Source organism: Sorex fumeus, unplaced genomic scaffold (assembly GCF_029834395.1).
Source record: "Sorex fumeus unplaced genomic scaffold, SorFum_2.1 ptg000039l, whole genome shotgun sequence".
In the NCBI taxonomy this organism is placed as follows: Eukaryota; Metazoa; Chordata; class Mammalia; order Eulipotyphla; family Soricidae; genus Sorex; species Sorex fumeus.
In genome coordinates, this window is record NW_026606096.1 from 3485210 (window position 1) to 3598499 (window position 113290).

General features: G+C 44.8%; 1 protein-coding gene across 1 annotated transcript; it reads left to right on the top strand.

The window, feature by feature from the left end:
* Positions 1-37424: 37424 nt before the first annotated feature.
* Positions 37425-98283, top strand: DSTYK (dual serine/threonine and tyrosine protein kinase). Its single transcript, XM_056119169.1, has 13 exons — positions 37425-37851; positions 64796-65184; positions 79112-79778; positions 83280-83512; positions 84033-84116; positions 86156-86332; positions 87035-87164; positions 87535-87691; positions 88292-88424; positions 90594-90707; positions 93375-93489; positions 96867-97001; positions 97385-98283. Exons 1-13 carry the CDS (start codon positions 37566-37568, stop codon positions 97570-97572), a joined length of 2808 nt encoding a protein of 935 aa, XP_055975144.1. The 5' UTR covers positions 37425-37565; the 3' UTR covers positions 97573-98283.
* Positions 98284-113290: the final 15007 nt, after the last annotated feature.

Sequence of the window (113290 nt, forward strand, 5' to 3'; positions counted from 1 at the left end):
TGCTAGCTTGAAGCTGGCTTTGTTTGATTTTTATATTATTGTAGATTCAAGACATGATAGTCAAATTCCTTGTGTGCCACATTTGAGATGGGGGATACATCTGGAGATGCTCAGGGGGTTACTCCTGGCTCTGCCCTCAGAAATCAATCCTAGTGGTGCTCAGGGGATCATATAGGATGCCGGGTATGGAATCTACAAGGTAGGTGCCCTACTCACTATACTTTGCTCTGTCCTTTCTAAGTGCCACACTTAGCAAGGTATCTAGAGCCAGTAAATTGGTACCTTCGACGCCTGTCCAGCAGGGGCCAGTCACAGAGAATGAGACAAACATACATAAGAAGATGGACACTTTAAGTTTGTCATTGGACTCAGAGGCCAACCATTTATTCAATACAACATCGCTCCCCTCCCCAGAGGTCCCAACAGACATTGTGTTCTGGAGGTTTTTTTTTTTTTCAATTGTAGTTTGTTTGTTTGGTTGATTGGGTTTGGTCCACAGCCGGTGGTGCTCAGGGCTACTTTCTGGCTCTGCACTCAGGAATTTTTCCTGGCAGTACTTGTGAAATCATATAGGATGCTGGGGATCAAACTCAGGTTGGTTGTGTGCATGGCAAGCCATGCTATTGTTACAGAGATGTTCAGGACAGTTTGTGAGCATATCAATGCTCAATACATACATGAAGAGCAGAGGCTGGGGTATTTTACACAGCTATCTAAAGTGCTGAGAGTTTCCTGTCCTATTTTTGCCATGTTGTCCCTACATCTAAAAGGCCCTCAACATTTTATTTTTTTGATTTTTAATTTTTTTGGTTTTTGGGTCATATCCAGCCAAGAACAACGGTTGCTCCTGGTTCATGCACTCAGGAATCACTCCTGGCGGTGCTCGGGGGACCATATGGGATGCTGAGAATCGAACCCAATTCAGCAGCATGCAAGTCAAACTCCCTACCTGCTGTGTTATGGCCCCGACCCTAATCAGTCTTATTCTATGTCTGGTAATTTTTGCAACAAAGATTTGTTTTCTTTATAGCATCAATTCATATATATTCAGATATAGAATGTCATAATGTCATATATTCTTTCCTTCTGTATTGTTCTTTCCTGGATGCAGTTTTGTAATCCTTTTGCATTCTTTTTTTAAAATGTAGGAGTAGCACTATACACTGTAGCACTGTCCTCCCATTGTTCATCGATTTGCTCGAGTGGGCACCAATAACTTGTTGTTACTGTTTTTGGCATATCGAATATGTCACGGGGAGCTTGACAGGCTTTGCTGTGTGGGCAAGATATTCTCGGTAGCTTGCAGGGCTCTCCGAGAGGGGTGGAGGAATCGAACCCGGGTCAGCTGCGTGCAAGGTAAATGCCCTTCCCGCTGTGCTATCGCTCCAGCCCAAATGTAGGAGTACTGCTATTTATTCAGCCTTTAATTAAGCTGATTGAATTGGGCATGAACTCCACATTACTTTTTTTAAAATTCAGAATGTTAATTTTATCATTTTTTATACTATTTTTAAAAAATCACCATGAAAAGCAGTTACAATGCTTTCCTGTTTGAGTTTCAGTCATACAATAATCAAAACCCAACCCTCCAGCAGTACACATATTTCACCTCCAAGGGCCTCAGTATGCCCTCATCCCACCCCTCTCCCTGCCTCTATGGCAGACAATCTCCCCCGTACTCTCTTTTGTATCGCTTGTTATGAATAGCATAAGATGCTGTGAGGCACTTCTGGAATTCTAAAATTTTAGATAATTAGGGTCTGGAGATATCTCTGAAGCGAGCTGCTCGGTTTGGAAATTCCTTTGTGTGTCTCTGGATCATAGCCATCAAGGAGCTCAAGTAGCAGTGGAAGGCAGTTTGTGCGTGTGACCTCCAGGGTCCCATAGGGGGCGGGGATGAGAAGAATCTGCCCATCCCTATCCCTTGACGCCTGGAGTTTGTCATCACTGAACCTGTGTACCTGCACTTCTCATTGGGTCCTGGAAGCTGGCAGCCACTGGGGTTTTTAGGGGGCAGGTGGAGGGATGACGCCTGTACCCGTCTGAGGCACCCCGGTGAAGTTGGCCTGACTTAAAGTCCGGAGGCATCTCTGCAGCAAGTTGCTCGGTTCGGAGATTCTTTTGTGTGTCTTTGGATCATGGTCCTTTTTTCTATCTTTTCCAGAGAAATAAACTATTGGCATAATCCCCGCAGGGTGTGCCCACTTGCCTGTATTGCTCCATGCAGCTGGCCCTAACTGTGGGTTTCGATCCCCTTCGAGATTTATGTGTCTCTGAAATAAGTCCAATAAATGTGCTTGTCTAGCTGAGCCAGACATGGTTTGTGGGTGTGGCTCCCACATACCTAACTTTTGGCCATTTAATTTCTTGGTAAACTTGGCCCCAAGTTATTGGAGTCCGGCAAAGGCACAGTGGCAATTTTGGGGTATATGGAAGTCTGAAGGCACCTTCAGGCTGATGATGCACTCACCCCGCAGGTACAGGTTGACTTGCCAGCAACACCATACCCACCCACCCTCCTTTTGCAATCTAATGCCTAAACTATCCTAATATATCTAGGGCACATCCCATCCTTGTGGGTTTTTTGTTGTTGTTGTTAGAGAGAAGAATTCCCCACAGCAAGGTATAATGCAGATCAACAAAAAAAGATCTGTGTATGGTCTTTGTGATGAAATTTTGGATTTAATTTGTTAATATTTTTGGGGATGGAGTGATAGCACAGCAGGTAGGGCATTTGCCTTGCATGTGGCTGACCCGGGTTCGATTTCCAGCATCCCATATGGTCCCCCAAGGACCACCAGGAGTAATTCCCGAGTGCATGAGCCAGGAGTAACCCCTGTGCAATGCCAGATGTGATCCAAAGAGAACAAAAATTTGTTAACATTTTTGTGGATGATCTTTGCGTCTATGTTTGTCAGAAATGTCAGTCTAGAATACTCCTTTTTTTTGGTGCTGTTTCTGTCTGCTTTGGTATTGTTACATGCCAAGTTGTGAAATTAGTTAAAAACAATATTCACATGCTGCTAGGCCAGTTCAAGGCTAAACATTTGCAAGCCTCAAGTTCCTGGGCTGTGTGGAATGTGTGGTTTATCTGTGCTAAATCACCGGAGATGTAAATGCTAACTGTTGTCCACTCGATATATGGAGTATCTGTGCTGACCATGCAGTTCTGTGCTAAACAACAGGATATGTAGATCCTAACCCTGAACTATGTAAAGAAACTGCTGCCCACTTGATGTATAGCTCTAACGATATCCTGTTTTCTTATAGTTGACCAGGATATGTGGCAAAATTTTTGTTTAAACTACAGACAATACAGCTCTCACTTAATCTCCTACTACCATCTGTCACTTACGAATGTAGTTTTAAAGTATAAGTGCAAACTCAGTGTTTGAATGAGTTGTCGAATGGGTTAGAGGCTCATGAACCATGGCGATCCCTGGGCCCATCACAATGAAATAAGCTGATGTCCCATTTCCCTTCTATGTCTCGGCGACCTCATTGAGTTATGATGAGCTTGCTTTGGACATAACAGCATAAGGGTAATATTTGCGTCATAAAAACTATTTGGGAGTGTTTCTGTTTCTTCAGTTTCCTGAGAGAGTCTGAAACAAATTGGCAGTAGGTCTTCTTTAAAAGTTTGAAAGAGGGCTGGAGTGATAGTACAGTGGGTAGGGCGTTTGCCTTACCGGGTTCAATTCCCAGCATCCCATATGGTCCCCCGAGTTCGATTCCCAGCATCCCATATGGTCCCCCGAGCACCACCAGGAGTAATTCCTGAGTGCAAAGCTAGGAATAACCCCTGAGCATAGCCAGGTCTGACCCCCAAAAAATTTTGAAAGAGGAGTTGGAGAGATATTATAGCCGGTAAGACACTTGCCTTGCATGTGCCAGAGACGGGTCAATCCCTGGCATCCAATACGGTCCCCTGAGCACTGTCAGGAGTGACCTCTGAACATGGCCAGGTTTGACCAAAAAATTAAAAGAAAAAAAGATTCAAAAGAACTCACTACTGGGGCTGGAGCAATAGCACAGCGGGTAGGGTGTTTGCCTTGCCCGTGGCCTGCCTGGGTTCGATACCCAGTATCCTATATGTCCCCTGAGCATTACCCCTGGTGGAGCCAGGAGTAACCCCTGTGCATTGCCAGGTGTGAGCCAAAAAGCAAAAAAAAAAAAAAAAAAAACCCCTCACTAGTGAATTCATCTGGGCCTAGACTTTTATTTTGGGGGAGACCTTCGATTACCATTCCAATTTCCTCAGTAGTGATAGGCCTGTTCAGGTGTTCCATATCTTCTTGATTCAGGCTTGGAGCTTCATTGCAGCACTATTCACAATAGCCAAAATCTGGAAACAACCCAAGTGCCCAAAAAAGATGACTGGATAAAACAACTACGGTACATATACACAATGGAATACTGCTCTGTCACTGTCACTGTCACTGTCCTCCCATTGTTCATCAATTTGCTCGAGCGGCCCAGTAACATCTCCATTGTGGAACACTGCTCAGTAGTAAGAAAAGATAAAGTCATGCAATTTGTTGCTATGTGAATGGATCTGTAAAACATCATGTTGAGTTAGAGAGAGAGGGACAGACACAGAGTGATCTCTCTCCTATGTGAGACATAAACTTCGTAAGGTAATAATAAAGCCCAAAAGGCATTAGAAATGAAGAGAAGGAGAACTGTTCTTCAGCAGGAAGCTCTCCAAGGGATTGGAGGTGGGGGTGATGAACTAGGGAAGGAAACACTAGGATAATGATAGAGGGGAAAAGTGCCTGCTCTAGAGACAGGCCAGGGGACGGGAGGGAAACTGGGGACACTGGTGGGGGGAAATGGACACCAGTGAATAAATCAGTGTTAGAACATTGAATATTGTATGTCTGAATCTTAATAAATTTGTAACTCTAATTCACAGTGATTAAAAATTTTAAAAATTATCAAGAAAGGTTGGTGCGCTTCATGAAACTAAAGAATGAGTCTTTTTCTTACTTTCTTTCTTTCTTTCTTTCTTTCTTTCTTTCTTTCTTTCTTGCTCTTTCTTGCTCTTTCTTCTTCTTCCTCCTCCTCCTCCTCCTCCTCCTCCTCCTCCTCCTTCTCCTCCTCCTCTCAGAGATTACTTTCTCTTTGCTCAAGGCTCACTCCTGTCAGGGCTCAGAAGGGGTCAAGTGTGTTGTTCTAATCAAACTGTGGTTGACTGCATGTGAAACAAGCATCTTACCCACTGTACTGTCTCCTTGGCCCTCTGAAGTTTTTTTTCTGAGGATAGACAATGAACCTGGAAACTTTGGAATCTGGGTAGAAATAAGAACTGACTTTCAGTAACCCAAGCACAAAATTTGTAAGCCTATAACTGTACCTCATGGTTTTTCACTAATAAAAAAAAAACCCACTCTTTAGAGAGAACAAAAGGGAATGCCCTGCCACAGAGGCAGGGTGGGATGGGATGGAAGGGGGGGTTGGAAGGGTGGGAGGGATACTGGGATCAGTGGTAGTGGAGAATGGGCACTGGTGGAGGGATGGGTGTTTGATCATTGTATAACTGAAACCCAAGCTCAAAAATTTGTAAGTCTACAACTGTACCTCATGGTGTTTCACTAATAAAATTTTTTTTAAAAAGTAAAAAAAAAAAAAAAAAAAAAAAGAACTGACTTTCCCGCAGAAAGCAATTCCTTGCTTCAGCCTGAGATCACAACTATCTGAGAAATTGGTGATGGGGACAAGTCTCTGTGTTATGAAGATCAAGTGGAGCTTAAGTGTAGCCTGACAGTGGCCTAGTGAGGCTGGTGGGATGTGACTATCCACGCCTGTCAGGTCCTTATGGCAGATTTTGCCAGTCCTAACCCACCTATACCCTTTCTTCCAAGTAAGAAGGCAATAGTGTGCTATTTTCAAAGGCTACTTACTTCCTTACCCTCCACTTCACGTCTGTCACCTGCAACGTAGTTCCACAGACACCCAGGAGTCAGGTGACCTGTAATATTTCACGAATCACCTAAGAAACCTACTTCTTTTATTTTCTCCTTCTCCCATCTGCAGCAATTACAAATAATGCTTTGTTATTATCAGTTTCCTTCTGATTCGTTTAGAAGCTTCCACTTCCACTGCACATTCTCCTGAAAGGAAATTTGTTCCCACTGGGTTAAGAAGCATGAGTTATGCAAACAATATAATATTGTCTGGGGTGGGGGGGAGGATTTGCATGCTTGTTGTTATTGTCACAATTTCATCACCTAAATACATTATTTTTAGTAACTATTGTCAGGAGCAGGCCGAGGAAGGCCCTGCATCATTCATGGTTTAGATAAAGCTCTGTCTAAACCAAATGCACACAAAAGTGTTTTCGCATATGATTCCATTTTCAGTGTCCATTCCACATGCTCTTAACCTTATTTAGATAAAAATTTTAAGTAGCTGCTCACCTATCTAAACACTATTTCTGATGATTTGTTTAATTACCATCCCCCTTATTCTTGTACTGTTGCCTCAACTTTTTGCCTTCAGAAATGTTTATCCAGAAATCAAATATAGCTCTGTAGGACTGTAGCACTGTCCTCCTATTGTTCGTCATTTTGCTCGAGCGGGCACCAGTAACGTCCCCATTGTGAGACTTGTTACTGTTTTTGGCATATCGAATATGCCACAGGAAGCTTGCCAGGCTCTGCCATGCGGGCAGGATACTCTCCGTAGCTTGCCAGGTTCTCTGGGAGGGATGGAGGAATAGAACCCGGGTCGACTGCATGCAAGGCAAACACCCTACCCACTGTGCTATCACTCCAGCCCAGAAATCAAATATATATATATACATATATATATACATATACATATATATATAAAATTTTCTCCATAGTTGTAGCATCCCTGATACATAACTAGAAATGATGGAAAGGAACAAAAACATCCCAAATTGTCACTCCAGTGACCACTTCTTAGAGTGCCCCTGAGACCTTCCCGGGAGCTCCCAGCATTATTCTAATTTCTGGACTGGTGACTCTCCAATCTGCAGTACGAAATGTTGATGGTTCCTGCTGCCCATTTCCTGGAGGATACACATATTATTCACTCTGGGGCTCACAGCTTTTCAGTAAGGAGGAGACAAGTTGCAGTAATCACAGTCATGAACAGAAGAGGTTTGTGAGGCATAAGCCTAAACCCTGATTGTACTGCTTGGTGTGAAAGCCTGTGCTGGTCAAATGGCGGCTTTGTGTCCTTTCCCCCTCTATAGGAGATCCATACAAACTCGAGACAATCTGTGGCTTAAAGCTGAAAACGCTAGGCCTTAAACAAATAAACAAAAATAAATAAATAAAAGGGGGTGGGGTGGGGTGAAATTACTTTGTTCAAAGAGAATCAGTTGCTTGTTTACATCTGAAGCTAAAGATCTTAGGCAGCTTCATCTATTATTCTATGTGCTGCTTTTAATACAATATTAAGATCAAGGAGTTGTCATTCAAAAAAAACCCACAGCATGAAGCACTTTGCTAGGAATCTCCACTACAACTCTATTTCTACTCAACAAAGGAGGGGATGCTTTCCTTATGTGTGGCAGGCCTTGGTTTCATCCCCAGCAGTGCATGTAGTCCTCCAGCACTGCCAGGAGTGACCACCCCCTGATTATTGAGCCAGAAGTAGACCCCGAGCACTTCCAGGTGTGGCCAATACTGCCCCCCCTCCATCTCCTCACACCAAGAAAAGAGATTCAGAAATTTTATAGTACTTTTTTAAGTATAAGAGCTGCTCTCTGTTCTGTACTGATTCTAAACCTAAATGCCTAATGGCTCATCCTTTCATAGTGTAATTATGAGCAACTCTGTGGTGAAGAATTTATCAATAAGGGCCAGGGAGATTGCTTTGCATGTGGGAAACTTGAGTTCCATGCTTGGCCCTGCATGGTCCCCCCAATACCACCTTTAGCTGCGGGATACTGTCAGGTGTGCCCACACCAAAGAACTTATCAAGGAGTGTAAATTTGCAATATTTACATCTACATGAATTCCCATATATTTATGAAACACATGTCATCTGCAAAGGTTTTACAAGATGATTGTTGAAGATAGAAGAAGATGAAAGAAGTTGCTTCTAGCAAATTTAGGTTTAAAGCATAATATAAAAAAATAGTTCACAAATGAAAGATGAAACACCAACACCAGATTGAAATGGTCATCTCTGCCAGGACTGTGGGAGGGGAGATAATTCAGCACTATAGTTCCCAGGACAAAGGGGTCTTGGTGAAGAAATAAGATGACTCCAGGAAAAAAGTGCTTACACACATTCTTTCAAATCATGAATGTTGAAAGGGCATTGCTTTAGAATGATTCTACATAAATGATCTTGAAAAAAGAATCATTCAGTATTTGGATCTTTTTAATTTTACATTTGCAGAAAATAGAGGAGTTTGGGTTTTTTTTTCCATCATCTTGTGGTGAGAAAACATTTCTCCCTCTTTCATCTGAGTCCACTAAGGGCTGGAGCGATAGTACAGCGGGTAGGGCGTTCGCCTTACACGCGGCCAACATGGCCGACCCGAGTTCGATTCCTCTGCCCCTCTCGGAGAGCCCGGCAAGCTACCGAGAGTATTCGATATGCCAGACACAGTAACAACAAAGTCTCCAATGGAGACGTTACTGGGCCCGCTCGAGCAAATCGATGATCAACGGGAGGGCCTTTACCTTTACCTTTACCATCTGAGTCCATAGGTCAGTGTATGTTTCATGGATTATCAGCAACACAAATCATCTTGGAATTTATGACACCATCCCACATTTATGGAAACAGAACTTCCTGTGATGTAGTTTGGAAAATCTGTATTTACACAACTGTGCTAGTTGATTTTTATGCTTTGTGAAGTTTGAGAACCAGTGAAGTAAGGAAAAACTCAGTTGACAGATTTTTGAATCAGTAACAGTTCCCACTTGTTGAGAACTCACAGATGTATCATGCTTGGTGTCCACTCTAATATGTAAAGGAAAAAAATTTCTTCTAACAAAAAATATTTTAATATGGGATATAAAAGAAATTTTTATGCACCTTAGCCTCCATTTCACAGATGAAGAAACTGGGGCTCAAAAGGATTCAAGATTTACCTGGCTCACCTGGTTAGAAAGAGCTAGTCAGACCAGTTCTGCTTGCCTTCAATCAACGTCTGCTTTTCCCACAATGCACTGCAGACTTGGCTGTGCTATGGGCACCATACTTATTAATCGTAATGACAGCTATCTTTTGAGTGTCTACCATGTGCCGTGTAGTTTCTATTTAAACCTCAAGAGGTACTCCTACCTTATAATATAAGTAAGATACAGAGATAGACATCTCAAAATCACCTTCTACCTGGTGGAACAGCATTCATAATCTAAAATAGCTTTACCTCATGCTTGCTTACGCCTGGCAGTTCTGAAAGCTTTTCCAGCCCTAATTGAGGACTTCCTTTCCTAAATACATCTTTATCCTTTGGTACCTAGTTCAGAAAGTCAAATCAGGAGTAGAAGTTCAAGCTTTGTTTCTAGGAGGTACCAATCCCTCGCATGTCAGGAATGAAAAGCTACAATATGAATGGAGAAGTTACTTGAAAATACTTCTGCTGATCTTGTGACCACAAGAAGAAAAAGAAAATTAATCCAGAAAGTCTCCCAGGGGAAAGGAAAAATCATACTATGGCACATGAGATCTCACCCTGGACTGTACATACTTTAGTCATAAATCATTTTTGGGGAGTGTCATATGGCCCTGGGGTAAAACCAAGCAGATATAAGGACAAAGGGCTGCTTTGACAACTGAGTGCACCCAGGCTTCATTATACCTCTCTCAGGATGCTGGTGAAAGAAGACAGTATTCTCTTTCTTTCTTTTTTCTTTTTGGGTCACAGCCAGCGACGGATGCTCAGGGGTTACTCCTGGCTCTGCACTCAGGAATTGCTTCTGGCAGTGCTCAGGGGACCATTCATATAGGATGCTGGGAATCGAACCCAGGTCGCCCACCAGCAAGGCAAACTCCCTACCCACTGTGCTATCTCTCCAGCCTGACAGTTTTCTCTTTCAAGACTCAACTACACAATATAAAATTCGGTAAAAATATAGCTTTAAGCATATAAATCTTTGTACCCTTCCACACAGTAATATCCTCCTGAGAAATAATTCAAAAGTATAAAACAGGGGCTGGAGCCATAGTACAGCAGGTAGGGTATTTGCCTTGCATGCAGCCAACCCGGGTTTGATTCCCAGCATCCTATAAGGTTCCCTGAGCATCGCCAGGAGTAATTTCTGAGTGCAAAGCCAGGAGTAACCCCTGAGCATCACCAGGTGTGACCCAAAAAGAAAAAAAAAGTATAAAACAAATAACAATGCAACAAACAGTATGTATAGCAGCATTTTTTTTTAGTTTTTTTTTTTTTTTATGTGAGGGGGCACATGTCTGGTAGTGCTCAGCGGTAACTTCTGGCTCTGCACTCAGGTAACTTTTTAAAGTGACGGGGACCATATGGGATGCTGGGTATTGAAGCTGAGTGCAAAACAAGCACCCTATGTGTTGTACTATCTCTCTGGCCCTGTAGTAGCATAATTTAGAGTAAGGGAAAACCTGGACTAACCTAAAAGTTCAAGAACAGAAAGAGGATGAACAGCAATGGCATAACAAGGAAATAGACTGTTAAGATGCCTTCCAAACAGATGCACATGAGAGAAATATGGAAAATGAAAAGCTTCCCTTAAATAACATGAAATGAAAGCATTAGAGTACAACATTGTATTAGAAAGATTAGGAGTTTGGAGTCAGACAGACCTGTGTTATTGGTATATGGAAATTGAGCAAATCACTAATCCTAAGTCTCAATTTCCACATCTAAAAAATAGTATAAAAACATTCAACTTGGGTCAGAGAGATAGTACAAAGGATTAGGTGTTTGCTTTGCATATGACCGAAGCCAATTCAATCCCCAACACCACATTGGATCTCTCCAGAGCACCGTCAGGGGTAAGTGCTGAGCATCACTGGTGGAAACCCCCCCGCAGTGACCCCTACCCCTGCCAAATATCTTTTCAGACCTAGAAAGCTAGCACAGGGGTTATTGCGCTTACCTTGCTTTCTGCTGACTTCCAGCATTGAATGCCTGGGACTGATGGTCCTCCAAGCACAGTGAGAAGTAACCTCATGCAACAACAGGTGTGACCCAAACCACCCTGCAAATCCATCTTTCCAGTTAGAATTAAAGGAAATATAAGTTATATGGTTAAAATTAGAATAAACCATGGATAAGGATAGAAAGATAATGATAAAAATAATTTTATGCTAGGAAATGGGACTACAGTATTTTTTATTTGAGATGAATTTATTTTGGTGATGCTATAAGTAATTACTTGATTAATTTGTATTTGTAATTTCAGCCACACCCTGCAGTACTCAGGGCTCACTTCTAGCCCTGAGCTCAGAGACCACTCTTAGAGGTGCTGAGGGGAATCTTATGGGATGCAAAGGATCCAACCCAGGGGTGGCTGCATGCAAGATTCCCTCTGTAGGGGCTGGAGCGATAGCACAGCGGGTAGAGCATTTGCCTTGTACGCAGCTGACCCAGGTTTGATTCCCAGCATCCCATATGGTCCCCTGAGCACCACCAGGAGTAATTCCTGAGTGCAGAGCCAGGAGTAACCCCTGAGAATTGCCGGGTGTGACCCGAAAAAAAAAGATTCCCTCTGTACTCTCTCTCTGGCCCAGTGCTTTAAATTTAATACAGGGATATAGCTCAAATTGTAGATGATGTACCTTGCAAATGTGAAATCTTGGTTTCAAATCCTGGCACCATGTGGCATTCCCCAAAGCCCTTTTAGTCCTTTGGGCCCTTAACACCACCTAGATGGAGCACCTGGGGCCCAAGCACTACTGAAAGTGACTCCTCACAAAAATTAACATTTTCTGTTCAGAAAATGTGTACGTATCATCTAAAAATTTACCAACCTGGACCAGTAAGCCCTATCCTGTCAAGAGTTCTAGGAACTCTTACTTCTAAACTCATTACTTCTAAAATCAGCTCTTGAAAAATTATAGGTGCCTCAGACATTGACATCATAGGTATCTCTACTTGGTTTGTGAGCCTGATTTCTAAGACCTATGAAGGTTTGTAAAGTTTATTAGGAAAAGGGTCCTTTCTTCTACACAGTTTGGGCATAGTAATGTTCCCAAGACCAGAATGTCTCCCATCCGCCATTGTTTAGAGTCCTAGCCCTTGTCTCTATTAAATAACCCTCTACGTAAGAGTAATGAAACAGGGGCAAGCAAGAATGATATAAAAAAGACATTTATCCTTCAGCCAACATATATGGAACATACTCTTCAGGCCAGGAATTGTGTTTGCACATATCGAATTGGTTTTAGACAAAGCCAGTGTAATAAGTATTAGAACTTAGATTTCAGAACCTTCTAAACCTCTATCAAGATAATGTTGACATTCATGAAATTTGTGTATAAATGAGTCAACATGGAAAGTATAATGTTAAGTGAAATGAGTCAGAAGGAGAGGGAGAGACATAGAAAGATTGCACTCATCTGTGGTATATAAAGTAACAGAATGGGAGACTGACACCCAAGAGTGGTAGAGATAAGGACCAGGAGGTTTACTCCATGGCTTGGAAGCCGGCCTCAAATGCTGGGGTAAAAGGCAGCTCAGACTGAGAGGAAACACCAAGTAAAGGGTATTTGGAAGACCAGCTCAGGTTGGGAGATGCGAGACGAATGTAGACTATAGATCGAACACAATGGCCACTCAATGCCTCTTTAGTGCAAACTACAACACCCAAAAGAAAAGAGATAACAAAAGGGAATGCCCTGCCACAGAGGCCGGGTGGGGTGGGGTGGGGGAATGGGGTGGTGGTGGTGGGAGAGAGATTGGAATCATTGGTGGTTGAGAATGAACACTGGTGGAGGGCTGGGTACTCTATCTTTGTATGACTGAAATGCAAGCACGAAAGTTTGTAAGTCTGTAATTGTACCCCACAGTGATTCACTAATAAAAAATTTAAAATATATATATATAATGTTGACATTGAAAAGAGTATTTTCCACTATGCATCTTTGGCCAGCTCAGAGAAATAAAAATACAGTCTGTCTTAAGGGCTTTTTTTTTTGCCACATCTGGGATTGATCAGAGTTTACACCTGATTTTACCAACACTAACTTCTGGTAGCTTGGGGAACCAACCATATGGGACACCAGGAATCAAACCTAGGTAATCCACATGCAAGACAAGTGCCCTACCCACTATACTATTTCTTCGGCCCCATGTCATGAGGTTGTATGCTTATGAGCAGGAAAGGAAATCAAATAACTATGAGATATACTAAAGTTTTAGACATTCTAGTAAGAAAGGATCAAAACCTTTTCAACTGGTAAGAGCATTCCCAATCTTTCAGTTTTACTAACAAGAAAGCAATTGCAGCTACACTACTGTTCGGAGCTTCTTCTGGAAAGTTTTGGGTCAGTTACTCTAAAAATTTTCTGGAAACTTTGTTTTTCTTGGCAGTAAAACAAAGGTTATCTTTGGGGTTACACTGACTTCCTTTGACTTGATTGATTTTCCTCTCCATGCTCTGTAACCTAACAGCCACGGATGCCACTGATGAAATATTCAGCATTGGAATGATACTTGATGTATAATTTAATAGAATGCATTTAGCAGTTGAATTTTATAGGCCTTTAATCTTCAAGTTAATAAAACTTCATGTAGGGAATCTCATAAAAATAAATTAATATTTTTTTGAAATACTACTATCCTTGGAAAAACACATAATTATGAAGATGAGAAATTACTATACGTAGGAGTGAAAACATTTACTAAATATTCTTGAGCCAGTAAAATACTAACTGCTTTAAATACAGTATCACTTAATCTTCACAACCCTGTGAGGTATGTATTATTATTTCCTCTATACAGATGAAGTAGCCTTAGCTACAAGGAGTTGTCATTTGTCATATATCAAAAAATAACTGTACAGCCAGAACTGAAATTTAGGTCACATTCTCTTTAACAACCATGCTTCCCCCTAGAGTTCTATAGGATTTCATTTCGAAAGCAATTTCATTACTGTGGCCATTCCATTCTCCCAGTAACGATGATGCTAAGCACAGTCATAGCAATCTCTCTTTTAGCAGAAATCAAAGAGCCAGGATTAGAATCTAAACTAATAGCAATCATGATCGCAGTAATTGAGCTAGATTCTGTACTTAATGCATTCTTTCCCCCGTAATTCATGTAATAACCTTATGAGGGAGGTACTATTTTGTGGGTTAGAAACCAATAAATAAATATTAGAAACTCTCTTCATCCATTCGTTTGTTGATGGACACTTATTTTGCTCTCAAATATTTGCTATTGTAAATAATGGTATGGGGCCAGAGAGATGGTTCAATAGGTTAGGCATATGCTTTGTGTACAGAAAGTCTGGGTTTGACTCCTGGCAACACATGGTCCCCAAGTACTGCCAGGAGCAGCCCCAAAGCACAGAGCCAGCATTTCTGGGTGTGACCCCAAATCCAGAAAATACAAAGTAAATAATGTTACAATGAGTATGGTTCTTCAGATGTCACCCAGAAGTGCAACTGTTGAATGATGTCATTTGGTTTTTCTTTTCTGATGAATCTCCACACTGTTTTTGTTTTGTTGTGTTGTGTTATGGGCCACACCTGGGTGTGGAATTCTGTGCTCAGGGATCACTCCTGGTGTGTTCGGGGGACCACATGTGGTACAAGGAATCAAACCCAGATCTGCCGCATGCAAGGTTAGCAACCTACCTGTTGTACTATCTCTCTGGCTTCCCCTCCATGATGTTTTCCATAGTAATTGCACCAATTTACATTCCCAGTAACCATGTATAAGGGTTTCCTTTCTTCCTCAGCAACATTATCATTGCTTATCTTTTTTGTTTGTTTATGGGCCACCCCTGGCAGTACTTAGGGCTTACTCCTGACTCTGTGCTCAGAGATTTGTGTTCTGCAAGTACTGAGGTCCATATGTGGTGTCAGGGATCGAATCCAGTTCGACCACATGCAAGACAAGTGCTGTGATCCCTCTACCATGGCTCCAGCCCATTTCTTGTCCTTTTTCCCCCCTCAACTCTTGGGTAACACCCAGTGGTGCTCAGGCTTACTCTTAAAAATTACTCTTGAATGTGCTTAAGGGACCGAATGGGGTGCTGGGTATCAAACCCAGGTCGACTCTGTGCAAGGCAAGCACCCTACCCACCATACTACCACTCTGGACCATGTCTTTTTTATAATGCCCATTCTAGCAGGTATGAGGTGCTAAGGTGCTATTTCATTATGGTTTTTCAAGTCCCTGATCATTAGTGATGTTGAACATTTTTGAATTGTACCCATTGGCCCTTTGTATGTCTTTTTGAAAAAATGTCTCTTCACATTCTGTCACTTTTTTTATTACATTATGTATAGATGTATAGTGTCCTCTCATTGTTCATCGATTTGCTCGAGTGGGCCCAGTAACATCTCTATTGTGAGACTTGTTGTTACTGTGTTTGGCATATTGAATACATCACGGGGAGCTTGCCAGGCTTTGCTGTGAGTGCAAGATACTCTTGGTAGCTTGCCAGGCTCTCTGAGAGGGGCGGAGGAATCAACCCGGGTTGGCCTGGTTTGCCACATGCAAGGCAAATGCCCTACCTGCTGTGCTATCGCTCCAGCGATATACATTAAAATAATTTTTACGTTAGGCATTATGATTTATAATACCATTAATAAAGGACTTTATTTATACAATGTTCCAACACCACACTCTTCACCAGATTGTACCCTCTCTCATTTCTACCCTTAGCCCATTCCCCCACCATAGTAAGGTCAGTTCTGCTCTAGATTTTTTTTTTTCCTGAGCCTGACTTGGTGATGCTCAGAGCTTATTCCTGGCTCCTGCACTCAGGAATTCCTCCTGGCAGTGCTCATGGGACCATGTGGGATGTTGGAGATAGAACCTGGGTCGGTCGTGCGCAAACAAATGACCTACCCCCTGTAAAATATCTCTGTCCCCCTATTCTATATATTTTTTCCTGTTCTATATTTTTTAAAAAACCATTTTGTTAAGGTATGATTGAAATATAAAAAGCTATCCATATTTAGTGTTTACAATTTTATGAGTTTGGATACAAGAAGTTGTGAAACCATCACAATCAATGCCATAGCTATATTTATTCATCATTTCCAATTTTTTTCTGCTTTTAAAAAATTTTATTTTTTGTTTCTTAGGTCACACCTGGTGGTTTTTATAGGGCTATATAGATGAATGGGCTGGAGCGATAGCGCAGGGGGTAGGACGTTTGCCTTGCATGCAGCTGGCCCAGCTGAGCCGGGTTCGATTCCTCCGCCCCTCTCGGATTGCCCGGCAAGCTACCGAGAGTATCTCGCCAGCATGGCAAGGCCTGACAAGCTACCCATGATGTATTTGATATGCCAAACACAGTAACAAGAGGTCTCACAATGGAAACGTTACTGGGCCTGCTTGAGCAAATCGATGAACAATGGGAGGGCAGTGACAGTGATAGATGAATAAAATTAAATTCACAACAGCACTTAGTTCAATAGCTAAGATCTGGAATCAACCTATGTGTCCAACGACAGATGGATGGATTATGAAAAAGTGGTATAATACACAATGGAATACTATGCAGCTACAGTGTATGATAAGATCATGCAATTTGCCTCAACCTGGATGGAATTGGAAGAAACAATATTGAGTGAAGTAAGGAGAAATACAGGATGGTTTTAATCTGTAGTATATAGAACAATTGGATGAAGAAAAGCACTGTAGTAAAGGGACGATACCAAAATAACTCTTAACTTCAGAGCATAGAGAAGAGAAAGACCAAGAGGGAAAAAATCAAGAGGGGAAGGAAGAAGATGAAAAAGGGAAGTAATAGAGGGACAGGGGTAAGGTGCCCTCAATTATAGCATTGGTGTGGGAGAGTTGTGTAACTATTTATTCAAGCATAGTCTCAACAGCACTGAAAAAATGAGATCCAAACTATAATCAACAAACTTTAAAATGTTCCTGTCAAAGTGGCAGGCTGGGTGGGCAAGAGGGATCATAAGAACACTGGTGAGGGAAGTTGGTACTGGTGGAGGGATTGATATGAGAACATTGTAGTACTGTAGCTCTGTCCTCCCGTTGTTCATCGATTTGCTCGAGCGGGCCCAGTAACATCTCCATTGGAGACTTTTGTTGTTACTGTGTTTGGCATATCGAATACATCACGGGGAGCTTGCCAGGCTTTGTCGTGCAGGCGAGGTACTCTCGGTAGCTTGCCGGGCTCTCCGAGAGGGGCAGAGGAATTGAACTCGAGTTGGCCATGTTGGCTGCGTGCAAGGCAAATGCTCTACCCTCTGTGCTATCGCTCCAAACAACATTATATGCCTGAAACTCAACTGTCAGTAATTTGTAAATCACAGTTATTTAATTGAATAGAAAATTAAAAAAAAAACAAAACAGTAAAAGAGTATGCCTTCCACTAATGGCACTCATGATGGACCCCTACTAGATTACAAAAGGTCTATTTAGTCCTAGGTTGCAAGACATTTTATACTTTTCCAGTAATGAATTGATGTTTTATTTATATTGAGTTTACTATGTCTATTTAGGAGATTTTGTTACTTCCATCGAGATTTTTTATTACATGCTATTACTTATTAATACAGATACTTAAGCACTAGCTATAATATGATCTTTTGTAACATAAAGTATTCTCTTTTTAGGACTTTTATATTTTTGCAGGCCTATTTTGATTTTCCCTTAAATTTGTCTTAATTATCCTCTCCTTTGTTGTAGGATAACACTGTTTTGTCCTTCCTGCATAGCATTTGGTAGTTTAGGTATATTGGATTGCTCCCATCACAGTGCTCCCATTCTTCTGTTGTTATTTGTAACTTCTTTCTTTGTGCTCTTTGACTTATAAATATTGTTTTTCTCTTCTCCTTATGTCCTTTGCATAATTTATTCAGAGCAATGTCCTTTTTGTATGGATACAAGAAGACAGTATATGCTATGCTTTTGTTATGTGACTCTCAGTGATATTTTCCTCCTGGGCATCTGTTCTCTCTCCTGAGCCTCAGCTGCCCTTTCTTCCTAGTGCCCCCCAAAGCAGGGTCCTGACGAGGGACTGGATGGAACCTGGGCAAGCAGTAAGCTATGTGCTATCCTGGCATCGAGATAGGCCTGGCCAAAGTGCCACAATGCTTAACTATAAGTTAAGAGCTTGATCATAGACAAATGCTGTCAGGATCCAAAAAGTAATAACTAGATTGGGACCCTGCTAGGGTTAGGGACGATTAATCTGGCTTGAGCGCTGTAGTCTGAGTCTGTAGCAAGATGTTTCCAGGAGAGCTGCCCTAGAAGCCTCAATCACTTACTGTGTCCATACAAAAATAATTACTATTGAGATGTTGATAGAGTTATTGGACTGAGGAAAGGAGAAAAAATGCCTTAAGAGGTATTTTGCCTGAGGCAGTCAGGAAGGGCTTTGGAATACCTCTTAGATGGTGTTCCCTTTGAACTTGGTGGGCCCTCAGGAAGGGTTTTCTTATGTTGATTTTGTGACCTGACTGGGTGCAGTGTGGGCCCAGAGTTCTGGGGAGTTGGAGAGACAAGAGAATTGGAGAGAGAGGGAGAGAGAGAGAGACAGAGAGAGAGACAGAGAGAGAGACAGAGAGAGAGAGAGAGAGAGAGAGAGAGAGAGAGAGAGAGCAGGGTGGCAAGATGGACCGTGGAGAGGCTAGCAAGGGGGACAGAGAGAGAAGAATGTAGAATACAAGAGCAAGCACGTGGAGAGAGAGCCCAGGCTGCGAGATGGAGCGAGGAGAGATGAGCGGGAGAGACAAAAAGAGACGGGAATGAGGGGAGTGTGAGACTAGAATGGGAGGCTCAGAGAGACTGGGGCAGGCGCATGACAAGAATGCAATAAAGGGCATCTGATCAATCAACCGGCTTGGCCCTCATTTCCTTCACTGTCTGCCCCTTGTCCCGGGCTGCCCTGACTGGGCGAGCGGTGGGGGGTGGGGGGGTGGGGGGTGGCCCACCCTGAATGCCAGCGGCTAGGGGAAGAGCCATCGGCCACTCTCCCTGGCCCTGGCTGCTCCCTGGAGATTTTATACATTTTGTCAAAAATTAACTGTCCAAATATATGAAAGTTTGTTCTTGGGTATTCAATTCTGACCCATTGATCATAGAGTCTTTCTTTAATCTAGTACCATGCATTTTTTTTGTTTGTTTGTTTTTTGTTTTATTAGTGAAACACCATGAGGTACAGTTGTAGACTTACAAGATGTTGTGCTTGGGTTTCAGTTATACAATGATCGAGTACCCATCCCACCACCAGTGCCCATTCTCCACCCCCACCAATCCTAGTATCCCTCCCACCCCCCATCCCCCATCCCACCCTGCTTCTGTGGCAGGGCACTCCCTTTTGTTCTATCTCTCCTTTTGGGTGCTGTGGTCTGCAGAAGAGACATTGATTGGGTGGCAATCATGTTCAGCATGATTCTCCCATCCTGGGCGGATCTTTCAGCATGCATCTCCAATCCTGGGCGGATCTTCCCAGCACCCTTTATTTGGTGCTCCCTTCTCTATCTGAGCTGCCTTTACCCCTAGAGTGTGCGGCTGGCCTCTAAGCCATGGAGTGAAAAACCTGGTATTTATCACAGCTGTTCTTGGGTGTTAGTCTCTTATTTTGTTACTTTATGTTACTCAGATGAATGCGATCTTTCTATGTCTGTCTCTCTCTTTCTGACTCATTTTGCTTAGCACGATATTTTCCATGTAGTACCACTTGTATGTAAATTTCATGACTTCATTTTTTCTAACTGCTACATAGTACTTCATTGTTAGTCATGGTCACAGTCCTCCTGTTGTTCATCGATTTTCTCGAGCAGGCCCAGTAACGTCTCCATTGTGAGACTTGTTACTGTGTTTGGCATATTGAATAGCCACGGGTAGCTTGCCAGGCTTTGCTGAGCGGGCGAGATACTCTCAGTAGCTTGCAGGGCTCTCCGAGAGGGGCGGAGGAATCGAACTCGGGTCGGCCAAGTTGGCTGCGTGCAAGGCAAACACCCTACCTGCTGTGCTATCACTCCAGCCCTCCATTGTTAGTACCATGCGTTTTTGATCACTATAGCTTTATAGTACTGTTCCAAATTAGGTAATGAGCTGTCTCCCAGTTTCTTTCTTTCTTTTATTTTTTCTTTTTGGGTCATACCCGGCAATGCACAGGGGTTACTCCTGGTTCATGCACTCAGGGATTACTTGGGGGACCATATGGGATGCTGGGAATCGAACCTGGGTCGGCAGCATGCAAGGCAAATGACCTACCCACTGTGCTATTGCTCCAGCCCCCAGTTTCTTATTTTTCAGTATTGCTTTGCCTATTTGGGGTCTCTTCTAATTCCACACAATCTTTATTACTAACTTTTCTAGGTCTTTGAAGAATGCTGCCTGAATTTGACTGGGAATTTTATTGGTAAGGTAAAGGTAAGGTAAAGGCCCTCCCGTTGATCGTCGATTTGCTCGAGCGGGCCCAGTAACGTCTCCATTGGAGACTTTGTTGTTACTGTGTCTGGCATATCGAATACTCTCGGTAGCTTGCCGGGCTCTCCGAGAGGGGCGGAGGAATCGAACTCGGGTCGGCCATGTTGGCCACGTGTAAGGCGAACGCCCTACCCGCTGTGCTATCGCTCCATATTATTATGTCACTTGCAAATAGTGATCCTTTGACTTCTTTTCCAATTTGGATCCTTTTGATTTGTTTTCCTTGCTTGAATGCTGTAGCTATGAGTTTAACTTCTAATACTATATTAAATAAAAGTGAAGACAGTGACATCCTTGCCTTGTATGTGATCTCAGAGCGTATTTTGTTTTCAGGTCATACCAGTTGTGCTCAGGGCCCACTCCTGGCTCTGAACTTCAGAATCCTCCAAGTGGACTCTGGGGACTATATGTAGTGCCTGAAATCTAACCAAGTAAGTCATGTGGAAGGCAAAGAGGCTATGTGTGCTGTACCATCCCTACTGTTCTTGAGTGAATGGCATATTCAATGGCAAAGTGCTCCAGACCTTTGAACCATCTGCCCTGCATCATTCCTCATTTTTACAATGTGGTGTATTACGTTAGCTAATGGATGTTAAACTGTACTTGTATCCCTAGAATAAATCAAATTTGATCAAGTTGTTCTGTCCTTTTGTTGTATTTCTGAATTCAGATTGTATTGTGTTTTGGTTATCCCCCCCCTCCACACACACACTTTATTTAAACACTGTGCTTTAAAAAGTTGTTCATTAGGACTTGTTACAGGCATTCAATATTCCAACACCAATCCCATCACCACTGTCACCTTCCCTCCACTATTGTCTCCATTTTCCCAACCACCCTTCAAGCCTGTCCCCATGGCAGGCTCACAGTAATTTACTTTATATTGCTTGTTACCCATAAATGGCTAACAAAATGATCAAAAAATATTTCCTTAGAAGAAAATTAGTGAAAATTGTTGTATCTCACAATGCCGATATTAAGTCCTTGTCTAAGGGTTTATGAAAATGTTACAAGTTAAGCTTCTGTGTTAATGTAATTACATTACATCTCTAAGTTGAGATTGGTTGTTACACATCACCCAGTCTATTGTGCTACTAAAGCCTTCTGTCTAGCCAGACTCAGATCACCTCTGGGCTACTGACCCTCGCACAGCTCTTAACCCTGTCTTCAGGCACAGGGCCTCTTGTGGCTGAAAGCTCTGTGCCTTCTCAGAATTGAGATGGGCTACCCCCCCCCCCCCACTTCCTGTACTCCCAGATATCCCAGCAGTCGCACCCACAGACCACTTCCATTGCTATGTAAACTCAGTGGTAAAAAAAATTAACTCTGGCTGAATTGACCAGTTAAAAATTGTGAATTTTCTGGAGCGTATGGTGCAGCCATGACATCTCCAAATTCTACAACGCTAACAATCCAGTAGTAACACACCAGATTACTAGTATTTAACTGAAGGTTTTTGTATCTATGTTAACTGGGAACATTAGCCTGCAATTTTTGTTTCTTGAAGCATCCTTGTCCACTTTTGATAACAAAGCAATTCTATCCTTTTTAATTTGTTTTAAAGTACTCCCTTGCCCTAGTTTTGCAGAGAGTTGAAGAAAACACTGATATTAATTTGTCCTCAGAGGGTTTATGATAGAAAAACTACCTGGTAATGTACTTTTGTTTGTTAGGGGGTTTTTATATCACTGTTCCAATGACCTTGCTGATCTATTCAGATTTTTTGTTTTTTCATGAGTCAATTTTTGTAGACTGTATTTTTCTAGAAATGTTTTATTGTCTAATTTGCTGATGCATAATAGTTCATAGTCATCTCTTTAAAGTCTTCCATATTTCTAAAACTGGCTATTTTACTGTATTGATTTATTGTTCCAAGGAGCATTTTTTTGTCTTCAAGGAAAAAACCCTAGGGTCTTCTGGGTATATCAGAGCGTATTTTGTGATCTCAGAGTGTATTTTGTTTTCAGGTCATACCAGTTGCAACATATCTTCTTTCACATCTGATTTCATTTGAGTCTTCTCTCTTTTTCTCTATATCTTTTATGAGTCTGGATAATGGTTTTTCCATTTTGTTAACTTTTTCAAAGAAAAAAGTCTTAGTTTTGGTATATTTACTGATTTTTTAAATTTTATTAGTCTATTTTATTTACATAAACTAGAGCAATAGCACAGTGGTAGGGCATTTGCCTTGCACGCAGCCAACATGGCCGACCCGAGTTCGATTCCTCCGCCCCTCTCGGAGAGCCCGTCAAGCTACCGAGAGTATCTCGCCCGCAGGGCAGAGCCTGGCAAACTCCCGGTGACGTATTCGATATGCCAGACACAGTAACAACAAAGTCTCCAATGGAGACATTACTGGGCCCGCTCGAGCAAATCGATGATCAACGGGAGGGCCTTTACCTTTTTACCTTATTTTATTTACATCTACTCTGATTCCTTCTTTCTACTAATTTATTTTTGTTTCCTTCTTTCTATTAACTTCATATTCTTTATTCTTTTTCTAGCTCCTAGATGTCAGATTGTTTGTTTGAGATTGACATTTATCACTATAAACATCCCTCTTAGAACTACTTTTGATGCATTTCATAAATTTTGGTTGTACTCTATTATCTTTTCATCAGAGTCTTTTCATTTGTTTCATTTTGTTTTGGGCCACATCCAGAGATAAGAGACTATTTCATAGTGCAACGCTGGAATTCAATCTGGGTGCCTCCAGCACAAAAATCCTGTGCACTAACCCTGTGAGCAAATCCCATCACTCCCAGACCTAGAAGTTATGTTCTTTCTTTCTTTTTATTTTTTTATTTTCTTTCTTTCTTTTTTTTCTTTCTAACTTTTTGGATTACACCTGGTGATGCTCAGGGAATAATCCTGGCTCTGAACTCAGGAATCACACCTGGCAGTGTTCATGGGAACTTATGGGCTGCTGGGGATCGAACTCAGGTCAATCATGTGCAAAGCAAATGCCCTAACCACTGTCCTACCTCTTTGGTCCCCTTCCTTGGTATTTTTAAACATATTCTTTGACCAATTAGTTATTTTTATGTTGATTTCTTATTTGTGGATATTCTAGTTTGTTTGCAATTCATATCTAATATCTAATTTTCTACCATTATGTTCAGGAAAAATAATGCTTTTTATGATCATAGTTTTCTTAAATTCATTAAGACTTGTTTTGTTGTCCTAACATATAGTCAATCCTGGAGAATATACCATAAGTCATTTTTTTAAAAAGTAAATTTTACTGCTTTTGGAATACTTTTTGGGAGTATTGTTTGATGTATATCTATTAAGTCCATGAAATTTAATGTGAAATTTCTATTTGTTCCATTTGTTTAGTTTTTTGGGATCATACCTGGCTATGATTGGGCTTATTCCTGGCTCCATGCCTAGGAATCATTCTGGGGGTGCTCACTGAGTATATGTGGTGCTGAGCATCAAACCGAGGTCAGCTATATGGGAGTGTCTTACCTGTGTATCATCTCTATTGTTCTTAATGATTATTTAAGATGAATGTTTTCTTAGTGATTTTTTCACTTTTTACTTTGGAGCCCAGAGAAACAGTATAATGGTAAGGCTGCGGCCAACCAAGTTTGATCCCTGAAAGCCCATATGGTCTCTTGAGCACCACCAGAAGTAATTCCTCAGAGCAGAGGAAGGTGAAAGCCCTGAGCAAAGCAGGGCATGACCCTTAAAGCAACTAAATTAATTAAAACATTTTTACTTTGATATTATGATTAGAATTTTATTAATTTTTAGTTGGTGTTTCTTTTTTTTTTTAACAAAGCTAGTTTATTTTTTATTTCATTTTTATTATTTTGCTTTTTTTCACATCCGGCATTGCACAGGGATTATTCCTGGCTGATGCACTCAGGAATTACTCCTGGTGGTGCTCAGGGCACCTTATGGGAGGCTGGTTATCAAGCCCTAGTCGGCCTCGTGCAAGGCAAATGCCCTACCCACTGTGCCATCACTCCAGCCCCAGGGTGTTTCTCTTTTAATGTTCACAATAACCTTATGAAGAACATACTCCACTTTTAGAGATAAGGAACCTATAAAAGTTAAATAACGACTGCAGGGCATACAAATAGGAAAGGACATGACCAAAATAGAATTTTAACATATATCCATTTGACTCTAAACCTGTTTTCTTAATAATAGGATTTACTGAGGGTCAGAGAGACAGTCCAGTGAGTAAGGTATTTACCTTGTATGCAGCTGACCAGGGTTTGCGACCAGAGTTTGATCCTCAGAACTACATATGGTCCCATGAGCAACACCAGGGTTGATCCCCAAGCACAGAGCTCAGAATAAGCCCTGAATACCATCAGGTATAGCCCCAAACCTAATAATGATAATGTTAATAATAGTAATAATAATATTTTCTGACTCCTGTTTGCTTCTATATTGTCATGCTACCTGGGGTGTGGTTCATAGACCAGCATCACTGGTATCACCTTAGAGATTGTCATTAAATGTGGAATTCCAATCTCTACCCAGACTTACGAAACCAGAGTAGTTGTTTGTCTGGTTTTCGATTTTGCCTTTGGGCCATACCCAGTGGTGCTAGAGGGTTACTTCTATCTCAGTGTTTTGGGCTAGATCCAGACTGAACCCAGGGCTTCTACATGTAAGCAGGTACTCTAGTCCATTGAGCTATCTTCTTACATCATAGATGATTTTTTTTTTGTCGTTGTTATCGTTGCTTTTGTTTTTGTTCTGCTTTGTTTTTCCTTTTTTTTTTTTTTTTCTGCACACACCTGACAATGCTCAGGGGTTACTCCTGGCTCTGCATTCAGGAATTACTCCTGGCGGTACTCAGGGGACTATATGGAATGCCAGCAACTGAATCCAGGTTGGCCACATACAAGGCAAATGCCGTCCCCATTATACTATTGTGCTGATCCCGAAATGAATATTTTTAACAAAATGCCCATACTGAAGTTTAAGAATTGCTCAACAAAATGTAAAATAAGCAGAGAAGACAGCAAGTTTGTTTAGAACAGGGATTCTCAAGCCTATTAAGAACCACGAAGGGGTTTTACAGTACGTTCCTTTCCTGAGCAGAGTCAGAGAAGCTCCTGAACACTGTCAAGTGTGGCCTCAAAACAAAACCAAACAAAAGAATGTATATTGTACTTGCTAAGCTGATATAAACTGATGATAGTGATTTTCTCTTAATTCCTAGAAAAAAATCAAGTTAATGAATTCTATTTCTTCATTCATAACTTTTTTTTCTGTTTTTGGAGGGCAGGGATCCCAGGTGGGCTCAGGTGGCCTTTCTTTGATATTCAGTCTACTGGGTTAGGGATTCAACAATAGGGCAAAAAATTTGGTCATTTTACATCTTATTTGCAGCGATATGTCACTTGCTTATTGGGAACTTTGTAAGACGACAGTATGAAAAACTCAAAAACATTATTTAATTGTTGCATTTTTAAAGTTTAATTTGTGGGTGTTTGCTTCTTTTGGTTTTGGAGCCACTCCAGCAGTGCTCAGGGCTTACTCTTGGCTCTGTGCTCAGGGATCACTCCTGGTGAGGCCAAGGGCCATACTTGGAGGTGGTTGGGCCTTACTCCTGGTGATGCTGGGGGAACCATGCAGCTTTGTGCATCAAATCCAGACTTCCTGTATGCAGAGGGGCCTCCTGTATCCTTGAACTACCTCTCCATCCAGGCCCTTCTGTTTTTCATTTGTTTTTGCTTTTGTTTTAAGACTGCATTCAGCTGTGCTTAGAGGTTACTCCTGTTGGGGAAAAAAGGGCCCATATATGGGCCTGGGAATAGAACCCAGATCAACATATGCAAGACTAGTGCCTTAACCCCAGTACTATCTACTCAGCCGCCCACACTGCATTTTAATTTAATTTTTATATTAGGTCCATGCCCGAGGATAATGATGGGGGGAGGAGTGTGCATGGCTAGGGCCACTCCCACTGAAGTCCAGCCCAGCACCGCAGGCCTGATGATTCAGTGGTTGACCCAGCAGGGACCACTAGAGCTACCCTAATGGTGGTTAGGGTCACCAGGGCTTTATCTAGTGAGTCTCAAGTGTTGCTAGGGTTGACTTGATCAGCAAGTGCTCTGCCTCTTGAGCTGTCTCTTTTGTCCTTTTTGTTTTTATTAATGGGGTAGAGGTGGGGGTCACACCATGTACATGGGTGGTACTGGCAGTGCTGGAGAGCCACCAGGACCACCCTCAGCAGTGTTTGGAAACTGCGTGGTGCCTAGTACCAAACTCTGGGCTGCACGTGTGGAAGACACGTGTTCTCCCACTTGGGCCACAACCCCAACTCTAATTCTATGGTTCTAAAATCTGTTTAATTTGCAATTATGCCTTTGTATTGCATAATAGACACTAGTCATACTTTCTTTTAGTAAACCTGTCCCTAATTCACATGGCAGGATAATTAAATGTTAATATCTCTTGGTGTTCCACAAAAAGCACCTGATTCCACCTACATGAACATGAGAATCATGGCATCAGAACTTGTCGAAAATAATCTAACTGTGAGGGACTCGTCATAGAAAAACGAATGTATTTATCATCCATCCCTCTTTCTCCCAATGTTAATTAAAAATAAGACCTGCAGGTCATTTTTTTCTGATAACAGAACAGTGAATATTCTTATCTCCTTTGTGCTTTTCTGAATATTATAAATGCCTATTTGAAAAAAATTATTTCTTGGGCTGCACCTGGTCTACATAGGGTTTACTCCTGGCTCTGCACTCAAGGATCACTTCTGATAGTGCTCAGAGGACCCTATGGAGTGCCAGGGATCAAACCTGGGTGGGCTGTGTGTAAGGAAAGTATTATTTTATTTGCTGTATTATCTCTCCAGCCCCGGTTTTATTTTTTTGTTTATCTGGGGGAGGGCCACTCCAAGAGGTGCTCAGGAGTTACTCCTGGCTCCGTACTCAGGGAATATTTCTGGAAGGAGTTGAGTGGGGAGGGGGGAAGCACATATGTGGTGCCAAGGATCAAACCCAGCTTGGCTGCATGCCAGGCAAACATGCTACCTGCTATACTACCACTCTGGCCCCAATGTTATAAATATCCACAGCGAATATTCACTCATTCAGCAAACAACTATGAATGCCTTCTAATGACAAATAGTGTTCTAGATTCTGGAGATACTTCAGCAAATAAGCCAGACAATATCTCTGATCTAGGGGCGAAAGAAATAGGACAGGGGACGAGGCACTTGCCTTGCACAAGACAGACCTGGTTTGATTCCCAGCACTGCACATGGTTCCCCTGAGCACTGTCAGCCGTGATCCCTGAGCAGAGCTGAGAGTAAGCCCTAAGCACCACCCGATGAGGCCCAAACACCCTCTCTCTCTAAATCCCCTTATCCAAATTTCTTATCAAAACTTGTCATCTTTGGGTCTTTCTTCTTGAACTGGTCAGATTCAATGGAGACACTATAAATTTTCTCTCTGGAGTACAAACATCTGGCTGCCACATCTAGAAAATGAATGAAAAGAGAGGCTGGGAAATCTCAGCATCTATTATCCATCAATTCATTTAATATCCCTGTTTCTACAGAGGCCTCTTCCTCAATCCGCTCTGGAGAACAAACACTTCCACTTTCATCTGGAGGGAAGGAGAGAGTTAGGAAGGGAGAGCAGATAGGAACTGAGGTATCTAATTGCTCTTAAGCAGCCTTCAAAATGCTCCCTTTTTAATCCTGTACCAGGCTGTATACCTCCACAGCAGAGTGTGGGTGAACCCAGTGTCACAATAACTGACACTTTAGAGATTCTGCAGTCTAAATCAGGTTGGGTCTAGCTTTTCTCACCTTGGGTTTAAGATTCAGGTTTTTTGAGTTAACTATATAACCCATTAAACGTATCCATTCGCCTTCCAGCTTTCTTTTGCTATTGGCTTCTCTCAGTACTTTGACTTTATGCTTTAAATAACCATGTTTACTGTCATTTTGGTAGTGTTCTGCGAAGGAATTAAGGTAGACCTGGATATTTATCTTCATGAAATGCTTAGCTCTTTTGAGAAATATTTCCTGATACTACCTTGTATCTTTTCATTCCCATTCAAACCATTATTTACGCATTTGTCTTTAAAATTAAATATTTGGCTAGAACATATAGTGTTCACTGTCATTCACATAAATAGCTGCAAACAGATGATTCAAGCAAATGGAAACAAATCCTTAGCAGATGGAAAGTCGTGATGAGGCATTCAGACATGTTCATAATGTCGAAGTTATTTGTAAGAACAAAAGACAGCCAGAAAATTAAAGGTCCATCAGTAGAAGACTTGTTCTGAAACAAACCAGTCTGTGTGGTAGCTCGTGGTAGTACACATATTATGATTTACGTTGTACAGTTTTTCATGTTCTGGTGTGGTGGAGTTTTCAAGGACAGAGTAGAGTGAGCATATTATTCTATCATTTGTCACTGTCACTGTCCTCCTGTTGTTCATAGATTTTCTCGAGCGGGCCCAGTAACGTCTCCATTGTGAAACTTTGTTGTTACTGTGTTTGGCATATCGAATACGTCACGGGGAGCTTGCCAGACTTTGCCGTGCGGGCGAGATACTCTCGGTAGCTTGCCAGGCTCTTCGAGAGGGGCAGAGGAATTGAACTCGAGTTGGCCATGTTGGCTGCATGCAAGGCAAATGCCCTACCCGCTGTACTATCACTCCAGCCCATTCTATGATTTATGTTTATATATATTGTCTCTTCTCTCTTTGAGGTCTTCCTTGATCGCATCTCTGCACTGCTTTGCAAGCTCGGACGTTAGCTTGCGGTTGCCTGAGGCATGCGCCAAACCACGCTGGTGAATTAGCTCAAGAGTTTTCGAAGAGAGGCGACTTTTTGTGGCTATCTCTCTCTTGGCGTTCCTCGCACATTCATGGAGGTGCTGAACCAGTCGATCGTATTCCTCGTCAATGTTGTCAACAATGGCATCTTCCCATGTTGCCGCAATAGTACCAAAGAGTTCCCAGTTGGTGGTCATTCTGGGAGTTCTCTTTTTGAACTTTGCAGCCCTTTCTCCCCGCTCTGTGAAGTAGAATTTTGCACGAAGGAGACGGTGGTCCGATCCCGTTCGAAATTTTGGGACAACAGCGACATCAGTCAGGCAAAACCGTCGATTGAATATGATGTGGTCTATTTCATTGTGGAATCGTCCACCGGGAGACTCCCATGTCCATCTTTTAGATTCTGCCTTCTGGAACTGTGAGTTACCATGAATGGTCTTGGTCGACATGATGAACTCAGACAGTCTCTCACCCTGTTCGTTCCATTCTAGGCCATGGGTCCCGATGTGAAGTTCTTCAGCTGATCTTCTCGGTCCTATCTTGGCATTAAAATCACCCACAATGATCTTGTAGAAGGTGTGGTCTTCTTTATAGAACTTCTCTAGCTCCATGTAGAACTTCTCGATTTCTCTTTCATCATAATGAGATGTTGGTGCGTAGACAACGAAGATAGAAACTGCAGGCAGTGAGCCACATCTATTCAAATGTAAACGTCCGATTCGGGTTGTTAGGCATTCGAATGAATCAATGCTCTTGGCCAAGTTTGTGTTGACAAGGACACCGACGCCTCCAACACCTCTTTTATCGCATGTTCCGAGGAACAATTCTTCTCCGGTGTCGAAAACAGCATGGTGAGATTCGTGCCTTCTTGTCTCGGTCAGACCAATGATGTCGTACTTGATCATTCGCGCTTGTACCATCAGGTCCTCGATGGATGCATCTGATGCTAGCGTACGTGCATTGAAAGTACAGACGATCATTTTTGTCTTCCTTCGTTGTGGCAGCCTAGTTCGGCCTTGAGATTTTGTCGGCCTCTCCTTTCTCATCCTTCTCAGTGCTGCCATGTCGGTGAAGCCTTCAGGGTCAGGTGAATGAGACCAGTTGTAGTTACTGGTTTTGGCATATCGAATACACAGCGACTTCAAAGAGAGAAGAGCAGAAGTACTGATAGATGCGGCAGAAGCCGGGAAAAGTATTCGTAAGGCCCGCCTGTCCTTCGCCAACTATAAGACCAAGATGACTGCCCTCCGACGTCCTGATGGATCCATCACATCCTCCAGAACGGCAATGGAGAAGATTATCCATGACTTCTACTCAAATCTCTTCGATAGCCATGTCCACTTGCCGACATACCAAATTCCACAGGATGGGTATGTCGTTCCTAACGTTCTCCCTTCCGAAATCCGACACGCCATTTCGTTGGTAAAGAAGCAAACAGCACCCGGCCCAGACAAGGTCAGACCTGAACACCTGAAGAACCTGCTGTCAGTACTCATCAATACACTGGCTCGGCTCTTCACTCGCTACCTGTCTGAATGCAAGGTTCCGTCCCAATGGAAAACCAGCAGGACCGTACTACTGTTCAAGAAGGGAGACATCCATGACATTGGCAACTATCGCCCCATCTGCCTATTGTCTGTCATCTACAAGCTGTTCACTCGAGTCATCCTGAATAGGATTGGCAGAACACTAGATGAAGGACAACCATGCGAGCAAGCAGGGTTCCGCAAAGGATTCAGCACCATCGACCATATCCACACGATAACCAAGCTCATTGAGGTTTCTCGGGAGTTCAAGATGCCGCTCTGCTTAACATTCATTGATTTAAAGAAGGCCTTTGATTCTGTTGAGACGGAAGCGGTCATTGAAGCCCTAGCCAATCAGGGCATTCAAGCCCAATACATCAGGATCCTCCGTGAGCTGTATTGCGGATTCACTACCAGGATCTCACCATTCTACAAAGAAGTGATCGTTGATGTCAAGAGAGGGGTGCGGCAGGGTGATACCATTTCACCGAAACTCTTCAGTGCCACCCTCGAGAACATCATGCGACGACTGGAATGGGAAGGAATGGGAGTGAAGATAGATGGTCGGCAACTACACCACCTCCGCTTTGCTGATGACATTGTTTTAATAACACCAAACATCAGCCAAGCGGCACAAATGCTGGCCGACTTTGACCGTGAGTGTGGAAAGGTAGGACTACAGCTGAATCTTACGAAGACAATGTTTATGAGAAACAGCCTTGTTCCTGACGCCCCATTCGCTCTCAATGGAACGACCATCTCCGAATGCAACAGCTATGTGTACCTAGGTCGAGAGGTCAACATGACAAATGACCTGGCACCCGAGCTGCGCAGGAGGAAGAGAGCGGCTTGGAACGCCTTCAAGAACGTCGAAGAAATAGCTAAGAGGACGAAGAACCTCCGGCTCCGGGCACATCTCTTTGATTCCACTGTTCTTCCTGCATTAACATATGCCTCAGAGACCTGGGCCCTACGCAAACAAGATGAGAACGCCATTCAGGTCTCCCAAAGAAGAATAGAAAGAGCTATGCTTGGAATATCACGTTTCACTCAAATGAGAGAACGAATCCGGAGTTCTGACATCCGTCGACGATCAAGGATCAGGGACGCTGTCTCATTTGCCAAGGTGTCGAAAATCAGATGGGCTGGTCACGTAATGAGATTTAAAGACGACCGTTGGACTAGAGCTGTTACTGATTGGATTCCACGGGATGTCAAGAGACCGCGTGGCCGCCCACCTACCAGATGGTCAGACTTCTTTGTCAAGGTCATGAACGATCGGTTTGAGGCCCTCCATGTTCCCGGAGCGAAGAGATGCCATTGGGCTACACTAGCACGCGACAGGGACAAATGGAGACGTTACTGGCGCCCGCTCGAGCAAATCGACGACTAACGGGAAGTTAAGTGATTAAGTGATTAAGTGATATATTGTCTATCTGCAGCAATGCTTACCTGCTGGAACTGGAACTAAGCGACTTACTGAGAATCAGAGAATAAAAGAAAGACTGAGTTTCCTTTTCTCCTCAATAGCATTAATGAGTAGGGGTTTTGTTGTTGTTTTAGGATTTTGGGTTACACCTGGAGATGCTCAGGGGTTCCTTCTGGCTCTGTGTTCAGAAATTACTCCTAGAGGGGCTGGAGCGATAGCACAGCGGGTAGGGCTTTTGCCCTGCATGTGGCTGACCTGGGTTCGATTCCCAGCATTCCATATGGTCCCCCAAGCACTGCCAGGAGTAATTCATGAGGGAGTAATTTCTCTGGGAGTAACCCCTGAGCATAGCTAGGTGTCACCCAAAATGCAAAAAAAAAAAAAAAGAAGTTATTCTTAGAGATCTTGGGTTAACAACACGGCAACACAGTGTGCCAGGAATTGAATGTGGGCCAGCCATGTTCAAGATTGTACTATCACTCCAGCTCCTTTATTTTTGCTTTGGAATCTGACCTGGATGCACTCAGGGACAGTTTCTGGCTTGATGATCAGAACCATTGTGGGGTTGGGGCCTGAACTCAGGCCTTCTGCATGAAAATCATGTATTCAGCTTGTTGTGTTTTCTCTCTGGCCCCCAAAGGATAGTTTTTAAAAACAGCTTTTAGAAAATCATGAACTCCATGACTTTTACTTCACATAATACCTTTCTCTAATTATTCTCACCTATCCAAATTTTGTTCCTTATTTTGGATAATCCTAGTCGAGTACTCTCTCATCTGAACCTTTTTTCCAGGGGTCTTCCCGGTGGTTCTGGGTTCCCTCAGAGCTCTATACACAGCTGACGTTCAGGAGACCATGAGGTGCCAGGGATCAAATTTGGGCCCTGTGTACGCCAGATATGAATTCTAACACATAGAGCTATCATCTGATCTCCTTTACTAAAAATTATTATGTATGGCAAGCAGCTCATCACACATTGCTTTATTAAATGCTTCTTCCTCTTCCTCCTCCTTTTCCTCTGCTTCCTCTTTCTCTTCTCACCAACAATTATCTTTTGATAAAACTTTCCATTTGGAATTTTAATTTTTATTTTGCTAAAATCTTTTAGGATTACCTGTGGCGGGGTCTTTCAAGGCTGAGGATTGGCACTAAAGCAAATGTGAAATGAAGGGAGGGGGCACATGAGGAGGAACTTGGGGTTCCCTTCCCATAAGCCTACACAGATGTGAACCAAGTAGAGATTCTTTTGCATTATTGATACCCTTTTATAAAATGTTAAGAGCTCCTGGGAAAGTAAAGCTTTACTTTTACATTTAGGGATGCTTTACATTGACAAGATCTGATTTTCACAGCATCACTTGGCGAAGAGTACTTGTTCTCTAGTTGAAGTTGAATTTGTTTTTGCAGCACTAGGGATAGAACCCAGAGCCTCATTCATGCAAGGCAGGTGCTTCACTGCCGAGCTACATACCTGGCCTGAAATATTGGGAAGCTAAAACAAACATTTTGGTTTCCTTTTCTTTTTTTTTTTTTGTAGGGGTGCAATTGGGAGGGGTCACTGCGTCCACTCTCCATCCCCCCTGAGGCTACTCCCGGTTAAACAAATATTTTGAAGCAAGAATCATCATGAAATTTTAAAGCTGAGAGGGCTTAAAAATAAACTAGTCTAAGCCTTTATATCATTGGTCCCAAGGCGAGACTCATCCCCAGCTCATCTTAACTTCAAGTAAGGAACTGAGAAGAGGAACAGCCAGAGTGAATGATAGATCTTACGTAGCAAGAAAACGGAATGGCTCTGCGCCTAGAAAAGCAGGGGTTTGAGAAAACAGGAGGTGGAATCGTCCTGCTTGTCAAGTTCTCACTCCCTTGTAGCTGTTTCCAGGGCACTGTGAGAGTCTGTGTCAACAAACACCTTTCATATTAGCAGAAGCCAAGTTAAGATAACCAGAGCTGGTTTGGAAGGTTGCAAGCCCCAACCTCCCCTTATCCAGTTGAGTCTCTGAACGGCAAGAAACCAACTGAACTTCAGTTCAGAGCTCTTTAATGACCCCTCAGACCCTCTTTTTCCACACCTGGAGAAAGAAGTCCAAAGAGGGAGACAAAAAAAAAAGAGGGATTTCTCCACTTGCAGGATATTTGCAGCTGGTTCCCTGGTATCTATTGTTTCCTGAAAGTGAGAGTCATTTAGTGTAACCATGGAGATATTACTGGCCTCTGTCTTGTTTTCTTCCTTTTCTTTGCTATTAAAATCTTTTGCTCTTATTTTCATCAGGCACCCATTTCTGTTAACTTCTGTAGTTTTGATCTCTCCTCATGGATAAGGGTAAGGAGAAAGAACATGTTTCTATTTATTTTTAATTTTTTTTTAATGTAGGAGTACTGCTATTTATTCAGCCACTAGCTTAGCTGATTGAATTGGGCATGAACTCCACCTTACCTTTTTCTCCATTTTTTATAATTTTATTTATTGAATCACCGTGAGAGCAGTTACAAAGCTTTCAGGTTTAAGTCTCAGTCATACAATGAAACACTTGTTCCTTCATTAGTGCCCATTCTCCACCACCAAAAACCCAAGTATACCCCCAACCCACACCCTCTCCCTACCTGTGGGGCAGATGATTTTCACATTACTCTCTCTCTACTTTGATTCCATTTTTACACCAGACCCACCATTATTGTTTGGGATTTTACCTGACTGTCCAGTGGCTTCTGGAGGATGACGGTCACCGAGCCACCAGGGGGAACAGACCAAGGCACGAAACCTGTTCCCACCTGGGGTGGCCCGGCGCCGGTAACCTACTGCAGGGACCGGACACATTTCTGCCAAAAGCCGTTGGGTTTCAAGATCTGTTTCTGAGTCTCTGGGATCATGGCCATTAAGCAGTTCGATCAGGAACCACAGAGGCCATGCCTCCAATTATATGGCTGAGCCTGAGGTGGTTTGTGGGTGTGTCTCCCACATACCTAACTTCTGGCCCTTTACTTTCTTGGTAAACTTTGCCCCAAGTTTTTGGGGTCTGGCCAAAGGCACAGCAGCAATTTTGGGGTATCTGGAAGTCTGAAGGTGCCATCAGGCTGCTGATGCACTCACTTCACAGGTACAGATTGACCTGCTGGCGACACCATACCTCCATATTTTTAGTTTTTAAAAGACATTGTTTTTTAACATATACATTTAAGAGGTTCAGCATAATATTGAGACCTCTGTCTATACATTATAATCATTACCAAAACTAGTTTCCATCCTTTGCCATAGAATTTACCTTCTTTAGTAGTTTTATCATCTCCATCCCCCTTCCTCTTACTGTTTTGTTCTTCTAGTTTTTGTTTTATGTAAGTTAATATAGATTTTGCTTTATTTCATTTATTTACTTCACATCCACATCTGAATGAAACCACACAGTATTTTTTTTTTCTTTTTGGGTCACACCCGGCGATGCACAGGGGTTACTCCTGGCTCTGCACTCAGGAATTACTCCTGGCAGTGCTCAGGGGACCATATGGGATGCTGGGAATCAAACCCGGGTAGGCCGCACGCAAGGCAAACACTCTACCCGCTGTGCTATCACTCCAGCCCCACACAGTATTTTTCTTTTCTTTACTTAATACTACTAGGTCTATTCATGTTGTCTCATAATCAAGATCTCTATTTTTAAAAAATTATCTGATTAACATTGCATCCATGCATATCATACTTTAATGCATTCATCCATTTGCTACAAGGTTTTTTTTTTTTATAAATTTTGAATGTTAAAAAATAATTTTGCAATTTATCATAGGAATGCTTATCTTTTTAGGTGGGTAGCTGGACTCCCAGAGGGAAGGCCAGGCTATGAGGACCAGCAGACCCAGTGATATACAACAGTGCAGAGGGTCCCAGGCCTTGGGGCATTGCCCGTTGTGTTTGCGTTGAGGGGGAGGTGGGCTCCAGAGGCTCCACAAAGCTAAGCTGGTGGAGATGAAAGGAGAAAGTAATGCCCAAACTTTACGGTACCATCAGACTGGGTATATACTCAAGCCTTCTGGGCTATCTTTCCAGAGCCATGGAGTACACAAATCTTTTTTCTTTTTCAATGAGATACATGAGATACACAGTTACAAAGCTGTTCATGATGGGGTTTCAGTCATAGAATGTTCCAACAACCATCCACTCCAGTGTATATTTCCCACCACCAATATCCTGTTTCCCCACACCTCCCCATTGCAGGAACTCTTCCCCCCCCCCCCATTTTGAGTATTATGATTTGCAATACAGATGCTGAGAGATAATCATGTTTGTTTCTTTACTACTTTCCGCACTTACACATCTTTTTTAATTAGTGTTTTTCTTTAAATTCTCAGACAAAAATACCCAGAAATAGAACTTCTGCATTCATAGAGTATTTCCAGTCTCACTTGATTGAGAACTCTCCATCCTCTTTTTCACGGTGACACCATCAGTTGCTATTCCCGGTAGGAAAAAAACCAAACCAAACCAAACCAACTAATAAACAAACAAAAAAAAAAGGTTTTAAATGAAAAGTGTCCAAGGCCAGGTACAAGAAAGGAGTTTTTAAAAGCCCCAACTGGGGCAGTAGCTGTCTTTGGGTGTGTGTGTGTGTGGGGGGGGGATTGAAAATAGGGTGGTGTGGGCTGGAGTGATAGTACAGGGGGTAGGGTGTTAGCCTTTCACACAGCCAATCCAGTTCGATTCCCAGCATCCCATATGGTCCCCTGAACACCGCCAGGAGGAATTACTGAGTGCATGAGCCAGGAATAAACCTTGTGCATCGCCGGTTGTGACCCAAAAAGAAAAAAAAAACACTCTACTGTATTACACTTGCTTAATAATAAACTTATAAAAAGAAAAAAAAGAAAATAGGGTGGTGGGGAGGAGGAATGTGGCGGGCTTGGTGTTGGAATATTGAGTGTAATAAACTATTGTGGACAACTTTATAATAAAAATAAAAATTTACAAATTAAAAACAAGAAATAAATAAACCAGCCAGCCCCACTCACAGATTGAGGCTTCGGCACCTAGCTCCCCGGAATAGACTACAAGTCCCAAGCACCCCCGCGAGCAGCTGCGCGTCCCTAAAAGTCTTCCCGCGCTCTGCGGCCCCCGGGCCGAGGGTTCCGGCGGCGGGGCCGGGCGGCGGGGTTTGTTTCGCAGGGCCGGGAGGGGAGGCCGGGAGCCCGCAGGCGCCGCGGCGGGGGCGCCGGGAGGCGGATTCCTGGTGCCGTGGGCGCTGCTGGCGAGGGGGACCGCGCCGCGGCGGGCCCGAGCGCGGCGATGGAAGGCGACGGGGGCCCGTGGGGCGGCGAGCCCGGCTCGGGGCCCGGCGGCGGCGGCGGCGGCGGCGGCGGGATGGTCCGCGAGCTGTGCCGCGGCTTCGGCCGCTACCGCCGCTACCTGGGCCGGCTGCGACAGAACCTGCGCGAGACGCAGAAGTTCTTCCGCGACATGCACTGCGCCCCGGGCCGCAGCCGGCCGTCGTCCCCCGTGAGTGGCGGCGGCGGTGGCGGCGGCCCCGAGCGCGGCGCGACCGGCGACGTCGCGGAGCACGGGCTGCCGGCGGGTAAGCGGCGCCCGGGCGGCGGGAGGGGCTGCGCAGCGCGGCCGGGGCGCGGGGGTGCGGGGGTGCGGGGGGCCGGGGAGGGCGCCCGCGGGCGGCGGCGGCAGGGCCCGGCGAGGCTTTCAGACCCCACCGTGATGCCGCCGAGGGTCGTCCTCCGAAAGAGGCCGCTGGGGGTGGGCGTGCGGTGGGGGTGCGGGTCGTGTCCCCGCCCCCAGGTCCGCGATGGTTTTTGGAGCGGGGCCGTTTGCGGGAAGCGGGCCTGGCGCGTCTGCGTGAAGATGCAGAGCGGGGAAGGTTCCCTTTCTTCTGCCCGCAGAACTTCCCGACCTGCTGCTGCTTGCTGCTCTTCGCGCGGTGCTGGGGTTCCCAGAGCAGCTCAGATTTGGCAGGGGGGTTCCGCCTTTTGCCTAATTTTTCTGTTCTTTTTTTTTTTTTAAATCCTTGGTAGCGGTGGTGGGGCTGAGCCCGAGGGGTTGCAAGCTGCGGCGGCGTTGGCCGGGTTCCATCGAGGACCCCCTCTACTTAGCTCACGAGTCACAGTGTAGCACTGAGTGATTCTCACACTTAGATGTGTGTTTTAGATAGATTGAAAGTTAGAGGCCGCAGGCTGTAACTTTTAGGGTTTTTTTTTTGTAAGAAAAAAATCTAATGGGTGGACGTGAAAAATCTAAGTAGGAAGATTTGCGTGTGTGTGATGTGTGTGGTGTAAATGGTAAGCAAACACACTTTAAGAAACCGAGATTTAGAAGCTGACAGTGAATTCCAGTAGATTTAGAACCAAATGGACCTGACCTCTGTGTGTGTGTGTTGTGTGTGTCTGAGTTGTGGGGGGGCGGGTGGCGGTGGTGGTATTTATCTTTTGGTTTGGAGGTGCTGGGGATTGAACTCTGGACTTCAGGCTTGCAGAGCAAGTTGCTCTACCACCAGCCACATCCCTGGCTGAACTCTCTTGAGTTTGTTTGTCCGGTCTTATATTATCAAAGTTTAATATCCTAAGTTTGTCTGAGATGCCAGAGTGATGATAAAAATATAGTAGGATTCTGATACAGGCCCAAATGATAACAGCTCCATTTAGTTCAGCTGGATGTAAATAAAAACGTTTTGTCTTTCACTCATGGGACAGGCCCGAGGAGAGGGATGACTCGCTTGCCTGAAGTTGTGGTTTTGACATCTGTCCAGAGATTTGCTCTTTTGAAAATGAACCTATGAGAGGGAACGGGTGTCTTGAGGCTCTTGGAAAACAACTTGTGAAGAGGCTGCAGTTTTCACAGAGGGTCCCCAGAATGTGTGCTTTCACTCTCTGCCTCTCTCTCTTTTAGACGTCCATCGTGTGTCTAAAAAAGCCCTCTATTGCCATTACTTTAAAGCAGCAGTTTATTTTGGAATGGATACAGGAGAAAAGTCGAAGTAGATTCGCTTTGAGGGGTGAAAGTTTTCGAGACACCTTGTTTTTATTCTTTAGAAGCCAGCTTGAATACAAGTGCACCTTTGTCTATTGCTTCGTTGGCCTTTCAAGTTGACTGTATCCGGAACTAATGTCTGTGTATTTAACTCTCTTCCCCCTCAGCCTGTCCATCCCAAATAAAGGGCACTGCGGAGTGCAGAGATGTGTAGGTGATGGGACTTGGGGCAGTTTGTGTTCTGTGAAATTTCTTCTTTGGAAGTGAAATGAGCATCAGGGAAAATGAGGTCATTTGTGTGTGTGTGTGTGTGTGTATACACACATGCATATGTCGGTGCTGTCATGCCTGTGAAGTGTGTATGTTTTACCCAGAGTTATATTTCTTGCCCTTCACTGTGAATATTTTGGGGTGATTTCGCAACTGGTTATGTAGTCATTTTATTGTTATTACTGTTTTTGGATTTTGGGTCACACCTGGTGATACTCGGGTCATTTCCCTCTCTGCACTCAGGAATCACCTTTGGTAGTGGTTGGATTGGGGGGTTGACCCCAGGTTGGCCATCTACAAGGCAAGCGTCCTAACCACTGTGCCCTCTCTCTGGCCATTTCCCATATACCTCTCCTTTCTTCCACCCAACCTGTGGTGCCTGGGCTCTTTCAGCACTTGGGGCCTTCTGTCTAGATGGGGAGCATACTTTCTACCACTGAGTTACATCTTTGGCTCTAGGGTTTAGAAAGTAGAAGCCACTCCTTAAAAGACAACTTTTATTCACTCCTGTCAAAGACTACCTTTGCAAGGTCAAGTTCATTCAAGAGTCTCTGCCAACTTAATGATAATGGATTCTGACTAATAGGAATTTGAAGTATTAAGAGAAAGAACAGTCAAGTTTTCTTTTTTTTAAAAAAAAAAAAATTGGGGCTACACCTGGCAGTGCTCAGGACTTATTCCTGGTCCTCTGCTTGGGAATAACTCCTGGTGGGGCGTGGGGGACCATGTGAGGTGCTGGGAATTGAATTGGGTTGGCTGCTTGCAAGTCAAGCGACTTATCCGCCTGTACTATCTCTCCTGCCCCAGAATGTCAGTTCTTTTTTTTTCTTTCTTTCTTTTTTTTTTTTTTTTTAGTGAAACACCATGAGTTTAGTGAAACTACAGTTGTAGGCTTACAAACTTTCGTGCTTGTGTTTCAGTTATACAATGAGAACACCAGTTCTTAACCTAACAAATCTTCTTGTTTAAACCATATTTTTGGAATGTGTACTCTTGGAGAGCCCGGAAAGCTACCGAGAGTATCTCACCTGCATGGCAAAGCCTGGCAAGCTTCCCGTGACATATTTGATACTCGATATGCTAAACACAGTAACAAGTCTCGTGATGGAGACGTTACTGGGCCCGCTCGAGCAAATCGATGAACAACGGGAGGACAGTGTTTTGTTTTTGTTTGACTTAGTTGGGCATAGTTTTTGGGCAAAGTTTCTGAACAATGATTAGGGATTCTAAATATCTTTTTACTTTCTGTTAGAAGGAATGGAAAGAGCCCTGAAATAATGCCTCCTTCTTCTCCTCTTCCCCCCTCCCCTCTTCCTTCCCCCCTCCCTGCCCTTGCCCGCTCCTCCTCCTCCTTCTCCTTCCCCTCACCTCCCCCCTTCTCTTCCTCTCGCCCTTCCTCCCTCCTCCCCTCCTCTTCCCACAGTTACAAAGCTGTGCATGGTTGGGTTCCAATTATACAATGTTCCAATACTCATCCATCCACCAGTGCTATTTCCCACCACCAGTGTCTCACTTGTCCCTCCCGTTGCTCTTCCAGCACAATAACGCTTTCTTCTTAATATTGACTTGTATTCACCACTGCTGGTGTGTTCAGTATAAAATGTATGTTGTTTTGGAAGTTAAAAGTAAATGGAGGGGGACTGGAGCGATAGCACAGCAGGTAGGGCGTTTGCCTTGCACGTGGCCGATCCAGGTTTGATTCCCAACATCCCATATGGTCCCCGAGTACCGCCAGTAGTAATTAGTAATTCCTGAGTGCAGAGCCAGGAGTAACCCCTGTGCATAGCTGGGTGTGACCCAAAAAAGAAAAAAAAAAGTAAATGGAGGGTCAGAGTGAGAGAGAGAACAAAGGGTAAGGTGCTTACCTAGCCCGGCAGCTGTGGCTGTGTTCCAGGTTCAAGTCTTGGCAGTGCATGTGGCCCCATGTGTGACCTTAAACCAAAAAACTAAAATTGAAGAGTGGAATAAAACTTTAAAATGACAGTAGCTTGGCCTGTGGAAAATAAAGTGAACATTCTTGGTTCAGTCTCCTTTCTGCTGCCCAGATTGTTGGCCTCTTCCCTTAAACACAGGGAGGTCTATTGATTTTCATTTCTCAAAGGGTTCAGAAATAATGAAAGACTGCACCCCTGTCGGAAGGCAGGGGGAGGGCGGGGAAGATAGTATGGGGGTTAGGGCGCATGCAGGGCCTCCGTCCCAGTTCCACCCCAGGCACATGTGGCTCCGCAGCCTTGTTACCTACAGTGTGAGAAACTTCCCAAGCAACAACGCCCCCCCCCCCCCCCCCCTGGCAGAACTGCAGGGCCCATGCAGCACCTGGTCCCCCATTCCCAGAACTCAGTTATCCAGCTGGGCTGCCCAACAGTCACTGGGAAGCAGATGCAGGGCCCCCTGAGCACAGCTCCGGAGGGCCCCCAAATCCATAAGAAAGGCAAAATGGAGTTTTACAGAGGAGCAGAGGGAAAAAGAATTTTTCTTGTTTTTGATCCAGCGGAGCTCTTGAAATGTATCAGAAGCCTCTCAATTTTAAGAAATTGGAATGAGTTGGATTCTCTGTTGCCCTCATTATGTGCACTTTCTGACTCTCCTTACATTCCTCTAAATAAAACAATTTGACTTCAGAAAAAAAAGAAAAGAAATTAGAATGACCCATATGAGTCTGTCTCTATCAGCGTTTCCTCTTTGTTTTGCACACAGCTTCTAGATTCAGTCCCCAGCCCCTGTGTAAGGCCCACCAGGCTGGGACAGGAGTGATCCCGAAGCACAGAGCCAGGAGAAAGCCCTGAGCATTGCCTGATGTGGTCGTCACCCTCCCCTCCCCTCCTGGTGCCTCTCCCCTCCACCCCCCCATGCCCATGCTGGACCTGTCCAGAGTGTGCCAAGTAGCTTTGGGTGCAGTGTGTGTGTGTGTGGGGGGGGAGCCCGTTTTCTGTTTGCTTAAAGAAAGTAGATTTTTCAGGGCTCACTGAGTGAAATTTTGTTTTGACTACACTGGCTGTGCTTGGGCATCATTCCTGGTGGGCTCGGGCGACCTTATGGGTGCTAGGTCTGAACCGGGTTCGGCTACATGCAAGGCAAGTCCCCTACCTGCTATACTGCCTCTCTGGCCCTGAGTGAAAATTGTTTCTGAAGAAGGCCAAATTAAGTTTGGAAACCTCTCCTCTAGATAGAATGCTCCCTTTCTGGGCGGCTTATATTCTTTTATGCTTGCAGTGCTCTTACATGTAATGTCACACCCAACACTGCCAAAAGTACATCCGACTCATTATTTGGTTGCTTTTTGAATTATTTTTTGGTTGCTGTGCATTCAGAAACCTTTTGCTCTTGCCAGATTTTCTGTGATACCCACATTTAGTTACACGGTTCTAGGTGGGGTCCTGCTTGGGTTTAAGAAGCGAGGCTCTGCTCAGGATTTCATCTGCATACCGGCTGTCGCCCACAGCTCCGGTCTATTCTACACCCCGCAGGGCTGATTCTTTCCCTTACTGAGACCTTGATCCAAAATATACATACCCTTAGCCAGAGTTTCCTGGAAATGGGGATTATAAGAATAGTACTGCGCAGAGTTGGGAGTTAATATCCACCCCCCCCAAAAAAAAAGTGTTTAGAAAGAGGATACGGTGCTATGTAATGGGAGTCAGTGGTAATACATGATGCTTATATGTGAAGCCCTGGGTTTGGTCCCTGGCATCCTCCCTCACTCCCAAAGGATTTGGCTACCTGGTATGGAGCTAAGAGTAAAATCAAGGCTTCACCTTGACCTTCGGTTAGTTGAGATCAGATTTTCCCCTTTTACCTTCTCCTTGGGAAGAAGATAATTGACATCATTGCATTGTACTATTAAGCTGGCTGGTGGGTTAAACGAACGAGGGAGATTAGAACCTGGTCTAGCAAGATAAAAACCTTCACTGTGTACATAGGCAATGCAGAAAGCTTAAATATGTCTGGATTGTTGGAATCTTATATGAATTACGCTTCTTAGGTTGGTTGTTTATTATTATTATTATTATTGACCATACCCAGTAATGCTCAGTGAAGTTTATATTTGATGCCAGGGATTGAATTGGGGTTGACCATGTGCCAGGCAGGTGCCTTATCACTCTGCTCCCTCTCCATCCCCAGATGCGTAGGGTGTTGTGGCTCACAGCTCAGTGTCTCCTGCACTCATCCTCTGTCACTCCTTAGTACGCTCTGATGGCTGGAGCCAAACAGAATTAAGAAGGATTAAAAAGAATCATAGGTAAAGGTAAAGGCCCTCCCGTTGATCGTCGATTTGCTCGAGCGGGCCCAGTAACGTCTCCATTGGAGACTTTGTTGTTACTGTGTCTGGCATATCGAATACTCTCGGTAGCTTGCCGGGCTCTCCGAGAGGGGCGGAGGAATCGAACTCGGGTCGGCCATGTTGGCCACTTGTAAGGCGAACGCCCTACCCGCTGTGCTGGAGCGATAGCACAGCGGGTAGGGCGTCTGCCTTGCACGCAGCCAACATGGCCGACCCGAGTTCGATTCCTCCGCCCCTTTCGGAGAGCCCGGCAAGCTACCGAGAGTATTTGATATGCCAGACACAGTAACAACAAAGTCTCCAATGGAGACGTTACTGGGCCCGCTCGAGCAAATCGACGATCAACGGGAGGGCCTTTACTTACTTTACTTAAAAAGAATCATTGCGCTTATTTAAAATAGATTTTTTTACTGGGACTGTTTGGATTGAAATTTGTATGGATAATCACATTTAAGTGACAGAGTGACCTTTGGGGAAGGGACAGGGTTGGGAGCCTCTCGGGCCTGGTGTCCTGAAGCCAGGGGCTGAGGGCAGAGGTGAGCTGGCCCTGGGCCAACAGAGCGGAGACCTGGAGGCTGCTGGCTGGTGAGTGCTGTGTGCAGTTCAGCTGAGCTCAGCAGAGACCCTCGGGTGGTCCCTGGGGGTTTTATTTATGTTTTATTTTAGGTTAATAAAACTCCAGATATATCTAAAACTTTCTCTTTCTCAGTTTTCTTCCTGTGTGGAAACCACATACTGTGGTCAAAAGCAGGTGCAAGCATTTAAATCAGGCCTGGGTTCCTGTTTTTTTAGTTCAGCCTCTTAGTAACTGTGATTTGGAGCAACTAATTTAGCATGTTTGGGCTGGAGCGAGAGCACAGCGGTAGGGCGTTTTGCCTTGTGTGCATTGGGCCTGGCTGAGCCGGGTTCGATTCCTCCACCCCTCTCAGAGAGCCTGGCAAGCTACGGAGAGTATCTCACCCGCACGGCAAAGCCTGGCAAGCTACCTGTGACGTATTCAATATGCCAAACACAGCAACAAGAAGTCTCATGATGGAGACCTTACTGGGCCCACTCGAGCAAATCGATGAAGAGCGGGAGGACAGTGCAGTGCAATTTAGCGTGTTTACAGTTTCCTTCCTTCCTTCTCCCTCCCCCTCCTTCCTTCCTCTTTTCCTCCTTCCTCCCTTTCCCCCTTCCTTTCTCTCTTCCCCCTCCCTTGCTCTGTCCCTTTCTTTCTCTTCCCTCTCTCCCTTCCTCCCTCCCTCCCTCCCTTCTTCTCTCCCTTGCTCCCTTGCTCTCTTGCTTTCTTTCAAAATCATGTTTTAATATTTGGGCCACACTGACAGTGCTCAGTGCTTGGGAGATCATATGATGCCCAGGATTGACTCAGGGGCTCCTGCATGCAAAGCATGTGTTTCAACTCTTTGAGCTATCTTCTTGGCCTGTGTTTTAGTTTCCTGAGGGCCCATATATATTGTATGATTCCACCTATGTAAGGATGTTCAGAATAGGCAGGTTCACAAAGATTGAAATACATACGATTACCATGGGATGAGGGGAGAAAACTGAGAAATGAGGAATGATTGGCTTTTGTTGGAGAATGAAAGATTCTGGAATTGGTGGTGATGATCATACAACTTTGTGAATAGACTAAATTCTACTAATAAGATGGGGGGCTGGAGTGGTAGAACAGCAGGTAGGGCATTTGCTTTGCAAGCGGCCGACCTGGGTTCGATACCCAGCATCCCATATGGTCCCCTGAGCACCGCCAGGAGTAATTTCTGAGTGCAAAACCAGGAGTAACCCCCTGCTGTGACCCTAAAAGCAAAAAATATCTATATATCTATATCTATATATACCTTAAGGCACTTAGTACAAGAATATAGTCAGTGCTGGGGCTGGAGCAATAGCACAGTAGGTAGGGCGTTTGCCTTGCACGCGGCCAACCTGGGTTCAATTCCCAGCATCCCATATGGTCCCCTGAGCACCGCCAGGAGTAAGTCCTGAGCGCAGAGCCAGGAGTAAGCCCTGTGCATTGTCGGGTGTGACCCCCCCCCCCAAAAAAAAGAATGTAGTCAGTGCTAAATATACATGTGATTCTGATATAGCTCGTTCTTCTGCATTGTTTTTTCACCCCTAGAGCATATTCCCAGGAGTCGTATTGCTGGCTTGTATGGAAGCTCAATTTCTAGTTTTTTTGAGGAATGCCCACATTGTTTTCCAAAAGGCTGGACCAGTCTGCATTCCTGCCAACAATGAATGAGTCTTTTTTCTCCCCACATCCACTCCAGCACTGGTTGTTCTTGTTCTTTATGATGTGTGCCGGTCTCTGTGGTATGAGATGATATCTCATTGTTGTTTTAATTTGCATCTTCCTGATGCTTAGCAATGTAGAGCATTTTTTTTTATGTGCCTTTTGGCCACTTGTGTTTCTTCTTTGAGGAAGTTTCTGTTCATTTCTTCATTTTTTCATGGGGATGGATGTTTTTTCTTGTAAAGTTCTTCCTGTGCCTTGTATATTTTTGATATTAACTCTTTACCAGATGGATACTGGGTAAATAGTTTTTCTCCTTCCCATGGGCTGTCTATGTATCCTGGTCACCATTTCCTTTGAGGTGCACTTAGTTTAATGTGTGTGTATATGTGTGTGGGAGGGAAACTGGAGACATTGGTGATGGGAAATATACACTAGTAAAGGAAAGGGTGTTGGAACATTGTACAACTTAAGCCCAATCTCAAACAGCATAGTAACTGTATCTTATGGTGAGTCAGTTTAAAAATTTAAAAAAAGAAAAGGAAATAATGGCAAGTTGGGGAACAATAAGAGAGGAAAGATGGGATGTGGTGCAAACAGTTTTGAATTGGAGCTGGGTTGAGGCTCAGGTGTGTGGACTGTCAGTGTAGTTCTTGTAACCCCTCTATTCCTTTTTCACATGGGCATGGGGGTGTCAAATGAAGTCTGTTGCTGGAGAGATCTTACGAGTGAGTTATAGCCCTGGCTGCCTAACTTGCCATGAGACCATGATTTATTTCAGCAGAAGACTATCCCATTGAACATGTCTAGTGTAACTCTGCCTACTCAAGCCTTACTTCCGGACGGTATTGCACCAGGCACCCACTACTGCCAGCTCCTTGTATGAAACTCTGGGAGGAAGTGGCCTCTCCAAATGCAAAGGCTCTTTGCATCTTTTCTCCTTACGGCTCTCACCCTTCCCAGCCTTCCATTCTAGGATAATCTGTTTCCTGTGCTACAGGGAAACTTCTTACTGAAAAAGACTTAGATCCTCCTGCTTGCTCTTGAGAAAAAGCATTGTGACCTTCAAATCATTTGTAATATGTTAGTTTAGACTTAAAAGTCCTTCATGACTGGCCCAGAGTCATAGTGCAACGAGTCGGGTGTTTGCCCTGCTGCCAGGCACTATATATGGTCCCCTGAGCTTTATCAACTAGGAGTGATCCCCGAGTGTAGAGTCAGGAGTAAGCCCCGAGCACCACCAATGTGTCTCAGAAACAACAACAGAAGTTACTCCTAGAAGCATGCTGAAAGTAGACTTTGGACCAAACATGATTGTCACCCATGGCCTCTTTTGCAAACCACAACACCCAATAAGAGAGAGAACAAAAGGGAATGCCCTGCCACAGAGGCAGGGTGGGATGGTGGGGATGGGGGGTGGGAGGGATACTGGAATCTGTGGTGGTGGGAAATGGGCACTGGTGGAGGGATGGGTATTTGATCATTGTATAATTGAAACCCAAGCACAAAAATTTGTAAGTCTACAACTGTACCTCATGATGTCTTACTAATAAAAATTAAAAAATAATACAAAAAAAAGTTGCTCCTAGTGATTTTAGAAGCTGGGGAGATAGCTCAAAGGGCTGGAGCACGCTTTGGGTGCCAGAGGCCCAGGTTCAATCCCTGGCACCTCATGGTCCTCAGAGTACCGCTGTAAGCATCCCTGAGCACCACACAAGGTGTAGACGCTGAGACAAACGAAGCAAAAACATTCTTACTGATTTTAATTTTATTTCTTCAGTCTTGCAAGTGGTTTTTGAAGAAACTATTTTATTTTTAAATAAAAATCCGATTCTGACTTTAATTCTGTTTTTTTCTTTACTTTCCCAGAATCTCTGCTTTTTGCCTTCTTGCTTCTGTCTTATTAGGTTAAGGGAACAGAGTCTTCTCACAATAAGTGACTTTTCAGAAACAATATTTTGAAACTAATACCTCAAATTACGTGAATTTTACCTTATATCTATAGCTCAGTTAATTCCTGTAGACTCTGGAAATACAGGTTATTTATTATTTAAATAATTGTTTATTTGATTGTTATGGATTATCCTCTTACTAGATCTAGAACTTCTGAAGAGGACTTTAACTCATCTTTTTTTTGTTACTATTGTTGTTATTGTTGTTATTATAGTAGTTTTGTCGCTGTTGTTGTTGGGTTATACTTGGCAGTGCTCAGGGGGCCATATGAGGTGCCGGGAATTGAACCTGGGTCATCTGAGAGCAAGGCAAGCACCCTTCCCGCTGTGTCATCTCTTGAGCCCCTTTGACTCATCTTGTATCCCTTCCAGTGCCTACCATGTTCATGCATAAAAGATAAAAACCTGCTAAATTTCTTCCAAGTTTGGTAGACATTAGAATGATGTTTTGAAATTAAGTGCAATTTGCGTATCATTTCAGAAGCACGTTTTTCTCTCCATAGAAGACACAGATATTTGTAGTTTTTTTGTCCAAAGTATGCATTGCATACAATACTGTGTATGCTTATGTGAAGTAAATCCTAACTTTCATTTGCACAACAAATCTTGATTAATGCCTAATTCTATGTTCGGCATATAACACAGAATGCTGAGCCACAGTCTTAGTAATTGATCTTGATCAACTCCAAGTTGTATGGAAGAAGAATCAGTTTCAGCATGTTTCCTCTAGAGCCAGAGGTTGCTGAACTTTTTGGATTATGTCCCATAAAAAAATATACTGTGTCCCCCTGGAAATCTACCTTCTGTTAAGCAAGCAAACAGCATACCCTCACAGCATACCCTCAATTGTAGCCAAGGCTACTGCTGCTCCTCCCTGCTCTGTTAAAAGCTGACCCGCGACTTTGGGTTTTCTACCACATGGTTATGTTCTTAGCCACTAGCTTTCTTTGAGGGGCACCAATGCTTTTTAATCGCACAACTCCCCACACAGCCTTTCTGATCTGGTATGGGAAAACCAACTTTGCTCTTTGATGGAATAATTATAAATGTTTGCATGGTTCAAAAGCACAGCACATTTGGGAAGATTACTCTTAGAATGTCTTTCATCCCTGAGTTTCTAGAAGCCAGTTGAAAGAGTGTAAGGTGTGTGGGTGCCTGTGGCTTTCACCCTAACAGTTTTAAGACTAAGGTTAATTAATTGCTCCTTACTTTTGGTAGGACACTAATTCACCTCTGGGGAATGATAGTTTTATTTCTTTACATGGTTCAGGGAGAACTGAATAGTGTTAGTTATAATACAAGTACGGAGAGTAGAGACCATGTGGAGGACGTACATTTTCTTCTCAAAGATCTGACGTAAAAATTTCCAGGCAAAATTTCCAGGTAGGTCATCTTTATACTTGAAGATTGATTTGGTTCTTTGCCAAATGAAGAATTTATTTTGGGGGTCCTGGAACCCCACGCCTAACAGATGAGAACAGAGGTCGACGTGGTTTACAAAAATCCCTTTGTGTATGATATTCTGAAGTTTTCAGCCCAAAACTCTCTGAAGGAAAGTTGGTTAGAGCATGAGGACCTATCCTCAGGGCACCTTCTTGCCGTGCCCATCATGTGCCCTGCCTTTTCTGACTCCCGGGCAGTGTGAACGGTTGAGCTGTGTTTCCCAGCATTGTGCCATGTAGCTGTAGGAACTTTCCGACCACAGCTCTCTTTGGAGTTGGGCTTTATAAAGTGTTTCCGTTCCCTCGGGTGGTGCTCTCTGCTAGAAAGAAGGGAAGTAAGACTTGAATATTGTTTTGTTTTCACTTGTCTAAGTAATTATGCATCAAAACTACCCCTAAGACCCCATCAAAAAATGGGAAGAAGAAACGTACAGAAACTTCTTCAAAGAAGAAAGACAAGTGGCCAAGAGGCACATCTGAAAAAATGGCTAATCATCAGGGAAATGCAAATCAAAGCAACAATGAGATAGCATCTCACACTCGAGAGACTGGCACACGTCAAAAAGAATAAGGACAACCAGTGCTGGCACAGATGTGGGGAGAAACGGAGTCTCATTCGTTGTTGGTGGGAATGCCTACTCTTCCAGCTTTTTGGGGAAGACAATATGGACATTTCCTCAAAAAAACTAGAAATTGAGCTTTCATACTACTCAGTGATACTAGTTCTGGAAATATACCCCGGGGGGCGCAAAAACACGGAGCAGAAATGACACCTGCACTCGTGTGTTCCTTGCTGCACTGTTCACAATAGCCAGAATCTGGAAACAACCCAAGTGCACAGAAGCAGATGACTGGTTAAAGAAACTATGCTGAGGACTGCACTCATTTGCGGAGTATAAAACACCGTAACAGGAGACTGACACCCAAGGACAGTAGATATAAGGGTCAGGAAGATTGCTCCATAGATGGAAGCGTGCCTCATGAGCAGGCAGGGAGAGGACAGCTGGAATAGAGAAGGGATCACTAAGAAAATGATGGTTTAAGGAACCGGTCGAGATGGGAGATGTGTGCAGAAAGTAGATAAAGGACCAAACATGATAACCTCTCGGTATCTGCATTGCAAACCATAATGCCCAAAAGTAGAGAGTATGGGGAATCATGTCTGCCGTGGAGGCGGTGGGAGGATGGGAAAGGTGGAGGTATACTGGGGATATTGGTGGTGGGGAATGTGCACTGGTGGAGGGATGGGTGTTTGATCATTGCGTGATTGTAATCCAAACATGAAAGCTTGTAACTATATATTTCATGGTGAATCAATGAAATTAAAAATAAAAAAACTATGCTACATCTACACAATGCAATTTTATACCACTGTTAGAAAAAAGATGAAGATATGAAATTTGCTTATAAATGGATGGACATGGAGAATATCATGCTGAATGAAATGAGTCAGAAGGAGAGGAACAGACATAGAATGACTGCATTCATTTGTGGGATAGAGAAAAACAGTTTGAGACTAATACTCAAGGACAGTAGAAACAAGGGCCAGAAAGATTGGTCCAAGGTTGGGGGAGAGAGCGTTGGGATAGAGAAGGGACCAGTATGTCAGTGATGGTTGGAAGGGATCGCTCTGGATGGGAGATGTGTGCTAAAAGTGGGCAAAGGACCAAACATGATGGCCTCTCTGTATTGCAAACCATCAGAGAGAAGAGAGAGAGGGGAAGGGAAGGAGCGGGGAGAGAGGGGAGGGAGAGAGGGTGAGAGAGCGTGGAAGGGAGGGAGGTGCGTACCAGAGGCATGCTGGGGGGCAGAGGGGGCGAGAGGGATGGATACTGGGGACATTGGTAGTAGGAAATGACACTGGTGGAGGAGTGAGTGTTGGAACATTTGTATGACTGAAACCAATCATGAAAGCTTTGTAACTCTCTTATCTCATGGTATTCAATTAAAACAAAACAAAACCAAAAAAACGTACCCTTAAGAATTGTAATAGGTCATGTGTAAAAGCTTTTGATTAAAAACAAAGAATGAGACTATACTTCTGTTGACAAACAAACCTAAAACAGAAACAACTTTCTAAAATTCAGATAGATGTGAAAAAAGTATCTTTCACTTCATTAGGTTTAATGCTGGGCTGGAGTGATAGCACAGCAGTAGGGTGTTTGCCTTGCACGCAGCCAGCCTGGCAGAGCCGGGTTCGATTCCTCCGCCCCTCTCAGAGAGCCCGACAAGATACCCATGACGTATTCAATATGTCAAACACGCTAGCAACAAGTCTCACGATGGAGACTTACTGGCCCGCTTGAGCAAATCGATGAACAACGGGAGGACAGTGAGGTTTAATGCATGTATTTTGTTTGGAGAGGGGGTGGTTTAGACCACACTAATTGGTGTTAAGGACATAATCCAGGCTCTGTCAATAGTCACTCCTGGTGGGCTTGGGGGGACTATAAGGAGTGTCGGGGATTGAACCCAGGTTTCCTGTGTACTAGGCAAGCGGTCTACCTACTATACTACCACTCCAGCCCTGGGCTTAACTTAACTCTGATATATAATGAATAATGAATATATAATATATATAATAAATGTATGTAAATAAATAATGGACCTGATTTGTGTCAGATGTCTAGTGTATTTTTTCCTTTCCCAGTGTTACATTTTTAATAAAACCTGGTTTATGGGGCACACACTGATGGTAGTGAGGGCGGCACTCACAGTGGTGTCCTGGGTCCGTGCAGTGCCAGGGATTGGCATGCCGCTCTCAGGCTGAGTATGTGCCCCGGCCTGCTGAGCTGTCTCCCTAGCCCAAGCTCTATTTAAATCAGAGTAATGGTGACTCAACTAACCGGGTGTTTACCTTTTCGAAGGGGCCTCACCAGCATGGGGGCCTCCAAGATTGTTGCCAGCAACCCTTAACTGTATAGTCCCTCTGTCCTCTCTAGCCTTCCCTTTCAGTCTTATAGGTGGGTACAAGGAGGAATGTGGGGTGAGGTAACTAGTGGGAGTTACTCTAATTCACAGATCGCACCAAGAAAAATGCATTTCTATTTCTTGATTAAAGTTCATCTGCTTCCTGGGCTCTTGTTCTCTGGACTGAAATGGACAAGGCACGCTGCTAAATTTGGTTGGCAGTTTGCTAGTAGATCATAAAAGTAGTCGTGTATGACGAGGGCCCTTTGCTCCAGGAATGGCGTAGAGTTCCTTACGGCTGAGTCAGCAGAGGGCCTCTGCTTTGGGTACCAGGTCCAGCTTCTTCCGTGGCTACTTGTTCCATGGAGTTAATGGTGCTTTGTCAGTGTCCTGTGCTGAGGTATGATGTTGGTCTGGAGAATTAGGTTTTAAGTCTGATCCTCAGTGACCTGCTGAGAGAGACTAGAAACTTGGGCTTTCTGGACCCTGAGTTACTAACAGCAAACTGCCACAGCCAGGCTGAGCATATAGAAGGCAGTGTGTGCAGAAACTCTTACCCTTAGAGTGCAGCAGTGAGGGCGTTTGTCTTGCATGTGGCCAGCCCAGGTTTGATTCTTGCCGTCCCCGTAAGTCCCCTGAGGACAGAGCCAGGAGTAACTCCTGAGCATTACTGGGTGTGGCCCCAACAAACCTTCTCTTCCCAAGATGAAACATCTCTAAAGTCTTATTTTTTTTTCCAGTAACAGGTATGTGTGTGTGTGTGTGTCTGTCTGTCTGTCTGTCTTTTGTCATTAAATATATATATATATATATATATATATATATATATATTGGGGTTCAGAGAAATAGTGCATCAGGTAATAGGTAATAGACTTATGTTGCACTTGGCTGGTCCAGGTTGAATCCCTAGCATTCAGTATGGTCCCCTCAGCTCAGGAGTGATTCCTAATCACAGAGCCAGGAGTACGTTTTCAGCACTGTGAGGTGTGGTGTGTGTGTGTGTGTATGTGTGTGTGTGTGTGTATATATATATATATATATATATATATATGATAGAGGTGGTTCAGTGGTCTCTGGCACTGTACATTTTTTTGAATAATGTGAAAGACTACGTTGAAGAAATACATAAAATGTCCATAAATGTTGGGGCCAGAGTTGTAGTTTAGTGGTCATGAACTTATCCTAAATGTCTGAGCCCTGAGTTTTAAGCATGCGTGTATACACACACACACACACGCACACACACACACGCCCAAAGGAGATAGCCCAAAGGGCTGGAGTCCTTGGTTTGCATGCAGGAGCCCCAAGTTTGATCTCTGAGCACTGATGGGTGTGACTGCAAAATAAAGCAAAAAAAAAGTGTAATTGTTGCTAGGAGAGTGTAAAGACCTTTAATGCCCACTTTATGGAGATTTTATTGCCCTTGTACCATCCCCAGATCTCTCTCTTATATTGTCTATTCTTTCTAAATCTTTTGAAAGTAAGGTCTAGAGAGGTTGGCTCATCTCTTTGAATACTCCGATGTCTATTTCTGCCAAACAAGGACATGCTTCTACACATCACTTACAAATCTCCAAATCAGGAAGTTACCATGGACTCAGTATTAACTCTCCAGTCCATATTCTCCATCAGGTTGTGCCAACCGTCCCAGTGTCTGTTCTTGATCAGGGATCCTGTATAGGACTACATTTACTTGTCAGGTATCTCTTTTTTGGTGTCTGTGTGTGTGTGTGTGTGTGTGTGTGTGTGTGTCTGTGTAGCGGGTGAGATTTTGGGGCTACACTGCATGGCAAATATTTACCTCCTGTTTGCTGACCCACTTGTCAAATCTCTTTAGATTCCCTTAACCTGAAACAGTTCCTTGAGCTTTTTCTGGCATTAATCTTGGTGACATAGCATTCTGTATGGAGACCCACATTAGTATCAATGTGTTGTTTTCCAGTGATTAGACTCAGGTCATGAGTCCCGAGCAGAATCAGACCCAGAAACGAGTGGGGCTGGGGAGATAGCTCAGAGAGGTGGAGCATATACAATGCACGAGGCCCCAGGGGCTCCCTGAGCATTACCAGAAGTGGCTCCAAGGTCCCCTGAGCACTGCTGGAGAAGCCTCCCACCGCCACAGTCAGAAATGAAGTGATGCAAAGGATGTACCGTAGTAACCTAGCCTGTGCCTGGGATGTTCAGTTTGATCTCTGGTCACGTTGTGTTCTCCAGTTTTCTTTACATATTTTGCAGTGCCAGGGAGATTTCTGTATTTAACTCACTATTTTCTTTTTTTGGGATGGGGGGTGGGGGTTTCTGGTACACTGCTCAGGGGGCTACTGCAGGTAGCACTCACGGGGTGCTGGGTATTGAATCCTGGGATCCTGCAAGACAAGGCCTGTGCTTCAGACCTTTGAGCTATTTTCTAAAATGGGTAGCTTTGAAAGTCACCTGTTTTTCTTTCTTTCTTTCTTCTTTTTTTTTTTTGCTTTTTGGGTCACACCTGGTGATGCACAGGGGTTACTCATGCACTTGGGAATTGCTCTTGGCAGTGCTCTGGGACTCATATGGGATGCCGGGAATTGAACCTGGGTTGGCCGTGTGCAAGGCAAACACCCTACCCGCTGTGCTATTGCTCCAGCCCCTTTGTTTTTTTTTTTTTTTTTATAATGAACTGATCCTTTGTGGAGAAGTGCACTAAGATTTCATTGATAATTCTGTTTTTTTTTTCTTCCCCCGGTGAAACTTATTTAGAAAGAGGTGAGGGGAGAGAAAAGGAGAAATGTGTGTTCAGGAGAGAATCAGAGTCTTCTCCAGAGTGGGAATAGGCAAGCAAAACATGTTCAAGGGAGAACATGGACTTGAAGAGCAAGTCTGTGCTTTTTGTTTTTGTTTTGATTTGCGGTCACACGTGGTGGGTGATGCTGAGGACTTACTCCTGGCTCAATACAGGGATCACTCCTGGCGGTGCTGGGTGACCATATGTAGTGCTGGAATAGATCCAGGGTAGGTGGCGTGCAAGACAAACTCTTCAGTCCCTCTGCTAAATCTCTGGCCCCGCTAACCCTGTTTTTGAAAATACTTGTCTCCTAAACCTGACGTTTATTGACAGCTCACACCTGCCTTTGTGGTAGTTTTTGTACCCATCATTGCTTTGGTAGGTCTTAGAAGCTGTTCAAAACAAGAAAGAACTTTCCTTTTTCTTTTGTTTCTGTTGTCTGCAGGTATATGTAAAGTTTACTGTGGTTTATATAATCTCCTTCTGTTATTATGAACATTTTTCAGTCTAATTTCCCCCCTTCCTTTTGCTGCTGTGGTGGCGGCTGAACTTGGTTTTACTTGTTGGGGGATGCACTCCTGGCCGTGGCTTCAGTTGAGGCGCGCAGGAAATCTGATGGCGGAGCTGCCATACCATCCTTGTGCGTGTGACAGGCACCAGGGATCAAGCTTGTAGACTCCCCGTTATTTGCAAGGCAGGTGCTTTTTGTCACTGAGTCATTCCCTAGACCCCCTAGGATTTTTTTTCCTGTGATTTATTTGTCCCCAATTTTAAGTTTGCGTTTTGCCACATAACCTACCATTGGATTGTTATTTTCTGGTTGTGATTTGTTTCTGGAGCTGGGGCTTGAACCTAGGGATTCCCACATGCAAGGTAGGTGCTGTACAGTCGAGCTACCTCCCTAGGTGTGAAATACTGGCTTCTGAATAAGAGATTCAGCCCTCCAGGAAGTGTGGGGTGTTCAGGATCTCCGTCCATCTCAACATCCCCTAACACAGACTCACTCCCTGCTGCCTGCCTGGTTTCCTTTGCAGCATGACAGCCTGGGAGTGGTCTTGCCCTTGCTGGGAAAGGAACTTGTCAGCAGGCTGTTGAATGCATTCTTCTCTTCACACGCGTCTCCCAAGGGCCCCAATCCCGAGGGGGCAGGGGCGGGGGAAGGTATTTTCTCTTCCTGGCACTGGCTTAAGAAATGGATTTTTAACATGACCACCAACTAGAATAACTCCAGCAATACTTTTACCAGGTTGCCTTTTCAGCTTTAAACTCGAGCTGTTTAGATGTAGATTTTATATTTAATCTCAAAATATCAACTCCAAAATACCTCGTACTGCTTGGTCCTGCAGGTACTGAAACCAGGGCTGCCTAAACATGCTTTCCTTGAATGAAAGTACCTTTGTAATTCAGAGTCCTTTACATTTTGCTCAAGACCAGAGAATTTGTATGGGAATAATAAATGAGTCTTGGCTATGATTATTTCTCAGCTCCTTGGATTTTTTTTTTTTTTTTTTTGGGCCCACACCTGGTGGTGCTCAGTGGTAATTCCTGCCTCTGTACTCAGGAATTGCTCCTGGCGAACTTTGGGGGCCATATGGGATACTGGAGATCACATTCAGGTGGGCTGTGTGCAAGGCAAATGCCCTACCTCTGCTCTGTTGCTCAGGCCCCTGTTCCTGGATTTTTTTTTTAACTGAATCACTGAAATACAGTTACAAAGTTGTTCATGATTGGGCTTCAGTCATACAATGTCCCAGTACCCATCCCTTCATGTTACTGGGATTTTTTATGCCTAAATTCTTTGAAGCTGATAGTAGGCTGTATAACATTCATTATGTAATTTTGGATTCATCTTTTACTATTGGCATATATATTTTATAAAACATTATTTGCGGAAATAGGTATTTGTGTCACTGCCTCAGGGGATTATAAAATTCTTTATATTTTATTCACTTCTAGAGTTGAATAATAAAAATGAGTTTAAAACTTTACTGAGAGAGGAGCTGGAGTGATAGATAGTACAGAGGGTAGGGCGCTTGCCTGGCACCACAGACCACATATAGTCTGCTGTGCCCGCCAGGAGTGACCCCTGAGCACAGAGCCAGGAGTAAGTCCTGAGCAACACTTGGTGTGGCCCAAAGCCCCCAAAACAAACTACTGAAAGAGAGAAATCTTTTTTTTTTAACTGAAAAATACTTAGAAACTTTTTTAATTGAATCACAATGAGATACAGAGTTACAAGCTGGTCATGTTCCGGGTTTCAGTCATACAGTGTTTCAACACCCATCCCTCTATCAGTGTACATTTCCACCATCAATATCCCCAGTTTCCCTCCTGCCACCAGCCCCCCAGCCTGTCTCTATGGCAGGTACTTTCCTCTTCCTCCTGAAGGAGAGACATTTTTGGGTATCAGGAACAAGTATTAACTCTGAAACTCTGTCAGCTTTATTTTGATCTGTCATTTTGGTTTTTGTGCCACACCTAGTGGTGTCAGGACTTACTCCTGACTGCTCAGGAATCACTCCTGGCTGGCTGTGGGGGACCGACCATATGGGTTGCGGGGCTCTAACCTTAGTCAGTTGTGTGTAAAGGCAAGGGCCTTACCTACTACAACATTGCTCTGGCCCCAGTCCTGTCAGCTTTGTGAGTTGCGATAGAATAAGGCCCTGGTGTAGGGAGTTACTTCATTTACACCCTGTAAAGCCTTGGCTAGGGACTGCATCTAATACTGACCTTCTTTCGCCTTTCCAGTCTTGGTTTGATTGGAATGGAAAACAGTCCAGAAAGATGGATCGTGTGATCCATTGCCGTTACTCCAGAAACAAAGTATTTGACTTAATGAGTCACTGGAGACATAAAAAGGTCATTAGCATTCCTTTCCTTCTGTTTTCTCTTCTTAGAAGTCCAGAAAGGTATCACTAGGGTGGGAGTGAAGGTCTAGCTAGAGCACAGTATGGCAAGGGATTCCCCCATCACTAGGTGTGGCCGCAAACAAAACAAAAGGGTAATGCTGACTGATAAAAAGAGGGAAGGGTTTCGTTCAGATATCTAGAGAAATACACATCAAAATCACAATGAGATTTTACCTCACACTGTTGCATATATGTGTGTGTATGTATGTGTATATATATGTATGTATATGTATGTATATATATATATTTTTAACGTGGTAATCACTAATGTTTCTTCTGCATGTACTTTCTCATTTTTTGACTGATAGGGATTTTTGTTTTGTTTTCTGTTCATTTATTTGGGTTATATGTAGCTGTACTCACGGTTTAGTTCTGGCTCTGGGCTCTGGGCTCAGGGATCACTCCTGGTGGGGCTCTAGGGACCACATGGGTCCAGAGAATCAAACTCAGGTCAGCTGCATGTAATGCAAGTATACCTTAACCCTGTGCTATCTTTAAAACCCCTTGACTGTTTTGTTTATTTTTTTGTTCCACCAAGGACACCTTCGCATTATGAGGGAAGATGATTTAGTAGCATCCAAAGGATATGCTTGAATAACTCCTTTCTGGTTGAAATGGAGGGTCATGGCAGGGAGATTCTGTCAATGCTTTTTGTTTGTGTGTTTGTTTGTGTTTTGGGCCATAACCTGGCGGTGCTCAGGGCTTATTTCTGGCTCTGTGCTCAGGTGTGGCTTGGGGGACAGCGGTGTGGTGATATTGTGGTGATAGAATTTCTGTGAGTGTGTGTGTGTAGAGGTATTCTAGAGCTGAGGGATCTAGAAAGGAAGCACCCAGTGGTGTTCAGAGGCTGCCTCCGGCTCTGTGCCCAGGAGCAGCCTGGTCGTGCTCAGGGGACCATATAAAGTGCTGGGGTTGAGCCAGGATCAAAGAGGGGTCAGTTTTGTTTAACATTTTGTTTAACAGACTATAATCCTGTATAGTCTCTGTGGTCTGGACATAATTTTTAATGTTGGGCAAGAACTAGTCTTTGTTAATTTTGTTATTTAGTTTTTGGACTACATTAGGCTACTCCTGGCTCTGTGCTCAGGGATCACTCTTGGAGGGCTCGGAGGACCATATGGGGTGCTAGAGAATGAACCTGGGTTGGATGTGTGCAAGGCAAATGCCCTACCCACTGTACTACCATCTTTCAGCCCTTAGGGATTTTACTTGGGCCCCAATTTAGTGGTAGAGTTGCAGCCCCTCCAAGGACTTAGGAGCGGGCTTTGATAACCGCATTTGCTTTACTCTGAACTGGTAGAGCAGTGATCTAGGAAAGGAAGCAAATTTGAAGTATGAATGACTTCCGGTAAATTCTGTGTGCGTCTGTGCCTCAGAGTTGAGTTATGTCAGCTGCAGAGGTCTTTAGGCTGCACAGTTCTAATTCTAACCGGCCCTCACCCCCGTCTATTCTGTCCATTCTTTGTGCAGAGGCTGGACACAAGGTTCCCAAGTTTGAGATTGTTGATCAGCAATAAGAAAATAGACCCAAAGCAACAGAGTTAGACATCTGTATACTGGGTTGGGAAGGAGCAGTAAATTTTGAAGACGTAAACAAGACAGAGATGCTTGGATAAAGGCAGCTGAAGGTGAGGAAGGAAGAGAAGGTTTTGGCAAGAGTATTTGTACAGATTTCTCTTGAGTTGCCTTGCAGACTCTGATGCGAAGAATATTATTGCTCTCCAGGTAAAAAGGGCATCTTCCAGAAGGGGGTTTGTGTCCTGCTTTAAGGAAGAAAATGGGAAGTTCTGTCTGCTGCTTTCCAGGCATTTTTTAGCTCTAAGTAGTCCTTATGTCAAAGTGTCATATTTTGGATGGCATATTTTGTCACCCCTTAGGGACATTGTGTGCCACCAAAGTATTAACATGGTGCTGAGGTCTCGATAAATGGAGAAACTTATGTCCATTTTTGCTTCTCTTTTGGCACCACACCCTACATTTACAGCGTGCTTCTTCCTGCTGCCCCGAACTCCCCTTTCCCCGTTTTTTTGCTGCTTAGTTTTGCTACACCCAGACTTGACATGGGGCTACTCCTGGCTCTGTGCTCTGGGTCACTCTTGGTGGTGCTAATTGTCTTTATGTGGTAGGATTGTGCAGATTAAAAAAGATGAGGCCATTAAAATGATCTATATGGATATGAATCCGTAAATGTTAACTAAAACAAATGTACCAAAATTGGTACTTTAATTATTTTCTGAGATCGAAACCTTTGTTTTCGATTAAGATGATGTTTTTAAGAGCAACCATCAAGGAAGAACAAGTCTTGGTTTATCCTTAGGAGGGTTTAATTTGAATTTCCTGCAGCCGGGTTTGGCAGGGCTCACTCCTGCCCGCTGAGAGCCGTGCTGTTACCTTCTGGCAGCCTCGAATGCAGATGATGTTACATTAATCACAGAGGAAACGCGATTAACTCCAAGGGCCTTTAACTGTCAGTGTGGCAGCTGCTCCAGCTCGGAGCAGGTTTTCTGCTTCCCTCCCACTGTCTGTTCACAATTCTTCACCTCTAGAGAGCTAAAACTGCCTTTGATCTTCAGAGCCCCTGGCAAGTTGATTTAGCGTTGTGATCTTCTCTTAAAGCTGCTCAGGAGTGCAACATTAAAAGTTACATACACTTCAGAATAAAAATAACCAGATGAACCTCCCAGCCTCTCATTTATTTCTCTTTCAATAGTTAGAAATTTTTGTGTCCTGGAATTTAGAACTGGGAAGGTTAAAAATGGTTTAATCTGGATGGAGAAATAGTACAGCAGGTAACATGTCCCAACAGTCCTGCCTTGGCGGCACCTCTGGTCCCTGAGGCCAGCCAGGTGTGGCTCATAGAAGACACTGGATCTGTTTTCGTCAGTTCATAGATGAGAAATCCAAGACTGAGAAAAATGAATCGTCAGAGTCAGAGCTGGCCAGTGGTTGGGCCTGGCCCAAGTGCCTGCCCCTGGCCCAAGTAGCCTTCCCATTCAGCTGTAGGCAGTGAAGCTGGCTAGTTCCAAACTCATTTTTTCCAGCATTTGTACGAATCTTTTGGACACGATTGATGAAAAAGCTCAAGAGGGCTCAGAGGCCTGGAGCGCATGCTTTGCATACCCCAGGTTCCCTCTCCAGCACTGCACTGTCTCCTGAGTACCCCGGGAGGGTTCTCTCCCCTGCCCTGCAGAATAAGCTAATCGTGAGTGAGATAAATGCTTTGGTAATGACATCCTGAAAAAGTGATGGTGAGGTCTGTCCCGGGGTGCTGCCAGACTTGAAAAATGGTTCAGTTGGTCTTGGTTCTTCTCTGTTACAAAGTTTTCTAGCAGTATCTGTAGCAAAACTCCTTTAGGGTTTTTTTTTTTAAATTACATAACTTCTGTTACGTGAGTTATGAAGGTTGTCTGTGAATTACACTTAAACATTTATTTGAGAGTATACTGGGGGTAGGAAGTGTAATGAAAGTAAAGATGGCCCAGCTGGACTTCTCACTATTTGTACCGGGGCTGTGGTCCTTATATTCCGCACGGTCAGTGAGGAGGTGCTGTTCTTTGTTGACTCTGCACTCTGAAACTGAGGGGCAGACAGGCTTTTAGGAATGACTGTTGCTTCTAAACTGTTCATCATACATCGGACTTTTATAAGGAGCTGGTGGAACCACTCACAGCAGTTTTGTAGACCAGTTTCTCAGTCGTTCCTTCTTTAGTTATCTGGAAATATTTTGAAAATATTTTTTGTTTTGTTTTTGGACCACACCCGGTGATGCTCAGGGCTTACTGCTGGCTCTGTACCAATCAAGGCATCCGGGCTGGCTTGATAACCACAGCTGTTGACCAGAGTTCTCCAATTTGACTGCACTTGCCTAAAAAGCCTTCAGAGCTGTTGGGGCCAGAGAGAAAGGACAGGAGTTAAGGTCCTGCCTCGTTCAAGGCTAACTCTGGTTCAGTCCCTCAAAGCACATGTGTTCCTTGAGCACCAGGACCGATCCCTTGTGCAGAGCTAGGAGTCAGCCCTGAGCACTGCTACAGCTGTAAAACTCAAACAGGTATATAACTGTGTTGGTCATGTAGAGGATACAGCGAGAAATCTGATGATTGTTCTGGTCTTTATAATTGTAAACAGATAGCTAGGAGGACTGTAATAAGTATTTAGCTGCAGACAAGTTCTCCGAAATGTCTCTGGACTAGCCTGTAGTTATTACTTGCTGTGTTGCCACATAAGCACTTGCTTTTGGATTGTAGGTCAGAGAGTAGTCCAATCCTATGGTTTCATGCTTACTAGATGATGCACAGAATGAAACACTCAAGATTTTTCAGAGGAATCTCTCTTGCTTAGGAGGGTTGATTTCCTTGTTTCAGTGTTTGGTGTTGTTATGTATGTATAAGCCAGTCTTATGGACAGGGAGGAAAGGAGGGGTCTTAATGAGTTGCCCAGAGGGGAACTGTGTGAAAATAGGCTTATTATCCTTTTGGGGGTTTGGGGGAGGCCACACCTGGGTATTCTCAGGGGTTAGTCCTGTGTCCGTGCTCAGGGATTACTCCTGGTAGTGCATAGGGGACCACATAGGGTGTCAGGGATTGATCCTGTATTGGCTGTGCGCAAGGCATGTGCCCTGCTCACTCTACTCTTTGGCCCCAAGAGCAGGTGTCTTTAAACTTTCTGATGGTGCCGTTTGTGGAGGAGGAGGCTTGAAGATTGGAGATAGGTTTTTTCTACTTAAGGGAGAAAAACCTCTTCAACGAATTAGGCCTCTCTTATTTCTGATACTTTAACAAAGGAAACAGCTGTTCATGGTTATTGACTAAAGTGATCCTTATTTCAGTTGGTTCCACTCCAAATTTCAGTTATGTATTTGGTACAGAGATTGGCCTACTTGCAACCTAAGGACCGTCTCTGCTCCTCTCTGAGCACTTCCAGGTTGCCGGTATTATAGACATGGGTATGGTGCTAGCCCTGAACAAGTGGGACAGTGATCAGGTCAAAATATGAGAGTCCTGATTTGGGGAAATAGAAGTTAGGTGCTTGACTTGCACCCTGCTGACCTTGTTTTGAATCCCTGGTCCCCCAGGCACTGCCATGGTCCCTCTTAGGGTTAGCCCCAAAGCACTGCCACATGTAGCCCCAAACAGACAGAATCTGAGCGTTCTAGTCAGTGGAATTATTTTTTTCTATTTAAAATCTTTTAGGGTCAGAGAGATAGTATCGCAGATAGGTCGCTTGCCTTGTACTTGGCTGACCTGGGTTCAATCCCCAGCACTCCATATGATTCCCTGAGCCTTCCAGGAGTGATCCCTGAGCACAGAGCCAAGAGTAAGCCGTGAGTACAGCAGGGTGTGACCCCAAGCAGAAACAGAAAACTTTTTTTTTTTTGAGGTCGATCACATGCCTTTCCCATATTTGCCTGGGTTTTATTAGAATAAAATTATTAGACTATTCTTTTTTTGGTGGAAGGGGGGTGAGGAGGCGGTATACACGGGCTGTGCTCAGGGCTTAGGTGTCTCTGTGCTCAGGGATCATTCCTGGTGGTGCTCAGGGAATCATTTGCTCAGGGATCAAACCCAGGAATTGAACTGTTTGTATGTGCGTATGCACGCGCACGCACACATACACACACTGCAAGTCACACACACACACACACACACACACTGCAAGTCAAATGCCCTACCTGCTGTACAATTGCTCCAGACTTGCTAATAGACTGTTCTCTCCCTTTGCTGTACTCAGTGAGGTCTTATCTAAAAATTGAAGGAATAAGATTTGATTAGGAAATGTTGATCATAATTGAGTTTCCAGTTGTTAAAAAAAATGACAGCTGGAATGCTGTCACCAGCTGACAGAAATCGAAATATACCCTAGAGCAGACTTGAGTAACATTTTATTTTTACCCTTGTTTAAAGATACTCTCATACATTTAGTTACAAAACATGTCATGAATGAGGAAAATAACAAGCTAAAGCTGCATATGGTGGAGACATTTAAAAGTGCCTGCCACAGAGGCAGGCTGGGGGTGGGTGGGTGGGGGAGGTCACCCACTGAAACTGGGGTCATTGATGGTGGGAAATGCATGGGTGTTGAATCATGAACAGCTTTGTAACTGTGTATCTCATGGTGACTCAATTGAAAAAAACCTTTTTTTTTTTTAAAAGGACCTTATATGTTCAGTATTAGATTTTCCTTCACAAAGAAGGTTTCATGTTTTGGGGTCAAACCCAGAAGTACTCAGGGCTTCCTCCTGGCTCTGTACTCAGGGACCACTCCTGGCGGGGCACAAGGGATCATAAATGATGCTGGGGATCAAACCTGGGTCCTCTGTATGCAGGGCAAGTGCCCTACACACTGCACCGTCACTCTGGTCCCAAGAAGGTTTTATGATGGCAACCTCAAATATAGTTTCTCTTTGGACTCAGATCCTGGTTAGTGTAATCTTTCTTTGGCTTAGTCAGATTCACGATCTTGTGCTTTTATTTGTGACTGAGCCTTTCGGGCTCCTTAGGCTGAATGATTGCTGGGTGCAAAGGAAGCAGAGAGGATAATGAGGTTACCCCCAACTCTCTGGGTAGAAACAGCTTTGGGGATGAACCCGGAAGGGGAGTTCTGTTGATCTTTCAGGAGCTTCCCCCCCCACCCCCCGATTGAACTGGTTTTCTCCATCAACCAAGAACTTCCTAGAAATTTCTCCTCTGAAGAACCTGACATGCTAATGCGATCTCTGTAGATCTCCCTCCTCACTGTTCTCTCTGACTTCTTTCTCCTCCTCCACCCTCCCCTTCCCCAACTAGGCCAGCTGAGCTGCATTTCCTTCCCGCCTAAGGAAGAGAAGTACCTTCAGCAGATCGTGGACTGCCTCCCCTGCATCGTGATCCTCGGCCAGGACTGTAATGTCAAGTGTCAGCTGCTGAACCTGCTATTGGGGCTGCAGGTGCTTCCCACCTCCAGGACGGCCAGTGAGGAGAGCTGCAAGCTTCGGCGCCTCCGCTTCACCTACGGGACTCAGACTCGGGTCAGCCTGGCCCTCCCCGGCCAGTATGAACTAGTGCACACGTTGGTTGCTCATGAGGGAAAGTGGGAGACCATCCCCGAGGAGGACCTGGAAGTCCAAGAGGACAGTGAGGATGCTGCCCATGTTCTAGCTGAACTGGAGGTGATGATGCACCATGCTCTCTTACAGGTACCGATCTCGTGTTTATACATGTGTACGCACACACACACACACACACACAAACACACACACACACACCCTTCTCTTGTGTTTGAACTTTGTCAGAAAGTATCTTAGCTCTATATATTCTGGATCTTGAGCTTCAGTTGATTGACTTGAAGAAACAGGAAGTTGAAAACACGCAAGACGGTTAACAGTGCCCATCTTCCCGCCCAGCTTATGAGGTCCTAAGCAGTTTGTCTCCTTGCCCTCTTATCTTTTAAAAATAGCTTGTACTTGCATCTTAATATGCTTTTGCAGAGCAGTAATGGTGAAAATTAGAGATCTCGCCATCCCTTTCTGAAAGGGCCTATAATGGGGCCATGGAGATAGATCAGTGGGCTGGGCTTTGCGTGCTAGAGGCCTAGGAATGTTCCCCTGAGCACAGAGTCAGGAATAATCCCTGAGAGGACTGCTAGGTGTGGCCTCAAGTACCCCCCTCCCCCCCAAAAAAAAACTAAAACACTAAAAACACCAGTCTTGGGGGCCACTTAGTACAGCGGGTGGGTCGCTTGTCTTGCATGTGTTTAACATGGCTTTCATCCCCGATACCCCCTATGGCCCCCAAGCCCTGCCAGAAATGATCCCTAAGTGCAGGGCCAGGAGTAAGCCCTGTGTGCTACTGAGTGTGGCCCCAAAACCAATTTAAAAAGTCTTGGAATAAGAATCAAGTTATTTATAGGAGAGGCTGGTCATTTTACTGATTTCTTTGAGTTCTCTTTACATATTTTATTTATTTATTTGCTTTTTCGGTCACACCCAGTGATGCTCAGGGGTTACTTCTGGCTCTGCGCTCAGAATTACTCCTGGCAGTGTTTGGGGACCATATGGGATGCCGGGCTGTAGTGATAGCACAGCGGATAGGTCGTTTGCCTTACACGCAGCCAACATGGCTGACCCGAGTTCAATTCTTCCGCCCTTCTCGGAGAGCCCGGCAAGCTACCGAGAACATCTCGCCTGCACGGCAGAGCCTGGCAAGCTCCCCATGATGTATTCTATATGCCAAACACAGTAACAAGTCTCACAATGTTACTGGGTCTGCTGGACCAAATCGATGAACAGCGGGAGGACCGTGACCGTGATGGGATGCCGGGATTGACCGTATGGGATGCCCAGGTCAGCAGCGTACAAGGCAAACGTCCTACTCCGCTGTACTATTGTGCCAGTCTCCTACATGTTTTAATTTATAATGCCCCTTCTCTTCTGTACCGTGAATTGAGTTAATGTGTAAAAAGTCAATGGAAGGCAAGTGAGAGCCATTTCCCAGGTACATATCTGAGCACGGGCTGGAGCGATAGCACAGCCTGTAGGGTGTTTGCCTTGCACGCGGCTGACCCGGTTGGCCCAGGTTCGATTCCTCTGCCCCTCTGGGAGAGCCCGGCAAGCTACCGAGAGTATCTCGCCCGCATAGCAAAGCCTGACAAGCTACCTGTGATGTATTTGATATGACAAACACAGTAACGACAAGTCTCACAATGGAGACGTTACTGGGTCCGCTCGAGCAAATCGATGAATAATGAGAGGACAGTGCTACAGTGCTATATCTGAGCACACATTTTAGAGCTGAGATGCCATTGCCTGCTCTGAATAGGCGCTAACCCTTCAGACTGCTGAACAGCTGAGAAGCTTACTGGGTCGGGCAGTTGAGATGACAAATCAGCTTTCTCTTAGCACAGTTGAAGTATAAAATCTCTTTCTGAAAGAATCATCTCTTTTCTGGAATTCTTCTTTTCTGATTTTTTATGGTTTTTAAGGTTTAAATCAGTGTTTCCTAGGACCCACTTCATTCTCTAGTGGTTTGGATGTAGAAATAGTCACGAATCCCCCGTGGTTCTAAGTTTATAACCCTTTGATGCGAGTCTCAGAAAGGCCAACATCAAGGGGTATAAACTTGGCACTGCTCTGTCGCCATTGTCAGGCTCCTTTCTCATAAAATACAGCACTGATGCCCAGCTCCCTGCTGGAAGCATGTCACAGCTACCTTGAAGAATTTTTTGTGCCTGTGAGAGTGATCTTTTTGCTTAGCTCCAGTTATTTTTAGGACCAGTGAATTAACTCTAAAGAGACCTTCCATCTGATTTGTAAAGGGAGTGGTAAAGAAAGGAAACATTTAGCCAAAGGAAATCAAGATTAAATTAGAGGAAATGTGATGTTCATTTTCTACTGTCAAATTATCAAAGCAGAATTTCCCCCTGTGCTCTTGTACAATGGTCATTCTTCTACTATGTCACTTTAAAGTCCTCATAAATTTGCCATTTTCAGATTGTTCCCAAGTTGGCTAACTCCCATGAACCTGTAGTGCTTGCTGTTCCCAGCTTTTTACTCCTGGGACCCTAAGATTCCCGGTTCATGATTTAGTGGGGGAACACTATTGAGCCTTTCTCTGAAACCCCAGTTAGTGTTAAAAACAGTCATTTTTCCAGTTGGCAGCCAATTTCCATCAATCTTGTTTGTGTTTCTTATGAACCTTTTTAAGAAAAAGGGGGCCAGAGCAATAGTACAGTGGGTAGGGTGTTTGCCTTGCACGCGATGACCTAGGTTCAATCCCCGCATCCCATATAATCCCCAAACACTGCCAGGAGTGGTTCCTGAGTGCAGAGCCAGGAGTAAGTAACCCCTTACTAGGTGTGGCCCGAAAAGCAAAAAAAAAAAAAAAAAAAAAGGCATAAAAAGCCAGAGAGAGAGGGGGAGAGAGAGAGCAAGCGAGTGAGCGAGCTGGAGTGAAGGCATGAAGGCACTTGCCTTGCATGAGACAGACTCCAGTATGATCAGCAGCAGCATATGGTCCCCTGAGTTGTACCAGAAGTGACCCCTGAGCACCTCTGGGCATGACCCTAATACAGGGGGCGGGGGGAGAACCCAACCAAAAGGAGCAAGTAGCAGAAATGATTTAAAATAGGACTCCTTGCCCTGTCACAGAGGCAGGGTGGAATGGGGAGGGTGGGGGGTAGGAGGGATACTGGGATCAGTGGTGGTGGAGAATGGGCACTGGTGGAGGGATGGGTACTCAATCATTGTATAACTGAAACCCAAGCACAAAAATTTGTAAGTCTACAACTGTACCTCATGGTGTTTCACTTAATAAAAATTAAAAAAAAAAAAATAGGATTCCCGCAGCTTCCCTGCCTGCTGCTAATGATGGCTTCTTTAGTTTTCAGTTCTACCCTTTGTAGTTGCCTTTGTATCTCCCTCAGGGAGATACCCGGCAATGCTCAGGGGTTACTCCTGGCTCTGCACTCAGGAATTACTCCTGTGGAGGCTTTTGGGGCCATATGGGATGCTGGGAATCAGACCCAGGTTGGTAGCGTAAGACAAATGCCCTGCCCGTTGTGCTATCGCTCCAGCCCCTAGGGTTGCACTTTTAAAAGGAATATTTAAAAAAAAAATCATCTGTGATTGTCTGTTTCATTACAGATTGTCATTTCTTGGGATTATCTTCTAATCTTTAATTGCTGCGTGTAGTTACTATGCTATTTGTGCAGTTGTAAGTATTCTCACAAGGCACAGATTCTGTATTTTGGACTGTTAAAAATAGCTTCTCTCTGACTTCCTTGGTCATATCTCATGGTTTTTCTTCATTGTTTCATGGCCAGACCTTTACTTTGTAACAGAGTTGCACTTCTCTTTGTCTTTGTTTTGGGGCCACACTGGACTGGGTTTAGGGCTTTTTCCTGGCTCTGCACTCAGGGATCTCTCCCTGAGGTACTTGAAGGACAACATGGGGTGCCCCGGGTTGAAACTGGGTCAGCAGTATGCAAGGCAAGTGCCCTACCCACTATTCAGTGTCTCAGCCCCTCCAGTTCATACTTTATAAACACAGAGCCCTACGTTTCCCTGGTACTAGCCCCTACAATTCCCTATACAGATGGATTTTTAGTTACTGTGGAGCAATAGCACAGTGGGTAGGGCACCTGCCTCCCTCCATCCCTCTCGGAGAGCCCGGCAAGCTACTGAAAATATCTTGCCCACACGGCAAAGCTTGGCAAGCTCTCCGTGATGTATTCGACATGCCAAACACAGTAACAATTGTCACAATGGAGACGTTACTAGGCCCACTTGAGCAAATCGATGAACAATGGGAGGACAGTGATAGTGACAGTTTTAACACAGTCAGAGTAGTCAAGTGAAGCTAGGTTTAGATTTTGACTCTCACTGATGATGTACCTTACTTGTAAGACAGGGGAATGATCTCATCTTTTAGCCATAAATAAGAGTGTCTATGTAAAGCACCTAACATAATATGAGGCACATAGAAAACCCTTCTTTCTCAAAAAGAATCGACTCCGTGTATGAGTAAACAAGAAAAACCCTTCAACTTCTTTGTTGGTTAGATTGGGAAGTGAATTGACAATAAAAATGGGCAGAATATGGAGACAGGAATTGAGCTCTAGGCTGAGTTGTTGCAGAAGGGCAGGATTATTATATCGTGACATATATTTTATATGTATTGTATATGTATACAATTTATATGTATTTTATATGTATACTACATGTTATGTGTATATATATATTTTTTCCCAATGTGATGTAAGCCTAAGACTTCAGAATTGTAGGGAAAGCGAAAACACCTGCTACTTACCAAATTTAGCTTGAGTACGTGACTGTCTTTTGTTTGAACCAGTATAATCCTTTTTAGCTATCACTGAGTTTTGGTAATGTGCCATGAGCCATAGAATAACAGTTTCTTGCCAGTAAGCACCAGTGTTCTTCGTTTTCTTCAGTGATGCGTGATCGCTGCTGAGCGTTTAAAACAGCATCAGTCTATAGCAAAGGCAAAAGTTACAAAGGTAACTTCATTGTAACCTAGCAATATTTCTGTTTGGCATCCCTAGTCTTGTGGAGAAAATTGTTAGCTTCTGTGCAACTTCTGTAGGTCCTACAGATGTGGGCAGGCAGAATGCATTCTGCAAGAGAAGTCTCCTTAGAAATGCACTGTGATCAAAATGGGAATTAGGGGATCTTCTCATGATTTCCAGAGATTCTTTCTCTTTGGGTTAGGAATTACATGTTTTTTCATCGCTTTGTGCTCAGCTCAGGTGAAAGTTGGTTCCCCTCTGCAGTGTGTGTATCCCAGAGTTTGTTCCCTGGCAATGTTATAAAAAGTTAAGAAGAAGTTCTTTGTTGCTTTTATTTGGGGGGACTCCCAGTGGTGCCCAGGGGTTTTTCCTGGCTTTGCTTAGTGGTGACCCCTGGCAGTGCCTGGGAAACCCTGTGTGACGGGGGATTCAGACTGGGGCCAAGAGGATGCAAGGAGAGCCCTTTTACCTCATACTATCTTTGGTTATTGAAAGGTAGTTTGAAGTAGGGAGTGAGGCATCATTCTCCAGCCAAGAACCAGACTCTGGTCTGGGCTCAGGAACTGGGTTTTCCGGGAAACAGGCTGAGGGTGGACTTCTCACTCAGGTGGCCATAATTGGGCTCAGACCAGCTCAGATTCATCTTCTCTTTATCATCATCATCATCATCATCATCATCATCATCATCATCATTGTCATCATCGTCATCATTGTCATCATCATCATCATTATTTTCTACTCCCTGTCTCCAGGAGACAGTGCTGGCTTCCCTTTTTGTTTTAGACTTTGAGGCATGAGTCACCTCTCCCCTAAGTGTCGCAGAATCACGTCCCACATTCCAGGCTGCTCACGCTGCTGCCAGGCTCTTGGTCTCCAGCTGCTTTTGCAGGTTAGAACAGTGAGACCAGTGGCGAGGGTTCATTAGGGAATGGAGGGAAGAGAACGGGGCGCTAGCTTCCTATCCGTTTTTGTTTAATGCAGGATATATTTAGGAGTGGAAAATTTCTTTTTCAGTGGTAATATTTCAGGCCATTCCTACCACTAGAAAACTGTGAATTCAACCCCCCCCCCTTTTAAAGTATAATAAATTTGCACATATAAAGAAAAAAGTCAGTCCTCTCTTAAAAAGGAAGTTGTCTTGGGTTGGAGAGATAATTTATGAGTTAAGGTGCTTGCCTGCATATGGTCCCATTGTGATGACTCATGTCTGCTTAAACAGAAAGGGAAGCCTGCCAGGAGTGATCCCTGAGCACAGCCCAGAGCATCCCCCCCCCTAAAAAATGAAGGGGAGAAAGTAATTTTACCAGGTGAACATGGCAGGTTTGGCTGATGGTTCTGATGCACATGCAAAAATGAAAAGCCTGTGAATGTATTTTAGTGGTAGAGATGGATGCCCCAGGTTTAGTCCCTGCAACACACACCTTGTCATGCTCTCTCTGCCCCACCCTGTCCTCGTCTCTTTCTGTCTCTCTTTCCCTCCCTCCCTTCCTCCTTCCCTCCCTCCCTTCCACTCTCTCTCCCTTTCTCCCTCCCTCTCTCTGTCCCTTTGAAAGTCTTCTGAACGACTTATTTTGGCTTGGAATACTTAGGCTTTTTTCCCCATAAAAGTCCTCTAATAAAATTGATTAATTCACATCTTTGGAAAGTGTCTAGTGCAGGATCTCATTGCAATTTTGCTGCTTTTCTGTTTGTTGTGGGGGCATGTACAGATGCCCAGGAGTGGCTATCAGTTCTCAGTTCAAATCCAGGGATGCACACAAACAAGGCATGTGCTCATGAGCCAAGGTCCCAAACTCAGCATTGCAGTTTTATTTTCGGTTTTTTGCTTTTTGGGTCATACGTGGCGATGCTCAGGGTTTATTCCTGGCTCTGCACTCAGGAATTACTCCTGGGGGTGCTTGGGGGGCCATATGGGATGCTGGGAATTGGACCCGGGTTGGTCGTGTGCAAGACAAATGCCTTACCCATTGTGCTGTTGCTTCAGCCCCTAGCATTGCAGTTTTAAAATGAATATTTAAAAAAATTTTTTTTATCTGTGATTGTCTGTTTCATTACAGATTGTCATTTCTTGGGATTCTCTTCTAATCTTTAATTGCTGCGTGTAGTTACTGTGCTATTTGTGCAGTTGTGTAACTGAAGCAGTTCCTGCTTCAGCTTGGGGCAGGGTAGTGAAAGGGACTTTGTTCTGCGCAGCAGCGTGAGCGTCAGATTAGTTTCCCGACCAGAAACAGCAATTTTAAAATACTAAAGTTCTTATTGGTTGAGGCCAATAATGTAGAGGAGATACATTTATATGATGTAGAGGAGATACATTTATATACAAATGTAGAGGAGATACATTTATAGATGTTTGCTCAGATTACAAAGGGAAAGATGCTAAAAAAGCACTGTGAGTTTTGGGGCGTTCAGAGCGGCAGCCAGAGGAGTCATTTGACCTGCCTGACCTACCTTCGATTCAAGCCTAGGTCTTTGCTGAGGAAAGTGAGACCTTTGTGCTCTGCAGCAGTGAGAGAATCAAAACGTGACACTCAGGCCAGGCCGGGCAGAGTGCTCAGTGGACGGAGTGCATGAGGTTTGTGCAGAAGCCCGGGTAGGGGGCCGGAGTGGTAGCGCAGCAGGTAGGGCGTTTGCCTTACACGCGGCCAACCCGGGTTTGACCCCAGCATCCCATACGGTCCTCAAGCACTGCCAGGGGTAATTCTTGAGTGAAGAGCCAGGTGGAACCCCTGAGCATCACCGGGTATGACCCAAAGAGCAAAAAAAAAAAAAAAAGCCTGGACAGCACATGGCCGGCGTGACCCCCTGACATGGAACATCTCTCTCCTCTCCTGCTCCCTTGCTCTTCAGTTCCCTCTCCTCTTCACACCCTCTTCTCTCTCTCTTCTCCTCTTTCTTCTTTCTTCATGCCATGGGGAGGAGACTTGACGTGCATGGTTTCTTGAACCCTGCCGGGGGTGACCCTGACATCCCTCTCCTCTCCCATCCCCTCTCGCTTCTTTCCTCCCTCAAGAATGCTCTAAGTTGACATTTTCCAGCTCTTTTGAGGGGGTACATGAAGGAATGTTCCTTAACCCCTCTCCAGGCTTTCCCAGTCCTTAGTAAGATTTCACAAAAGGAAAATGTCCAGGTTTTGAATTTTTAAAAATTTTTTTACTGGGGCTGGAGCAATAGCACAGTGGGTAGAGCATTTGCCTTGCATGCTCAAGGCCCAGGTTCAATTCCCAGCATCCCATATGCCTTGCATGCTCAAGGCCCAGGTTCAATTCCCAGCATCCCATATGGTCCTCTGAGCCAGGAGTAATTACTCCACCAGGAGTAATTCCTGAGTGCAGAGCCAGGAGTAACCCCTGTGCATCGCCGGGTGTGACCCAAAAAGAAAAAAAAATTCTTTTAACCAAAATTCCCTGTTGCTGAAATATGATAAATCAAAATGAATAAGTGTGAAGGAATATAACCAATTTATCTTTTCTATTTCAGATAAGCTTTCAAGATCTGATAACTTCATTTTTTGTTTTGTTGAGATGTCATACATACACGAAAGACAATATGTTGTTCATTAAACAGCTTGATGAATTTTCACGAAGTGAAACTTTTTCTTTTTTTAGTTTTTGGGTCACACCCAGCAATTCGCAGGCCTTTGGCTCTGCGTTTAGGAATTCCTCCTGGCGTTGCTCGGGGAAACATACAGAGTGCCAGGAATCGAGCGTGGGTCAGTCTCATGCAAGGCCAGAGCCCTCCTTGCTGTTTTATCTCTCCAGCCCCAGGAGCACTTTGTTTTTGGGCCACACCCTCTGTTGCTGGGTGAGTGAGTGTCCCTCCTGCCTATGCTCAGGGGACCATGTGGTGCCAGGGATCAGACCCCAGACTCCAGCGTCCAAAGCAAGTGCTCCAATTGAGCTGTCTCCCTAGCCCAGAGTGAGCTTTTTTTGTAAGTGACACCCAGATTGGTGGAAGAGTGCCTTCAGCACCCCAGTGCCCCCATGGCCAAGCTCTGGACTGTTACGATTCCCATAGCAGCACTTCCTTGCTTTGTCTCTAACATGGTAGACTGAGGTATTCTGAGTTTTATTCTTATTAATAGATCAACGGAGTATAGTACTTCTCTCTCTCTCTCCCGTTTTTTTTGAGGGTGCAGGGTCTCACCTGGTGGTACTCTCGGGACTGTGTGGGACCACCAGGGTCGCACTCCAGCTCTTTGAGCTCTCTCCCAGCCCAGCAGCCTGTTTTTACTAAGATGGTTAAAATCAGCGGTCCCCATGTGAACACTTACAAATTTAAAAAGTACAAAAGTAACCAATGTTAAGATTCAGAAAAAAAATAGCATTATAGATCCCATAAAATAAAGATTTTGCGGGGGTGGGGGGCGGAGGTGTGGGGGGCAAGGATTGGACCACAACCAGAGATGCTCAGAAATCATTCTTGGAGGACTTGAGACCATATGGGATGCTGGGGGTTGAAACTGGGTCAGCTATGTGCAAGTCAAGTGCTTTACCCACTGTACTATCTCTTTGGCTCCAAGACAAAGATATAAAAAGAGTATTATTAGAATTTTAAATATAGTATGGCATATCAGATAAAAGGAAGTAGTCTCAAATTACAATTAAAAACATCTTAAAGGGAAAATAGTTTAAAATATCACCATTGAAACTCAAGGTTCCCCTCCTCCAGAGGAATAAGATAGAAACCAGAGACTCAGAATAGACTATATTCTGTTATGCAATCCAAAATTATTCAACAGAAGAAATAGGGCAACGTGACCCATTCTCAAATGAAAATCATTATAGACCAGCTCAGAATTAAGCCAAAAGTCGAATTAACTAAAAAAAAAATTCAAATGTCTCTTATACCTCCATTCAGTGATAGAATGGGAACTATTCTAATAGTACATGTGAGTTTATTTAATTTCAACAGAAAGAGGATCTAATTTAAAAAGTATGAATCTTACCACAGACAAATACATGATCTGAAACTTAAAGCTCTCTAAACTTACAGAATAGGGAAAAGGTAAGAATCCGTCTATTAAAAATAGGTTTTCCATAGTATTCTCTTTATAAAAGACAAAACACAAAGCATTTCATTTTTTTTAGGTATATTACCATTGCAAATAGGTCTCTCTAGCTCTCTCGCTCGCTCTTGCTCTCTTGTTCTCTCTCCCTCTCTATCGCTCTCTCGCTCACTCTCGCTCTCTCCTCTCTCTCCCTCTCTCTATTTCTCTTTCCCTCCATCCCTCCCTTCCTCCATCCTTCTCACACCCAGCAGTTCTCAGGCTACTTCCAGCTTGGTGCTCAGGAGTCTCTTCTGGAAGTACTGGGCTTCACACCAAAACAAAGCATATACTCCAACCCACTGAAGTATTTTTCTGGCCCTGTAAATAGTTTTCGAAGTATTTCTTGGCGAGCCAGTTTAGTGAGGATTAATCCTTTTAAATTGTTTCTCAGAAAAGCTCTTTATTCTCCCTCAGATATGATCGACAACTTCACCAGGTAGAGGATTCTTGACTGGAGGCTTTTCCATTCACTGCTTGGTGTCTATCATGCCCCTTAATTCTGGCTAGCTCTAGAATTTCTGTTGAAATAATCTGTGGATAATCTTACAAAATTCCCTTATAAAATGATTCCTTGCTATTCTCTTGCTACATGTAGAATTTATTTTTATTTTTGTCATTTTAGTTACAATGTGTTTTGATGAGTTTCTGTTTGGGTTTATTTTGTTTGGAACTTTTTTGGTGTCTGATCTGGGTGTCTGATGCCCTTCTCATTTTGGTGAAGTTTTCAATATTCCTTCAAACATTTCTACCCCTTTCTGTTCTCCAGATCTCCAGATCTATTCCAGATTCTCCCTCCACTTGATGCAAATGTTATTTTTTGGTGTTGTTGTTGTTTGTTTTTGGGCCACACTTGGCTGTGCTCGGGGTTTACTCCTTCCTCTGCACTCAGAAACCAAACCTGATGGTGCTTAGGGGACCGTATGGGGTACTGGGGATCGAGGCCACATGCAAGGCAAGTGCCTTACTTACTGTACATTTGTTGCAAATGTTCCTTTTGATGCTGTTCCTTGTGGCTTGTCTTGAAGAGAGGTTGGCTACACCCAGCAGTACTCGGGGGACCATACCTGAGGAAATAGAACCCGGGGCTCCCATATGTAAAATCTCTGCTCCAGCCCTTTGAGCTGTCTCCCTAGCCCCTGTATCATATGACTCTACTATCTTAAGTGTTTTAAAATCTTGCTGGTCCTTTTGTGTGGTTTTCACTGTTTTGAGCTCAATGATTTGATTTTCATCTTCTTCCATTCTACTTTTGAACTGTTGATCCCTCTGTTGTATGTTTTAGCTCAGCTACTGTTTTGTTTGTTTTGGGTGGGGTTTTCATTTTGTTTTGTTTTCAGTGCCAGGCCTCACACAGGTAAGGAATGCTCTACTACTGAACTCTGTCCCTGGCCCTCAACTTATGTGGCTCTATTCTGTAGCTCTATGATTGGATATTTTGGGGTTCTACTCAGACTTTCTTTCATATGTACTTTGTTGGACTTCTCTTGCATTGTGTCTTCATCTCAGTCAGCATCATTAGGAGTGCAGCGTTGAAGTCTTCTTTGGGTAACTTGCACAGCTCTGTTGTATTGAAGCATTCTTTTTCAGGCTCTTCCTCCATCTCCCTGTTTATATCTGATGCCCCATGTTGGTCTCAAGTTTTGGTATAGGTTTGTTACGATTGTGCAAGTTGGTAAACACAAGTTCTCATTATTTAACATTATTTAAACATTTGATAATTTTTAAGGACACTAAAGAGTACATTTGTGTTTAGCTCTTTCATAACTCTAAAATATTGTAGCATTCTGAGGATTGATTTACTTTTTCAGATCCCTGAGGCATTGGGGGTTGGTGTGCCAGTGATACTGATCATAGGCAGAAGTCCCCAACTTTTATTATGGGCGGAGGAATCGAACTCGGGTCGGCCATGTTGGCTGCATGCAAGGCAAACGCCCTACCGCTGTGCTATCGATTCCTCCGCAGAAGTCCCCAACTTTTATCGTCTAAAACTTTGTTGTCTAAAGCTAGAGAGAAAGGGTGCAGGTAGTGTGTCTGCCTTGCACATGACTGACTGGATTCTGTTGTCGGCATCCAGTATGGTCCCCTGAGTCCTACCAGGAGTGATCCCTGAGCACAGAGCCAGGAGTAAGCCCTGAGCCCAATTGGGTGTGACCTTCAAACTGAAAAGCAAAAACCTAAAATGCCAGGCAAAGTAGACAGTTTCAGAGATAAAGAGGACCAGCAACAGGGTGGAAACCAACATTCTTTTGTACTTGGAGATCCTTGAGGAGAAAAGTGGAAACTTTAGCCTGGGAAGCAGACCTGTGCATGTTTGCTTCAGACATCTTTTTCTTTCTATTTCTCTTTTTACACACAAATGTTTTTGTGAAACTTTAGAAACTTGTTATACAAGGATTGGGTTCAGTCATATATAACACTAACAAAAACGCAGTGGCTGAGACCATTGTTAATAGTATTGTAAGCCACAGAATCTCAATCAATAAAAGCACTGTCCGTTGTTCATCGATTTGCTTGAGTGGGCCCAGTAACATCTCCATTGTAAGACTTGTTGTTACTGTGTTTGGCATATCGAATACCTCACGGATAGCTTGCCAGGCTTTGCCATGTGGGCGAGATACTCTTGGTAGCTTGCCGGGCTCTCCGAGAGGGGCGGAGGAATCGAACCTGGGTCAGTGGGGCTGGCCGTGTGCAAGGCAAACGCCCTATCGCTCCAGCCCCAATCAATAAAAAAGAAACAGAAATACAGAGGATTGCTTGAAAACATAATGCACTCATGGCACACTCCTTCACAGAAAAAGGCAGTGGAGAGATGGCTGCTGTCCATGGTCATCGGGGACCCAGGCCCCCATGTCTCTATCATCATGGCCCTTAGTTCTCCTTCCCCCTGTAGGGCACTGCAGGCATGCTGAATGACCACTTCTGATATAGCTCTCATTGCTGTGCTCCAGGAAGGGAGGCCCGACCAAAGTCTATACTTCCAGGTAGACGCCAACCCCTCCAAAGAGCATTTCCGGAGACCTGGCCTCCTGATTGGCCATCCCTCTCTGGAAAGGGCATTGCCTTCCACTTAAGGGAGAGGCGGAGTACTGTGTGTGTAGGTAAATCTTAGTATTTGCTAGATCCAGGGACTGAGACCTAGTGGGCTAAGACTTTGTGATAAATGCAAACTCAGAGTTAAGACAGTAATAATTTTGGACTGACCTGTCATAAGAGTTTGGAGCTTAATTGCTTAGCAGTATTGAGGACTTTCTGTGTGCCAGGCACTGGAGTCATAAAACTGAACAAGAGCAGCTTGGTCTCCACTCCCAAAGTGTTTAAGGCTAATGGGAAGATTTTAAATTCATAATTTTAAATAAACTATGACTGGGTTGAACACTAAGAAAAGGATTAGTGTTGGATTGTGTAATATGTAAAACTTGAGGAGTGTATGATATGACATAGAAAGGATGCTTGGGATTTAGCAGGTCAGGAAGAAGGGAGCGGGGTGAGACATATTCTTGCAGACTCACTCCTACTTTGCTGTTTTCCAAATAGTTCTTTTTTCCATTATCTAATTTCCTTACTGGAGGGAATCAGTCGCCACCTTCAAATAGCAAAGGAAGGCAGGGATTAATACTCCTTTCAGCTGAAGTGTCCCTCTCGGAGAACTTGGCAAGCTACCGAAAGTATCCTGCCTGCATGGCAGAGCCTGGCAAGCTCCCAGTGGCGTATTCGGTATGCCAAAAACAGTAACAACAAGTCTCACAATGGAAACATTACTGGTGCCCGCTTGAGCAAATCGATGAACAAAGGGAGGACCGTGCTACAGTGCTTTAGCTGAAGTGGCTAAAGGGATGGCCATTCTTTCTTGTTACTTTTTCACTCTGTAGGTGAGTGTCTTCCTGCATAGGCTGTGCCAAGGAGGTTTGGTTACTGAGAAAGAAGGTGAACTAACAATTGGACTGAATCAAGGCTTAGTTGCCCATTATGGGTCTGGATTTTGGTGTCACTGTGGGAATTTGCGGGGGGCAGGGATTGATTCTGAAGTGTTGATGTGACCCCATTTCCCTTGCAGGAAGTGGACATTGTAGTAGCACCGTGCAAAGGCCTTCGACCCACAGTGGATGTTTTGGGTGATTTGGTGAATGAATTCTTGCCTGTGATAACCTATGCTCTCCACAAAGATGAACTCTCTGAGAGAGATGAACAAGAGCTTCAGGAAATCCGAAAGTATTTCTCTTTTCCCATATTCTTTTTCAAAGTGCCGAACCTGGGCTCAGAGGTCATTGACTCCCCCAGAAGAATGGAGAACGAGAGATCCCCGCTTCATCACCAGCTGACTGACCTGGGCTACCTGAGCAGTAGTCACTGCAACTGGGGGTCTCCCAGCCAAGACAGCAGGGCTCAGAGCATGTTGGTGGAACAGAGCGAGAAGCTGAGGCACTTGAGTACGTTTTCTCACCAGGTGCTGCAGATGCGCCTGGTGGATGCAGCCAAGGCTCTGAACCTGGTGCACTGCCACTGCCTGGATATTTTTATTAACCAGGCCTTTGACATGCAGCGGGACCTGCAAATCACTCCCAAACGTCTGGAATACACTAGGAAAAAGGAGAATGAGTTGTTTGAGTCCTTGATGAACATTGCCAATCGAAAGCAGGAGGAAATGAAGGATATGATCGTTGAGACACTTAACACTATGAAGGAGGAACTTCTCGATGATGCTGCCAACATGGAATTTAAAGGTAGGTTCTAGAAGGCTTATTGGGGTGCCATAGATAGGGAGCATCCTTGCAGTCTTTTTCTAGAATGGGGGTTCATTAATCCTAAATCCGAGGGAACCTCAGGATAATCTCAACTACCCCATTCTCATCAACAGAAATCTACCGTAAGTCATTTAGCTAAGGTGACCTCTCTTGGAAGACCTTCATGGAAGGCCATTTAGACCTTCTGGAAGATTCTACTGTCATTCCTTCCCAGGACCATTAACTCCACTTTCATTAAAGGCATCCAAATAGTGCTCTTCAGTCTTTATTTTATGCCTCTCTCTCCTTAACTCTAATGGAGAGTTGCTGGAAAAATGTTAAAAATCAGGATATAATCCTGGCCTTTTCCCAGCTTCTTTAATTTACTCTTATTTTTGTGCCATGGTCTCATTTTCTTTTTAGGCTGCTTCTAAAACTCAGCTCAGGAGATTTTCCCCAAATAGTGGTTTGAGCCTTTCTGTCGGTCCTGTTCTTTACAAATGGCTCTTACACAAATCAGAACGAAGTGAGTAGTCAGGTCTTTGGTGCCTGAGAGTTGGCTCTCGTTGACTTTGAATACTGCTTGTTATATAAACAACCCTGTATGAATCGTATAGCTCTTCTACCTGTTAATTAAAGCGCCGTGGTTTTCAAGTTACCCATTAGGTTTTCTATCATCGTTGTACATCCAAACCATCTGGAAAAAATTACCCCCACCCCTATCACTCCCTTTTTGGTGTTGTTGTTATTGTTGGTTTAGGGATTGATTGACTCCAGGGGCTCATGCATGCAAAGCATCTCACTGAGCTACGCTAAAAATATAAATGCACAAGATCACGAAAGACTATTTTAGGAGCTGGGGATAGTAAAGCAGGTAGCCACTTGCCTTGTATGCGAATGATCCAGAATTGCTCCCCGGCACCCCATATTGTCTCCTGAGTACCACCAGGAGTAATGCTTGAGCACAGAGCTAGGGGTAACTCCTGAGCATTCTTGGGTATTCTTCCCCCCAACTACCAAAAAAAAAAAACAACAACAAAATAAGGTTTTTAGATTTGTTATTCAGATTTCCATTATTTGTTTTTTGTTCTCCAAAATAGGCTTATTAGGTGAATTCTGCTTTTTGACATTTTCTAGGTCAGGGAAACTTAAAATTTAGAGAGTTGAAGAAATTTGCTCATGGCAACAAGGCTCAGAGGGAGGTCTGACTTTGATCTTGCCTGACACTGCTAGGTGTGGCCCCTGAGTAGAGGCAGATTCCTCACCCATATTCTTGCTTCTTAATTTGTTGCAGTTGCTATTGCCACTTTTTTTACCTGGTAAACCACTCTAAAAATCTCATCATGAATGAGATTTACCGGCAGTGCTCAGGGCTTCCTCCTCCCTCTGCACTCAGGGTTCACTTCTGGCAGTGCCCGGGGGACCATATTGGGTGCTGGGGATTGAACCCAGGTCCACCATTTGCATGCAGAGCAAATGCCCTACCCACTCACCCTGATCTTCTAATCTTTTGTTTTCTTTGTTCCCCAAATGCAATCAGTTGCCAAGTTCTGAGGAGTTATATTCTCTTCCTCTGTTTTTTTTTTTCTTTTTCCCCTTTCTTTCTCTTTGGTTTTTGGGTCACACTTGCTGTGCTCAGGGATCACTTGTGGTGAGCTCAGAGAACCAACCTGGGGTTTGAACCTGGGTACACCACATGCAAGGCGGGAGAGCCTTACCCACTCTACTCTTGCTCCGACCTCCTGCCTTTGCTTTGATACTCCCTCTTCTGTGTAGCAGTTCTCAGTCGAGCCTGCATTTCTTTATGTACCTTTCTGACTTTGCTCGTCTCGTGGGTCTCAGAAGTTACTGGTCTCTGTGCTCCTGTTATTTGTTGTTTTGCTCATGCCCAGCCCTGAATCTGTTTGTTGGGAGAGGCAGGGGGCAGGACTACCCCTGGCCGTCTCAGGGTCTGCTCCCATGTGTTGCTTGGCTGGCGGGGTGGGGGTGCGGTGGGGGTGACTCGAGAAGTGCTTGGGGGACCGCATGCTACTGATTGACCGTGGGGCTCCCTCTTGCAGAGCCTGGGCCCCGGTCCTTGGAACCATTTCCCTGATCTCCTGCCATGAATTTGAAGTATCTTTTGTCTGTTTGTTTCCAAATCCTACCTATCCTTCAAGGCCTCTTCCAATTGGCCAGGTTTTTTTTTTTTTTTCATGAAGATGTCTTTTATTTTGTTTGCTGGTAACAGTTGAGTTTATCTAAAAATTTCAGAATTGAAGGAAAATATTCTTAATCATATCTCTTGGAACAAACCCCACAGTCTAGTGTGCGCTACACCTTTGGAGAATTTGTGCTTGTGAATCATGGTGTATAGCTATGTCACACTTGCAAATAAAATAGAAAGTAGAACTCAGTGGTTGTTTCTGCCATGCCACTTCCTTTCAGGATTAGGAAATCCGTTTTGCAAGTCAGGGGAGAGAGACCTTAGAACAAATGATCTGCAGAAAGTTCTCCTTTTGCAAAGGCACTCTCAGGCCAGAGAGTGAGGTCAGTGGGCTTCAGCACAAGCTTTCTATGGGGGACGACTATGAAGTTGATCCCCAGAGCCACATGGTCACTGTAGTACTGCAGGGAGTGGCCCCTGAGCTGGGTGTGGTCCAAAAACCAAAGCCAAAAGCCAAAAAGGAAGGATGGAAGGAAGGAAGTTAGGAAGGAAGGACAGATGGACTGACAGATGGACTTACCACTGAGCCACATTCTTGCTCCAGAGTAGAATTCTTGTGTAGAATTCTCTAGGGTAGAATATTTTTGTCAGCAATGTGCTGGTTAGTGTGACTATTAAAAGATCAGAGACTTTGAAATCCCTGAGTTTTGGGCTTATTTATTTATTTTGATTTGTTTATTTGATTTTGGGGCCACACCTGGTGAAGCTCAGGTGTTACTCATGGCTGTGTACTCAGGAATCATTTCTTACAGCTCTTTGAAGGACCACATGGAATGCTGGGGATCGAACCCCGGCTAGCTGCATGTAAGGCTAGCATCCTACCTGCTGTACTGTTGCTCCAACCCCTGAGTTTTGGGTTTGAATGCTAGCTTCCTACCTGCTCCTGTTCCATCCCCCTCTAAATGCACACTTTGACCTCTTTTTGAGACTGTTCCTAATCCATAATAAATGAGTCTTATAGCACAACTGACCAAGTTATTATGGGGGTTACGTTCAGTTATATAAGAGGAATTACTGTAGGTGCCTGTCAGATAGTTTACTGTCATCAGTGTTGTTGTTCTCCTGTAAATGTGACGTAAGAGGTACATCTAGACACAGCTGCCCTTTCTTTGGATTCTCAGTTGGCCTGAAGTAATGAGGGTTCCATGGCCCTTATGCTAAGGGTCAAAGTTAAGAAGTCGTGTGTTTCATAGCCATTGTCAATTGCATCCTCCTCTGATTTGGGTGATATTTATAGTGCCCCCCTCTCCTTCCCTCTCTGATTTTTTCCCTCTCTGATTTCTCTGCCTCCATAGATGTCATTATCCCTGAGAACGGAGAACCAGTGGGCACCAGGGAGATTAAATGCTGCATCCGCCAGATCCAGGAACTCATCATCTCCCGGCTTAATCAGGCAGTAGCCAACAAACTGATTAGCTCAGTGGATTACCTCCGCGAGAGCTTTGTTGGAACACTGGAGAGGTGTCTGCAGAGCCTTGAGAAGTCTCAGGATGTCTCAGTTCACATCACCAGTAATTATCTCAAACAGGTACTCAAAGAGTGGTTAGCCCATTGTGCAGGTTGATAAAGGAAACAGAATCCACACACAAGCCTGACCAGTTTAGCTCAGAATTTCCCTTTCAACTTTAGGCCAGTCCAGGTTGAATGTTTCTTTGCTTTTCTTTAACTGCCTATTGGAAGCTGCTCGTGAACTGGAAAATCACAGGTAAGTTGATAAGTAAGAAGGGAAAGATGTCCCAAATATACAGAGAGGAGTCTGACCAGTTTAGTTCAGAATTTCCCTTTCTGTTTTAGGCCAATCCAGTTTGGATTTTGTTTTCCCCTCTCTGCCTGTAGGAGCTGCTTATGAATTGTAAAATCGGTTAGGTTGATGAGCAAGAAGGGAAAGATGAAGAAGGCGGGTCCTAGGTGATACCGGCCTCTGTGGACACTGTGTGGATTGGGGGAATACATTTAAAAACCATGTGACTGGTCTGTGTTCTTAAAATGCGTATCATTTTATTCCAGTGTCTAAAAATCCTCTCAGGACATACTGTTTTCTCTTTCAGATTTTAAATGCCGCCTATCATGTTGAAGTCACATTTCACTCAGGGTCCTCAGTTACTAGGATGCTGTGGGAGCAAATCAAACAGGTAAGCAGTAGAGATTGTTTAGAGAAAAAGTGTTTAACCTCTGGCTGGTTTTAGTAATTCTCAGACATGCTGCTAGAGAACTGCTATCTAGGATCTTCTGTAAGTGTGTGGACCGTTTGTTCTAATTTGCCTGCCAGGAAGAATTGTGACTTTTTGCCTGTTACAAAATAAGTGTTAACATTGCCCACTTTAGCGCTCTCTCTCTCTCTCTCTCTCTCTCTCTCTCTCTCTCTTTCTCTCTCTTTCTTGGTGGGGGGCAGGGCACACCTCAGAGTGCTCGAGAGCTACTCCTGGCTCTGTGCTTGGGGGTTCACTCCTGGTAGTGCTTGGGGAACTGTGTGGTGCTGTGGATCTAACCAGGGTTAACCACATCCAAGGCAAGCACCTTAACCCATGTCCTGCTTCTTTCTCCCTTTAACTCTTAAAAGTGGTGCAGTTAAATTATTTCACGAAGCCACCCGACTCCATTAGCTTATTCTTATTTCTTATTCCCAGCTTAAATACTTTATCAAAATCAGAATCTGGGGGCTAGAGTGATAGCACAGTGGGTAGGACGTTTGCCTTGCATGCGGCCGACCTGGGTTCGAATCCCAGCATCCCATATGGTCTCCTGAGCACCGCCAGGAGTAATTCCTGAGTGCAAAGCCAGGAGTAACCCCTGAGCACCGCCAGGTGTGACCCAAAAAAGAAAAGTCAGAATTTGTTGCCATATGCCATTGAAGTTATTGTTTGCTTGAGTTTTGGTTTCTTAAATTTTGCGTCACACCTGGCAGTGCTCAGGCTTACTCCAGCTCTGCACTCAGGGATCACGACCCTGGTAGGGCAGGGCTCATGTGTTGTGGGTTGAAGTGAGATCAGATGTGCAATGCAAGCACCTTACCCACTGTGCTGACTCCTTCAGTCCATGAGTGTGATTTTTTTTTTTTTTTTAAGAAATGTATCTGGCTTTGGGACTGGAGTGATAGCACAGCAGGTAGGGCATTTGCCTCGTACTCGGCCCGACCCGGCTTCTATCCCCAGCATCTCATGTGGTCCCCGAGCACGGCCCGGAGTAATTCCTGAGTGCACGAGCCAGGAGTAACCCCTGTGCATCACCAGGTGTGACCCAAAAAGAAAAAAGAAAAAAAGAAATGTATCTAGCTTTTATGTGGGGTTAATTACTGACTTGAGAATTTGCCAGGCATTCTGTCTCTGAATAAGATGTTTTGAGGGTTTTTGAGTGCATAGCCTAGTTCTGTTGGTATTTGAGTGTTTGCATTGGGATAAACCCTGGGATGATGGAAATGGAGAGGAGTCCTTCAGGTGACTTTTCACCATTTAAAAAAAAGTTTTTATTGATCCTGGAGAGATAGTTCAATAGTTCAGGCACTTGCCTTGCACACTGCCTACTTGGGCTTGATCTTCGGTACCCTATATAGTCCCCTGGGCCCCTTCAGGAGTGATTCCTGACCCTGAACATGGAACTAAAAGTAAGTTCTGAGCACTGCTGGGTGTAGCCCAAACAGAGAAAGGGGACTGGGGGGCGGGGAGTGGGGGAGGATTTCTATTTCCTTTCTCTCCCTTGCAGTGCTGTTGCTGGTGGTGGTGTGGTGGCCAGAGACTCCCACATGCCTGACTGGTGCTCCCACATTCCCAGATGCGCTTGCCAGGACTTGCACATCAGCTTGGGTGCTTGCACACTCAGCATTGCTGCTCACTAACACCCTTGACTAGTGGTGCTTGCTGGGGTCATACTCTTAGTTGAGGAGCACAAGTTAATGGTTGTGGGGCTCATGGAGGGCTGCACCCTTTTTGTTAGTGTGGACCCTTGCAGTAGTGGAGATTGCAGACAGTAGAGCTCCCAGGCGCAGGGTCACTGTGTGTTAGAGTGCCAGGATTTGAATTTGTGACTGTCCATTTGTCGGCCAGCCTCTCTAAAGTCGCCGCACTGTTCTCCGGCCCTCTGGTGGCTTTGATCTTCAGGGCCTGCTCCTCCTGAGAGGGCAGCTCTGAGAGAGGAGGACACTGGGTCTCCGTTCCTTACTGTCTCCATCCTGCAGATCATTCAGCGCATTACATGGGTGAGCCCACCTGCCGTCACCAGAGAGTGGAAGAGGAAGGTGGCCCAGGAAGCCATCGAGAGCCTCAGTGCCTCCAAGCTGGCCAAAAGCATTTGCAGCCAATTCCGGACTCGCCTCAACAGTTCTCATGAGGCCTTTGCAGCCTCCTTGAGGCAGGTAGGTATGTAGGAAAGAGCAGCTCCGTCTGTGGGAGAAGAGTTGGATTATCTCCATATGCATTCTTAAATAAATCATTAGCATATTTTCTTTGGAGTCTGGCTAATTATATTAATTACAAGAAATTTTATTAATAAACTTCGCATGTGGATATTCTAACTCTGGAGAAAATGGAGAAAACTCAGTTAATTTCTCCATATTTCACAGAGCAAGAAGTGAAATAAACAGAATTTTTGTGTGTGGGGGGGCGTGGTGGAGATAGCAGGGTGCAATTTGGGCTCAGGGCTTACTCCTGGCTCTGTGTTCAGGAATCTCTTGGGGGGGGGCGGGGGAGCATATGGGGTGACAAGGATTGACCCAGGTCAACCATATGCGAGGCAGGAGATTTACCCTAGAACTTTTATATTTGAGTTTATGCAATGCTTTAAGAATGAGTAACAGAAAGGGATGCCTTTCCAGTGTACTCGCTCCCCAGTGATACCCGTTTATCTCCGAGAGGTGCGCGTGCATGTCAGTGTCTGTGGAGACTGTGTCACTGCTTATTAAGCGCCCACCATATGCCACTCTCTGAGATAAATGATAAATGCACCTTTGGATGGATATCATGGGATAATATGCCATCAGTGTTATTCCCCCTGTATAACAGCTGAAGAAACCAACCCAAGGGACCGGGTCTCTTTTTCCTCTTTCTTTCTCTCCCAGTTGGAAGCTGGCCACTCAGGCCGCCTGGAGAAAACTGAAGATTTGTGGCTGAAAGTTCGAAAAGATCATGCCCCCCGCCTGGCCCGCTTGTCTCTAGAAAGCCGCTCTTTGCAGGATGTCTTGCTGCATCGTGAGTCCTTGTGTGTTTATTTGTTTTCTGTATCAATTGGAAAAGGGTTCTGGGTACCTCTGCTATCTTCTTTCCGGCCTTGGAGAATTCCAGTTTCTAAAGTTGTTTTCTTGTGTTGCTGCATAAGTCCCTGGTGTGGTTTTGAACTCCTGAAGTCTGTTTGGTTTTGAGACTTAACATAGTGGGTAGAACATGACCGGTGTTTGCCTGAGCCAAACCAGTTAGGTGGCTTTCTGCTGGGTTAGGCTTCGAGCAGCCTGCACTTCCCTGCTGTGGTGGTAGCTAGCTCCTGTCTCTGGGAATCTCAGGATCTCAGGAATGTTGCCCAGCACGTTTCTGTTCGCCTTACCCCAGACTCTGTGTCTTTCAGGTAAACCTAAACTGGGACAGGAACTGGGTCGGGGTCAGTATGGTGTGGTGTACCTGTGTGACAACTGGGGGGGTCACTTCCCCTGTGCCCTGAAGTCAGTTGTTCCTCCAGATGAGAAGCACTGGAATGACCTGGCTTTGGAGTTCCACTACATGAGGTAGGTTCTGGCCTGTTCGTCTCTGTGTGGGAAGAAATTCAGAGCCAAGGCCAGACCGCTGGTATAGATTTTCTTTCTTTCTTTTTTTTTTTTCTTTTTTGGGTCACACGTGGAGATGCACAGGGGTTACTCCTGGCTCATACACTCAGGAATTACCCCTGGCGGTGCCCAGGGGAACATATGGGATGTTGGGAATCGAACTCAGGTTGGCTGCATGCAAGGCAAACGTCTTACCCGTTGTGCTATCACTCCAGCCCGAGACCCCTGGTATAGATTTTTGTACCCACACCTACAGTATGCCTGGCCTTTGCCAGTCTGTTTTCAGATGTTGTAGATTAGTATTCTGTCTGACCCAGAAACGTACTCTGGCCAGGCCTCTGCTGTCTGCGTGTCCTTTCCCCCCCTCCTCATTTCTCAGACTGTTCCTTCCGTTTGCGTTTCATCTTTAGTCCTTACGGCTCCAGTTTCAGACTCCCCAGTTGTCCCATTAGAGGGCTTCCCTCTGTGGCTCCTGCCCGGCCTCCTGGCTGAGCAGGGGCTGGAGGTCAGCCCTTCCCACCCGGTGGTGTGCCTCAGCCCTCAGCCCTGCTCCTCGCACAGGTCTCTGCCGAAGCATGAGCGATTGGTGGACCTGCACGGCTCCGTCATTGACTACAGCTACGGCGGGGGCTCCAGCATCGCCGTGCTGCTCATCATGGAGCGGCTGCACCGCGACCTGTACACGGGGTTGAAGGTGAGACCGTGGAGCGGGGGCCAATGGGGGCTGGGCCCGGCGGCCTCCAGGTCTCTCACCCTCCCGTGGGTATCCAGAACTATTTGTTTTCGTAAGACGTTGGTGGGACAGTCAGGCTTTGTGGCCCTTATTTCCTGCATACAAAAAATGTTCTCAAGCTAATGTTTTTGTCCTGGTTTATATAGAAGACACTCTAATTCTCTAATTTCCTGTGATTAAAGTCTGAACTACTCAGAAAAGAGCAGAACACTTTTTTTTTTTATGTAATTCTGCGTTATTGCTCTCTTAGAGTTTTTCTGCTAATGGCCAGGGTTTTTTGTTTTGTTTTCTTTAGCCAACAGATATGTATTAGTGACTAACTTGATTTTGTTGTTGTTGTTGTTGTTTTGTTTGGAGGCCATACTGGGAGTGTTCAGGGTTTACTCCTGACTCTGTGCTCAGGAATAATTCCTGGTGGGCTCCAGGTACCATGTGGGATGCCAGGGATTGAACCCTGGCAGCTACATGCAAGGCAAACACGCTACCTACTGTACTATTGTTCCAGCCCCACTTAGGGACTAATTTATGTAAGGCCATGTGTTAAACATCATAAAGAATATTTAAAATGTAATTGGGCATTGGAGACAGTACAGTAGACAGGGTACTTCTGTAGGCGGCTGACTCAGCTTTGATCCTTGGCACCTGTGTGGTCCCCCAAGCCCTGTCAGGAGTGATCCGGGAGTTTAGCGCCAGGAGTAAGCTCTGAGCATTGCTGAGTGTGGACCAAAACCTAAAAACAAATAAAATGTGTAAAATCCAGGAGATCTTAGAGAATTGTCATCAGTCAGTAGTAGGATTTGGCACTGGAGTCTGATAAGTATTCTTTGATGGGTAACATGTGGGTGGGCAGTTGGAAAGAAAAGGATTTTATCAGGGCGAAGGAGTAAGCATAACATCCATACATTTGAAGGCTTACAAAGAAACTGCTCCTGTAAGAGCAACTAGTTTATTTGGGGAGTGGAGGAGATTTTCTACAAAGAAAGGTCTGGAACAAATTATATCTCTATAATACCCAGAATGTGAAAAAAAAATTATATAGGAGGGCTGAAGAAATAGATAGTAGAGGGGTTATGGCACTTGCCACTTGGTTCGATCCCTGACAGCACGTGGTCCCCAAAACATTGCCAGGAGGGACCCCTGACATAGAGCCAGGAGTAGCCCCTGGGCATTGCCAGATGTGACCCAGATCTCTTGACCTCCCCAACCCCAAGTAATTTTTAATTTCCACAGTGTTGAGGCGGCAGCTCATAGGGCTTGGAGCACATGTGGAAGGCCCAGAGCTCGCTCCCTGCCACCACTTACTATGGGAACTTTCAGGAGTCAGGCAGTCAAAACCTGGAAATGCTTGCAGGAGCCATAAGAAACCAATATGCTGAAGAAAATGACTTTCCAAGTGGCTTTCCCTCTTGACTGCAAAGATTGAAGCTCAGCTCTGTCAGATGGATTTTCACTAGCCATCCAGAATAACATGTTAGCACTTTGGGATGAGTGATGTGACCTCCAGAACTCAGGAAACTCTGAATTGGAGGCTCTGGTAGAAGCTGAGACACTTTGGTAGTTAAACTTTTTTCCTCTTGTGTTTGTTTTTGGCTCTTGGACCACACTCTGCTTATGCTCAGGGCTCTGTGCTCAGGGCAGGAACCACTCTTCACAGGCTTGGGGGACCGTACGTGGTGCCAGGTTGGTCTTGTGCAAGCAAGCACCTTAGCCGTTGTACTGTGTCTCCAGCCCCAGAACTTTGGCGTTTGAATCCATAAAGCCCGTCCCGGTGCTGTGAAAGACCTACATAGCAGTGGAAGTGCAACTGCCTTGGCACCTGGAAACACCACCCTGGTGCCTAGAGGGTGCTGACACTGTTCAGGTGGTCAGTGGTCAGTGGTCAGAGGTGTGTTTGTACCTCTCCTTCTCCCTGGGGCTGCTGGCTGGCCTGCAGGCAGCCTCCAAGGGGTGTAGTTGGCGTTAGAGCTGCTCCTTCTGCCTCTGCTTCTCCTTTAGTCATCAGTTTTCTATCCGTGCATACCCCAGTGCCATTGGTTTTTCAGTCCCACGGAGGAAACTCTTCCTTGGTTCTGGCAAGTTAGCTTGACGGATTGTCTTGCTGGTGCCAGTGAAGCTCTTTTGTCTCCCAAGGCTGGACTGACCCTGGAGAAACGTTTGCAGATAGCACTAGATGTGGTGGAAGGAATCCGTTTCCTGCACAGCCAAGGGCTTGTCCACCGTGATATCAAACTCAAAAATGTGCTGGTAAGTAAGAGCTGTTTCACCAAGATAACACCCTGCTTGTGTGGTGGAGTAACCCTGGGAGAGTGTGTGCGATGCAGGTTTGGTCTCACAGAGAGCCTGGAGGGGAGGGGAGGTAGAATTACAGCAGAGCCAATGGACAGAGACTTAACTTACGGTTGCTTATAAATTTTTCCTCCTAATAATGTTGGGGCAGGGGAGCAGCGGGGGCGGGATTTCAATTTAGAGCAAAGTTGAGTGGTTCAGTGAATATCCATATACTCTTCAACGGACTCATAGTGTCTCCTCATAGCAGGGTACATGTCTGTATTCCCCAAATATAGAGACTTATTATTGGCTTCCTTTATATGAAAATACTTCATTCCACTTGCTTCAGTTTGTACCTCCTAAGGAAAAGGACTTACTTTACACCAGGAAGATGCCAATATTAGACTCAAGAAATTTAACCTTGACGAAGTACTGTAGTAAATGCACTGTATAGCATTACAGTTAACAGGGGCCAAATAAATATGCCCCTTTATCCCATGTTTGCTTTGTTTGGTTCAGGTTCTAATCTAAGAACCACAAAATGCACTTTTTTTAAAAAAATTTTTATAATTTATTTATTGAATCACTGTGGGAAAAGTTACAAAGCTTTCAGGTTTAGGTCTCAGTCATGCAAATATCAAACACCTTTCCCTTTACCATTACTTATTTTTTACCACGAAGAACCCCAATAAAACCCCACCCCCACCCCTCCCAATGCCTGCGAGGCAGATGAATTCTAGCTGACACTCTATCTGCTTTGATTAGATTCATTGTTGCAATAAAAGATGCACCACTATTATTTAGAGTTTACCCACTCCCCCCAAATCAGACATGCTGAGAGAGCATTGTGAAGTGATTGGCTTTCTACAGCTGGGTTCAAGAATTAAATGTTGGTTTTGGATTTCCGCTATTTTGCTAATTAACCCTGGAAGTATTTCTACTGAGAGTCAGATAATTAAGAGATTGGTTTCTGTGCTCTGGAGTCGTGGCCATGCTGGAGAGCCACTCGTGGGGGGCAACTGGTGGCCTCGGTAGGGCGTGAAGGACGGACTGGAACGCCCCCCTTCCCATGAGGTTTTAGTCACCCCCACACCCCCGGCTCGCACCTGCTCTCCACAAGGCACCCATGTGGCCGCCATCTTCTTTACAGAGAGGAGAGGGCGAATGGGGCAACACCCTTTCCCCCCCCCCCCCCGGGCAGACATGATGGCCTGGATTAACGCATAGTCCGTTCAACAAAGTTCACTTTGTTTCCACGTTTCTTTAACCTCTTGATCTACTATAGATTTTAGCCTTTGTTTTGCTTTTGCTGTAATGATCCTTTTAAGAATTTGGGGTCTTGTTATTGTGTAGAGAGTATCATCAGATTTGCAGGATGGGGCTGAGAGGAGAAAATGTACCTTCACAATTAAAGCAGTCACGAACCTACCAGTTCATGAACCACAGTTATAATGAATATTGTACATATGAATAAGAAATTAATTTTGGGTTATCTGGAAGTCTCTCTGGCAACACGAAATATATAAATATGGAAACAGCTTCTGGAAACAGCAACGCTTCCCAAAAGGTGACCATTGAGAGGCTTATCAGTAGATCACTGCATCACTGTCATCTCGTTGTTCGTCGATTTACTCTAGCGGGCGCCAGTCTCTATTCGTCTCAGCACTGAGATTTTAGCAGCCTCTCCTTACTTGTCTTTCCAACAATTGGAGGCTCTTTCAGGGTCAGGGGAATGAGACCTGTTACAGTTACTGGTTTTGGCATATTGAATACGCCACGGGGAGCTTGCCAGGCTCTGCCCGTGCAGGCACGATACTCTCAGTAGCTTGCCGGGCTCTCCAAGAGGCATATATATATTTTTCTCTGATTTGTTGCCTACTGTCTGAACTCCATGAGACAAGGTGTGGTAATTATGAAAAATGGGTAGAAACTGGCCTGGAGCGTGGCGGCAGTTTGGTAGTGGAGGTCGGCTGCCGGGGCTGGGTCCCTTGGGGTGGGGAGGACTCTCGCCCACCCCCCTCTAAGGCGCCCCAAGTGAAAAAAGCCTGGTGCTGTTTTCAGTAGATAAATAAATGAAATGTAGGTGAATTCTTCCTGCCTTATAGTAAAGGAGAGGAAAATAAACTCAGACTGGGAAATAGCTCAGAGGCTGGGCTGCAGCTTTGCTTGTGGGAAGCCCGGGTTTGACCCCCTGATACCACGTTTCCCCCACATGGCCAGCAGTGATCCCAACTCCTTCCTCCCCAGCACTGAGTGGGGTGTAGCCTCTGAACATCACTGGGTGTGACTTGAAAACAAAGTGAACAACAAAACCAACAGAAGACTCCGGAGCTGACCAGCCTTCCGTAGGACTTTCTTCCTAGTCTAGGGGTCAGAGAATAGTCAGGAATGAAATATTTTTCTTATTGTCCACTTTTTCTTTCAAGATTTGTTAAGTTTCTGATGGTGCCAGGCCCAGTGCTAAGTGCTGGCCGTACAAAGATGAAAAAGAACCATCTGGGGTAGAAGACAGTGAAGGGGATGAGTGTGGAGACCAGGAGGCTGAAGGTGGGCTGGATGAAGTGTGTGCTTTGAGCCTGGGTCTGCAGCTGGACCCTGTGCATTCCCAGATCCAGGCTGACTCTCCCCCTGCTTTGCTGGCAGCTGGACAAGCAGAACCGTGCCAAGATCACTGACTTGGGATTCTGCAAGCCAGAGGCCATGATGTCTGGCAGCATTGTGGGGACACCAATCCATATGGCCCCGGAACTTTTCACAGGTGAGCTGGCAAGCAGGGATGTGTACCACCTCGAGTAGGACCCCGGGGGCTGAATATTATCCTTCAGTACTGGCGCATCTTGCCCAGGCAAAGAAGAAACCAGAGCAGAGGACACTGAAAACAAATTCGGGGGAAAGAGAAAAGGTAGAGGGGAAAGGAAGAATACAAGGGGACTCACTAGCATGTCTCTAGGCTACAGGAACCATAATGGCCACAATCAACCACTCATATTTAATCTCAAAGTGTTGACCGAATACTTTCTATATAATAGGTGTTGTCCCCTATCATTAAAGACCTTACCATTGACAGATAAATAAGAAGCAGTATAAGACAGCACGTCATTAAGAGCTATATAATACAATGTTGGTGTTAGAAAAGGGATATATGAAGATTGAAATGTTTTGTTTTGTGGTAGAGGAACAATTTCAAGTAAGTATTAAATCACATCTGAAAATTGGTAGGTATTGAAGGCAGGAGAGATAATACAGCGGATAAGGCACTTGCCTTGCATGCTGCCAATCCCAGCTTTGATCCCGACACTGCATATGGTTCTCTCTGTGCCACCAGGAATAATCTCTGAGCATAGAGATAGAAATAAGCCCTGAGCACCACTGGGTGTGGCCCCCAAACCGAAGCATGACAGTAATAATACTTTTTTTAAAAGGTAGGTTTGAAGGGAACATGCTAAGTATATTCTTGTACTGATACTGGACACAGGGCTTCACATATGCCAGAAAATATACTTGATTAAGAAAAGCAAAAAGAAACCTCACTGTACCACTGAGCCACGTCACTTGCCTTAAGTATAGAATATGTAGAAAGCCTCGGTGTGCATTGAGGCTCTTGGTGAGTCAGGCTGGTGGTTCGGTGCTCAGGGAGGCAGTTTTGGAGGGCCCTGCCGTGCAGGATCTGACAAGGCCCTCACCTTAATCCCCGGGCTCCAGCCATTAGACCCTACTGGAGACCTGGCAGTGTGGCTGCTTTTTCCCCCCATATATTTTGTACCACTTAATTCTCACAATCCTGTGGTGATTTGGGTATAGTTCTTTGTCTATATCATGTACAACTTTAAGACAAGGGCAGACTATGAATACATCTACCCCAAAACGTTGTGCTAGGAAGTAAATAAAATGGGGGTTGGGTCTGGGTCTTTAGGCTCCAATCATGTTTCATGAAGAAAAGAAAATTATGCAGATTGAGGAAGGGGGAATATGAAGGAAGTCACAGAATACAAATAGACAAGACAGCAAAGAGACTGTCATTTGGGGAGCAGCAGACAGAGTTGGAGTTAAAAGACGGTGGGCCTGAAATTCACCCTTAGGTTTAAGGCTGGATGTGACAGAAGCGAGCAGGTGAGGGAGGAGAGGCAACGTTCACAGAAGCAGCAGTAGGTAGAGGAGATGTGAGTGGGAAGAAGGCACGCCCCAGGATTAGGTGGGCAGGGCCACAAACAGCGCAGCAAAAAAATGACAACTTTTCAGTCGGTTTAGAAGAAAGTGGGCAAGGTTTTGTTAATATCTGCAGTGGATCTTGAACAGAAAAGAATGGTTTAAAACTGGCTCTGAGATTTTGGACCCGGTGGATCAGGAATGGCTCTACGCTTGCCGTAGAGAATGGCCTGGTAATCACGGGCGTGCTTGGTATCGGTGAGAGGTAAGATTGGCAGCAGATGCCGTGTCTCTTGTCTTCCCACTCTCCATCACCGAGTGAGACCCACGAGGAGTGGGCGTGAGCTGGAGAGCCCTTACGGAGTCAGGTAGGCTGGCAGCCCTTTCTTGAGATTTATTTTTAAAAATCTTTTTATTACCTCTGTGTGTGTGTGTGTGTGTGTGTGTGTAGAACCCAGTTACGAAGTCAAGTAGGCTGTCAGTCCAGTCCTTTCTTTAGATTTATTTCAAAAAAAATTTTTATTACTCGCTGGAGCGATAGCACAGCAGTAAGACGTTTATCTTGCACTCGGCTGACCCGGCCTACCCGGGTTTGATTCCTCCGCCCCTCTTGGAGAGCCCAACAAGCTACCGAGAGTATCTTGCCTGCACGGCAAAGCCTGACAAGCTACCCATGATGTAGTCGATATGCCAAACACAGTAACAAGTCTCACAATGGCGATGCTGCTGGGCCCACTTGAGCAAATCAATGAACAATGGGAGGACAATGCTACAGTGCTACAATTGTGTATGTGTGTGTGTAGAACCCAGGCAGTGCTTCGAGGGCCCAAAGGTAGGCCTGGTGATGTGATACTAGATTTATATTCCCCTAGCCGTAATTTTATTTTGGCTGCTTCATGTTTAAATTTCTTTGACCCTGCTGCTGTCAGAAGCATCTGTCTGAAATACTCGCCAGTCGCCTCCTGCTCTGAAACAGGACTCACTTCCTGCTGCCCACTGAGTCCAGGCTCTTCTAACTTTCTAGGGTTTTATTTTTGCCATACTCCTTGCTCAGAACTTCCTCTCGCGTCTGGCTCTGCGCTCCAGGATCACTCCCTGCAGATAGGGGACTGTTTGTGGTCCTGGGGATTGGACCCAGGTTGGTCACATGCAAAGCTGGTGCCCTATCTGCTACCCTATCTCTCTAGCCCCTCTTCTCTCAAAATTAAAAATATTTAGTGCTGGGGCTGGAGAGATAGTACAGTGGGGAAGGCACTTGCCTTGCATGCAGTCAGTCTGAGGTTTAGTATCTGGCACCCTGTATGGTCTGCGGAGCAATTCCAGGAGGAATCCCTGATCACAGAACCAAGAGTAAGCCCCAAGCACTGCTGAAGTGTTCCCAAAACAAAACAACAGAAAAATCTGTAGGGTTTGGGGAAGTGGCTTAACACATTGGCCACAGTGCCTACACCCAAGTGGCTCACACTTGACTGTGCAATTGACACAGATTTGCAGCACTGGCATCAGCGTGGTGAATGTGACCCTTGGGTTAGATTTTCCATACTTCACGGTCACCTGAATGACTTGGGCGTGACACCCGCCCCCCCCGCCCCCCCCCCCCTCCCTCCAAGCACTGCTGGATATAGAGCTCAGAAAAGTCTTTATGTTTGGGTTCTGGTTCCACCCATCTTTATTTCCCTTTCTTTCCACATTAACTTCCTATTGTTCCATTAAAATGTAGAGGCCCCATATCTCTTCCCCTTTCTGATTATAGCCTTGGTTTTCTTTGTTCTGGGAATTGGCCCTCCTAGTGTCATGGGGGACGGGGGGGGGGGGGGGGGGGGGGAGCTCTCAACATGGGTGTCCTAGATGCATCTGGCCTGCCAGGTTGTTAGGTAAAATGACAGATGTCGAGAACTTTAGGGAAAATGTTGCCTCTGCCGAGCCGCCCGAGTGGGGTGCTGAATTCCCTCCCGGTCACTGGCTGTTTGTCATCCCTTCTTGCTCTAGGGAAGTACGATAACTCCGTGGATGTCTATGCTTTCGGCATTCTGTTCTGGTATATCTGCTCAGGCTCTGTCAAGCTCCCCGAGGCATTTGAGAGGTGTGCCAGCAAAGACCATCTCTGGAACAACGTGCGGAGAGGTAGGCCACATCCTTCCTTTACCCCGGGCCCTTGGGAGACGGGCGCTGCGCAGCCAGTGCCTTGCCTCCCCTCTCCTGCCAGTGTGCCAGGGAACCACATTCATCCCACAGTGGTGGAATCCGGAAGAGATGTTTGAGACAGACTTTGCTTCCCCCCTTCTCCCAAGTTCCTTCAGCATGCCAGCGTGTTTGGTATATTCCATCATGTTGCGTCAGGTCCTGACCTACATATGCGTTTGCTGCTACCGCCGCAGCTCGTTTGCTTCCTTTAACCTCCTGGGCTCCGACTGCGTCATCCATCAGTCTGTGAACTGATCGTGCCCCTTGTTCCATTGGTTCTCACCTCCCAGCTCTGGGTCTAATCTCCCTGTTGTCCTCTGCAGGGGCCCGCCCTGAGCGCCTCCCCGTGTTTGATGAGGAATGCTGGCAGTTGATGGAAGCCTGCTGGGATGGGGACCCCTCTCAGAGACCTCTCCTGGGCATTGTCCAGCCCATGCTCCAAGGCATCATGGACCGCCTGTGCAAGTCCCAATCTGAGCGGCCTAACAGAAGACTTGAGGATTCGACTTGAAAGCAAAGACCTTTTCCTTTCACTCTTACTTCTCTCTTCCCCTCACCTTTTGGCCACGGGAGAATTTGACATTTACTCATTCTAAAGTGCTCCCGTGGGGAGTGATGCTTGCTGGGCACCCAGACCCCCTCCCAGGCAGAGATGCTGCGGGTGGCTGAGGGAACATGCCCCGCGCCGCACTGACACCCAGGCTGCCCCTTTAGCAGACGGCTGTCTAGGACATATTAAAGCTGATAATGCAGTGTTCTGGCCTTAGCTGAGCGAGGCCTCTGCTCCCGTGGTCTGGTCCCGGTGTGCTCCCAGGGCACCGGGGACACTGCAGTGGGGATAGTGGTGAAAGCGACCATTTTTCATGACTTTTGACTCTAACCAAGAACGGTTGGCTCTGCCCAGCCATCAGAATCCTTAGAAAATTTGAGCTTAGTTCTGAGATTGTTAGAACATAGGAACAAAAATAGTTCTGAGGTTGTTAGAAAATAGAAACAAAAAATAATACGTGGGTACCTGACTCAGGCTACCTGTGAGCTAGCAGCAGCCGGAGGCCCCCCGGGGAGTGAGCCAGAGCCACTGTGTCGGGGTGTTCCCAGGAACGCGGGCAGGGCTTCAGGTCCACTCCCAGGATGCCACAAAGGAAGGAAAACGGAAGCATGCCTGTGTTGCTATTGGGGTTGGAGTTACTGCTGATCTCAGAGACTGTCTTATACCTTGGGGCCTTTTTTTTTTTTTTTAATATGGGAGGGTGTTCTCAAAATGGGGATGCGCCAGTTAACATGGTACTTAAGGGTGAATGACTAAAATGGACCCACTGCAAAGTCATTCTGGGAACCGAGAATGATGCTGTGGGCCTCCAGATGAACCCACTAACGAGAGGCCGACTTGTTTCCTAAACTCAGAAATGTAGAGACTCTTCTCATTGTGTTTGAATATAACATACTGACTTTTTTTTTTTTTATGTTTGCTAAGTGAGCTTTTTTAAACCAAGGTTTCTACTGCAATTGACCTATCTTTTTACCTTATTTTTACTAGGGTCAGTAGGTCAGCGGGAGGGGAGAAGCAGACGGGTGATCTCTTTAGCTCTGTGTGCCTGCCACCCTAGGAAGGGTCCCTGCTCAGCAGGCAGGAGGGAATTTGCAGCCTTTGGAGCATTTTGTCAAGAATTGCAAAAGAATTCTCATCCCAGACAAAGGAAGTGGAACTCTTACGCACCTCTGATTCTTGACTTTGCGCTTCCCTTAGCCTGTTAATGAAGCACTTGACAGTGGAGGGGAGAAGCCCCCGGCCTTTGGCTGGCCCCAGAGGTCTGGCTCCGTGCCCTTCAAGGGGCCCCTTGTGGTGACAAGGTAACGAGCACACGTGGGTGCTGGAGCCTTCCAGGTTGGTTGTGACAGAGCGACCATTTCCTAAATTTCAACAGGGTACAGTAAGAAAAATCTCATGTAATTCTTCAAGTTCAGTTTTAACTATTGGCCAAGTGTAGTAGCCCCCTAAGTACTGTGGCTCCATAAAGTATTAAAACTCAAAGTTCACTTGCAAGCGGGAAAAGTGACTGACCGGAGTGTCTTTGGGTTCTGAGGCTACAGCCTGGTTTTGGTGGAGAATTCAGTCGAATTTTTTATCACTCAGAATTAAGACCTAGCTGTACTTCGTGTCACTCTCTTTTTAACAGCGTTAACTCAGTGCCCTTCTCAGGACCGTGATGGGGCTTATAGGAGGTCAGGTTTCAAGTTTAACACGGAGCGATCAGGAGACTCCTGTTATAAATCAGTGTAGGTCTGTTCTGGGTGAAGCTTTAAGCAGCTGGCCTGGCCCCTTTGCAGGGTACTTCCTGCTCCCAGCAGACCTGGCCCCCAGGGGAGCCACATTCCTGATAGTGGGAGGCCCCACTCACACCCCGTTCATTCACAAGGGCTTCCCAGGTTCCTTTTCATTTATTTTAGCCCCTAAATCCTGCAAGAACCTTAGTCTGCCACAGACCTATTCTCCATGCTTTTTGTTTGCGGGGGTGGGGAGGAAAAGGGGGACTAATTCTAAGTTAGAGGGACAAGAAATTGTGTGAATTTTTTCTTCCTTCTTTTAAGTATTCTGAAAAAAGGTGCAAATTATTCCTCAAAATCTATAGGCTAGCCAAAGTCCACATTTAGATATTTGGAGATGTTATTTAAACACTCAGCAGGCTGAGTGCAGGAATATATATATATATATATGTATAAGTGTGCATATACTTTGCTTTTATTTTGTAACAGTGTGGCTGATTTAGGGACTCGTCCTTCCTCACCACCCATTAGTACTGAAGGTGGGGAGACGCTAGGCAGTCCAGGAGTCCGCTGGCCCTGAGCGGTGGCAGGCTCAGCATTGCCCAGGCCTCCGGGAGTGCAGTGAGGCTGCCCGGGAGAAGAAGAAAGGGCAGAGAGAACCTCCCTCCCGGCCGGGGTTCTTGGTCAGGATGGCTCGCCCCAGCCTGGCTGTTTTTAACACACTTCAAGTCAAGCACTTGTTTTGCATTAGCACTAAGTGGCGAGAGACTTCCCTGCAGAGCCATCATGAGGAACGTGGGGGCCCTTGGGTTCCCCTAAGCGGGGGAGCAGGCAGCGTGCCTCTGGGGGTGAGGAAGGCTTGTGGCTGAGGTTCCTGCAGCACGTCCCGCTCTCTGCCCCTCCGCAGGGAGGACTCGTGGGGCAAGCCCGCCCTCTTTCCCGGAAAGGGGCCCCTGCTGGCTCCTCCCGGGCTCTGCTAGGCCCGGGTTCCCCTAGGTAGCACCTATTTCTAACACTAAAATTCCAGGGAGCAATGGAGGAGAGGTTCCCCGACTACTCCCAGGAGGGCTGGCAGGAGCGTAGTGCTCTCAGCGGGTAGCTCTCCAGTGCTCTTTTGTATTTCCGCTTGAGTTGCCAAAGGGGGGGCCGGAAAAGCTCTTTCCTGATGGGAGAAGTGGTTGGGGTGGCAGAGTGACAGGGTGATAACTGCACTGAACGACACTTTATTTCTTCAGCATATTTAGCACTGACAAGCCAAGGCGGCCTGGTGATCCCAGTCGCCGTTGGGGGGACCGAGGTGATGGCCTGGCAGGGTGGAGGTGGCCCGCGGGTCCACACAGCCCCCGGCACCCCGTACCCAAAGAGCACTTGCTTGATTTGAGTTCTCAAAGCTCGATGTTGGATTTGCTGCAGGAAGCAACCCCCCATTCTTTACCTGTCTGAAATGAGGAGGGGGGACCAGCCTTGAGAAACTTCCCTGGCAGCTCCCCCATCCCTCAGTGGCATTTGGGCCAAATGTTGTTATGGAAACAATGAAGCACACCGCACAGGATGGTGACAGTGACGGTGGATTCGGGGTCTGTCCTTGTGCGGGAGATTGGGATGGGGGGGCACATGTTCTGAAAGGAGCGGCCTCTTGCAGCACCGGCTTTGCTGACGCTCAGTGCCACCAGGTTCTCCTGGCTGCTGTCCCCAGATGGAGATGAGATGGGTCTAGACAGCTCGTTGTCTCTCTGTAATGTTGTTTTAAAGCGTCTATTTTATTACAGTGTTAAAAAGTGTAAAATACTAAATGTGTAGAATACAAGTGCAATAATTTACCCCTCGAACAGGACTTCGGCACCCATGTCAGCCCTTACGCCCGCTCCCTTCCTGTGCTTCCACATTTCCCCTCTATCACTGTCACTGCAGGTCCATGTTCATTGTGTGTCTTTTAGGAGACCTGGCAATGGATTATGAATTCACCTTGTCATTTTGAACGGTTGGTTTTATAGACTACTCTGTGTACTGATTGGGACGTGTGAACAGCAGATGTGCTGTATAATAAAGATCATGTCGCCATCGTAGGTTTGTGTCTGTTCGCCTTTTTGTTTTCCCACACCGCACCAGCTCTGTTGGGTTATGTTTCGGAGTAGGGGGCCCTGCGTGTAGTGGGGACCCTGGGCCTTGGGGCTCTCCCTACAAAGCTTACCTGCAGGCCTTTGCACCATCTTCTCTGCCCCTCTCGGTTAATAGGATGTTCCCCTTCCGTTTCCATGGGGACCTCTGGGGTTAGATGATTGCCCGGTTTGCCATGGGAGGCTGTCAGGCTGTTTCTCCCCAAGGGTGCCTTCCCTAGTCCCACCCAGAGTTGCTGGGTCCCTTTGCTCTGCCCCTAGAGGCTGGGGGGAGGACAGCAGAGGGAGTCAGACAGGGCTGGTAGTAATTTTTTTCTCCTTGAGTTCTTTATTCAGCTTCTCACCATGGATTTAAAACCTTATCCTGGGTGCATGCACAGACTCAGCTACTCCATACCACACAGAATCTGGGGGTGTCACTATCCCATTTGCAACGTGTGAATTTTCTATTTTCAGCCAACCCCACTGCCAGTGCCCTTGCCTGGCGGATCCTGACAGAAGAGAGAGATCCTGGCTGGCCACTGCTAGCAGTCAGACTGCAGTCCCCAGGCAGTGCCGATACCTGCACCCTGCACGTGTGTGTGTGTGTGTGTGTGTGTGTGTGTGTGCGCGCGCGCGCCCTCTGTGCTGTCACATCTGCTGCTGTGACTGCCACTTTGTGCTCTGAATTGGCTGCATCTTCAGTGTGGCCAGGAGGTGGCAGCACAGGGATGGTTGATGTGTTAGCATTTGGTCTGAAAGAAGGTCAAGTTAACTGGGTGTAGCCATCCCTCCACAGTCATCCTTGAATGGCACATCCCTACCTACCCTATGAAACTGTCCGCCCTCAGCTCCCTTCCGACGTGCTGTATCCTACCTCACACGCACATGCCCTGTATTCTACGCCCCCTCCCCCAAAAACAACAACAACAACAAACTCAAGAAATAGGGATAGAAGAGAAAGGGAATAGCTTTCAAGATGGTAATGACTATTTACAACAAATCAGCAGCCGATGTCATTTTTTTTTCTTTTTGGGTCACACCTGGCGTTGCACAGGGATTACTCCTGGCTCATGCACTCAGGGATTACTCCTGGTGGTGCTCAGGGGGCCATATGGGATGCTGGGAATCGAACCCGGGTCAGCCGCGTGCAAGACAAATGCTCTGTCTGCTGTGCTATTGCTCCAGCTCAGCAGCTGATGTCTTAATGACAAACAAAACCAAACCCAAACTAGAAGCCATAGAGATAGTACTTTGTCAGCAGATTCACTCATGGATGAGGCTCGTCTGGGCCTGTGGAGATTGGCCATATGCATGGTGGTGATTGACTTCTGGAGGTTTTTGGCTGCCGGGCGTTTCAGGGGCTGATGGAGAGTAGGGTGCTTGCCTTGCATATGACTAACCAAATCTCGATCCCCAGCATCCCGTATGGTTTCCCAAGCACTGCCAGGAGTAACCACTTGAGCATCTCTGGCAGTGGCCCCAAAACCAAGCCAAACAAAAACCCAAACTTAAAAACTTTTGACATCAGGCACAAATAAAAGGTCCACACTCCATACATTATGCTTTAGGAAATACCATTTTAATCAAGCAAGAAAATTAAAGGTACCCAGACTGGAAAAGAAGAAATTAAGCTGTCACTATTGTAATGACATGATAATATACATAGAAAACTATAAAGACCACACACACACACACACACACACACACACACACACACACACACACAGAAACAATAAGCCAATACAGCAAAGTAGTAGGTTGTAAAATCAGTCCGCAAAAATCTGTTGCATTTATTTTTATAAAGTTGTTCACAATAATTGATAACATTTAATATTCCAACACCAATCCCACCACCATTACACCTTCCCACCACCATATTTCAAATTATTCCACCCCAATCCCTAAAGCCTGCCCTGAAAGTAGGACCTACTTAATTCATTTTGTATTGCTTGTTATGAATAATCCACTAAAAATAATCGAAAAAAGTCTCCTTAGAGGAAAGCGTGTGAAGATTGTTGTATTACCCTGGAGCCATTAAGCCCTTGTATAGAGTATGGGATGTCTCACAGCCACATTTGCAGCCCTGTGGTCCAGGAATACTAAGATTTTAAATTGGGTGATACAGCTAGAATTAGATTTTTAATTGGATGGTGACTTTGTGGGGCTGAAGTGATAGAACAGTGGTAGGGCGTTTGCCTTGTACACGGCCGGCACAGCCAACCTGAGTTCGATTCCTCTGCCCCTCTCGGAGAGCCCGGCAAGCTACTGAGAGTATCTCGCTCGCACGGCAAAGCCTGGCAAGCTACCCATGATGTATTTGATACGCCAAACACAGTAACAACAAGTCTCACAATGGAGACGTTACTGGGCCCGCTCAAGCAAATCGATGAACAACGGGAGAACAGTGACAGTGATGACTTTGGGGTTCAGGGCATCTCTGTGCTATGTTGCTCTCTTCCAAGGTTTATTTGTGAGCCTTTGGATCATGGCCTTTAATGAACTTATATAGTGCCAGAGGCAGTTTGTGGGCATGACCGCTAGGCTACTGGAAGCACAGGGAGATGGGGGGTGGTCGACCATTCCTGACTCCATGTGAGCCTGGAGGTTTCAATCACAAATCCTGGGTTTGTCAGCAGATTCATTCATGAATGAGGCTCGTCTGGGCCTGTGGAGATTGGCCGTGAGCGTGGTAGTTATTGAGTTCTGGAGATTATTGGCTGCCGGGGCTTGCAGGGACTGGTGGAGGGGTTCCCTCACCCACCCCACTCCAGGTTGCCCTGGATGAAACAGCGTAGCCAGTGGCATCTCTGCAGTATATTGCTCTCTTTCTCTTCCATGAGTCCACATTTCTATGTGGAAACAATGCAACAGAAACAAAGACAGCTCCATTTAAAATAGTCTCCAGAACAAAATGATCTTCCTCACATGTGGGACACAGAGTAAGAGAGCAACGTCTGGCCAAAAGCAACAGAACTGGAGAGTTGGTTACAGAACCTAGTTTGGGGGTAGAGAGTGGAATGAGAGGGGCCCTTGGGACCTCGATGAAAGGAAGTGGGTACACTGGTTGTGGTATTGAAATATTTGTATGAAACTACCATTAACAGTATTGTCAATCATTGTACCTCAACAAAGATTTAAAACTTTAAGTACTTGGGGCCGGAGCAATAGCAGGTAGGGCATTTGCCTTAGGGTCCCCCAAGCACTGCCAGGAGTAATTCCTGAGCATCACCAGGTGTGGCCCAAAACAATATAACTGTTCAGAAACATCAGGTATCTAGGAATCAACTTAGCAAGGGATATGAAAGACATTGAAAACTGTAAGCCACTTTAAAAAATTAGACGGAGACACCAAGAAATAGAAAATTACTCCGTGTTCATAAATTGGAAGAGATAACATTGGGGAGTGGGGAATTTGGCCCACCATTGGCGGCAGTGTTCAGGCATCACACCTGATGGTATTCGGGGTACCATATGAGGTTCTGGGGATTTTATTGACGTCAGTCTCATGCAAGGCAAGCACCTTAACCCCTGTATTATCTCTTGCTTCAAAATAACATTGTTAAAATGTCCATCCTATTCATAGAATTATACAGATCTAATTATTCCCCATAAAAGTACTGATGACATTCTTCAAGGACTTTGAGCAAACATCACTAAAATGAAAGTCCTCAAATAGCCAAAGAAATTCTGAGAAAAATGAATATGACAGGTACCATGTTTTCTGACTTTAAATCAAGCTGTAAGACTATGGTAATAAAAACAGTGTTATGCAGAAATAAAGATAGATCTCAGATAAGTGGGATAGAATTGCGAGCTTAGAGATTAACCTCAGACAAAGGGAAAGTCAATCCGTGACAAAGGAGCGGGTGTATAAAGTGGATCAGGGAAAGCCTCTTTAGCAAATGGGACTGGGAAAACTCAGTGATTTCATGTAAAAATATGAATCTGGATCCCTATCTCAACCCATTCACAGAAGTCCATTCAAAGTAGATTAAAAACCTTGAGATTAGGCCAGGAGCCATATATTACATTGGGGAAAATCTAGGATATGGACCTGAGTGGCATTTTCAATGATTTGATTCCTGTGGTAATGATAATAAAAATAAAAATAAACAGATGGGGGCTGGAGAGATAGCACAGCGGGTAGGGCGTTTGCCTTGCACGCGGCTGACCCGGGTTCGATTCCCAGCATCCCATATGGTCTCCTGAGCACCGCCAGGAGTAACTCCTGAGTGCAGAGCCAAGAGTAACCCCTGTGCATCGCCATGTGTGACCCAAAAAGCAAAAAAAATAAAAAATAAGCATATGGGACTGCATCAAATTTAAAAGTTTTTACATGGCAAACGAAACTAGGGATAAAATATAAAGACACATTAGTGAATGGGAGAAAATATTTTCACACCATACATCAGGTAAAGATCCAAAACATATAAAGTACCCACAAAGTTCAACAACAACCAAAAGAACCAATAACCCAGTCAAAAAATGAGAGGAGGGGAAGAATGCATTCCCAGAGGAGTCAGCCAGGTGGTATATGAAAAGGTGTTCACTGTCTTTTATTATTGGGAAATGCAAATCAAAAAAGGACAATGAGGTATTCACACCAGTGACAGTGGCACATATAAAAAGAATCAGAAATTGGACCAGAGAGATAATATAGCCAATAAGGCATTGGGTTCGATCCCCAGCACTGCATGTGATTCCCCAAGGCCCTCCAGAAATGACCCCTGAGCAGAATCAGAAGTAGCCCTGTTCACAGCGTGTCATCCCCACCCCACCCCACCCCCAAAAAGAAAGGTACTGGAAACAGCCAGTGTTGACAGGGATGTGGTTTGAAAGGAATACTTTTAGGTGCCAGAGAGATAGTACAGTGGGAAGGGAGCTTGCCTTGCACGTGGCCAACATGGATTCAATCCCTGGCACCTCATATGGTCCCTCAAGTTCCATCAGGAGTGATCCCTGAGCACAGTCAGATGTGACCAAACCCAAATAAATATTTTTTAATAAATAGAAGGAACTCTTTCACTGTTGGAGCGAGTGTTGTCTGGTTCAGCTTCTATGGAAAACACCTATAATTCCATTTATTGGCATCTACCCTAAGAATACAACATTAATTTGAGGGCCAGAGAGACAAGACAGGAATTACGGTGTCTAATTCCATGCAATTGACTCTGGTTAACCCCCCAGAACTACATATGGTTCCCCCAAAACTTCCAGAAGTGATCCCCGAGCACTCCCAGGTGCAATTCAAAAACAAGCAAAACAAAGCAAACAAAACCCCCAAACATTCAGAAATATCTAAAAAAACAATAATAACAATGAAAGAACAAAAGAAACTGTAGGCTAATATCCCTGAAAAAAATCTGAGTGAACCAAATCCAGCAATACATTAAAAATGACTCTACAGAGGCTGGAGAGATAGTACAGCAGATAGGGCATTTGCCTTGTACGTAGATGATCGGGGTTCAATCCCTGGCATCCCACACAGACCCCTGAGCACTGCCAGGAGTAATTTCTGAACACAGAGGCAAGAATAACCCTTGAGCATAGCCAGGTGTGGTTCTCCCCTGCCCCCCTCCCCAATAAAAAGACTCCACATATATGACCAGGTGGGATTTACTGTAGGGAATGCAAGAATTGGTCAAATGCATCAGTTAATGATACATCATGTAAACACAGAGGAAGATAGAAGTCAAAAGAGTACAAAAATATATTATCCCTTACCTAGTCTATTTAGATCCAGTAATTTTATTGGGTGAATAGTTGAATGTGAGTCAGTAGGATTTTAATAAGTCTTTTGTCCCTTCTCTTATTAAGCAATGTTCTTCTGGAAGGCTGTACAAAGTGTGCATTTGAGGTGGGTGAGTCATTTTCAGGAGGGGCCAGTGAAGGAGGGATATTTTGGAAAAACCTTTTTATCCTGAATTAATTTTAAATATACAGAAGAATTGCAGAAATATCCCTCGAGATATCCCTCCTCCGTGCTCTCTTGTTAGCATCTTATGTAACTATAGTACAATTCCAAAGTCATCACTGCTAAAGGACTATTTACTTCTTTTATTTCACCAATTTTCCCACTGAGGTTCTTTTCTTCTTGTGGGATTCTGTCCAGGATCTCATGCTGCATTTGGTTACTGCTGCTTAAAATCTTGAGTCTGTTGTATAGTAAAGTTGCAGGCTATAAAATCAATACCCAAAAGCCCATGGCTTTCCTATATGCAAACAGTGAGAGAGAAGAAAGCAACATGAAAAAAACAATCCCGTTCACAATTGTGCCCCAGAAAATCAAGTACTTAGGAATCAGCTTAACTAAGGAAGTAAAGGACCTGTACAAAGAAAACTACAAAACGCTACTTCAGGAAATAAAAGAGGATATGAGGAAATGGAAAGATATCCCCTGCTCATGGGTCGGGAGAATTAACATTGTCAAAATGGCAATACTACCGAAAGCATTGTATAAATTCAATGCAATCCCTATAAGGATACCCACGACATTCTTCAAAGAAATGGAGCAAACACTCCTGAAATTCATATGGAACAATAAGCTCCCACAAATAGCTAAAGCAATTCTTGGGAAAAAGAAAATGGGAGGAATCAACCTCCCTAACTTCAAACTCTACTACAAAGCAGTAATAATTAAAACAGCATGGTACTGGAACAAAGGCAGAACTGTAGACCAATGGAACAGGGTTGAATACACTGACATTTCCCCTCAATCATATGATCATCTAATCTTTAATAAAGGTGCAAGAAATGTGAAGTGGAGTAAGGAAAGCCTCTTTAACAAATTGTGCTGGCATCACTGGACGGCTACATGCAAAAAATGGGCTGAGAACTCTGCCTAACACCATGTACAAAAGTAAGATCAAAATGGATTAAAGACCTCAACATCAGACCAGAAACCATAAGGTACATTGAAGACAAAGTTGGCAACACCCTCCATGACATTGAGGCTAATGGTATTTTCAAAGATGCCACGTCACTGGCCGAGCAAGTGAAAACAGAGATAGATAAATGGGACTATCTTAAACTAAGAAGCTTCTGCAGCTCCAAAGAAACAGTGACCAAAATACAGTCTACAGAATGGGAAAGGATATTCGCCGAATACACATCTGACAAGGGGTTGATATCAAGGATATACAAAGTACTGGTTGAACTCCACAGGAAGAAAACATCCAACCCCATCAAAAAATGGGGCAATGAAATGAACAGAGACTTTCTCAAAGAAGAAATCCGAATGGCAAAAAATCACATGAGAAAATGCTCTACATCATTAATCATCAGGGAGATGCAGATCAAAACCACAATGAGATACCATTTCACACCTCAGAGACTGGCCCACATTCAAAAGAACAAAAGCAACTGACGCTGGCGCGGATGTGGCGAGAAAGGGACACTCCTTCACTGTTGGTGGGAATGTCCACTGGTTCAGCCCTTCTGGAAAACAGTATGGACGATTCTCAAAAAATTAGAAATTGAGCTCCCATTTGACCCAGCAATACCACTCCTGGGAATATATCCCAGAGAGGCAAAAATGTATAGTCGAAGTGACATCTGCACTTGTTTATTCATTGCAGCACTCTTTACAATAGCCAGAATCTGGAAAAAAAATTGAGTGCCCAAGAACAGATGACTGGTTAAAGAAACTTTGGTACATCTACACAATGGAATACTATATAGCTCTTAGAAAAGATGAAGTCATGAAATTTACATACAAGTGGTACAATATGGAAAGTATCATGCTAAGCGAAATGAGTCAGAAAGAGAGGGATAGACATAGAAAGATTGCATTCATCTGGGGGATATAAAGTAACAAAATATGAGATTAATACCCAAGAATAGCTGAGATCAACACCAGGAGGATTACTCCATAGCTTGGAGGCCAGCCGGGTATTCTAGGGGAAAGGGCAGTTCAGATAGAGAAGGGAGCACCAAATAAAGGGTGTTGGAGGATCCTCCCAGGAGGGGAGATGCATGTTGAAAGTAGACTATGGGCCAAGACTCCAGAACACAGAAACCAGTTTCTTAACTATCTGACTTTCAGTAGAAATACTTCCAGGGTCAATAGGTAAAATAGCAGAAATCCAAAACCAACATTTAATTCTTTAACCCAGCTGTAGAAAGCAAATCACTTCACAATGCTTTTTCAGCATGTCTGATCTGGGGGGGGGGGGGGGGTAAACTCTAAATAATAGTGGTGAATCTTTTATTGAAACAATGAATCTAATCAAAGCAGATAGAGTGTTAACTAGAATTCATCTGCCTCACAGGGACGGGGAGGGGTGGGGGGTGGGGTTTTATTGGGGTTCTTCATGGTAAAAAATAAGTATTGGTAAAGGGAAATGTGTTTGATATTTGCATTACTGAAACATAAACCTGAAAGCTCTGTAACCTTTCCCACAGTGATTAAATAAATAAAAAAATAAATAAATAAAAAAAAAAAAAAAAAAAAAAAAAAAAAAAGAAAGTAGACTATGGACTGAACATGTTTGCCACTCAATGCTTCTTTTGCAGACCACAACACCCAAAAGGAGAGAGAGAACAAAAGGGAATGCCCTGCCACAGAGGCAGGGTGGGATGGGGGGATGGGGAGGAGGGATGTTATCCATGGTGGTGGAAAATGGGCACTGGTGGAGGGATGGGTATTTGATCATTGTATAACCGAAACCCAAGCACAAAAAACTAAATCTACAACTGTACCGCATGGTGTTTCACTAATAAAAAAATTTAAAAAAATAAAATCTTGAGTCTGTTTCTCAGCATTTTCTTGTCTTTCATGAGTTTGGCATTTTTTCTTTCTTTCCTTTTCTTTTGGAGGGAGACCAGACTAACAGTGTTGAGGGGCTACTCCTAGCTCAGTGCTTGAAGTTTGTTCCAGGCAGTGCTCTGTGGACCATATAGTGCTGGTGGGGAGCACTGTACCCCAGGTTCCTATATGCTCTCTAGCCTTTTAATCCACCTTCCTGTTCCTTTCTAAAGGTTGCAAAATTGAGTTAATATTGGTTTACTAGACTGACATGTTTTAGGGGTACAATTTTTGTTGATCACACCTGGCGATGCTCAGGGGTTACTCCTGGCTTTGCACTCAGGAATTACTCCTGTTGGTCCTCAGGGGACCATGTGGGATGCTGGGGACCGAACCCGAGTTGGCCATGTGCAAGGCAAACGCCCTACCCGCTGTGTTATCGCTCCAGCCCCAGGGGTACAATTTTGCACTCTTCAAAATTATATGTTACCACACCATACACCCAAATACCAACATCCTTTACCACTGTTCAATGAACTCCATACTCTTTTGATCTCCGTCTCAGACCGCCCCACCCCCGGTAACCTCCGTTCTGCGACAGAGGGTTTGTTTTCATTGGCCACTGTCTATTCCCTTGCTCTCTTCCTTTGTATGCCATTATGAGTGAAATCATCTGGTGCTTGTCTTTCTGCTTCTGACTAATTCCACTTAGCATGATCCCTTCCAATTTTATTCATGACGTAGCAAAAACAAGACTCTACCTTTTCTAGTTGAGAAGTGTCCCACTGTGGATACAACTTTTTTTATTTACTCATCTGTCATTGAACACGGGCTGTTTCCATCTTGTGGCCAAACAGTGCTGTAATGTGCATTAACTTATTGTGTCATTTTGATAGATACCTGGGGCTAGAATTTCTGGATCATATAGCATCTGTCTCTGTCTCTCTTGTCTCTCTGCTGCTATCTCTCTCTCTTTCTCTGCCTCTGTCTGTCTCTTTCTCTCTTGGAGTGGGCACACCAGGCATTTCTCAGGGCTTATTTCTGGGTCTGTGTTTAGGGATCACTCCTGGCTGGCTCGGGGGACCATATGGGATGCCAGGGATTGAAACCAGGTTGGCCGAGTGCAAGGCCACTGCACCTGCTGCACTATCACTCTGGCCCTGGCATTTCTCTTTTTAACATTTGAAGTCAGCTCCAAACTCTTTCTTGTAAAGGCTGACCTAGTTTACATTTCCACCAACTATAAGCGATGGCTTCTTTCTTGTTTCACCCTGCCAGCATTTGTTCTGGCCGTGCTGATACAGGCCATTCTGACAGCTGTGACTTTGACTGACTTGTTGGAAGAGTAATAGTTATTTTGTCCAGTGTTCCCCCATCTGAGTTTTATTGATGTTTTCTCAGGAGGGGAAATGTGCCCTCAGTGCATGCATCCTTTCAGTTTGTGACTCATGACTGCAGGTGATGTTGACCTTATCACTTGGTTTGGGTCCTTTCACCCAGGCTTCAAACCATAAAGTCACTATTCTTAATTCCTTGTAGTTAATAACTCCATTTCAGGAAATATATATTTGGGATATGGAAATATATATTCCATTTCAGGAAATATATATATATTTGGGTCACATCTGGTGGTGTTCAGGGATCACTCCTGGTGTTGCTTGGGGATCAAAGAGGGGTCTTTCGCATGCAAGGAATATGCCTTAACGGTGCTATTTCTCCAGTCTTGCAGAAAGTATTTTGGAACTAGGCGAATCCTATTTCTCTGTATACTCTGGTCCCTGTGTTTTAGTACTCATCAGCAGAGCTTTATGTAATAATCAGTAGTGCTGGCCTAAGAGTGATATTCTATAGTTCTGGAAAAAAAAAGGGATAATAACGAAAATATCCTTGGCTGAAGGCTTGCACTGACCCCAAAGAACAGTGCTAGGGGTCCCCATACCGCAAAGCAACACTGAGCTCCCCACAAGCTGCCTCCAGTTCTTTTTTGTTTTAAAGCCTATGGGAATTGAAGGCTGTTTTCCAGAATTTGTGTTAGTTCTTTCCGTCTTTTTATTGTTGTTTGTTTTTGTTTGGGGGACAAAACCTGGTGGTTTTGTTAAGCCAGGCTCTGCTTAGAGCTTACTCCTGACTCTGTGCTCAGGGGACATTTATGGTGCTGGGGATTTGAATCTGGGTCAATCATGTGCAAAACAAGAGCACTAACCTCTGGGCTATTTCTCTGACCCATGGTACTGATTTTTAACAGGTCGATTTGTTAGTATTTCAATTCCATTTAGGTTCTCTTCACATCCTAGCTGATTGTAGTTGTTTGGGTTTTTCTGTTTGTTTTTTGGGCTGGGTAGGTGGGTATGTGAAACACTAACATGGTTCTAGGAGTCAGTGCTATATAAAAATATGTACGTGGAGTATTACTATCTCATTCCTGCCACCGCATTCTTATTTACTCACCTCCGACTATCATCCTTTACAACTTACCCTTTGAAGGTACCGAATTCTGATTTGTCCTTCCTATATTTCTTCTGCACAAAAGGCAAATATAATTTTTTTTGCTTTTTTTTTGGGGGGGGTCACACCTGGCGATGCACAGGGGTTACTCCTGGCTCTGCACTCAGGAATTACTCCTGGCAGTGCTCAGGGGACCATATGGGATGCTGGGCATTGAACAAGGGTGGGCCGCATGCAAGGCAAACGCCCTACCCGCTGTGCTATCTCTCCAGCCCCCAAATATAATTTTTGACTGCCTTTTTTTTGGCCACCTGCAAACAAGCACTGTACCCTTTGAATTATCCTCCCTCCTTCCCTCCCTTCCTTTCTCACTCTTTCTTTTGGGAAACCCTGGCAGTGCTCAGGGTTTACTCCTTTGAGTCCCGGGGACCATATGTGGTGCAAGGGATAGAACGGTATTGGTCACAGCAAAGCAAGAACCTTATCCCCTGTACTATTGCTCCGACTCCCTCGTTTAATTTTTTTCTCAATTATTTTAGAAATGGTTCAGAGTGCCATCTTCCTACCGACTCAACTGGCCCAATGAGAGAACTGATAACGAACAGTGATTAGAGTGTGAAACAGAAATTCTCAGATACTACCGTTGGTGGTACTTGTATCCTGGAAGACCTTTA

What these genes read in the sequence shown, in the direction of transcription:
- DSTYK (XM_056119169.1), top strand. Translation starts at nt 37,566, where the DNA reads ATGGAAGGCGACGGGGGCCCGTGGGGCGGCGAGCCCGGCTCGGGGCCC. An exon ending in TTGGAGTTCCACTACATGAG is followed by an intron (nt 87,692 to 88,291) that starts GTAGGTTCTGGC and finishes CTCCTCGCACAG; the next exon opens with GTCTCTGCCGAAGCATGAGC. An exon ending in TCAAACTCAAAAATGTGCTG is followed by an intron (nt 90,708 to 93,374) that starts GTAAGTAAGAGC and finishes CTTTGCTGGCAG; the next exon opens with CTGGACAAGCAGAACCGTGC.